The 144,179-nt window shown below is 47.3% G+C and overlaps 2 protein-coding genes across 2 annotated transcripts; one reads left to right on the forward strand and one right to left on the reverse strand.

Moving 5' to 3' along the window:
- Window positions 1-24,711: 24,711 nt before the first annotated feature.
- On the forward strand, window positions 24,712-92,654 carry LOC121287813 (PHD finger protein 23A-like). Its single transcript, XM_041205749.1, has 6 exons — window positions 24,712-24,881; window positions 25,256-25,287; window positions 68,620-68,712; window positions 80,654-81,353; window positions 90,352-90,402; window positions 92,055-92,654. Exons 1-6 carry the CDS (start codon window positions 24,788-24,790, stop codon window positions 92,279-92,281), a joined length of 1,197 nt encoding a protein of 398 aa, XP_041061683.1. The 5' UTR covers window positions 24,712-24,787; the 3' UTR covers window positions 92,282-92,654.
- A 15,698-nt stretch (window positions 92,655-108,352) lies between these two features.
- LOC121287963 lies at window positions 108,353-120,183 on the reverse strand. The gene is made up of 2 exons (XM_041206137.1): window positions 120,106-120,183; window positions 108,353-110,300 (listed from the first exon to the last, which is right to left on the reverse strand). Exon 2 carries the CDS (start codon window positions 110,278-110,280, stop codon window positions 109,159-109,161), a length of 1,122 nt encoding a protein of 373 aa, XP_041062071.1. The 5' UTR covers window positions 110,281-110,300; window positions 120,106-120,183; the 3' UTR covers window positions 108,353-109,158.
- Between the last annotated feature and the right edge of the window lie 23,996 nt (window positions 120,184-144,179).

Here is a 144,179-nt window from a genome sequence, read left to right on the forward strand (position 1 = left end):
CACTGTCAGAGTGAAATACTGAGCGAGCACCGCACTGTCAGAGTGAAATACAGAGGTAGCACCGCACTGTCAGAGTGAAGCACTGAGCGAGCACCGCACTGTCAGAGTGAAATACAGAGGGAGCGCCGCACTGTCTGAGTGAAATACAGAGTGAGCGCCGCACTGTCTGAGTGAAATACAAAGGGAGCGCCGCACTGTCTGAGTGAAATACAGAGCGAGCGCCGCACTGTCAGAGTGAAATTATGAGCGAAAGCCGCACTGTCGGAGTGAAACACTGAGCGAGAGCCGCACTGTCAGAGTGAAGTACAGAGGGAGCACCGCACTGTCAGAGTGAAGTACACAGGGAGCGCCGCACTGTCAGAGTGAAATACTGAGCGAGCGCCGCACCGTCGGAGTGAAATACTGAGCGAGCGCCGCACTGTCGGAGTGAAATACTGAGCGAGCACTGCTCTGTCGGAGTTAAACACTGAGTGAGAGCCGCACTGTCGGAGTGAAACACTGAGCGAGAGCCGCACTTTCAGAGTGAAATACAGAGGGAGAGCCGCATTGTAGGAGTGAAGTACAGAGGGAGTGTTGCACTGTCGGAGTGAAATCAGAGGGAGCACCGCACTGTTGGAGTGAAATACTGAGGGAGTGCTGCACTGTCGGAGTGAAATCAGAGGGAGCACCACAGTGTCGGAGTGAAATACTGAGGGAGTGCTGCACTGTCGGAGTGAAATCAGAGGGAGCACCGCACTGTTGGAGTGAAATACTGAGGGAGTGCTGCACTGTCGGAGTGAAATCAGAGGGAGCACCACAGTGTCGGAGTGAAATACTGAGGGAGTGCTGCATTGTCGGAGTGAAATCAGAGGTAGCGCTGCACTGTCGGAGTGAAATCAGAGGGAGTGCCGCGCTATAGGAGTGAAGTTCAGAGGGAGTGCTGCACTGTCGGAGTGAAATCAGAGGGAGCACCGCACTGTCAGAATGAAATACAGAGGGAGCGCCGCACTGTCAGAGTGAAATACTGAGCGAGCACCACACTGTCAGAGTGAAATACTGAGCGAGCACCGCACTGTCAGAATGAAATACAGAGGGAGCGCCGCACTGTCAGAGTGAAATACTGAGCGAGCAGCGCACTGTCAGAGTGAAATACTGAGTGAGCACCGCACTGTCAGAGTGAAATACTGAGTGAGCACCGCACTGTCAGAGTGAAATACAGAGCGAGCACCGCACTGTCAGAGTGAAATACTGAGCGAGCACCGCACTGTCAGAGTGAAATACAGAGGCAGCACCGCACTGTCAGAGTGAAGCACTGAGCGAGCACCGCACTGTCAGAGTGAAATACAGAGGGAGCGCCGCACTGTCTGAGTGAAATACAGAGGGAGCGCCACACTGTCAGAGTGAAATACAAAGGGAGCGCCGCACTGTCTGAGTGAAATACAGAGCGAGCGCCGCACTGTCAGAGTGAAAACATGAGCGAAAGCCGCACTGTCGGAGTGAAACACTGAGCGAGAGCCGCACTGTCAGAGTGAAGTACAGAGGGAGCACCGCACTGTCAGAGTGAAGTACACAGGGAGCGCCGCACTGTCAGAGTGAAATACTGAGCGAGCGCCGCACCGTCGGAGTGAAATACTGAGCGAGCGCCGCACTGTCGGAGTGAAATACTGAGCGAGCACTGCACTGTCGGAGTTAAACACTGAGCGAGAGCGGCACTGTCGGAGTGAAACACTGAGCGAGAGCCGCACTGTCAGAGTGAAATACAGAGGGAGCGCCGCATTGTAGGAGTGAAGTACAGAGGGAGTGTTGCACTGTCGGAGTGAAATCAGAGGGAGCACCGCACTGTTGGAGTGAAATACTGAGGGAGTGCTGCACTGTCGGAGTGAAATCAGAGGGAGCACCACAGTGTCGGAGTGAAATACTGAGGGAGTGCTGCATTGTCGGAGTGAAATCAGAGGTAGCGCTGCACTGTCGGAGTGAAATCAGAGGGAGCACCGCACTGTTGGAGTGAAATACTGAGGGAGTGCGGCACTGTCGGAGTGAAATCAGAGGGAGCACCACAATGTCGGAGTGAAATACTGAGGGAGTGCCGCGTTATAGGAGTGAAGTTCAGAGGGAGTGCTGCACTGTCGGAGTGAAATCAGAGGGAGCACCGCACTGTCAGAATGAAATACAGAGGGAGCGCCGCACTGTCAGAGTGAAATACTGAGCGAGCACCACACTGTCAGTGTGAAATACTGAGCGAGCACCGCACTGTCAGAATGAAATACAGAGGGAGCGCCGCACTGTCAGAGTGAAATACTGAGCGAGCACCGCACTGTCAGAGTGAAATACTGAGTGAGCACCGCACTGTCAGAGTGAAATACTGAGTGAGCACCGCACTGTCAGAGTGAAATACAGAGCGAGCACCGCACTGTCAGAGTGAAATACTGAGCGAGCACCGCACTGTCAGAGTGAAATACAGAGGCAGCACCGCACTGTCAGAGTGAAGCACTGAGCGAGCACCGCACTGTCAGAGTGAAATACAGAGGGAGCGCCGCACTGTCTGAGTGAAATACAGAGGGAGCGCCACACTGTCTGAGTGAAATACAAAGGGAGCGCCGCACTGTCTGAGTGAAATACAGAGCGAGCGCCGCACTGTCAGAGTGAAAACATGAGCGAAAGCCGCACTGTCGGAGTGAAACACTGAGCGAGAGCCGCACTGTCAGAGTGAAGTACAGAGGGAGCACCGCACTGTCAGAGTGAAGTACACAGGGAGCGCCGCACTGTCAGAGTGAAATACTGAGCGAGCGCCGCACCGTCGGAGTGAAATACTGAGCGAGCGCCGCACTGTCGGAGTGAAATACTGAGCGAGCACTGCACTGTCGGAGTTAAACACTGAGCGAGAGCCGCACTGTCGGAGTGAAACACTGAGCGAGAGCCGCACTGTCAGAGTGAAATACAGAGGGAGCGCCGCATTGTAGGAGTGAAGTACAGAGGGAGTGTTGCACTGTCGGAGTGAAATCAGAGGGAGCACCGCACTGTTGGAGTGAAATACTGAGGGAGTGCTGCACTGTCGGAGTGAAATCAGAGGGAGCACCACAGTGTCGGAGTGAAATACTGAGGGAGTGCTGCATTGTCGGAGTGAAATCAGAGGTAGCGCTGCACTGTCGGAGTGAAATCAGAGGGAGTGCCGCGCTATAGGAGTGAAGTTCAGAGGGAGTGCTGCACTGTCGGAGTGAAATCAGAGGGAGCACCGCACTGTCAGAATGAAATACAGAGGGAGCGCCGCACTGTCAGAGTGAAATACTGAGCGAGCACCACACTGTCAGAGTGAAATACTGAGCGAGCACCGCACTGTCAGAATGAAATACAGAGGCAGCTCCGCACTGTCAGAGTGAAGCACTGAGCGAGCACCGCACTGTCAGAGTGAAATACAGAGGGAGCGCCGCACTGTCTGAGTGAAATACAGAGGGAGCGCCGCACTGTCTGAGTGAAATACAAAGGGAGCGCCGCACTGTCTGAGTGAAATACAGAGCGAGAGCCGCACTGTCAGAGTGAAGTACAGAGGGAGCACCGCACTGTCAGAGTGAAGTACACAGGGAGCGCCGCACTGTCAGAGTGAAATACTGAGCGAGCGCCACACCGTCGGAGTGAAATACTGAGCGAGCGCCGCACTGTCGGAGTGAAATACTGAGCGAGCACTGCACTGTCGGAGTTAAACACTGAGTGAGAGCCGCACTGTCGGAGTGAAACACTGAGCGAGAGCCGCACTGTCAGAGTGAAATACAGAGGGAGAGCCGCATTGTAGGAGTGAAGTACAGAGGGAGTGTTGCACTGTTGGAGTGAAATCAGAGGGAGCACCGCACTGTTGGAGTGAAATACTGAGGGAGTGCTGCACTGTCGGAGTGAAATCAGAGGGAGCACCACAGTGTCGGAGTGAAATACTGAGGGAGTGCTGCATTGTCGGAGTGAAATCAGAGGTAGCGCTGCACTGTCGGAGTGAAATCAGAGGGAGCACCGCACTGTTGGAGTGAAATACTGAGGGAGTGCTGCACTGTCAGAGTGAAATCAGAGGGAGCACCACAGTGTCGGAGTGAAATACTGAGGGAGTGCTGCATTGTCGGAGTGAAATCAGAGGTAGCGCTGCACTGTCGGAGTGAAATCAGAGGGAGTGCCGCGCTATAGGAGTGAAGTTCAGAGGGAGTGCTGCACTGTCGGAGTGAAATCAGAGGGAGAACCGCACTGTCAGAATGAAATACTGAGCGAGCACCGCACTGTCAGAATGAAATACTGAGCGAGCACCGCACTGTCAGAGTGAAATACTGAGCGAGCACTGCATTGTCAGAGTGAAATACTGAGCAAGCGTCGCATTGTCAGAGTGAAGTACTGAGCGAGCACCGCACTGTCAGATGAAATACTGAGCGAGCACCGCACTGTCAGAGTGAAATACAGAGCGAGCACCGCACTGTCAGAGTGAAGCACTGAGCGAACACCGCACTGTCAGAGTGAAATACAGAGGCAGCACCGCACTGTCAGAGTGAAGCACTGAGAGAGCACCGCACTGTCAGAGTGAAATACAGAGGGAGCGCCGCACTGTCTGAGTGAAATACAAAGAGAGCGCCGCACTGTCTGAGTGAAATACAGAGCGAGCGCCGCACTGTCAGAGTGAAATACTGAGCGAAAGCCGTACTGTCGGAGTGAAACACTGAGCGAGAGCCGCACTGTCAGAGTGAAATACAGAGGGAGCACCGCACTGTAGGAGTGAAGTACAGAGGGAGTGTTGCACTGTCGGAGTGAAATCAGAGGGAGCACCGCACTGTCGGAGTGAAATACTGAGGGAGTGCTGCACTGTCGGAGTGAAATCAGAGGGAGCACCGCACTGTCAGAGTGAAATACAGAGCGAGCACCGCACTGTCAGAGTGAAATACTGAGCGAGCACCGCACTGTCAGAGTGAAATACAGAGGTAGCACCGCACTGTCAGAGTGAAGCACTGAGCGAGCACCGCACTGTCAGAGTGAAATACAGAGGGAGCGCCGCACTGTCTGAGTGAAATACAGAGGGAGCGCCGCACTGTCTGAGTGAAATACAAATGGAGCGCCGCACTGTCTGAGTGAAATACAGAGCGAGCGCCGCACTGTCAGAGTGAAATTATGAGCGAAAGCCGCACTGTCGGAGTGAAACACTGAGCGAGAGCCGCACTGTCAGAGTGAAGTACAGAGGGAGCACCGCACTGTCAGAGTGAAGTACACAGGGAGCGCCGCACTGTCAGAGTGAAATACTGAGCGAGCGCCGCACCGTCGGAGTGAAATACTGAGCGAGCGCCGCACTGTCGGAGTGAAATACTGAGCGAGCACTGCTCTGTCGGAGTTAAACACTGAGTGAGAGCCGCACTGTCGGAGTGAAACACTGAGCGAGAGCCGCACTTTCAGAGTGAAATACAGAGGGAGAGCCGCATTGTAGGAGTGAAGTACAGAGGGAGTGTTGCACTGTCGGAGTGAAATCAGAGGGAGCACCGCACTGTTGGAGTGAAATACTGAGGGAGTGCTGCACTGTCGGAGTGAAATCAGAGGGAGCACCACAGTGTCGGAGTGAAATACTGAGGGAGTGCTGCACTGTCGGAGTGAAATCAGAGGGAGCACCGCACTGTTGGAGTGAAATACTGAGGGAGTGCTGCACTGTCGGAGTGAAATCAGAGGGAGCACCACAGTGTCGGAGTGAAATACTGAGGGAGTGCTGCATTGTCGGAGTGAAATCAGAGGTAGCGCTGCACTGTCGGAGTGAAATCAGAGGGAGTGCCGCGCTATAGGAGTGAAGTTCAGAGGGAGTGCTGCACTGTCGGAGTGAAATCAGAGGGAGCACCGCACTGTCAGAATGAAATACAGAGGGAGCGCCGCACTGTCAGAGTGAAATACTGAGCGAGCACCACACTGTCAGAGTGAAATACTGAGCGAGCACCGCACTGTCAGAATGAAATACAGAGGGAGCGCCGCACTGTCAGAGTGAAATACTGAGCGAGCAGCGCACTGTCAGAGTGAAATACTGAGTGAGCACCGCACTGTCAGAGTGAAATACTGAGTGAGCACCGCACTGTCAGAGTGAAATACAGAGCGAGCACCGCACTGTCAGAGTGAAATACTGAGCGAGCACCGCACTGTCAGAGTGAAATACAGAGGCAGCACCGCACTGTCAGAGTGAAGCACTGAGCGAGCACCGCACTGTCAGAGTGAAATACAGAGGGAGCGCCGCACTGTCTGAGTGAAATACAGAGGGAGCGCCACACTGTCAGAGTGAAATACAAAGGGAGCGCCGCACTGTCTGAGTGAAATACAGAGCGAGCGCCGCACTGTCAGAGTGAAAACATGAGCGAAAGCCGCACTGTTGGAGTGAAACACTGAGCGAGAGCCGCACTGTCAGAGTGAAGTACAGAGGGAGCACCGCACTGTCAGAGTGAAGTACACAGGGAGCGCCGCACTGTCAGAGTGAAATACTGAGCGAGCGCCGCACCGTCGGAGTGAAATACTGAGCGAGCGCCGCACTGTCGGAGTGAAATACTGAGCGAGCACTGCACTGTCGGAGTTAAACACTGAGTGAGAGCGGCACTGTCGGAGTGAAACACTGAGCGAGAGCCGCACTGTCAGAGTGAAATACAGAGGGAGCGCCGCATTGTAGGAGTGAAGTACAGAGGGAGTGTTGCACTGTCGGAGTGAAATCAGAGGGAGCACCGCACTGTTGGAGTGAAATACTGAGGGAGTGCTGCACTGTCGGAGTGAAATCAGAGGGAGCACCACAGTGTCGGAGTGAAATACTGAGGGAGTGCTGCATTGTCGGAGTGAAATCAGAGGTAGCGCTGCACTGTCGGAGTGAAATCAGAGGGAGCACCGCACTGTTGGAGTGAAATACTGAGGGAGTGCGGCACTGTCGGAGTGAAATCAGAGGGAGCACCACAATGTCGGAGTGAAATACTGAGGGAGTGCCGCGTTATAGGAGTGAAGTTCAGAGGGAGTGCTGCACTGTCGGAGTGAAATCAGAGGGAGCACCGCACTGTCAGAATGAAATACAGAGGGAGCGCCGCACTGTCAGAGTGAAATACTGAGCGAGCACCACACTGTCAGTGTGAAATACTGAGCGAGCACCGCACTGTCAGAATGAAATACAGAGGGAGCGCCGCACTGTCAGAGTGAAATACTGAGCGAGCACCGCACTGTCAGAGTGAAATACTGAGTGAGCACCGCACTGTCAGAGTGAAATACTGAGTGAGCACCGCACTGTCAGAGTGAAATACAGAGCGAGCACCGCACTGTCAGAGTGAAATACTGAGCGAGCACCGCACTGTCAGAGTGAAATACAGAGGCAGCACCGCACTGTCAGAGTGAAGCACTGAGCGAGCACCGCAATGTCAGAGTGAAATACAGAGGGAGCGCCGCACTGTCTGAGTGAAATACAGAGGGAGCGCCACACTGTCTGAGTGAAATACAAAGGGAGCGCCGCACTGTCTGAGTGAAATACAGAGCGAGCGCCGCACTGTCAGAGTGAAAACATGAGCGAAAGCCGCACTGTCGGAGTGAAACACTGAGCGAGAGCCGCACTGTCAGAGTGAAGTACAGAGGGAGCACCGCACTGTCAGAGTGAAGTACACAGGGAGCGCCGCACTGTCAGAGTGAAATACTGAGCGAGCGCCGCACCGTCGGAGTGAAATACTGAGCGAGCGCCGCACTGTCGGAGTGAAATACTGAGCGAGCACTGCACTGTCGGAGTTAAACACTGAGTGAGAGCGGCACTGTCGGAGTGAAACACTGAGCGAGAGCCGCACTGTCAGAGTGAAATACAGAGGGAGCGCCGCATTGTAGGAGTGAAGTACAGAGGGAGTGTTGCACTGTCGGAGTGAAATCAGAGGGAGCACCGCACTGTTGGAGTGAAATACTGAGGGAGTGCTGCACTGTCGGAGTCAAATCAGAGGGAGCACCACAGTGTCGGAGTGAAATACTGAGGGAGTGCTGCATTGTCGGAGTGAAATCAGAGGTAGCGCTGTACTGTCGGAGTGAAATCAGAGGGAGCACCGCACTGTTGGAGTGAAATACTGAGGGAGTGCGGCACTGTCGGAGTGAAATCAGAGGGAGCATCACAGTGTCGGAGTGAAATACTGAGGGAGTGCTGCATTGTCGGAGTGAAATCAGAGGTAGCGCTGCACTGTCGGAGTGAAATCAGAGGGAGTGCCGCGCTATAGGAGTGAAGTTCAGAGGGAGTGCTGCACTGTCGGAGTGAAATCAGAGGGAGCGCCACACCGTCGGAGGGCCAGTGCTGAGGGAGCGCCGCACCATCGAAGGGCCAGTACAGAGGGAGCTCCGCACTTTCAGAGTGAAGCACTGAGCGAGCGCCGCACTGTCAGAATGAAATACAGAGGGAGCGCCGCACTGTCAGAATGAAATACAGAGGGAGCGCCGCACTGTCAGAGTGATATACTGAGCGAGCACCGCACTGTCAGAGTGAAATACTGAGTGAGCACCGCACTGTCAGAGTGAAATACAGAGCGAGCACCGCACTGTCAGAGTGAAATATTGAACGAGCACCGCACTGTCAGAGTGAAATACAGAGGCAGCACCGCACTGTCAGAGTGAAGCACTGAGCGAGCACCGCACTGGCAGAGTGAAATACAGAGGGAGCGCCGCACTGTCTGAGTGAAATACAGAGGGAGCGCCGCAATGTCTGAGTGAAATACAAAGGGAGCGCCGCACTGTCTGAGTGAAATACAGAGCGAGCGCCGCACTGTCAGAGTGAAATACTGAGCGAAAGCCGCACTGTCGGAGTGAAACACTGAGTGAGAGCCGCACTGTCAGAGTGAAGTACAGAGGGAGCACCGCACTGTCAAAGTGAAATACTGAGCGAGCGCCGCACCGTCGGAGTGAAATACTGAGCGAGCGCCGCACTGTCGGAGTGAAATACTGAGCGAGCACCGCACTGTCAGAGTGAAATACTGACTGAGCGAGCACTGCACTGTCAGAGTGAAATACTGAGCGAGCACCGCACTGTCAGAGTGAAATACTGATCGAGCACTGCATTGTCAGAGTGAAATACTGAGCAAGCGTCGCATTGTCAGAGTGAAATACTGAGCGAGCACCGCACTGTCAGAGTGAAATACAGAGCGAGCACCGCACTGTCAGAGTGAAATACTGAGCGAACACCGCACTGTCAGAGTGAAATACAGAGGCAGCACCGCACTGTCAGAGTGAAGCACTGAGCGAGCACCGCACGGTCAGAGTGAAATACAGAGAGAGCGCCGCACTGTCTGAGTGAAATACAAAGGGAGCACCGCACTGTCTGAGTGAAATACAGAGCGAGCGCCGCACTGTCAGAGTGAAATACTGAGCGAAAGCCGCACTGTCGGAGTGAAACACTGAGCGAGAGCCACAATGTCAGAGTGAAGTACAGAGGGAGCACCGCACTGTCAGAGTGAAGTACACAGGGAGCGCCGCACTGTCAGAGTGAAATACTGAGCGAGCGCCGCACTGTCGGAGTGAAATACTGAGCGAGCGCCGCACTGTCGGAGTGAAATACTGAGCGAGCACTGCACTGTCGGAGTTAAACACTGAGCGAGAGCCTCACTGACGGAGTGAAATACTGAGCAAGAGCCGCACTGTCAGAGTGAAATACAGAGGGAGCACCGCACTGTAGGAGTGAAGTACAGAGGGAGTGTTGCACTGTCGGAGTGAAATCAGAGGGAGCACCGCACTGTCGGAGTGAAATACTGAGGGAGTGCTGCACTGTCGGAGTGAAATCAGAGGGAGCACCGCACTGTCGGAGTGAAATACTGAGGGAGTGCTGCATTGTCGGAGTGAAATCAGAGGGAGCGCTGCACTGTCGGAGTGAAATACAGAGGGAGCGCCGCACTGTCTGAGTGAAATACAGAGGGATCGCCGCACTGTCTGAGTGAAATACAGAGGGAGCGCCGCAATGTCTGAGTGAAATACAGAGGGAGCACCGCACTGTAATTGTGAAATACAGAGGGAGCGCCGCACTGTCTGAGTGAAATACAGAGGGAGTGCCGCACTGTCAGAGGGAAATACTGAGCGAGGACTGCACTGTCAGAGTGAAGCACTAAGCGAGCACCGCACTGTCAGAGTGAAATACAGAGGGAGCACCGCACTGTCTGAGTGAAATACAGAGCGAGCGCCGCACTGTCAGAGTGAAGTACAGAGGGAGCACCGCTCTGTCAGAGTGAAGTACACAGGGAGCACCGCACTGTCGGAGTGAAAGACTGAGCGAGCCCCGCACTGTCGGAGTGAAAGACTGAGCGAGCGCCGCACTGACGGAGTGAAATACTGAGCGAGAGCCGCATTGTCAGAGTGAAATACAGAGGGAGCACTGCACTGTCGGAGTGAAATACAGAGCAAGAGCCGCACTGTCTGAGTGAAATACAGAGGGAGCGCCGTACTGTCAGAGTGAAATACTGAGCGAACACCGCATTGTCAGGGTGAAATACTGAGCAAGCGCCGCATTGTCAGAGTGAAATACTGAGCGAGCACTGCACTGTCAGAGTGAAATACTGAGCGAGCACCGCACTGTCAGAGTGAAATACAGAGCGAGCACCGCACTGTCAGAGTGAAATACTGAGCGAGCACCGCACTGTCAGAGTGAAATACTGAGCGAGCACCGCACTGTCAGAGTGAAATACTGAGCGAGAGCCGCATTGTCGGAGTGTAGTACAGAGGGAGCACAGCACTGTCAGAGTGAAATACAGAGGGAGTGCCACACTGTCGGAGTGAAATACAGAGGGAGCGCCGCACTGTCGGAGTGAAATACTGAGCGAGAGCCGCACTGTCGGAGTGAAGTACAGAGGGAGCACAGCACTGTCGGAGTGAAATACAGAGGGAGTGCCACACTGTCGGAGTGAAATACAGAGGGAGCGCCGCACTGTCGGAGTGAAGTACAGAGGCAGCACCGCACTGTCGGAGTGAAATACTGAGGGAGTGCTGCAATGTCGGAGTGAAATCAGAGAGACCGCCGCACTGTTGGAGGGCCAGTGCTGAGGGAGCGCCGCACCGTCGGAGGGCCATTGCTGAGGGAGCGCCGCACTGTTGGAATGAAATACTGAGCGAGCACCGCACTGTCGGAGTGAAATACAGAGGGAGCGCTGCACTGTCGGAGTGTCAGTCCTGAGTGAGCGCCGCACTGTCGGAGTGAAATACAGAGGGAGCACCGCACTGTCAGAGTGAAGCACTGAGCGAGCACCGCACTGTCAGAGTGAAGCACTGAGCGAGCGCCGCACTGTCAGAGTGAAATACAGAGGGAGCGCCGCACTGTCTGAGTGAAATACAAAGGGAGCGCCGCACTGTCTGAGTGAAATACAGAGGGAGCACCGCACTGTCTGAGTGAAATACAGAGCGAGCGCCGCACTGTCTGAGTGAAATACTGAGCAAACACCGCATTGTCAGGGTGAAATACTGAGCAAACGCCGCATTGTCAGTGAAATACTGGGCGAGCACTGCACTGTCAGAGTGAAATACTGAGCGAGCACCGCACTGTCAGAGTGAAATACTGAGTGAGCACCGCACTGTCAGAGTGAAATACTGAGCAAGTGCCGCACTGTCAGAGTAAAATACAGAGCAAGTGCCGCACTGTCGGAGTGAAATACAGAGGGAGCGCTGCACTGTTCAAGTGAAATACTGAGCGAGAGCCGCACTGTCGGAGTGAAGTACAGAGGGAGCACAGCACTGTCGGAGTGAAATACAGAGGGAGTGCCACACTGTCGGAGTGAAATACCGAGGGAGCGCCGCACTGTCGGAGTGAAGTACAGAGGCAGCACCGCACTGTCGGAGTGAAATACTGAGGGAGTGCTGCACTGTCGGAGTGAAATCAGAGGGAGTGCCGCACTGTTGGAGGGCCAGTGCTGAGGGAGCGCCGCACCGTCGGAGGGCCATTGCTGTGGGAGCGCCGCACTGTCGGAATGAAATACTGAGCGAGCACCGCACTGTCGGAGTGAAATACAGAGGGAGCGCTGCACTGTCGGAGGGTCAGTCCTGAGTGAGCGCCGCACTGTCGGAGTGAAATACAGAGGGAGCGCCGCACCGTCGGAGTGAAATACTGAGCGAGCACCGCACTGTCGTAGTGAAATACAGAGGGAGCGCTGCACTGTCGGAGAGTCAGTCCTGAGTGAGCGCCGCACTGTCGGAGTGAAATACAGAGGGAACGCCGCACTGACGGAGTGAAATACAGAGGGAGCATCGCACTGTCGGAGAGTCATTCCTGAGGGAGCGCTGCACTGTCGGAGAGTCCGTGATTAACTTCTTGCTTTTGTTATACTTTCCCAAATCAACAATCTCAGAATTGACACAAGGCGCAAGGTAAGAAATGAGTCCGGGACAGTCCTGTAAAACTAGTGATGACGATTTGTCAGCAGGGTTTACACCAACCTCATCTTTTGATTGAAGATTTGGACGCTTTGAGATGAATCTCTGATACAGATTTAAGACAGTTTACAATAAACGAGGGGGCTTTTTTTTTTGACACAGCAAGTTTTTGTGATCTGGAATGCACTGCCTGAAAGGGCAGAAGTAGTACAGGTACAGTGTCTCAAAAGTGCAACACTGGGATTGGGGCAGTGCCGGATTTCGAATCTTGCCGGATTTCAAGTCAGGCGGTTTGAGCCAAGCTGGATTCCAAAAAATCAGCTTCTGGAGAACTCCAGTTTTCAGAGAGCTGAATTTGAGATGCAGTACCTGTCACAACTTTCAAAAGGGAATTAGATAAATACTTGAATAGGAAGAAATTGTAGGGTTATGGGGGAAATGGCAGAACAAAGGGACGAATTGGAGAGCTTTCACAGAGCTAGCAAGAAGTACAATGAGCTGAATGGCCTGCTTCTGGGCTGTGGGGGAACACCATCACCTAGAATTCCCCTCCAAGCCACACATGTACTGAGTTGGAAATATATCACGATTCCCTCACTGTCGCTGGGTCGACATCCTGGAACTCCCTCCTTAACAGCACCGTGGGTGCACCTACATCACACGGACTGCAGTGGTTCAAGAAGGCAGCTCACCACCACCTTCTCAAGGGCAATTAGGGATGGGTATTAAGTACTGATCCAGCCAGCAACTTGCTCATCCCATAAACAAATAAAAAGCCCAAATCTCATGGGCCCTTATCTTCTGTAACAACCTTTTGAGTGGCATCTTATCAAATGCCTTTCCAAATTCAAATGCATTACATCCATTTGTTCCCTTTTAGTTAACCTGCTAATTACATCCTCAATAATAATAGATTTGCCAAACATAATTTGCCTTTTGTAAAACCATCGACTCTGCCTAATTATATTGCGTCTTTTCTAGGTGTCTTTTTACCGCTTCCTTCATGACACAATCCAACGTTTTTCCCAGTGACTGATGTTAGGCTAACTGGGCCTTGGGCTTCCTGTTTTCTCCGTCCCTCCTTTTTTGAACAGTGGCTCGAAGACAATCTTGAATTAAACATACAGCAGTAAACGCTTAGGCGGGCAGCAGTATAGGAAATGCCTTTTAGAGCTTAGAAAAACAAGAGATTTATTCACTTCACTGGGGTTTGAGTTAGAATCGTGCAGCATTCTGTCATTAGTTAAGCTGCCTGGCAGTGTAAATGGGAGCAGCTGGATGTGAGCTATATAAATCTAATGGTACAACATGTAATCAAGTCAATGCACATGTTGCCTGGCAATCAATTAGCTCAAACAGACTTCACGCAGAAACGTCTGTAACTGATGAGGAAAGGATATTTGGTCAGGGTCATTGTGACCTGGGCTAACATTCCAATGATGCTGTATCCGGGTGCACAGACCCAGCCACTCTCAGAAGAAATGGAACATGGACAAATTTGCACTTGGCATTGGGAAAGGTTTGTCAAAGTGTGAAACTGTCTGATAATGCAAGGCACAAGTGACATCATCGATAGCTGAAGATATAATTATGAGGTACAAATGGCCAAAGTGAATTGAAACGATGCGAAATGCTGACCACGATGGTGCTGGCGTAGCTTAGTCCCCTCTTGGGTCAGTGGTTAAGCAGAATAACAAGGCTTGATCTTGACCAAATTGGACCTGTTCTTCTACAGATGCAATTTCATTGAGGTTAAAGCCAGAGTACAGTAAAGTGCTTTCATAACCAACATAATCAGGGTCAAGGCAATCAGCGCAGTACTGAGGGAGTGCTGCACCGTTGGAGGGTCAGTACTTTTTTTTATTCATTCACAAGATGTGGGCTTCGCTGGCTGGGCCAGCATTTCTTGCCCATCCCTAATTGCCCTTGAAGGTGGTGGTGAGCTGCCTTCTTGAACCACTGCAGTCCATGTGGGGTAGGTACACCCACAGTGCTGTTAGGAAGAGAGTTCCAGGATTTTGACCCAGCAACAGTGAAGGAACGGTGATATATTTCCAAGTCAGGTTGGTGAGTGACTTGGAGGGGAACTTCCAGGCGGTGGTGTTCCCATCTATCTGCTGCCCTTGTCCTTCCAGATGGTAGCAGTCATGGGTTTGGGAGGTGCTGTCGAAGGAGTCTTGGTGAATTCCTGAAGTGCATCTTGTAGATGGTACACTTGTAGATGTATGTCGGTGGTGGAGGGAGTGAATGTTTGTGGATTTGTGCCAATCAAGCGGGCTGCTTTGTCCTGGACAGTGACAAGCTTGAGTGATGTGGGAGCTGCACTCATCCAAGCAAGTGGGGAGTATTCCATCACACTCCTGACTTGTGCCTTGCAGATGGTGGACAGGCTTTGGGGAGTCAGGAGGCGAGTTACTCATCAAAGGATTCCTAGCCTCTGATCAGATCTTGTAGCCACAGTATTTATATGGCTAGTACAGTTCAGTTTCTGGTCAATGGTAACCCCCAGGATGTTGAAAGTGGGGGAGTAGTGATGGTAATGCCATTGAATGTCAAGGGGCAATGGTTGGATTCTTTCTTGTTGGAGATGGTCATTGCCTGACACTTGTGTGGCGTGAATGTTACTTGCCACTTGTCACCCCAAGCCTGGATATTGTCGAGATCTTGCTGCATTTGGACATGGACAGATTCAGTATCTGAGGAGTTGCGAATGGTGCTGAACATTGTGCAATCATCAGTGAACATCCCCACTCCTGACCTTATGATGGAAGGAAGGTCATTGATGAAGCAGCTGAAGATGATTAGTCTTAGGGCACTATCCTGAGGAACTCCTGCAGGGATGTCATGGGACTGAGATGACTGACCTCCAACAACCACCTTACTTTGTGCTAGGTATGACTCCAACCAGCGGAGAGTTTTCCCCCTGATTTCCATTGACTCCAGTTTTGCTCGATCTCCTTGCTGCCACACTCGGTCAAATGCTGCCTTGATGTCAAGGGCAGTACTCTCTCCTCACCTCGGGAGTTCAGCACTTTAGTCCATGTTTGAACTGAGGGGGCGCCGCACAGTCTGAGTGTCGGCACTGGGGAAGCGCCGCACTGTCTGAGGGTTAGTACTTAGGGAGCGCCGCACTGTCCGAGGGTTAGTACTGAGGGAGCGCCGCACTGTCCAAGGGTTAGTACTGAGGGAGCGCCGCACTGTCCGAGGGTTAGTACTGAGGGAGCGCCGCACTGTCCGAGGGTTAGTACTGAGGGAGCGCCGCACTGTCCGAGGGTTAGTACTGAGGGAGCGCCGCACTGTCCGAGGGTTAGTACTGAGGGAGCGCCGCACTGTCCGAGGGTTAGTACTGAGGGAGCGCCGCACTGTCCGAGGGTTAGTACTGAGGGAGTGCCGCACTGTCCGAGGGTTAGTGCTGAGGGAGTGCTGCACTGTCAGAGGGTCAGTACTGAGGGAGCGCCGCACTGTCCGAGGTTTAGTACTGAGGGAGCGCCGCACTGTCCGAGGGTCAGTACTGAGGGAGTACCGCACTGTCCAAGGGTTAGTACTGAGGGAGTGCCGCACTGTCTGAGAGTTAGTACTGAGGGAGTGCCGCACTGTCCAAGGGTTAGTACTGAGGGAATGCCGCACTGTCCGAGGGTTAGTACTGAGGGAGTGCCGCACTGTCCAAGGGTTAGTACTGAGGGAATGCCGCACTGTCCGAGGGTTAGTACTGAGGGAGCGCCGCACTGTCCGAGGGTCAGTACTGAGGGAGTGCCGCACTGTCCGAGGGTTAGTACTGAGGGAGTACCGCACTGTCCGAGGGTTAGTACTCAGGGAGTGCTATACTTGTTAAAGCAAGATCGCCATCTACTTTCTTAGGTGGTTGCAAAAATTTCCATGGCCGCTCCTTCTATTTCAAAGAGGAACAGGGGAGTTCTCCCCAGTGTCTGTTCCAATATTTATCCCTCAAATAATATTATCAAAAACAGATTATCTGTCGATTATGGCATTGTTGTTCATGAGAGCTTGTTCTATGCAAAGTGCCATCATGTTTCCTCTATTACAACAGGAACTGCATTTGATTTGCTGCAAAGTGCTTTTGGATGTCCTGTGGTTGCGAAAGGCATTATATTAACTAAAGTTACCTATGTCGGTTCTCAAACGTGGCCAATATCACTAGCTCGGTAGTTATTAGTCGTGCAGTGGCAATGCTCGTGGGCTAATAATCCAAACCACACATTCAAATCTGCAGTGGATCAAGAAAGCAACTCAACACCATATTCTCAGGAAAGAAAGACAGGCTTACATTTATATAGCGCTTTTCACAACCAATTAATGTTTCAAAGCACTTTTTGAAGTGCAGTCACTCTTCTAATGTAGGAAGAACAGCAGCAGCACACAGCAAACTCCCACAAACAGCAATGTGGTAACCACCAGATAATCTGTTTTTGTATAAAAGCAAACTACTGTAAATGCTGCAAATCTGAAATAACAGAAAATCCTGGAAATACTCAGCAGGTTAGGCAGCATCTGTGGAGAGAAGTTGAGGGAGGTGGTGGCGTAGTGGTATTGTTACTGGATTAGTAATCCAGAGGCCCAGGGTAATGCTTTGGGGACCCGGGTAATGTCCCAGACACCACCATCACCAACCCATGAGAACATGCGACACAGGGGTAAACAGTCGGGAGGCAGTTTGACCGAGTGTGGCATCAAGGAGCCCTAGCAAAACTGGAATCAATGGGAATTGGTGGAAAACACTCCACTGGTTGTAGTCATATGTCATGAAGAGATATCAATGTGTATGTTATTGGAAATTATTTTTTTAAATAGAATTCTAGTGGGGGTCTGTGTCTCGGTGTGTGTCTCAGTTGGATTAAAGCCAGCCAGTCTGGGTGCTTTGATGTATAGCACTTCGAGATGTTACATGGGTGAACAGTAAGGAGAACAGTCAGGTAAAGCGTTCATTTGCATTTGTTGAATAAACCATTTAAGACTGCGGGTAAAAACTTGCACCTCGCTAGCAGAAGCCAAACAATGTTTGTTTTTTTCAGCTTTCTGATAAAATTGGTGCTACGAAAGGGGTTTTATTGTTAGATGAGCTGAAGTTCAAAATACCCAGTCATACAATGGAAAATATACATTCAAAAGGAAGGCTCGGTATATAAAGGAGTTTGTGTGTGTGTAAGGTAGAGGCATTTAAGACCTAACCGGCCTGTACATCTCCTGGGAGTCCTCAATATTGACTCCGGACCCCATGAAGTCTCATGGCATCAGGTCAAACCACGTACCACGCTGATTACCACGTACCGTGCTCCTCCAGGTTGAGTATCATCACTTGGAGGAAGCACTGAGGGTGGCAAGGATGCAGAATGTACTCTGGGTGGGGGACTTCAATGTCCATCACCAAGAGTGGCTGGGTAGCACCACTACTGACCAAGCCCTAAATGACATAGCTGCTAGACTGGGTCTGCAGCAGGTGGTGAGGGAACCAGCAAGAGGAAAAAACATACTTGACCTCATCCTCACCAACCTGCCAGCCGCAGATGCATCATCCATTACAGTATCGGTAGGAGTGATCATCGCACAGTCATTGTGGAGACGAAGTCCCACCTTCACACTGAGGATACCCTCCATCATGTTGTGTGGCACTACCGCCGTGCTAAACGGATTAGATTTCGAACGGAACTAGCAAGTCAAGACTGGGCATTCATGAGGCACTGTGGGCCATCAGCAGCAGCAGAATTGTACTCGAACACAATCTGTAACCTCATGACCCGGCATATTCCCCACTCTACCATTACCATCAAGCCAGGGGGTCAACCCTGGTTCAATGAAGAGTGCAGGAGGGCATGTCATGAGCAGCAGCAGGCATATCTAAAAATGATGTGTCAACCTGGTGAAGCTATTACACATAGCTGCTTGGTTGCCAAACAGTATAAGCAGCAAGTGATAGACAGAGCTAAGCAATTCCACAACCAACAGATCAGATCTAAGCTCTGCAGTCCTGCCACATCCAGTCATGAATGGTGGTGGACAATTAAACAACTCACTGGAGGAGGCAGCTCCAGATATCCCCATCCTCAATGACAGAGGAGCCCAGCACATCAGTGCAGAAGATAAGGCTGAAGCATTTGCTACAATCTTCAGCCAGAAGTGCCGAGTGAATGATCCATCTCGGCCTCCTCCGGATGTCCCCAGCATCAGATGCCTGTCTCTAGCCAATTCAATTCACTCCACATGATATCAAGAAATGGCTGAAGGCACTGGATACTGCAAAGCCTATGGACCCTGACAACATTCCAGCAATAGTACTGAAGACTTGTGCTCCAGAACTTGCAGCACCTCTAGCCAAGCTGTTCCAGTACAGCTACAACACTGGCATCTACCCGGCTATGTGGAAAATTGCCCAGGTATACCCTGTACACAAAAAGCAGGACAAATCCAACCCGGCCAATTACCGCCTCATCAGTCTACTCTCCATCATCGCTAATGTAATGGAAAGGGTCATCAACAATGCTATCAAGTGGGACCTGCTTAGCAATAACCTGCTCACTGATGCCCAGTTTGGGTTCCGCCAGGGCCACTCAGCTCCTGACCTCATTACAGCCTTGGTTCAAACACGGACAAGAGAGCTGAACTCCCGAGGTGAGGGGAGTATGACAGCCCACGATATCAAGGCAGCATTTGACCGAGTGTGGCATCAAGGAGCCCCAGCAAAACTGGAATCAATGGGAATCAGGGGGAAAACACTCCACTGGTTGTAGTCATATGTCATGAAGAGATATCAATGTGTATGTTATTGGAAATTATTTTTTTAAATAGAATTCTAGTGGGGGTCTGTGTCTCGGTGTGTGTCTCAATTGGATTAAAGCCAGCCAGTCTGGGTGCTTTGATGTATAGCACTTCGAGATGTTACATGGGTGAACAGTAAGGAGAACAGTCAGGTAAAGCGTTCATTTGCATTTGTTGAATAAACCATTTAAGACTGCGGGTAAAAACTTGCACCTCGCTAGCAGAAGCCAAACAATGTTTGTTTTTTTCAGCTTTCTGATAAAATTGGTGCTACGAAAGGGGTTTTATTGTTAGATGAGCTGAAGTTCAAAATACCCAGTCATACAATGGAAAATATACATTCAAAAGGAAGGCTCGGTATATAAAGGAGTTTGTGTGTGTGTAAGGTAGAGGCATTTAAGACCTAACCGGCCTGTACATCTCCAAGCAACTTGCAAAGGAACCTCAATTGGAATTCGTAAGGTCAAATGTGCTTTGCCTGGGGTCTATTTAAAGTCTACTGTTGCCTTAGTGGAGATTTACCTGGGGGTGATTAATGGGGATTTATATTTGGAAAATTATAGTGTAATTTGTAGCCATTTGTATGTGCTTAACTTGTTAAATTAATAAATATTTAATTTAGGTTTATATAAAAACCATGAGACTCGGTGATCTTATTCCTACTGAATTCAAAGTCTGCATCGCAAAATTACAACTTGCAAAAATGGATTATGACAGTTGTTTCAATTTGCCCTCTGGGATTTGAACAACTCAGTCTTTACCATTGGCTGTGTCATAATACATACCTAGCACAAAGGAAGATGGTTGTGGTTGTAGGAGGTCAGTTGTCTCAGCTCCAGGACATCACTGCAGGAGGTCCTCATGGTAGTGTCCTCGGCCTAACCATCTTCAGCTGCTTCATCAATGACCTTCCTTCCATCATAAGGTCAGAAGTGAGGATGTTCGCTGATGATTGCACAATGTACAACACCATTCATGACTTCTGAGATACTGAAGCAGTCCATGTCCAAATGCAGCAAGACCTGGACAATATCCAGGCAGCAGTGTGTACCATCTACAAGATGTACTGCAGGAATTCACCCAGGTTGCTTAAACAGCACCTTCCAAATTGACAATCACTACCATCTAGAAAGATAAGGGCAGCAGATAGATGGGAACACCACCAGCTGGAAGTTCCCCTTCAAGTCACTCACCATCCTGACTTGGAAATATATTGCTATTCCTTCAGTGTCGCTGGGTCAAAATCCTGGAACTCCCTAACAGTACTGTGGGTGGACTGTAGCGGTTCAAGAAGGCGGCTCATCATCACCTTCTCAAGGGCAACTAGGGATGGGCAATAAATGTGGGCCCAGCCAGCGAAGCCCACGTCCTGTGAATGAATAAAAAAAGAGTTATTTCAGGTCAGCCGTGACCCATCATCAGAGCTGATCTTATAAAATTCTGATGAAAGGTCACATTAACCCAAAACATTAATTCTGTTTCTCTCCACAGCTGCTGCCGGACCTAAATATTTCCAGCATCTTCTGTTACTATTTATTTTTGATTGAAGGACAAAGTTTTAAAAGGACCCAGCGATAACCAACCTACTCCTTTTCTAAATAGTGGTCACGGTTCATTTACATCTAACCAAACAGGCAGACGGGATCTCGGTTTAACACCACATCGAAAAGCACTCCCTCCGAGCTGCAGGAAAGTCAGCCTTGACGTGAGACAATTAAGAATGGAGCAACAAATGCTGGCTTTGCCACTGGATCGCACGAATAAAAACCAGAAATCAGCCTCAACTGAGGGGTTTTGATATAATAAATAAGGAAAAACTGGCTTTATGATCAATAAGGTACAAGAACCAGAAGGAAGAATTTTTTCTTACACAAGCCAGGAGTGATCTGGGATGAAAATGTGTAGCAAACAAAGATTTAGTAATAACTTCCAGAGGGAACTGGATAAATATTTGGGAAGAAATCTACAGATTGATGGAGGGATACGGGCAAGCAAGGGGGGGGGGGAGGCAGGGGGAAGGAGGAGGACAGGGAAAGGGGGGGGGGGGACAGGGAAGGGGGGAGGAGAGGGACAGGGAAGGGGGGAGGAGAGGGACAGGGAAGGGGGGAGGAGAGGGACAGGGAAGGGGGGAGGAGAGGGACAGGGAAGGGGGGAGGAGAGGGACAGGGAAGGGGGGAGGAGAGGGACAGGGACGGGGGGGAGGAGAGGGACAGGGAAGGGGGGAGGAGAGGGACAGGGAAGGGGGGAGGAGAGGGACAGGGAAGGGGGGAGGAGAGGGACAGGGAAGGGGGGAGGAAAGGGACAGGGAAGGGGGGAGGAGAGGGACAGGGAAGGGGGGAGGAGAGGGACAGGGAAGGGGGGGAGGAGGGGGACAGGGAAGGGGGGAGGAGAGGGACAGGGAAGGGGGGAGGAGGGGGACAGGGAAGGGGGGAGGAGGGGGACAGGGGAGGACGATGGGGAGGGAGAGAGGGGGATTGTGGGAGAGGGGAGAGGCAGGCAGGGAGGGGGACAGAGGAGGATGGAAAGGGGAGGAGGATGGGGGGGGAAGGGGGAGGAGGATGGGGGGGGAAGGGGGAGGAGGATGGGGGGGGAGGGGGAGGAGGATGGGGGGGGGAGGGGGAGGAGGATGGGGGGGGAAGGGGGAGGAGGATGGGGGGGGAAGGGGGAGGAGGATGGGGGGGGAGGGGGAGGAGGATGGGGGGGGGAGGATGGGGGGGGGAAGGGGGAGGAGGATGGGGCGGGGGGGGAGGGGGAGGAGGATGGGGGGGGAGGGGGAGGAGGATGGGGGGGGGAGGGGGAGGAGGATGGGGGGGGAGGAGGAGGAGGATGGGGGGGGAGGGGGAGGAGGATGGGGGGGAGGGGGAGGAGGATGGGGGGGAGGGGGAGGAGGATGGGGGGGAGGGGGAGGAGGATGGGGGGGGAGGAGGAGGAGGGGGGGGGAGGAGGAGGAGGGGGGGAGGAGGATGGGGGGGGGGAGGAGGATGGGGGGGGAGGAGGATGGGGGGGAGGGGGGAGGAGGATGGGGGGGAGGGGGAGGAGGATGGGGGGGAGGGGGAGGAGGATGGGGGGGGGGAGGAGGATGGGGGGGGAGGAGGAGGAGGGGGGGGAGGGGGAGGAGGATGGGGGGGAGGGGGAGGAGGATGGGGGGGGGGAGGAGGATGGGGGGGGAGGAGGAGGAGGGGGGGGGAGGAGGAGGAGGGGGGGGAGGAGGATGGGGGGGGGAGGAGGATGGGGGGGGAGGAGGATGGGGGGGGGGAGGAGGATGGGGGGGGGAGGAGGATGGGGGGGGAGGAGGATGGGGGGGAGGAGGATGGGGGGGGAGGAGGATGGGGGGGGAGGAGGATGGGGGGAGGGGGATGGGGGGGGAGGGGGAGGAGGATGGGGGGGGAGGAGGATGGGGGGGGAGGAGGATGGGGGGGGAGGAGGATGGGGGGGGAGGAGGATGGGGGGAGGGGGATGGGGGGGGAGGGGGAGGAGGATGGGGGGGGAGGAGGATGGGGGGGGAGGAGGATGGGGGGGGAGGAGGATGGGGGGGAGGGGGGAGGAGGATGGGGGGGGAGGGGGAGGAGGATGGGGGGGAGGAGGATGGGGGGGAGGGGGAGGAGGATGGGGGGGAGGGGGATGGGGGGGGAGGAGTTTGGGGGGGGAGGGGGAGGAGGATGGGGGGGGAGGAGGAGGATGGGGGGGAGGAGGATGGGGGGGGAGGAGTTTGGGGGGGGAGGGGGAGGAGGATGGGGGGGGAGGAGTTTGGGGGGGGAGGGGGAGGAGGATGGGGGGGAGGGGGAGGAGGATGGGGGAGGGGGAGGAGGATGGGGGGGAGGGGGAGGAGGATGGGGGGGAGGGGGAGGAGGATGGGGGAGGGGGAGGAGGAGGATGGGGGAGGAGGATGGGGGGGAGGGGGGAGGAGGATGGGGGGGAGGGGGGGAGGAGGATGGGGGTGAGGGGGGGAGGAGGATGGGGGTGAGGGGGGAGGAGGATGGGGGGGAGGGGGAGGAGGATGGGGGGGAGGGGGAGGAGGATGGGGGGGAGGGGGGGAGGAGGATGGGGGGGGGAGGGGGAGGAGGATGGGGGGGAGGATGGGGGGGGAGGAGTTTGGGGAGGGAGGAGGATGGGGGGGAGGGGGGGAGGAGGATGGGGGGGGAGGAGGATGGGGGGGGAGGAGTTTGGGGGGGGAGGAGGATGGGGGGGGAGGAGGATGGGGGGGAGGAGGATGGGGGGGAGGGGGGGAGGAGGATGGGGGGGAGGGGGGGAGGAGGATGGGGGGGAGGGGGGGAGGAGGATGGGGGGGGAGGAGGATGGGGGGGGAGGAGTTTGGGGGGGGAGGGGGAGGAGGATGGGGGGGGAGGAGGAGGATGGGGGGGAGGAGGATGGGGGGGGAGGAGTTTGGGGGGGGAGGGGGAGGAGGATGGGGGGGGAGGAGTTTGGGGGGGGAGGGGGAGGAGGATGGGGGGAGGGGGAGGAGGATGGGGGGGAGGATGGGGGGGAGGGGGAGGAGGATGGGGGGGAGGGGGAGGAGGATGGGGGGGAGGGGGAGGAGGATGGGGGGGAGGGGGAGGAGGATGGGGGGGAGGGGGAGGAGGATGGGGGAGGGGGAGGAGGATGGGGGGGGAGGAGGATGGGGGGAGAGGAGGATGGGGGGAGGGGGAGGAGGATGGGGGGAGGAGGATGGGGGGAGGGGGGGGAGGAGGATGGGGGGGGAGGATGGGAGGGGGAGGAGGATGGGGGGGGAGGGGGAGGAGGATGGGGGGGGAGGAGGATGGGGGGGGAGGAGGATGGGGGGGAGGAGGATGGGGGGGAGGAGGATGGGGGGGAGGAGGATGGGGGGAGGAGGATGGGGGGAGGAGGATGGGGGGAGGGGGGGGCGGGCTCGATGGGTAAGTGCTTGAGGAGTCTCTGATGCCGCACCCACACCCACACCCACACCCACGACCTGTTTTCGGAGGGAGGCCTCTCCGCTCTAACAACGCTTCGTTTAACCGTCCGAGGGGCAAATCCACGCGCACGGATTAAACGAGGAGCTGCCACACTCCCCGCTCTACCCTGGCCGAGGCTGCAGGCCGGGCCTTGCCCACCTCCCCGCAGATGGGGACGGGGGGGGGGGGGGGCGGGGCGGAAGCGGTTTGAGGTTCATCACAAAAGTCGAGTTATTTAGACTCGAAGGCGGAAAAAAGATTCCGAAGGGAATTGGAAACCTTTTGGTTCACCCACGAGAAAGAAACGACAATAAACATCGGCACAGCCCCCCACCTCCTCATGGTCCGAGCGCCCGGCTCGGATTGAAGGCCGTAGGCCCCAGCAGCGCTATTTATAGACTGCCGCTGGGAACGAGGCTGGGGGCGGGACCGGTCTATACCAAGTGCGATTCACTCCTCATGCCACTGGAAGGGGTCATGGGAAAGGGAATGTAAATAAATTACACCTTTATTCCATCAGGGACGGCCTAGAATCATTTATAAACTGAAATAAAGATATACAGTCTCATTCTTAGTCAGACTTTGAACATTATGAAGTGATTTGAGGCTGTTTTGGACCCTCTTGTCTTTCTCCCCCCCCCCCCATTCCGCCAACCGCCCCCCCTTTCCTTTCCTGCAGAGATGGGTGTGGCCAGGCTCTGGGTGACGTCATTGACAGGCTGGGATCGTGTTGAGTTTTTTTTTTGGTGAAGAGGGAGATTTACCCATTGCTTAGGCAGTGGTCCTGCTGCTGGGGGTATATGTGTTTCCCCTTTGTTATTTTAATCTCTGCTTTGGAGGATAACAAGGAAGCCGGAGGGATGACATCGCAGATCAATAATCAAGTTTGTGCAGGTAAAAATACAGAAAGGGGAGCAAGGACTTTAAACATTTTAAGGGGGCTGGTTACAGAGTCTCTTTGTAGCTGCTAATGGAGTGAGTGTGTCTGGGACTGGGCGCGTCTCTGCCTCCCCCTTCTCTCCCCTTTTTCCATTACTTTTAGTCGTTCCGCAAACTAATGCAACGTTTTAATCGCTCTGGTGTTTAAAAAAAAAGAAAGAGTTGGGGTTGGTGGGGTTGGTGGGGGTGGGGAGAGGCTTAACTTTCAGGCTGTAGGACTTTGAAGTTGATTTTAAGGTGTGTAATTTGCCACTTGGACTGGTCACTATTCTTTGGTAACTGGCTGTTGTTTTCTTTCATAATTAATTGGAAACTTTCACCTCTTTCAGAAGCGGGCTCGGGAGCGGCGATGATTTCTGAGGTGAGTGCCTTGCCTGGTTTGCAGGATGTTTCCTATGATGCTAAGAGAGTTAAGGCAGCTTTCGGGGGGGGGATGTCTGTAGCTTCATTGACATTTCCCCCCCCCCCCCCCACCCCCCCCCCCCCCCCCCCACCCCCTTTGGCGTTTATAGTTTCCTTTCAAACCTGTTCTTTTCTCTTCGGTGGTGGAGTAAATCCTCCTCCTCCCCCCCCCCCCCCCCCATTGTGTGTGGGAATCAGTGCAATGGAGCTGGGTGGATTGCTGAATTTTGGATTGATGTGGAGCAGAGAGATCCGCTGTTTGTTGTCCAGACTGTTTGCTGATGCATTGTTGTTGTGAGGGGACCAAATAGTTGACAGGTCGGCGAGGCTGTGCCGCATTTTGCCGCCTCTAGCTGAGCCCCGGGGTTATCCCTTCACCCTTGTCCTTGCTGCAGGAGATAAGTGGACGGTGTGAGCACTTTGGGGGCTGGAAGAGTTGTGGCTGGTGGCCGCCCGTGGCTGCTCTTTCTGTCTGTCTTGTCTGTGTCTGTCTGTCTGTCTCTGCAGTCGCCATCTTGCTAGTGGATGTCAAAAAAAGTGTCTTTTCTTCAAACAAAAGGTTGCAAATATTGGCTAAAGTCTGTGTGTGTGTGTGTGTGTGTGTGTGTGTGTGTGTGAGAGAGAGGGAGGGAGAGGGAGAGGGAAGAGGACCCTGCTGCTTATTGGCATGGTGGGCTGTGAGCAGGAGGACACGAAGCTGAGAAACAAAATGCTTTCGAGCAATGAATGCACTTTGCCTTCTTCCATCTCACTCTCGCCTGGTCGGATGATGTTTCCTTTATTTTGATTTAACCCCCCTCCCTCCCTCTCTCTCTGTCCCTCTGTCTCTCTCTCCTTTTCCTGTCTCTCTTTTTATTCCTCTTTTTTTTTTCTACAATCCTGTATTCTGCCACCACGTGCTGGAATGATTTCCTCCCCTCAGACAAGGACATTGAAACTCCGGGAATTGGCGCTGGTCGTCTGTGGGGTTCCGGAGTGGAAAGCCCTCTCCTCGGGGTTCGCTTCACTCCGGGCTCGGTGCCAGGCTCAGACCGGCTTCAGATCGGAGCAGAGCCCGCAGGCTGGGGGGAGAGAGTCTCCCCTCCAGGCCTCTCCCTCTCTCTGTGTGTTTATGTTTGCAATCCCTGTGTCTGTATATTTCACATTGTTTGAAGCTGGATTTATATTTATTCCAACGTCCCCCAAGGAGAAGACGCTTTTGAAAAGGTTCAGATGCGTTTGAACCAAAAGTGTCAGCAAAATAGCAAAAACCTGAAACTTCGAACAGACCCGGAGTCTGGAAACTTTGTTACTTTTTTTTTTAGTATCAATAATTGTCTGAAAAGTGTCCCCCTGAACATTGCAACATCGGGGGGAGAATCCAATCGCAGCCGTGGTCAGATTGTTCCTTCTTGCTGGGATCTTGCTCTGCAAACTTTGCCCGTGTCGCCGGGGGAGGGTGGGGGCCGGCTCGGTTACACTCGGTCCCTTTAACTCGGGGCGGGGCGGTTATCAGCTTCGCCACCGGGACTCGGACCGGATTCGTGAGCCGGCAGCAGATGTCAGTCTCCGGCTGGAGAATGGGGGACAAGAGCTGCGTGGCCGCGGCACCAGAGCCGGCCTTTGGGGTTAGGGGGTCTCTTCGGACCCGGGGGAGGTTCACCAGCCTCGGCCGCGGATTTTCCGGTTGCTTAATCGACCCTTCCCCTCCTCCCCTCCCTCCCCCCCCCTTCTCCAGCCTCATTGCCTCCCCCTTAGAAGGGAGGAGGGAGGGGAGGGAGAAGGGAAATGAGGGGTGGGAGAAGGCTTAAGGGGCTATGTACATGCAAGTTATTGTCAGTATTCCCAGATTATTGCTGTGATCTGCCATTTCGGTGTGTTAGATTTTCAGCATCACAATTACTGGTCTGAATGTGTTCACAGTGGATCACAGCACTGCAACCCCAGCTTTCCCCTGGTATGAAACCAAGATGGGAATTTAAAATTCTAGCTTAAGTAAAGAAGAGTAAGAACTTGCATTTATGTAGAATCTTTCACAATCTCCAAGTGCTTCATAGCTAATAAAACACTTCACAACAACTGCATTTTTAACGTGGGAAATGTTAGTCTGCACACAGCAAGATCCCACAATGAGATTTTTTTAAAAACTGAGTAATTGAAGGATAATAAAAAACCAAGAGACTGTGACCACCCCCCCCCCCCCACCCCCGCTCTTTGAATAATGCCATGGGAGCTATTATGTCCACCTGAGAGGACAGGCAGTGCCTCACTTTAACATCTCATCCTGAAGACAGCACCTCCAGGAGTGCAGCAATCCCCCAGTACAAACACTGGGAATGTTAGCCTGCATTATGTACACACTGCTTGAATCTAGAACCTTCTGCTTGAGGTCTGTCACAGTATAACACGGGTTTACTATGCCAATTGATACATTTCTGTCACTATAACACTAGGGTACAGTAGTGGTGGGGACAGGTCTGTCACTGTATAACACTGGGGTACAGTAGTGGTGGGGACAGGTCTGTCACTGTATGACACTGGGGTACAGTAGTGGTGGGGACAGGTCTGTCACTGTATAACACTGGGGTACAGTAGTGGTGGGGACAGGTCAGTCACTGTATGACACTGGGGTACAGTACTGGTGGGGACAGGTCTGTCACTGTATGACACTGGGGTACAGTACTGGTGGGGACAGGTCAGTCACTGTATAACACTGGGGTACAGTACTGGTGGGGACAGGTCTGTCACTATAACACTGGGGTACAGTACTGGTGGGGACAGGTCTGTCACTGTATAACACTGGGGTACAGTACTGGTGGGAACAGGTCTGTCAGTATAACACTGGGGTACAGTACTGTTGGGACAAGTCTGTCACTATAACACTGGGGTACAGTACTGGTGGGGACAGGTCTGTCACTGTATAACACGGGTACAGTACTGGTGGGGACAGGTCTGTCACTGTATAACACTGGGGTACAGTACTGGTGGGGACAGGTCTGTCTCTGTATAACACTGGGGTACAGTACTGGTGGGGACAGGTCTGTCTGTATAACACTGGGGTACAGTACTGGTGGGGACAGGTCTGTCTCTGTATAACACTGGGGTACAGTACTGGTGGGGACAGGTCTGTCACTGTATAATACTGGGGTACAGTACTGGTGGGGAAGGGTCTGTCACTGTATAACACTGGGGTACAGTACTGTTGGGGACAGGTCTGTCACTGTATAACACTGGGGTACAGTACTGTTGGGGACATGTCTGTCACTGTATAACACTGGGGTACAGTACTGGTGGGGACAGGTCTGTCTCTGTATAACACTGGGGTACAGTACTGGTAGGGACAGGTCGTCATTATAACACTGGGGTACAGTACTAGTGGGGACAGGTCTGTCTCTGTATAACACTGGGGTACAGTACTGGTAGGGACAGGTTGTCATTATAACACTGGGGTAAAGTACTGGTGCATACATAGGAATGGAAGATACAGTAACAGGAGTCAGCGATTTCGCCTCTCGAGCCTGCTCTGCCATTTAACTAGATCAGGGGTGACCATCTACCTCTACCCCATTTTTCTCCACTATACCCATATCCCTTGATAATATTAGTATCCAGAAACTTCCTGATTTCTGTCCAGAAATGCTCAATGACTGAGTCTCCACAGGCCTCTGGGGTAGAGAATTCTAAAGTTCACCACCCTCTGAGTGAAGAAATTCGCCATTATCTCAGTCCTAAATGGCCTGCCCCTTATTCTGAGACTGTGTCCCCTGGTTTTAAAGCCCCTCTAGCCAGTGTAAACGTCCTTTCTGTATCTACCCTGTTGAGCCTGGGAAGAATTTTGTAAGTTTCAATGAGATCACTTCTCATTCTTCAAAACTCAAGAGAATACAGGCCCAGTCTCCTCAATCTCTCCTCAGGACAATCCCACCATCTCAGCAATCAGTTTGATGAATCTTCATTGCAGTCCCTCTACGGCAAGTATATACCAGGTTGGATAAGGAGGGTGCTGTCCTAGCAAGACTCCATACGATTGCAGGATCCTCCAATCCTCTTGCAGTAAAAAACCAATCTTCTAACTTCCTTCCTAATTGCTTTCTGTACTATTTTGTTTGCTTTTAGTGATTCATAAATAAGGCCACCCAGGTCCCTTTGGACATCAACATTTCCCAATCTCTCGCCATTTAAGAAAAGTGCCATGTTTTTGTTTATTGACCAAACATGGATAACTTCACATTTTTCCACATTACATTCTGTCTAGATCCCCCTGAAGCCTATTTGCATCCTCCTTGTAATTCATATTCCCACTTAGATTTTTGTCATCAGCAAACTTGGAAATATTACATTTGGTCCTCGCTTCCAAATCATTGATATAGATTGTGAACAGCTGGGGCCCAAGTACTGATCCCTGCGGTACACCACTTGCCAACCTGAGAATTTATGTTCACTGTTTTCTGTTCTTTAACCAATTCTGAATCCATGCCGGTACATTGCCCCCAAATGAAACTGGACGGACAACCCTGCAACAACCCAAGGCACCGGAAACAACAATGGCAAGCGCAGAAAACTCACCCTTACTAACATCTAGGGGCTTGTTCCAGAATTGGGAGAACCATCTCACCAGCTAGTCAAGCAACAGCCTGATGTTGTCATACTCACAGAATCGTACCTTACAGAACATGTCCCAGACACCACCGTCACCATCCCTGGGAATGTCCTGTCCCACCGGCATGACAGGCCCAGCTGAGGTGGCGGCACAGTGATATATAGTTGGGAGGAAGTTGCCCTGGGAGTCCTCAACATTGACTCCGGACCCCATGAAGTCTCATGGCATCAGGTTAAACGTGCAAGGAAACCTCCTGCTGATTAGCATGTACTGCCCTCCCTCAGCTGATGAATCAGTGCTCCTCCATGTTGAACACCACTTGGAGGAAGCACTGAGGGTGGCAAGGGCACAGAATGTACTATGAGGACATCAATGTCCATCACCAAGAGTGGCTCGGTAGCACCACCATAGACGGAACTGGCTGAGTCCTAAAGGACATAGCTGCTAAACTGGGTCTGCTGTGGGTGGTGAGGGAACCAACAAGAGGGAAAAACATACTTGACCTCATCCTCACCAACCTGCCTGCCACCAATTCCTCTGTCCATGATGGTATCAGTAGGAGTGACCACCGCACAGTCCTTGTAGAGACCAAGTTCTGTCTTCACATTGAGGATACCCTCCATCATGTTGTGTGGCGTGGTAAATGGGATAGATGAACAGATCTAGCAACTTAAGACTGGGTATCCATGAGGTGCTGTGGGCCATCAGCAGCAGCAAAATTGTACTCAGCCACAATCTGTAATCTCATGGCCCGGCATATCCCAACTCTACCATTACCATCAAGCTAGGGTATCAACCCTGGTTCAATGAAGAGTGCAGGAGGATGTGCCAGAAGCAGCACCAGGCATACCTAACAATGAGGTGTCAACCTGGTGAAGCTATAAAACAGGATGACTTTCATGCCAAACAGCATAAGCAGCAAGTGATAGACAGAGCTAAGCGACCCCACAACCAATGGATCAGATCTAAGCTCTGCAGTCCTGCCACATCCAGTCGTGAATGGTGGTGGACAATTAAACAACTCACGGGAGGAGAACAATCCACAAATATTTCCATCCTCAATGATGGGGGAGCCCAGCACGTCAGTGCAAAAGATAAGGCTGAAGCATTTGCAACAACTTGAGCCAGAAGTGCCGAGTGGATGATTCATCTCAGCCTCCCCTGGAGATCCCCAGCATCACAGATGCCAGTCTTCAGCCAGTTAGATTCGCTCCATGTGATATCCAGAAACAGCTGAAGGCACTGGATACTGCAAAGGCTATGGGCCCTGACAATATTCTAGCAATAGTACTGAAGTCTTGTGCCAAGTTGTTCCAGTACAGCTTCAACACTGGCATCTACCCGGCTATGTGGAAAATTGCCCAGGTATATCCTGTACACAAAAATCAGGACACATACAACCCGGATTTAATATCGCTCCATAAATCTACTCTCGATCATCAGTAAAGTGATAGAAGGGGTCATCAACAGTGCTATCAAGCGGCATTTGCTTAGCAATAACCTGCTCACTGACACTCAGTTTGGGTTCTGCCAGAGTCACTCAGCTCCTGACCTCATTACAGCCTTGGTTCAAACATGGACAAAAGAGCTGAACTCCTGAGGCGAAGTGAGAGTGACTGCCCCTGACATCAAGGCAGCATTTGACCGAGTGTGGCATCAAGGAGCCCGAGCAAAACTGGAGTCAATGGGAATCAGGGGGAAACGCTCTGCTGGTTGGAATCATACGGAAGGAAGATGATTGTGGTTGTTGGAGGTCGGTTGTCTCAGCTCCAGGACATCACTGCAGGAGTTCCTCAGGGTAGTGTCCAAGGCACAACCATCTTCAGCTGCTTCATCAAAGACCTTCCTTCCATCATAAGGTCAGAAGTGGGGATGTTCGCTGATGATTGCAGAATGTACAACACCATTCATGACTTCTGAGATACTGAAGCAGCCCCTGTCCAAATGCAGCAAGACCTGGACAATATCCAGGCTTGCGCTGACCAGTGGTAAGTAACATTCGTGCCACACAAGTGCCAGGCAATGACCATCTCCGAGAGAGAATCTAACCATCTCCCCATGACATTCATTGGCATCACCATCACTAAATCCTCCACTATCAACATCCTGGGGGTTACCATTGACAAGAAAGTGAACTGGACTAGCCATATAAGAGCAGCTCAAAGGCTGAGAATCAAGCGATGAGTATCTCACCTCCTGACTCCCCAAAGCCTGTCCACCATCTACAAGGCACAGGTGAGGAGTGTTATGGAATACTCTCCATTTGCCTGGATGAGTGCAGCTCCAATAACATTCAAGCTTGACACCATCCAGGACAAAGCAGCCTGCTTGATTGGCACCCCATCCACAAACATTCACTCCCTTCACCACCAATGCATGGTACCAGCAGTGTGTACCATCTACAAGATGCACTGCAGAAACTTACCAAGGCTCCTTGGGCAGCACCTTCCAAACCCATGACCTCTACCATCCAGAAAGACAAGGGCAGCAGGCATATGGGAACGCCAGCACTTGGAAGTTCCTCTCCAAGCCACTGATCATCCTGACTTGAAAATATATCGTCGTTCCTTCACTGTCGCTAGGCCAAAATCTTGGAACTCCCTCCCTAACAGCACTGTGGGTGTAACTACACCACATGGACTGCAGCGGTTCAAGAAGGGAGCTCACCACCACCTTCTCAAGGGTAACGAGGTATGGGCAATAAATGATGGCCTCTACAGCGATGCCCACCATGCCATAAATGAATTTTTTAAAAACCCATGTGCTCTATTTTGTTTAGTAACCTCTTGTGTGGGACCTTATCAAGGAAATGGCAGAGCAATTAAACAACTACTTAGTTCTGTCTTCATGGAGGAAGAAACAAATAACTTCCCAGAAATGCTAGGGAACCAGGGGTCTAGTGAGAAGGAGGAACTGAAGGAAATTAACATTACTAAAACAATAGTGCTGGAGAAATTAATGGGATTGAAAGCCAATAAATCCCCAGGGCCTGATAATCTGAATCCCAGGGTACTAAAGGAAGTGGTCATGGAAACAGTGGATGCATTGGTTATCATCTTCCAAAATTCTGTAGAGTTTGGAACAGTCACAGCAAATTGGAGGGTGGTAAATGTAACCCCGTTATTTTTTTTAAAAAAAGGAGGGAAGGAAAAATCAACGAATTACAGAGCAGTTAACCTAACTTCAGGAGTAGGGAAAATGCTGGAGTCAATTATAAAGGATGTGATAATATGACACTTGGAAAATATCAACAGGATTAGACAAAGTCAACATGGGTTTATGAAAGGGAAATTGTGTTTGAGGAGGTAACTAACAGAATAGATAAAGGAGAACCAGTGGATGTGGTGTATTTGGGTTTTCAGAAAGCTTTTGATAAAGTCTCACTTAAGAGTTTAGTGTGCAAAATTAAAGCACATGGGATTGGGGGTAATATGTAGCCATGGATTGAGAATTGGTTAGCAGACAAGAAATGGAAATTAGGAATAAATGGGTCTCTTTCAGAGTGGCAGGTGGTGACTAGTGGCTACCACAGGGATCAGTGCTTGGGCCCCAGCAATTCACAATATATATCAATGATATGCATGAGGGAAGCAAATGTAATATTTCCAGGTTTGCTGACAACATGAAACTTGGTGGGAATGTGAGTGATGAGGAGGGTGTTAAGAAGCTTCAATGCAATTTAGACAGGTTGAGTGAGTGGGCAAATTCCTGGCAGATGCAGCATAACGTGGATAAGTGTGAAGTTATCCACTTTGGTAGGAAAAACAGAATGGCAGAGTGTTATTTAAATGGTGATAGTTTGGGAAATGTTGATGTACAAAGGGACCTGGGTGTCCTTATACACCAATCACTGAAAGCAAGCATGCAGGTGCAGCAAGCAGTTAAGAAGGCACATGGTGAGAGGACTTGAGTACAGGAGCAAGGATGTCTTGCTGCAGCTGTACAGGGCCTTGGTGAGACCACACCTGGAGTATTGTGTGCAGTTTTGGTGGTCCTACCTAAGAAAGGATATACTTGCCATAAAGGAAATGCAGCAAAGGTTCACCAGACTGATTCCTGGGATGGCAGAATTGTCGTATGAGGAGAGATTGGGCCGACTAGGCCTGTATTCACTGGAGTTTAGAAGAATGAGAGGGGATCTTATTGAAATGTATAAAATTCTGACAGGGATGGACAGACAGAATGTAGGGATGATATTTCCCCTAGTTTGGGATCTAGAGCAAGGGGCCACAGTCGCAGGATACAGGGTAGGCCATTTAGGACTTGGGTGAGGAGAAACTTCTTCATTCAGAGGATGGTGAACGTATTGAACTCTCTACCACAGAGGCTGTGGAGGCCAAGTCACTGAATGTATTTCAGAAGGTAGAGACGCTAATGGTCCCTGGAGGCTGCAGAGACCAAATTCAAAAGAAATTATAGAAGAAACCATCAACATTTCATAAGCCAGGCCTGGCCCATCAGAGCTGATACATCTGCTAGGACAAAGGACCCTGCAACCTCCTGTTAAGTGTTAATGGTTGGAATATTAAAAATCTCAGGGACCAGACAAAGGGATACACATCCTTTGTTAAAGCCGGAGTGGAGAGGGGGAGTCATGTGGCATCCTCCCCCCGCAACCTGCACCTGGTGGAACCTATAATGTTGCCTTGTGGATGGAGCTGCAAAGCTCAGTCTGCCATCTTCCCATCTATTAAGTAGCAGCACAGAAAAGGGGCTTTGTCCAGATCTGACTGCCTGGCCCCTAGCTACGCTTTTTCTGCTGGAACTTCTGAGCTTTGGAACTACCGCCTACAAGACTAACTCATGTCTGTGTTGTAGAAGTCCTCTCATTGTGGAAGTCCTCTCTACTGGAAAAGTGAATTATTTCCCCCCTCCACCCCCCACAGTAGTTTTCAGCCTGCTGACCTCTGTCTCTGGACTCTAGACACAGGTGAAACAATAATTATTTTCCCTGTGGTCTTTGCCCTGTAAATCTTTTTTTCTCTATCCCTCTTTTCTTTATATGAGTGCAAAATAGACAAGGTTGTGTCCCTTGTCCCGTGTTTCAGCGTGCAAAATAAACCAACCCTCCTGAGTCCATCCTGTCCCGAGTTTAGTGTGGGGTTATTAATAGAAATTGGATCATACCTAAACCGAGGGGCTGGGAAAAATGCCACCACTTACAAAGGGGCAAACAAAATCAAAACACTTTTCTGTTTACGGATGCTAGATTGAACCCCCCATGGTTACTGTAATACCCTTGTTACACACACGTCTAATTTCCGGAATTATACCGTGCCCTGCATTACCCTTACTGTTGGTCTATAAATAACTCCTATCAAAGTTTGCTGCCCCTTGCTATTTCTTAACTCCAGCCAAACTGATTCTGCATCTTGACCTTCTGATCTAAGATCCTGTTACTAATGTACTGATCTTGTCCTTTAAGAACACCACTGCCCAACCTTTTTCCTTTTTGCCTATCCTTCTTAAATGTGGAATATCCTTGAGCATTGCCGGCCTTGGTCACCCTGTAGGCGTGTCTCTGTAACGACAGTTAGATCATACCTGTTTATTTTTATCTGTGCCATCAGTTCATCTACCTTGTTGCGAATGCTGCATGCATTCCAGTAGAGTACCTTCAATTTTGCCTTTTTTACATTTTTCCATGTTTTGACCCTATTTGGTGCACCTTTGTTTCCACTTCCTTCCAATTTTGCTTGCTACTTTTCTTCCTACCATACCAGCTTTGTTCCTGTCCTGTCAGAAGTCCCTCTCAGGTTCCCACCCTGCTGCCAACCTAGTTTAAACTCTTCCCCAACAGCACTTGCAAGTCTCCCTGCGAGGATATTGGTTCCAGTCCTGTTAAGGTGTAACCCATCCCCCTTCACTGGTCCCACTTGCCCCAGAACCAGTCCTAATACCTCAGAAATGTAAATTCCTCGTGCCTGCACCATCTCTGAATGCTCTATCATCCTATTTTTGTACTCACTAGCACGAGGCTATGGGAGTAATCGTGAGATTACTGTCATTGATGTTCTGCTTTTTAATCTTTTTCCAAGCTCTCTCAAATCTGCTTTTAGCACCTCATCCCTATTTCTACCTATGTTGTTGGTACTGATGTGGACCACGATCTGTGGTTCTCCTCATGGACCCTCCCCAATAAGAATGTACAGCACCCACTCTGTGACATCCTTGACCCTGGCACAAGGGAGGCACCAGTCCATCCTGCAGTTATGTCTACAGCCAGAGATACACACATCTGTTGCCCTAACTATTGAATTCCCTATCGTTATAGCTCTTCCACTCCTCTTCCTCCCCTCCTGTGCAGCTGAACCACCTGTGGTGCCATGGACTTGGCTCTTGCTGCACTCATTTGAAGAACCATTGTCCTCACTAGTATCCAAACTGGAAAACCAGCTAGTGAGCAAGATGGACTTGGGGGACTCCTGCACCTGGTCCTCCTAGACTATCTGGCGATAACCCATTTTCTCTGTTAACCTGCAGTGTAACTACTTCCCTAGCTGTGCTATCCGTGTGGTTTTCAGCCTCTTGAATGCACCACAGTGACACCAGCCATTGCTCAGGTTCCGAAACCCAGAGCTCACGTTTTTGTAGCTGGTGACACTTCTGGACATGTGGTCGCCTAGGCCACAGGAAGGCTTTCCACTTGGCCAAGCTGCCCTGCCACCTTAACTTCACAGACTATTTATTATAAACTTGAGACTAGAAGGCAGAATTGCTCACCAGCTTCTTATCAATTAGCTCCTTCTGCTGTGTTGACATCACTTTTTTTTTATTCCTGACATCACTTTTTGAACTCTGCCTGTGCTCTGCTCCCATTGGTCACTTTTTATGCCCTGCTCAGCTCTTGCTCCTTCCCACCTCCAATTAGCTAATTACTTATTTTCTTAATTTTTTTTTGCTGTCAAAGCTTTTCATCTTGCACCCATCAGGACAGTTTGCAAGAATACCAATTGTAAAGGGTACAACAATTTATATTGCATGAGAAGATAGTGCTGATTGGTTGGCAAGTGGACTCTGGTAGAGGTGTTGCCGTGGAGAATGTACCAGGGAATAGTTAACTGCCAAGCTTTTGTTCAGATGCAAACCAAGCAGGTCGACTCTAGTCAAGGCATTGGCATAGGGAATAAGCCAAGGAGTGCCTGTCCCCCAGGCTTTTGTTTAGTTGAAAAAGGCACAATATGTGGACATGCTCCTTCTTCTACAAAGGACTGTGTGTGAAGGAGGCCGTGGGGTGGTGGTTTTGTCACTGGACTGGTAATCTAGAGACACAGGGTAATGCTCTGGGACCCGGGTTTGAATCCCATCGCAGCAGATGGTGGAATTTGAATTCAATAAATACCTGGAATTAAGGTCTAGTGATGACCATGAAACCATTATTGATTGTCACTAAAAAAATCCATGCTGTCCTCACATGGTCTGACTGACATGTGACTCCAGACCCAGAGCAATGTGGTTGACTCTTAAAAAATGCCCTCTGAATAAGGGGAATTAGGGATGGGCAATAAATGCTGGCCTAGTCAGCGATGCCCATATCCCACGAACGAATATTTAAAAAATGTAGCCTCTCGCAAGCATAAGTGAGCCACACAGGTGAGCCCGGCTGATAACCTTAAATTGTTTGTTGGCGGAATTCTTAGTGCAATCAGGATGATTCAGCAAGTGATGTCCGATCGTGGAATCACATCTATTTTCGGACGCTCTTTTTGAGTTTTGCCGGTTTGGGCTGGTTAGGTACAGTCAATACTTTGCCTGTTGTGAACAGCCGGAGGGACATAGAGTTTGATGCGATCTGCCAGTCGTTGGGATGTGCAGCCTACTTACCTGGCGTCACAGTGACTCTGAAATTCATATACCACATTACACGTTTGTAGGATAGGCAGAACGTCTTTTTGGCTTGACGGCAGCATCCTGTTAGTGGAGAAACAATTTAAGATTACCAGTTTGGGCTCACAGTGTTGCTCACTTACGTGTGCCAGAAGCTACATATGTTCACACACACAGCCCTGTCCTTTGCAGACAGAAGGAGTATGTCCGTGCAATTTGTCTTTTTCAACTAAATAAAAGCATGTGGTAAAGCCATTCCCTGGTTCATTTCTCATGGCAATGCCTTGACCGATCAGAGTCGACCTGCCTGGTTTGAAATGGAACAAAAGCTTGGCAGTTAACTGTTTCCTGGTGCATTATCTGTGGCAACGCCTCTACCAATCAGAGTCCACTTGCCAATCAACCAGCCCGATATTGTCAAGCAGTATAAATTTTTGTTCCCTGAATAGTTTGCAAGAATGCCAATTGTAAAGATGAGTCGAAGAAGAAATGCTTGGACAGCATGTCTCTTGTTTCAGCAATATCCCAGCTCTGTGCTACCAAACGACTCATTAGTTTTTAATTATTGCATCTCCTCACCACCGCTAATGGACTACTTTAAACCTTAGCGAGAATAAATCTTAACACGTAAATATAAAATAAAACAGCAAATTCACCAGCTTCTTGCTTTCCTTCAGATTGCATCAGTTGATTATAGTTATATCATTACATGCAGGTTATTTCATTTTGAGGTTTTTCTACTCGGTAACTAATCAGCTTGTGGTTTTCCTCTGCTGTCACTGTTTGTTTTTCAAACACGGGGTCATCGACTGAAGGCTCCAGCTGCTCGCTGATAGGTCAGGGCCCCTCTCCACTCCCAGCCAATCACCAGCCTGCATCCCTGTGATGTCACTCCTTGATTTTTCTTTTTGATTGTGGTGGTGATTGTTTAAAACTCTGATTGTATAATGGGGTACAGTACTGGTGGGGACAGGGCTGTCACTGTATAACACTGGGGTACAGTACTGGTGGGGATGGGTCTGTCACTGTATAACACTGGGGTACAGTACTGGTGGGGACAGGTCTGTCTCTGTATAACACTGGGGTACAGTACTGGTGGGGACAGGTCTGTCTCTGTATAACACTGGGGTAGAGTACTGGTGGGGACAGGGCTGTCACTGTATAACACTGGGGTACAGTACTGGTGGGGATGGGTCTGTCACTGTATAACACTGGGGTACAGTACTGGTGGGGACAGGTCTGTCTCTGTATAACACTGGGGTACAGTACTGGTGGGGACAGGTCTGTCTCTGTATAACACTGGGGTACAGTACTGGTGGGGACAGGGCTGTCACTGTATAACACTGGGGTACAGTACAGGTGGGGACGGGTCTGTCACTGTATAACACTGGGGTACAGTACTGGTGGGGACAGGTCTGTCTCTGTATAACACTGGGGTACAGTACTGGTGGGGACAGGGCTGTCACTGTATAACACTGGGGTACAGTACTGGTGGGGACAGGGCTGTCACTGTATAACACTGGGGTACAGTACTGGTGGGGACAGGTCTGTGACTGTATAACACTGGGGTACAGTACTGGTGGGGACAGGTCTGTCACTGTATAACACTGGGGTACAGTACTGGTGGGGACAGGTCTGTCACTGTATAACACGGGTACAGTACTGGTGGGGACAGGGCTGTCACTGTATAACACTGGGGTACAGTACTGGTGGGGACAGGTCTGTTACTGTATAACACTGGGGTACAGTACTGGTGGGGACGGGTCTGTCACTGTGTAACACTAGGGTACAGTACTGGTGGGGACAGGTCTGTCACTGAATAACACTGGGGTACAGTACTGGTGGGGACAGGTCAGTCACTGTATAACACTGGGGTACAGTACTGATGGGGATGGGTCTGTCTCTGTATAACACTGGGGTACAGTACTGGTGGGGACAGGTCAGTCACTGTATAACACTGGGGTACAGTACTGGTGGGGACAGGTCAGTCACTGTATAACACTGGGGTACAGTACTGGTGGGGACAGGTCTGTCACTGAATAACACTGGGGTACAGTACTGGTGGGGACAGGTCAGTCACTGTATAACACTGGGGTACAGTATTGGTGTGGACAGGTCTGTCATTGTACAACACTGGGGTACAGTACTGGTGGGGACAGGTCTGTCACTGTATAACACAGGGGTACAGTACTGGTGGGGACAGGTCTGTCACTGTATAACACTGGGGTACAGTACTGATGGGGACAGGTCTGTCACTGTATAACACTGGGGTACAGTACTGGTGGGGACAGGTCTGTCACTGTGTAACACTGGGGTACAGTACTGGTGGGGACGGGTCTGTCACTATATAACACGGGTACAGTACTGGTGGGGATGGGTCTGTCACTGTGTAACACTGGGGTACAGTACTGGTGGGGACGGGTCTGTCATTGTATAACATTGGGATACAGTACTGGTGGGGACAGGTCTGTCACTGTATAACACTGGGGTACAGTACTGGTGGGGACGGGTCTGTCTCTGTATAACACTGGGGTACAGTACTGGTGGGGACAGGTCTGTCTCTGTATAACACTGGGATACAGTACTGGTGGGGACAGGTCTGTCACTGTATAACACTGGGGTACAGTACTGGTGGGGACAGGTCTGTCATTGTACAACACTGGGGTACAGTACTGGTGGGGACAGGTCTGTCGCTGAAGAACACTGGGGTACAGTACTGGTGGGGACAGGTCTGTCACTGTATAACACTGGGGTACAGTACTGGTGGGGACAGGTCAGTCACTGTATAACACTGGGGTACAGTACTGGTGGGGACAGGTCTGTCACTGTATAACACTGGGGTACAGTACTGGTGGGAACAGGTCTGTCACTGTGTAACACTGGGGTACAGTACTGGTGGGTACGGGTCTGTCACTATATAACACTGTGGTACAGTACTGGTGGGGATGGGTCTGTCACTGTGTAACACTGGGGTACAGTACTGGTGGGGACAGGTCCGTCACCGTGTAACACTGGGGTACAGTACTGGTGGGGACAGGTCTGTCACTGAATAACACTGGGGTACAGTACTGGTGGGGACAGGTCAGTCACTGTATAACACTGGGGTACAGTACTGGTGGGGATGGGTCAGTCACTGTATAACACTGGGGTACAGTACTGGTGGGGACAGGTCAGTCACTGTATAACACTGGGGTACAGTACTGGTGGGGACAGGTCTGTCACTGAATAACACTGGGGTACAGTACTGGTGGGGACAGGTCAGTCACTGTATAACACTGGGGTACAGTATTGGTGTGGACAGGTCTGTCATTGTACAACACTGGGGTACAGTACTGGTGGGGATAGGTCTGTCACTGTATAACACAGGGGTACAGTACTGGTGGGGACAGGTCTGTCACTGTATAACACTGGGGTACAGTACTGATGGGGACAGGTCTGTCACTGTATAACACTGGGGTACAGTACTGGTGGGGACAGGTCTGTCACTGTGTAACACTGGGGTACAGTACTGGTGGGGACGGGTCTGTCACTATATAACACTGGGGTACAGTACTGGTGGGGATGGGTCTGTGACTGTATAACACTGGGGTACAGTACTGGTGGGGACAGGTCTGTCTCTGTATAACACTGGGGTACAGTACTGGTGGGGACAGGTCTGTCACTGTATAACACTGGGGTACAGTACTGGTGGGGACAGGTCTGTCATTGTACAACACTGGGGTACAGTACTGGTGGGGACAGGTCTGTCACTGTATAACACTGGGGTACAGTACTGGTGGGGACAGGTCTGTCACTGTATAACACTGGGGTACAGTACTGGTGGGGATGGGTCTGTCACTGTATAACACTGGGGTACAGTACTGGTGGGGACAGGTCTGTCACTGTATAACACTGGGGTACAGTACTGGTGGGGACAGGTCTGTCACTGTATAACACTGGAGTACAGTACTGGTGGGGACAGGTCTGTCACTGTATAACACTGGGGTACAGTACTGGTGGGGACGGGTCTGTCACTATATAACACTGGGGTACAGTACTGGTGGGGACAGGTCTGTCACTGTGTAACACTGGGGTACAGTACTGGTGGGGACAGGTCTGTCACTGTGTAACACTGGGGTACAGTACTGGTGGGGACAGGTCTGTCAGTGTATAACACTGGGGTACAGAACTGGTGGGGATGGGTCTGTCATTGTATAACATTGGGATACAGTACTGGTGGGGACAGGTCTGTCATTGTACAACACTGGGGTACAGTACTGGTGGGGACAGGTCTGTCACTGTATAACACTGGGGTACAGTACTGGTGGGGACAGGTCTGTCATTGTACAACACTGGGGTACAGTACTGGTGGGGACAGGTCTGTCACTGTATAACACTGGGGTACAGTACTGGTGGGGACAGGTCTGTCACTGTATAACACTGGGGTACAGTACTGGTGGGGACAGGACTGTCAGTCACTGTATAACACTGGGGTACAGTACTGGTGGGGACTGGTCTGTCACTGTATAACACGGGTATAGTACTGGTGGGGACAGGTCTGTCATTGTACAACACTGGGGTACAGTACTGGTGGGGACAGGTCTGTCCGTGTATAACACTGGGGTACAGTACTGGTGGGGACAGGTCTGTCATTGTACAACACTGGGGTACAGTACTGGTGGGGACAGGTCTGTCACTGTATAACACTGGGGTACAGTACTGGTGGGGACAGGTCTGTCACTGTATAACACTGGGATACAGTACTGGTGGGGACAGGTCAGTCAGTGTATAACATTGGGATACAGTACTGGTGGGGACAGGTCTGTCACTGTATAACACTGGGGTACAGTACTGGTGGGGACAGGTCTGTCACTGTATAACACTGGGGTACAGTACTGGTGGGGACAGGTCTGTCACTGTATAACACTGGGGTACAGTACTGGTGGGGACGGGTCTGTCACTATATAACACCGGGGTACAGTACTGGTGGGGACAGGTCTGTCACTGTGTAACACTGGGGTACAGTACTGGTGGGGACAGGTCTGTCACTGTGTAACACTGGGGTACAGTACTGGTGGGGACAGTTCTGTCAGTGTATAACACTGGGGTACAGAACTGGTGGGGATGGGTCTGTCATTGTATAACATTGGGATACAGTACTGGTGGGGACAGGTCTGTCATTGTACAACACTGGGGTACAGTACTGGTGGGGACAGGTCTGTCACTGTATAACACTGGGGTACAGTACTGGTGGGGACAGGTCTGTCATTGTACAACACTGGGGTACAGTACTGGTGGGGACAGGTCTGTCACTGTATAACACTGGGGTACAGTACTGGTGGGGACAGGTCTGTCACTGTATAACACTGGGGTACAGTACTGGTGGGGACAGGACTGTCAGTCACTGTATAACACTGGGGTACAGTACTGGTGGGGACTGGTCTGTCACTGTATAACACGGGTATAGTACTGGTGGAGACAGGTCTGTCATTGTACAACACTGGGGTACAGTACTGGTGGGGACAGGTCTGTCACTGTATAACACTGGGGTACAGTACTGGTGGGGACAGGTCAGTCAGTGTATAACATTGGGATACAGTACTGGTGGGGACAGGTCTGTCACTGTATAACACTGGGGTTCAGTACTGGTGGGGACGGGTCTGTCACTGTATAACACTGGGGTACAGTACTGGTGGGGACAGGTCTGTCTCTGTATAACACTGGGGTACAGTACTGGTGGGGACAGGTCTGTCACTGTATAACACTGGGGTACAGTACTGGTGGGGACAGGTCTGTCATTGTACAACACTGGGGTACAGTACTGGTGGGGACAGTTCTGTCACTGTATAACACTGGGGTACAGTACTGGTGGGGACAGGTCTGTCACTGTATAACACTGGGGTACAGTACTGGTGGGAACAGGTCTGTCACTGTATAACACTGGGGTACAGTACTGGTGGGGACAGGTCTGTCACTGTATAACACTGGGGTACAGTACTGGTGGGGACAGGTCTGTCACTGTATAACACTGGGGTACAGTACTGGTGGGGACGGGTCTGTCACTATATAACACTGGGGTACAGTACTGGTGGGGACAGGTCTGTCACTGTGTAACACTGGGGTACAGTACTGGTGGGGACAGGTCTCACTGTGTAACACTGGGGTACAGTACTGGTGGGGACAGGTCTGTCAGTGTATAACACTGGGGTACAGAACTGGTGGGGACGGGTCTGTCATTGTATAACATTGGGATACAGTACTGGTGTTGAAAGGTCTGTCATTGTACAACACTGGGGTACAGTACTGGTGGGGACAGGTCTGTCACTGTATAACACTGGGGTACAGTACTGGTGGGGACAGGTCTGTCATTGTACAACACTGGGGTACAGTACTGGTGGGGACAGGTCTGTCACTGTATAACACTGGGGTACAGTACTGGTGGGGACAGGTCTGTCATTGTACAACACTGGGGTACAGTACTGGTGGGGACAGGTCTGTCACTGTATAACACTGGGGTACAGTACTGGTGGGGACAGGTCTGTCACTGTATAACACTGGGGTACAGTACTGGTGGGGACAGGACTGTCAGTCACTGTATAACACTGCGGTACAGTACTGGTGGGGACAGGTCTGTCACTGTATAACACTGGGGTACAGTACTGGTGGGGACAGGTCTGTCATTGTACAACACTGGGGTACAGTACTGGTGGGGATAGGTCTGTCACTGTATAACACTGGGGTACAGTACTGGTGGGGACAGGTCTGTCACTGTATAACACTGGGGTACAGTACTGGTGGGGACAGGACTGTCAGTCACTGTATAACACTGGGGTACAGTACTGGTGGGGACTGGTCTGTCACTGTATAACACGGGTATAGTACTGGTGGGGACAGGTCTGTCATTGTACAACACTGGGGTACAGTACTGGTGGGGACAGGTCTGTAAGTGTATAACACTGGGGTACAGTACTGGTGGGGACAGGTCAGTCAGTGTATAACATTGGGATACAGTACTGGTGGGGACAGGTCTGTCACTGTATAACACTGGGGTTCAGTACTGGTGGGGACGGGTCTGTCACTGTATAACACTGGGGTACAGTACTGGTGGGGACAGGTCTGTCTCTGTATAACACTGGGGTACAGTACTGGTGGGGACAGGTCTGTCACTGTATAACACTGGGGTACAGTACTGGTGGGGACAGGTCTGTCATTGTACAACACTGGGGTACAGTACTGGTGGGGACAGTTCTGTCACTGTATAACACTGGGGTACAGTACTGGTGGGGACAGGTCTGTCACTGTATAACACTGGGGTACAGTACTGGTGGGAACAGGTCTGTCACTGTATAACACTGGGGTACAGTACTGGTGGGGACAGGTCTGTCACTGTATAACACTGGGGTACAGTACTGGTGGGGACAGGTCTGTCACTGTATAACACTGGGGTACAGTACTGGTGGGGACGGGTCTGTCACTATATAACACTGGGGTACAGTACTGGTGGGGACAGGTCTGTCACTGTGTAACACTGGGGTACAGTACTGGTGGGGACAGGTCTCACTGTGTAACACTGGGGTACAGTACTGGTGGGGACAGGTCTGTCAGTGTATAACACTGGGGTACAGAACTGGTGGGGACGGGTCTGTCATTGTATAACATTGGGATACAGTACTGGTGTTGAAAGGTCTGTCATTGTACAACACTGGGGTACAGTACTGGTGGGGACAGGTCTGTCACTGTATAACACTGGGGTACAGTACTGGTGGGGACAGGTCTGTCATTGTACAACACTGGGGTACAGTACTGGTGGGGACAGGTCTGTCACTGTATAACACTGGGGTACAGTACTGGTGGGGACAGGTCTGTCATTGTACAACACTGGGGTACAGTACTGGTGGGGACAGGTCTGTCACTGTATAACACTGGGGTACAGTACTGGTGGGGACAGGTCTGTCACTGTATAACACTGGGGTACAGTACTGGTGGGGACAGGACTGTCAGTCACTGTATAACACTGCGGTACAGTACTGGTGGGGACAGGTCTGTCACTGTATAACACTGGGGTACAGTACTGGTGGGGACAGGTCTGTCATTGTACAACACTGGGGTACAGTACTGGTGGGGATAGGTCTGTCACTGTATAACACTGGGGTACAGTACTGGTGGGGACAGGTCTGTCACTGTATAACACTGGGGTACAGTACTGGTGGGGACAGGACTGTCAGTCACTGTATAACACTGGGGTACAGTACTGGTGGGGACTGGTCTGTCACTGTATAACACGGGTATAGTACTGGTGGGGACAGGTCTGTCATTGTACAACACTGGGGTACAGTACTGGTGGGGACAGGTCTGTCCGTGTATAACACTGGGGTACAGTACTGGTGGGGACAGGTCTGTCATTGTACATCACTGGGGTACAGTACTGGTGGGGACAGGTCTGTCACTGTATAACACTGGGGTACAGTACTGGTGGGGACAGGTCTGTCACTGTATAACACTGGGGTACAGTACTGGTGGGGACAGGACTGTCACTGTATAACACTGGGGTACAGTACTGGTGGGGACAGGACTGTCAGTCACTGTATAACACGGGTACAGTACTGGTGGGGACAGGTCTGTCATTGTACAACACTGGGGTACAGTACTGGTGGGGACAGGTCTGTCACTGTATAACACTGAGGTACCATACTGGTGGGGACAGGTCTGTCACTGTATAACACTGAGGTACAATACTGGTGGGGACAGGTCTGTCACTGTATAACACTGGGGTACAGTACTGGTGGGGACGGGTCTGTCACTGTATAACACTGGGGTATAGTACTGGTGGGGAGGGATCTGTCACTGTATAACACTGGGGTACAGTACAGGTGGGGACGGGTCTGTCACTGTATAACACTGGGGTACAGTACTGGTGGGGACAGGTCTGTCTCTGTATAACACTGGGGTACAGTACTGGTGGGGACAGGTCTGTCTCTGTATAACACTGGGGTACAGTACTGGTGGGGACGGGTCTGTCACTGTATAACACTGGGGTACAGTACTGGTGGGGACAGGTCTGTCTCTGTATAACACTGGGGTACAGTACTGGTGGGGACAGGTCTGTCACTGTATAACACTGGGGTACAGTACTGGTGGGGACAGGTCTGTCACTGTATAACACTGGGGTACAGTACTGGTGGGGACAGGTCTGTCACTGTATAACACTGGGGTACAGTACTGGTGGGGACAGGTCTGTCACTGTATAAGAATGGGGTACAGTACTGGTGGGGACAGGTCTTTCACTGTATAACGCTGGGGTACAGTACTGGTGGGGACGGGTCTGTCACTATATAACACTGGGGTACAGTACTGGTGGGGACAGGTCTGTCACTGTGTAACACTGGGGTACAGTACTGGTGGGGACAGGTCTGTCACTGTCTTAACACTGGGGTACAGTACTGGTGGGGACAGGTCTGTCACTGTGTAACACTGGGGTACAGTACTGGTGGGGACAGGTCTGTCAGTGTATAACACTGGGGTACAGAACTGGTGGGGACGGGTCTGTCATTGTATAACATTGGGGTACAGTACTGGTGGGGACAGGTCTGTCACTGTATAACACTGGGGTACAGTACTGGTGGGGACAGGTCTGTCATTGTACAACACTGGGGTACAGTACTGGTGGGGACAGGTCTGTCACTGTATAACACTGGGGTACAGTACTGGTGGGGACAGGTCTGTCACTGTATAACACTGGGGTACAGTACTGGTGGGGACAGGACTGTCAGTCACTGTATAACACTGGGGTACAGTACTGGTGCGGACTGGTCTGTCACTGTATAACACGGGTATAGTACTGGTGGGGACAGGTCTGTCATTGTACAACACTGGGGTACAGTACTGGTGGGAACAGGTCTGTCCGTGTATAACACTGGGGTACAGTACTGGTGGGGACAGGTCTGTCATTGTACAACGCTGGGGTACAGTACTGGTGGGGACAGGTCTATCACTGTATAACACTGGGGTACAGTACTGGTGGGGACAGGTCTGTCACTGTATAACACTGGGGTACAGTACTGGTGGGGACAGGACTGTCACTGTATAACACTGGGGTACAGTACTGGTGGGGACAGGACTGTCAGTCACTGTATAACACTGGGGTACAGTACTGGTGGGGACTGGTCTGTCATTGTATAGCACGGGTACAGTACTGGTGGGGACAGGTCTGTCATTGTACAACACTGGGGTACAGTACTGGTGGGGACAGGTCTGTCACTGTATAACACTGAGGTACAATACTGGTGGGGACAGGTCTGTCACTGTATAACACTGAGGTACAATACTGGTGGGGATGGGTCTGTCACTGTATAACACTGGGGTACAGTACTGGTGGGGACAGGTCTGTGACTGTATAACACTGGGGTACAGTACTGGTGGGGACAGGTCTGTCTCTGTATAACACTGGGGTACAGTACTGGTGGGGATGGGTCTGTCACTGTATAACACTGGGGTACAGTACTGGTGGGGACAGGTCTGTGACTGTATAACACTGGGGTACAGTACTGGTGGGGACAGGTCTGTCTCTGTATAACACTGGGGTACAGTACTGGTGGTGATGGGTCTGTCACTGTATAACACTGGGGTACAGTACTGGTGGGGACAGGTCTGTGACTGTATAACACTGGGGTACAGTACTGGTGGGGACAGGTCTGTGACTGTATAACACTGGGGTACAGTACTTGTGGGGACAGGTCTGTCTCTGTATAACACTGGGGTACAGTACTGGTGGGGATGGGTCTGTCACTGTATAACACTGGGGTACAGTACTGGTGGGGACGGGTCTGTCACTATATAACACGGGTACAGTACTGGTGGGGACAGGTCTGTCACTGAATAACACTGGGGTACAGTACTGGTGGGGACAGGTCAGTCACTGTATAACACTGGGGTACAGTATTGGTGTGGACAGGTCTGTCATTGTACAACACTGGGGTACAGTACTGGTGGGGATAGGTCTGTCACTGTATAACACAGGGGTACCGTACTGGTGGGGACAGGTCTGTCACTGTATAACACTGGGGTACAGTACTGATGGGGACAGGTCTGTCACTGTATAACACTGGGGTACAGTACTGGTGGGGACAGGTCTGTCACTGTGTAACACTGGGGTACAGTACTGGTGGGGACGGGTCTGTCACTATATAACACTGGGGTACAGTACTGGTGGGGATGGGTTTGTGACTGTATAACACTGGGGTACAGTACTGGTGGGGACAGGTCTGTCTCTGTATAACACTGGGGTACAGTACTGGTGGGGACAGGTCTGTCACTGTATAACACTGGGGTACAGTACTGGTGGGGACAGGTCTGTCATTGTACAACACTGGGGTACAGTACTGGTGGGGACAGGTCTGTCACTGTATAACACTGGGGTACAGTACTGGTGGGGACAGGTCTGTCACTGTATAACACTGGGGTACAGTACTGGTGGGGATGGGTCTGTCACTGTATAACACTGGGGTACAGTACTGGTGGGGACAGGTCTGTCACTGTATAACACTGGGGTACAGTACTGGTGGGGACAGGTCTGTCACTGTATAACACTGGGGTACAGTACTGGTGGGGACAGGTCTGTCACTGTATAACACTGGGGTACAGTACTGGTGGGGACGGGTCTGTCACTATATAACACTGGGGTACAGTACTGGTGGGGACAGGTCTGTCACTGTGTAACACTGGGGTACAGTACTGGTGGGGACAGGTCTGTCACTGTGTAACACTGGGGTACAGTACTGGTGGGGACAGGTCTGTCAGTGTATAACACTGGGGTACAGAACTGGTGGGGATGGGTCTGTCATTGTATAACATTGGGATACAGTACTGGTGGGGACAGGTCTGTCATTGTACAACACTGGGGTACAGTACTGGTGGGGACAGGTCTGTCACTGTATAACACTGGGGTACAGAACAGGTGGGGACAGGTCTGTCACTGTATACCACTGGGGTACAGTACTGGTGGGGACAGGTCTGTCCGTGTATAACACTGGGGTAGAGTACTGGTGGGGACGGGTCTGTCACTGTATAACACTGGGGTAGAGTACTGGTGGGGACAGGACTGTCAGTCACTGTATAACACTGGGGTACAGTACTGGTGGGAACTGGTCTGTCACTGTATAACACGGGTACAGTACTGGTGGGGACAGGTCTGTCACTGTACAACACTGGGGTACAGTACTGGTGGGGACAGGTCTGTCCGTGTATAACACTGGGGTACAGTACTGGTGGGGACAGGTCTGTCATTGTACAACACTGGGGTACAGTACTGGTGGGGACAGGTCTGTCACTGTATAACACTGGGGTACAGTACTGGTGGGGACAGGTCTGTCACTGTATAACACTGGGATACAGTACTGGTGGGGACAGGTCAGTCAGTGTATAACATTGGGATACAGTACTGGTGGGGACAGGTCTGTCACTGTATAACACTGGGGTACAGTACTGGTGGGGACAGGTCTGTCACTGTATAACACTGGGGTACAGTACTGGTGGGGACAGGTCTGTCACTGTATAACACTGGGGTACAGTACTGGTGGGGACAGGTCTGTCACTGTGTAACCCTGGGGTACAGTACTGGTGGGGACAGGTCTGTCACTGTGTAACACTGGGGTACAGTACTGGTGGGGACAGTTCTGTCAGTGTATAACACTGGGGTACAGAACTGGTGGGGATGGGTCTGTCATTGTATAACATTGGGATACAGTACTGGTGGGGACAGGTCTGTCATTGTACAACACTGGGGTACAGTACTGGTGGGGACAGGTCTGTCACTGTATAACACTGGGGTACAGTACTGGTGGGGACAGGTCTGTCATTGTACAACACTGGGGTACAGTACTGGTGGGGACAGGTCTGTCACTGTATAACACTGGGGTACAGTACTGGTGGGGACAGGTCTGTCACTGTATAACACTGGGGTACAGTACTGGTGGGGACAGGACTGTCAGTCACTGTATAACACTGGGGTACAGTACTGGTGGGGACTGGTCTGTCACTGTATAACACGGGTATAGTACTGGTGGAGACAGGTCTGTCATTGTACAACACTGGGGTACAGTACTGGTGGGGACAGGTCTGTCACTGTATAACACTGGGGTACAGTACTGGTGGGGACAGGTCAGTCAGTGTATAACATTGGGATACAGTACTGGTGGGGACAGGTCTGTCACTGTATAACACTGGGGTTCAGTACTGGTGGGGACGGGTCTGTCAATGTATAACACTGGGGTACAGTACTGGTGGGGACAGGTCTGTCTCTGTATAACACTGGGGTACAGTACTGGTGGGGACAGGTCTGTCACTGTATAACACTGGGGTACAGTACTGGTGGGGACAGGTCTGTCATTGTACAACACTGGGGTACAGTACTGGTGGGGACAGTTCTGTCACTGTATAACACTGGGGTACAGTACTGGTGGGGACAGGTCTGTCACTGTATAACACTGGGGTACAGTACTGGTGGGAACAGGTCTGTCACTGTATAACACTGGGGTACAGTACTGGTGGGGACAGGTCTGTCACTGTATAACACTGGGGTACAGTACTGGTGGGGACAGGTCTGTCACTGTATAACACTGGGGTACAGTACTGGTGGGGACGGGTCTGTCACTATATAACACTGGGGTACAGTACTGGTGGGGACAGGTCTGTCACTGTGTAACACTGGGGTACAGTACTGGTGGGGACAGGTCTCACTGTGTAACACTGGGGTACAGTACTGGTGGGGACAGGTCTGTCAGTGTATAACACTGGGGTACAGAACTGGTGGGGACGGGTCTGTCATTGTATAACATTGGGATACAGTACTGGTGTTGAAAGGTCTGTCATTGTACAACACTGGGGTACAGTACTGGTGGGGACAGGTCTGTCACTGTATAACACTGGGGTACAGTACTGGTGGGGACAGGTCTGTCATTGTACAACACTGGGGTACAGTACTGGTGGGGACAGGTCTGTCACTGTATAACACTGGGGTACAGTACTGGTGGGGACAGGTCTGTCATTGTACAACACTGGGGTACAGTACTGGTGGGGACAGGTCTGTCACTGTATAACACTGGGGTACAGTACTGGTGGGGACAGGTCTGTCACTGTATAACACTGGGGTACAGTACTGGTGGGGACAGGACTGTCAGTCACTGTATAACACTGCGGTACAGTACTGGTGGGGACAGGTCTGTCACTGTATAACACTGGGGTACAGTACTGGTGGGGACAGGTCTGTCATTGTACAACACTGGGGTACAGTACTGGTGGGGATAGGTCTGTCACTGTATAACACTGGGGTACAGTACTGGTGGGGACAGGTCTGTCACTGTATAACACTGGGGTACAGTACTGGTGGGGACAGGACTGTCAGTCACTGTATAACACTGGGGTACAGTACTGGTGGGGACTGGTCTGTCACTGTATAACACGGGTATAGTACTGGTGGGGACAGGTCTGTCATTGTACAACACTGGGGTACAGTACTGGTGGGGACAGGTCTGTCCGTGTATAACACTGGGGTACAGTACTGGTGGGGACAGGTCTGTCATTGTACATCACTGGGGTACAGTACTGGTGGGGACAGGTCTGTCACTGTATAACACTGGGGTACAGTACTGGTGGGGACAGGTCTGTCACTGTATAACACTGGGGTACAGTACTGGTGGGGACAGGACTGTCACTGTATAACACTGGGGTACAGTACTGGTGGGGACAGGACTGTCAGTCCCTGTATAACACGGGTACAGTACTGGTGGGGACAGGTCTGTCATTGTACAACACTGGGGTACAGTACTGGTGGGGACAGGTTTGTCACTGTATAACACTGAGGTACAATACTGGTGGGGACAGGTCTGTCACTGTATAACACTGAGGTACAATACTGGTGGGGACAGGTCTGTCACTGTATAACACTGGGGTACAGTACTGGTGGGGACGGGTCTGTCACTGTATAACACTGGGGTATAGTACTGGTGGGGAGGGATCTGTCACTGTATAACACTGGGGTACAGTACAGGTGGGGACGGGTCTGTCACTGTATAACACTGGGGTACAGTACTGGTGGGGACAGGTCTGTCTCTGTATAACACTGGGGTACAGTACTGGTGGGGACAGGTCTGTCACTGTATAACACTGGGGTTCAGTACTGGTGGGGACGGGTCTGTCACTGTATAACACTGGGGTACAGTACTGGTGGGGACAGGTCTGTCTCTGTATAACACTGGGGTACAGTACTGGTGGGGACAGGTCTGTCACTGTATAACACTGGGGTACAGTACTGGTGGGGACAGGTCTGTCACTGTATAACACTGGGGTACAGTACTGGTGGGGACAGGTCTGTCACTGTATAACACTGGGGTACAGTACTGGTGGGGACAGGTCTGTCACTGTATAAGAATGGGGTACAGTACTGGTGGGGACTGGTCTTTCACTGTATAACGCTGGGGTACAGTACTGGTGGGGACGGGTCTGTCACTATATAACACTGGGGTACAGTACTGGTGGGGACAGGTCTGTCACTGTGTAACACTGGGGTACAGTACTGGTGGGGACAGGTCTGTCACTGTCTTAACACTGGGGTACAGTACTGGTGGGGACAGGTCTGTCACTGTGTAACACTGCGGTACAGTACTGGTGGGGACAGGTCTGTCAGTGTATAACACTGGGGTACAGAACTGGTGGGGACGGGTCTGTCATTGTATAACATTGGGGTACAGTACTGGTGGGGACAGGTCTGTCACTGTATAACACTGGGGTACAGTACTGGTGGGGACAGGTCTGTCATTGTACAACACTGGGGTACAGTACTGGTGGGGACAGGTCTGTCACTGTATAACACTGGGGTACAGTACTGGTGGGGACAGGTCTGTCACTGTATAACACTGGGGTACAGTACTGGTGGGGACAGGACTGTCAGTCACTGTATAACACTGGGGTACAGTACTGGTGCGGACTGGTCTGTCACTGTATAACACGGGTATAGTACTGGTGGGGACAGGTCTGTCATTGTACAACACTGGGGTACAGTACTGGTGGGAACAGGTCTGTCCGTGTATAACACTGGGGTACAGTACTGGTGGGGACAGGTCTGTCATTGTACAACGCTGGGGTACAGTACTGGTGGGGACAGGTCTATCACTGTATAACACTGGGGTACAGTACTGGTGGGGACAGGTCTGTCACTGTATAACACTGGGGTACAGTACTGGTGGGGACAGGACTGTCACTGTATAACACTGGGGTACAGTACTGGTGGGGACAGGACTGTCAGTCACTGTATAACACTGGGGTACAGTACTGGTGGGGACTGGTCTGTCACTGTATAGCACGGGTACAGTACTGGTGGGGACAGGTCTGTCATTGTACAACACTGGGGTACAGTACTGGTGGGGGCAGGTCTGTCACTGTATAACACTGAGGTACAATACTGGTGGGGACAGGTCTGTCACTGTATAACACTGAGGTACAATACTGGTGGGGATGGGTCTGTCACTGTATAACACTGGGGTACAGTACTGGTGGGGACAGGTCTGTGACTGTATAACACTGGGGTACAGTACTGGTGGGGACAGGTCTGTCTCTGTATAACACTGGGGTACAGTACTGGTGGGGATGGGTCTGTCACTGTATAACACTGGGGTACAGTACTGGTGGGGACAGGTCTGTGACTGTATAACCCTGGGGTACAGTACTGGTGGGGACAGGTCTGTCTCTGTATAACACTGGGGTACAGTACTGGTGGTGATGGGTCTGTCACTGTATAACACTGGGGTACAGTACTGGTGGGGACAGGTCTGTGACTGTATAACACTGGGGTACAGTACTGGTGGGGACGGGTCGGTCATTGTATAACATTGGGATACAGTACTGGTGGGGACAGGTCTGTCACTGTATAACACTGGGGTACAGTACTGGTGGGGACGGGTCTGTCTCTGTATAACACTGGGGTACAGTACTGGTGGGGACAGGTCTGTCTCTGTATAACACTGGGGTACAGTACTGGTGGGGACAGGTCTGTCACTGTATAACACTGGGGTACAGTACTGGTGGGGACAGGTCTGTCATTGTACAACACTGGGGTACAGTACTGGTGGGGACAGGTCTGTCGCTGAAGAACACTGGGGTACAGTACTGGTGGGGACAGGTCTGTCACTGTATAACACTGGGGTACAGTACTGGTGGGGACAGGTCAGTCACTGTATAACACTGGGGTACAGTACTGGTGGGGACAGGTCTGTCACTGTATAACACTGGGGTACAGTACTGGTGGGAACAGGTCTGTCACTGTGTAACACTGGGGTACAGTACTGGTGGGTACGGGTCTGTCACTATATAACACTGTGGTACAGTACTGGTGGGGATGGGTCTGTCACTGTGTAACACTGGGGTACAGTACTGGTGGGGACAGGTCCGTCACCGTGTAACACTGGGGTACAGTACTGGTGGGGACAGGTCTGTCACTGAATAACACTGGGGTACAGTACTGGTGGGGACAGGTCAGTCACTGTATAACACTGGGGTACAGTACTGGTGGGGATGGGTCTGTCTCTGTATAACACTGGGGTACAGTACTGGTGGGGACAGGTCAGTCACTGTATAACACTGGGGTACAGTACTGGTGGGGACAGGTCAGTCACTGTATAACACTGGGGTACAGTACTGGTGGGGACAGGTCTGTCACTGAATAACACTGGGGTACAGTACTGGTGGGGACAGGTCAGTCACTGTATAACACTGGGGTACAGTATTGGTGTGGACAGGTCTGTCATTGTACAACAATGGGGTACAGTACTGGTGGGGATAGGTCTGTCACTGTATAACACAGGGGTACAGTACTGGTGGGGACAGGTCTGTCACTGTATAACACTGGGGTACAGTACTGATGGGGACAGGTCTGTCACTGTGTAACACTGGGGTACAGTACTGGTGGGGACGGGTCTGTCACTATATAACACTGGGGTACAGTACTGGTGGGGATGGGTCTGTGACTGTATAACACTGGGGTACAGTACTGGTGGGGACAGGTCTGTCTCTGTATAACACTGGGGTACAGTACTGGTGGGGACAGGTCTGTCACTGTATAACACTGGGGTACAGTACTGGTGGGGACAGGTCTGTCATTGTACAACACTGGGGTACAGTACTGGTGGGGACAGGTCTGTCACTGTATAACACTGGGGTACAGTACTGGTGGGGACAGGTCAGTCACTGTATAACACTGGGGTACAGTACTGGTGGGGATGGGTCTGTCACTGTATAACACTGGGGTACAGTACTGGTGGGGACAGGTCTGTCACTGTATAACACTGGGGTACAGTACTGGTGGGGACAGGTCTGTCACTGTATAACACTGGGGTACAGTACTGGTGGGGACAGGTCTGTCAGTGTATAACACTGGGGTACAGTACTGGTGGGGACAGGTCTGTCACTGTGTAACACTGGGGTACAGTACTGGTGGGGACAGGTCTGTCAGTGTATAACACTGGGGTACAGAACTGGTGGGGATGGGTCTGTCATTGTATAACATTGGGATACAGTACTGGTGGGGACAGGTCTGTCATTGTACAACACTGGGGTACAGTACTGGTGGGGACAGGTCTGTCACTGTATAACACTGGGGTACAGTACTGGTGGGGACAGGTCTGTCATTGTACAACACTGGGGTACAGTACTGGTGGGGACAGGTCTGTCACTGTATAACACTGGGGTACAGTACTGGTGGGGACAGGTCTGTCACTGTATAACACTGGGGTACAGTACTGGTGGGGACAGGACTTTCAGTCACTGTATAACACTGGGGTACAGTACTGGTGGGGACTGGTCTGTCACTGTATAACACGGGTATAGTACTGGTGGGGACAGGTCTGTCATTGTACAACACTGGGGTACAGTACTGGTGGGGACAGGTCTGTCACTGTATAACACTGGGGTACAGTACTGGTGGGGACAGGTCTGTCATTGTACAACACTGGGGTACAGTACTGGTGGGGACAGGTCTGTCACTGTATAACACTGGGGTACAGTACTGGTGGGGACAGGTCTGTCACTGTATAACACTGGGGTACAGTACTGGTGGGGACAGGTCAGTCAGTGTATAACATTGGGATACAGTACTGGTGGGGACAGGTCTGTCACTGTATAACACTGGGGTACAGTACTGGTGGGGACAGGTCTGTCACTGTATAACACTGGGGTACAGTACTGGTGGGGACAGGTCTGTCACTGTATAACACTGGGGTACAGTACTGGTGGGGACGGGTCTGTCACTATATAACACTGGGGTACATTACTGGTGGGGACAGGTCTGTCACTGTGTAACACTGGGGTACAGTACTGGTGGGGACAGGTCTGTCACTGTGTAACACTGGGGTACAGTACTGGTGGGGACAGTTCTGTCAGTGTATAACACTGGGGTACAGAACTGGTGGGGATGGGTCTGTCATTGTATAACATTGGGATACAGTACTGGTGGGGACAGGTCTGTCATTGTACAACACTGGGGTACAGTACTGGTGGGGACAGGTCTGTCACTGTATAACACTGGGGTACAGTACTGGTGGGGACAGGTCTGTCATTGTACAACACTGGGGTACAGTACTGGTGGGGACAGGTCTGTCACTGTATAACACTGGGGTACAGTACTGGTGGGGACAGGTCTGTCACTGTATAACACTGGGGTACAGTACTGGTGGGGACAGGACTGTCAGTCACTGTATAACACTGGGGTACAGTACTGGTGGGGACTGGTCTGTCACTGTATAACACGGGTATAGTACTGGTGGAGACAGGTCTGTCATTGTACAACACTGGGGTACAGTACTGGTGGGGACAGGTCTGTCCGTGTATAACACTGGGGTACAGTACTGGTGGGGACAGGTCTGTCATTGTACAACACTGGGGTACAGTACTGGTGGGGACAGGTCTGTCACTGTATAACAGTGGGGTACAGTACTGGTGGGGACAGGTCTGTCATTGTACAACACTGGGGTACAGTACTGGTGGGGACAGGTCTGTCACTGTATAACACTGGGGTACAGTACTGGTGGGGACAGGTCTGTCATTGTACAACACTGGGGTACAGTACTGGTGGGGACAGGTCTGTCACTGTATAACACTGGGGTACAGTACTGGTGGGGACAGGTCTGTCACTGTATAACACTGGGGTACAGTACTGGTGGGGACAGGACTGTCAGTCACTGTATAACACTGGGGTACAGTACTGGTGGGGACTGGTCTGTCACTGTATAACACGGGTATAGTACTGGTGGAGACAGGTCTGTCATTGTACAACACTGGGGTACAGTACTGGTGGGGACAGGTCTGTCCGTGTATAACACTGGGGTACAGTACTGGTGGGGACAGGTCTGTCATTGTACAACACTGGGGTACAGTACTGGTGGGGACAGGTCTGTCACTGTATAACAGTGGGGTACAGTACTGGTGGGGACAGGTCTGTCACTGTATAACACTGGGGTACAGTACTGGTGGGGACAGGTCAGTCAGTGTATAACATTGGGATACAGTACTGGTGGGGACAGGTCTGTCACTGTATAACACTGGGGTTCAGTACTGGTGGGGACGGGTCTGTCACTGTATAACACTGGGGTACAGTACTGGTGGGGACAGGTCTGTCTCTGTATAACACTGGGGTACAGTACTGGTGGGGACAGGTCTGTCACTGTATAACACTGGGGTACAGTACTGGTGGGGACAGGTCTGTCATTGTACAACACTGGGGTACAGTACTGGTGGGGACAGTTCTGTCACTGTATAACACTGGGGTACAGTACTGGTGGGGACAGGTCTGTCACTGTATAACACTGGGGTACAGTACTGGTGGGAACAGGTCTGTCACTGTATAACACTGGGGTACAGTACTGGTGGGGACAGGTCTGTCACTGTATAACACTGGGGTACAGTACTGGTGGGGACAGGTCTGTCACTGTATAACACTGGGGTACAGTACTGGTGGGGACGGGTCTGTCACTATATAACACTGGGGTACAGTACTGGTGGGGACAGGTCTGTCACTGTGTAACACTGGGGTACAGTACTGGTGGGGACAGGTCTGTCACTGTGTAACACTGGGGTACAGTACTGGTGGGGACAGGTCTGTCACTGTATAACACTGGGGTACAGAACTGGTGGGGACGGGTCTGTCATTGTATAACATTGGGATACAGTACTGGTGGGGACAGGTCTGTCACTGTATAACACTGGGGTACAGTACTGGTGGGGACAGGACTGTCAGTCACTGTATAACACTGGGGTACAGTACTGGTGGGGACTGGTCTGTCACTGTATAACACGGGTATAGTACTGGTGGGGACAGGTCTGTCATTGTACAACACTGGGGTACAGTACTGGTGGGGACAGGTCTGTCCGTGTATAACACTGGGGTACAGTACTGGTGGGGACAGGTCTGTCATTGTACAACACTGGGGTACAGTACTGGTGGGGACAGGTCTGTCACTGTATAACACTGGGGTACAGTACTGGTGGGGACAGGTCTGTCACTGTATAACACTGGGGTACAGTACTGGTGGGGACAGGACTGTCACTGTATAACACTGGGGTACAGTACTGGTGGGGACAGGACTGTCAGTCACTGTATAACACGGGTACAGTACTGGTGGGGACAGGTCTGTCATTGTACAACACTGGGGTACAGTACTGGTGGGGACAGGTCTGTCACTGTATAACACTGAGGTACAATACTGGTGGGGACAGGTCTGTCACTGTATAACACTGAGGTACAATACTGGTGGGGACAGGTCTGTCACTGTATAACACTGGGGTACAGTACTGGTGGGGACGGGTCTGTCACTGTATAACACTGGGGTATAGTACTGGTGGGGAGGGATCTGTCACTGTATAACACTGGGGTACAGTACAGGTGGGGACGGGTCTGTCACTGTATAACACTGGGGTACAGTACTGGTGGGGACAGGTCTGTCTCTGTATAACACTGGGGTACAGTACTGGTGGGGACAGGTCTGTCACTGTATAACACTGGGGTTCAGTACTGGTGGGGACGGGTCTGTCACTGTATAACACTGGGGTACAGTACTGGTGGGGACAGGTCTGTCTCTGTATAACACTGGGGTACAGTACTGGTGGGGACAGGTCTGTCACTGTATAACACTGGGGTACAGTACTGGTGGGGACTGGTCTGTCACTGTATAACACTGGGGTACAGTACTGGTGGGGACAGGTCTGTCACTGTATAACACTGGGGTACAGTACTGGTGGGGACAGGTCTGTCACTGTATAAGAATGGGGTACAGTACTGGTGGGGACAGGTCTTTCACTGTATAACGCTGGGGTACAGTACTGGTGGGGACGGGTCTGTCACTATATAAAACTGGGGTACAGTACTGGTGGGGACAGGTCTGTCACTGTGTAACACTGGGGTACAGTACTGGTGGGGACAGGTCTGTCACTGTCTTAACACTGGGGTACAGTACTGGTGGGGACAGGTCTGTCAGTGTATAACACTGGGGTACAGAACTGGTGGGGACGGGTCTGTCATTGTATAACATTGGGGTACAGTACTGGTGGGGACAGGTCTGTCACTGTATAACACTGGGGTACAGTACTGGTGGGGACAGGTCTGTCATTGTACAACACTGGGGTACAGTACTGGTGGGGACAGGTCTGTCACTGTATAACACTGGGGTTCAGTACTGGTGGGGACAGGTCTGTCACTGTATAACACTGGGGTACAGTACTGGTGGGGACAGGACTGTCAGTCACTGTATAACACTGGGGTACAGTACTGGTGCGGACTGGTCTGTCACTGTATAACACGGGTATAGTACTGGTGGGGACAGGTCTGTCATTGTACAACACTGGGGTACAGTACTGGTGGGAACAGGTCTGTCCGTGTATAACACTGGGGTACAGTACTGGTGGGGACAGGTCTGTCATTGTACAACGCTGGGGTACAGTACTGGTGGGGACAGGTCTATCACTGTATAACACTGGGGTACAGTACTGGTGGGGACAGGTCTGTCACTGTATAACACTTGGGTACAGTACTGGTGGGGACAGGACTGTCACTGTATAACACTGGGGTACAGTACTGGTGGGGACAGGACTGTCAGTCACTGTATAACACTGGGGTACAGTACTGGTGGGGACTGGTCTGTCACTGTATAGCACGGGTACAGTACTGGTGGGGACAGGTCTGTCATTGTACAACACTGGGGTACAGTACTGGTGGGGACAGGTCTGTCACTGTATAACACTGAGGTACAATACTGGTGGGGACAGGTCTGTCACTGTATAACACTGAGGTACAATACTGGTGGGGATGGGTCTGTCACTGTATAACACTGGGGTACAGTACTGGTGGGGACAGGTCTGTGACTGTATAACACTGGGGTACAGTACTGGTGGGGACAGGTCTGTCTCTGTATAACACTGGGGTACAGTACTGGTGGGGATGGGTCTGTCACTGTATAACACTGGGGTACAGTACTGGTGGGGACAGGTCTGTGACTGTATAACACTGGGGTACAGTACTGGTGGGGACAGGTCTGTCTCTGTATAACACTGGGGTACAGTACTGGTGGTGATGGGTCTGTCACTGTATAACACTGGGGTACAGTACTGGTGGGGACAGGTCTGTGACTGTATAACACTGGGGTACAGTACTGGTGGGGACAGGTCTGTGACTGTATAACACTGGGGTACAGTACTTGTGGGGACAGGTCTGTCTCTGTATAACACTGGGGTACAGTACTGGTGGGGATGGGTCTGTCACTGTATAACACTGGGGTACAGTACTGGTGGGGACAGGTCTGTCACTGTATAACACTGGGGTACAGTACTGGTGGGGACGGGTCTGTTACTGTATAACACTGGGGTATAGTACTGGTGGGGACGGGTCTGTCACTGTATAACACGGGTACAGTACAGGTGGGGACGGGTCTGTCACTTTATAACACTGGGGTACAGTACTGGTGGGGATGGGTCTGTCACTGTATAACACTGGGGTACAGTACTGGTGGGGACAGGTCTGTGACTGTATAACACTGGGGTACAGTACTGGTGGGGACAGGTCTGTCTCTGTATAACACTGGGGTACAGTACTGGTGGGGATGGGTCTGTCACTGTATAACACTGGGGTACAGTACTGGTGGGGACAGGTCTGTGATTGTATAACACTGGGGTACAGTACTGGTGGGGACAGGTCTGTCTCTGTATAACACTGGGGTACAGTACTGGTGGGGATGGGTCTGTCACTGTATAACACTGGGGTACAGTACTGGTGGGGACAGGTCTGTGACTGTATAACACTGGGGTACAGTACTGGTGGGGACAGGTCTGTCTCTGTATAACACTGGGGTACAGTACTGGTGGGGATGGGTCTGTCACTGTATAACACTGGGGTACAGTACTGGTGGGGACAGGTCTGTAACTGTATAACACTGGGGTACAGTAATTGTGGGGACGGGTCTGTCACTATCATACAGGGTGGGTTACCTAGCATCGACCAGGGCATTGGCAATGATAACGCCAAACCCAGTCCTGTTGACCCTGCAAAGTCCTCCTTCCTAACATCTGGGGTTAGTGTCAAAATTGGGAGAGCTTGTCTCACAGACTCGTCAAGCAACAGCCTGACATAGCCATTCCCACAAAATCATACCTTACAGACAATGTCCCAACACCTTGCACCCCATCCCTGTCTATATCCTGTGCCTCTGCCAGAGGTGGCAGCACACTGGTACACTGTCGGGAGTGAGTTGCCATGGGTGTTATCAGCATCGACTCTGGAACCCATGAGGTTTCATGGCACCAGGTCGAACATGATCAAGGAAACCTCCTGCAGGCTGCCGCTTATCACCATCCCACCCCCTCAGCTAACGAATCAATACTCCCCTGTGCTGAACACCACTTGGAGGATGCACTGAGGATTCCTATGGCACAGTCTGTACTCTGGGTGGCACTTCAATGTTCGTAACCACGAGTGGCTCAGTAGCACCACCACAGACTAAGCTGGCAAGTCCTTAAGGACATAGCTGCTGGACTGGGTCTGCGCTAGGTGTTGTGGAAACCAACAAGAGGCAAAAACCTGACCTCGTCCTCGCTAGTCTACTTGCCGCTGATGCATCTGTTCATGACAGTTTTGGTGGGAGTGATCACTGCACTGTCCTTGTGGAGATGAAGTCTTGTGTTCACATTGAGAATACTTTCCATCGTGTTGTGTGGCACTACCACCGTACTAAATGAGAGAGATCTCAAACAGGTTTAGCAACTCAAGACTGGGTATCCATGAGGTTCTGTGGGCCATCAGCAGCAGCAGAATTGTACTCAAGCACAATCTGTAACCTCATGGCCCAGCATATCCCCCACTCCACCATTACCATCAAGCCAGGGGATCAACCCTGGTTCAATGAAGAGTGCAGGAGGGCATGTCAGGAGCAGCACCAGGCATACCTAAAAATAAGGTGTCTACCTGCTGAAGCTATTACACAGGACAACTTGTGTGCCAAACAGCATAAGCAGCAAGTGATAGACAGAGCTCAGCGACTCCACAGCCAAGCGCATCAGATCTAAGCTCTGCAGTCCTGCCACTGTCGTGAATTGGGGTGGCCCATTAAACAACTAAGTGGAGGAGGAAGTTCCACAAATATCCCTATCCTCATTGATGGGGGAGCTCAGCACCTCCAGTGCGAAAGATTAGGCTGAAGCATTTGTAACAATCTTAAGCCAGAAATACCAAATGGATGATCCATCTCGGCCTCCTCCAGTGGTCCTCAGTGTAGCTTTTGACTCCCTTGCCAAACAAATTCTGTCTAACTCTACCTTGAATAAATTCAAGACCCAGCTTCCACTACATTCTTGGGAAGAGAATTCCACACACCAATGACCCTTTGGGAGAAAAGGTTTCTCCTCCTCTCCCTCTCTTAAAAGGGAGACCTCTTATTCTTAAACTATGCCCCAAGTTTTTGTCTGTCCCACAAGAGGAAACATCCTCCGGGTATCCACCCTATCAAGTCCCCTTAGGATCTTATATGTTTCAATAAGTTCACCTCTCATTCTTCTAAACTCCAAGGGATTTAGGCACAGCCTGCTCAACCTTTCTTCATAAAGCAACCCCTTCATCCCAGAAATGAGTCCAGTGAATCTTCTCTGAACTCCGTCTAAAGCAGCTATATCTTTTTTCAGATAAGGAGACCAAACTGCACACACTACTCCAGAGATGGTGTCATTGAAGCACTGTACAGTTGTGGTAAAACTTCCCTACTTTTATATTGACTTATCCACCCTCTACAAGGCACAAGTCAGGAGTGCGGTGGAATACTTTCCACTTGCCTGGATGAGTGCAGCCCCAATAACATTCAGAAAGCTCGACAAAGTAGCCCACTTATAGGCATCTCATTCACCACCTTAAACATTCACTCCCTCCGCCACGGACACACAATGGCAACAGTATGTACCATCTCTAAGATGCACTGCAGCAACTTTACTGGGGCACCTTCAATAGCAGCTTCCAAAGTCACAACCTCTACCTCAGAGAAGGACAAGGGCAGCAGATGGATGGGACACCATCTCCTGGGAGTTCCCCTCCAAACCACGCACCAAAATGACTTGGAGAAATATCACCGTTCCTTCAGTGTCGCTGGGTCAAAATCCTGGAACTCCATCCCTAACAGCACTGTGGGTGTACCTACACCACGTGGACTGCAGTGGATCAAGAAGGCAGCTCACAACCACCTTCTTGAGGGCAATTAGGGATGGGCAATAAAAATGATGCCAGCAATGCCTACGTCCTGTTAAAGAATGAGAAAAACACTGGGGTACGGTATTGGTTATTGGTCTGTCACTGTATAACACTGTATAACACTGGTAATGTCCTTGGAAAAAACTGGGTTACAGTAAATATCGCTGGAGGTGATGTTATCTAAGGCAAGATGAATTAAGAATACCACGCCAGATTGGCATGGAATTGCAACATACATTGGCTGAGTTGGGATGCTTTGGTTATTGAAATGACTCTGTTGAGTCTGTACTTCAATGATTTGCATCTTTTTGTACCGGACTAATAGACAGGTCTTGATGGTGGCTGTGGGTGGAATAAATTGGAATCTGGTCTGTGAATCCCAGCATCAGGCAGAAGAATCTTTATTTGGCCCAGTATATTTTCCATTTGTCTTGGATGACTGGCATTGCAATTTCCTAATAGTTAATTAAGGATGTATGATGCCTTCAAAATGTCAATAAATCACAACAGGCTGAAGATCTGACCTTTCTCGGTGTGAGAATGATGAAGGGTTTGATCATGCAATGTATATTGATGTCTAGCAACAGTCAGAGCAGAGAATCCTTGGAAGCTTGAACTCATGGGTTAGTCTTCAGCTTTTGCATTGTTTAATTTCTCCTTCTCCCTCGCCCTTCCCCCATTGAATTGGCTTTCCCTCCCCTCAGGAACACAAGGTAAATGTTTATGAACTCTAATCCCAATGGGTTTTCAGAATGGCCCATTAGAATTGAGGAGCAATCTTTCATACACAATATTCATCATATGTTGCTTGTTCATTGCTCCTGTTTTTGCCAGAGTTTGTTGTGTTTGGAGATGTAATTTTCAGGAGGTCCCTTAATATATTTCCCCCCTCCAAAACAGGTAACTGGAACCAGAAAGTAGGGATAATTGGTTCATTTTTGGGTTGATAAACTGTAACTAATGGACTGCCACAAGGATTAATACTAGGGCCTCGACTGTTTACAATCTATCCATGACTTGGATGAAGGGACTGAATGTAAGGTTATTAAATTTGCTGAGGTAGGAGAGTAAATTGTGAGCAGGACATAAGGGGTCTGCAAAGGGAGACAGGTTAAGTGAGTGGGCAAAAATTTGGCAGATGGAGAATAATGTAAGAAAGTGTGAACTTGTCCACTTTGGCAGGAAGAATAGTAAAGCAGTATATTAGTTAAACAGCAAGAGCTTGCAGAACTCTGGTACAGACGGATCTGGGTGCCTTGGCACATGAATCATAAAAAGTTAGTCTGCAGGTGCAGCAAGTGATTAGGAAGGCAAATTGAATATTTGCGTTTATTACAAAGTTAACGGAATGTAAAAGTAAGAAAGCTTTGTTACAATTGTATAGAGTGTTGGTGTGACCACATCTGGAGTACCGGGTACTGCTTTGATCTCCTTAATTTAATTAAGAAAGGATATAATTGCATTAGAAGCAGTTCAAAGAAAATTTCACTTGACTGATTCCTGGGTTGAAGAGGTTGTCTCATGTGGAAAAGTTGGACAGGTTGAGCCTGTATCGATTGGAGTTTAGAAGAATGAAAGGTGATCTTATTAAACAAATAAGATTCTGAGGGAGCTTGACAGGTGGGTGCTGAAAGAATGTCTCCACTTGTGGGAGAGTCTAGAATCAGTGTCAAAGGTTATGAGGAAAGGCTCTTCATCCTCCAGATGACGGGGCTGAGAGATGATCATGTTTAAGGTGCATCAGTATTGGACTGATAAGCCTGGAAAACTATTTGAAACAGAGTAGGAAAAAAGGGACATGGGTTCAAACTCATCAAATGGCCACATTAATAGGATGCCAGGAAATTCTTCACACATTGACCAACCCTGGGAATCAGCTCCAGATAGAGAGGTGAATATGAAACGCCTGACATAGTTCAGGAAATAATTGCATATTGCAATGGGTGGACAGTGATTAGATGAATAAATTAAGATGGACTGGCCTTTCTCATTTCAATTGATATTTTAATTAGGGTTCCATATATTCTTTGCTATTAATGTTATGCACCATTCTTTTCTTTGTGTTGATGCCACCTTTATTGTCTGTAGCCTGCCTGAATGAGATTGCAAGTGAATCTAATATTCTGGCAATGCCTGCTATTGGCATGTGAATATCTTATAATTGTTAGTATGTAAGACATGAACACATGGCAGGCTCCCCAGTGCCATGATTTATTCATATCCCCCAGTGTTACTAACTTTATCTGGATGTGAAATATAGAAACAGAAAGAGGCGATTCAGTCCCTTGAATCTATTCTGGAATTCAGTTAGATCATGGATAATCCATACCTTAACTCCATCCACTCACCTCGGTTCTTTTTTATTCATTCATGAGATGTGGGCTTCGCTGGCTGGTCCAGCATTTATTGCCCATCCCTAGTTGCCCTTCAGAAGGTGGTGGTGAGCTGCCTTCTTGAACCGCTGCAGTCCCTATGGTGTAGGTCACCCACAGTGCTGTTAGGGAGGGAGTTCCAGGATTTTGACCCAGTGACAGTGAAGGAATAGCGATGTATTTCCAAGTCAGAATGGTGAGTGGCTTGGAGGGGAACTTCCAGGTGGTAGCGTTTCCATGTATCTGCTGCCCTTGTCCTTCTAGAGGGTAGTGGTTGTGGGTTTGGAAGGTGCTATCTAGGGAGCCTTGGTGAATTCTTGCAGTGCATCTTGTAGATGGTACACAACTGCTACTGTGCGTCTTTAGTGAAGTGAGTGAATGTTTTTGGATGCAGTGCCAGTCAAGCAGGCTGCTTTGTCCTGGATGCTCTCAAGGCTGGAGTGTTGTGGGAGCTGCACTCATCAAGGTGATTGGGGAGTATTCCATCACATTCCTGACCTGTGCCTCATAAATGGTGGACAGGCTTTGGAGAGTCAGGAGGCAAGTTACTCACTGCAGGATTCCTAGCCTTTGACCTGCTTTTGTAGCCACAGTATTTATATGGCTAGTCCAGTTCAGTTTCTGGTCAATGATAACCTCCAAGATGCTGATAGTGGAGAATTCAGTGATGGTAATGCCATTGAATGTCATGGGGCGATGGTTAGATTCTCTCTTGTTGGAGAGGGTCATTGTGTGGCACTTGTGTGGTGTGAATGTTACTTGCCACTTGTCAGCCCAAGCCAGGATATTGTCCAGGCCCTGTTACATTTGGACATGGACTACTTCAGTATCTGAGGAGTTGTGAATGGTGCTGAACATTGTGCAATCATCAGCGAACATCCCCACTTCTGACCTTATGATGAAGCAGCTGAAGGTGGTTGGGCCTGGGACCCTACCAAATGTTCCATAATCTTTAATACCCTTAACGCCTAACAAAAACCCATTGATCTCAGTTTTGAATTGCCTTAGTCTTGCCAGCGTTTTATGGGAGAAAGCTCCAGTTTTTAAATCTTTGAATGTTTCAGTAATGTCCTCATTTTACTTGATGCTGGATTCTTCTGTTTGCATTTCTTGCCAGATCAAGGCAGATTGATGGAATTAAAATGCAGATCAAACATAATGTTAAAGAATGGTGGCACAGGCTTGAAGGGCTAACTGGTGGCCTCAGGCTCCTTTGGTAAATTCTGTAAATGCCATTAATCTCTGGCTCCCTTCCCCATTGGCCATGCCTCATGTCTGAGCCTACGCAGTGAAGGTTGGCTGGTAATTGAAATGTAAGGTGGCACTGAACCTCAGAAGCAGGTGCAAGAATAGGCCATTCAACCCCTCGAGCCTGTTCATCCTTCATTAAGATCATGGCTGATCTTCAATCTCAGAGAGAGAGATGGAGAGATTCAGGGAACAAATTCCAGGTCTTGGCACCTTTTTCAGCTGAAGGCTGGAACAATTAAAATCAGAGATGAACAAGATATCAGAATTGGAGGAGCGTGGAGACCTCAGAGGATTGCAGGCTTAGAGAAAGAAATAGATGAGAGAGTGAAGCCAATAGTGGGGGTGTGGGGATTTGAATGCACGTACTAAAATCAAGGTGGGCAGGGAGCTGAATTGGGTTTATATTGTTTAGTGGCAGTTTTGTTTGATCATGAGGATTAACACTTGACCCTAACAAATTTGATGCTGTGTTGTCCAAACAGCTCCGTGCCAAGTCTCTGAAACTTAATTCTGTTTTATTCTTAGCCACCGAAGAAGAGACAGAGAACAGTGGAGGACTTCAACCAGTTCTGCACGTTTGTCCTGGCATATGCGGGCTACATTCCATACCCAAAAGAGGTAAGGTTGCTCTGCTTGTATTAATACAGATGCTCTGGGGGGTCTTTAATTTTGCTAGTCTTCTTTGTGAAGATCTTGGGTAGGTCCTTGCTTCCTGAAGGAGGAATAGAAGTAATTGGAACGTTTAAGTCCAAAGCAGAATGTTAGGTCCAAGGGCACACGTTTAACATAAGCTCATGGTAAATTTTGTCCCAGCTGGTGTATTGTGTTCAATTCTGGGTGCCACCACTTTTTAGGAAGAATATCAAGGCCTTAGAGAGGGTGCAGAGAAGTTTCAGTCGAATGGTGACAGTGAGGAGGGACTTCAGTTATGTGGAGAAGCTGCAATTGTTCATCTTAGAGCAGAGAAGGGCAAGGGGAGATTTAACAGCAGTGTTCAAAATCATGAAGTGTTTTGATAGCGTTAATGAGGAGAAGCTGTTTCTACTGGCAGGAGGGCCAGTTTCCAGAGGACTCGATTTCAGGTGATTGTCAAAAGAACGAGGGGGGAGATTAGGAGATTTTTTTTGACACAGCAAATTGTTGTGGTCTGGACCACACTGCCAGAAAGAGTGGTGAAAGCAATATATTAGTAACTTTACAGAGGAAGTAAGATAAATATTAGCAGACAAAAGTTGCAGGGCTTTGGGGAAAGGGCAGAAGGATTGGGATTAATTTCTTTCAAAGTGCTGGCATAAGCACAGTGAGCTGAAAACTTCTACAATTCTACTAAAGAGTGGTTAACACATGGAATGGGCTCCTGACAGGATGAAGGGAACAAAGTAAAACTTTGGCCTGGATTTTAACACCCCCCACTGGGCACATACAATATGACTGGTGGTTAGCCCACCACCTCACCAACCCCAAACCCATTCTCTATAAGATAGTAGGTGGGCGGGTGCTGAAATTAGCAGCCCATTGACCATTTTTTTTAAAGATAATTAACAGGCAATTGAGCTTCTGAGCAAACCAGTTGACCCGAATATCATGCTGCCCAAGCTGTAATATGGGCAAGTGGGTGGAAGGTGGTAGGTCTTTTTTTAACCAAACTGGTTAAAAAGCAGGAAGGGGGGTGGGGGGGCAACATTTGGGGTGAGTGCCCTGGGAGCACCCCCATCCTCCCTGTCCTCCTCCCTAGGCTCCCCAATCCATCCCCTTCCCAAACCCTGGACTTAACCCTGGAGTCCTTCAGGGTCTCCAGGGCCTAGCTGAAGTCTCAGCATCATCCACTACTGAGTGCTGGTGCTGCTGAGACTGGTAGTCTACTTAAGGCCGCGCACACAGTTTTACGGTGTGTCATCTCTGCGGGTCACCTTGTTTAACATGAGTTGGCTGGCGTCCGGCATTTATTACGGTGGGGGGAGGCAAGCAATACACAAACCTGCGCCCCCCACCGCCGCCCCCCCCCCCCCCCCCCCCAACCACATGTAAAATTCAGCCCATAGAAACCATCTGAAGGAAATGAATGCTGCAGTGAGGGGATTGTAGGTTTGTTTGGCCCATGTCTGAGTTACATGTTCCAATTCAGAACTTGATCTAATGGTCTACTGTTATGATACAGCAGGTGGTATTTGCCAGGCTGATCCAAATCCACAAGAGAAACTTGGCCACACTATCCCAATGGTTTTGCAATTTGTATTTATTACGAGAAGGTTTGTGCACTGAATTCAGAAGTAATGAGTCAGCTAACACCTTAAGGGATTTAAAAAAAATAAATTAAAACATTCTTTAACAAAATTATAAAACACAATTACAAACTTACTTAATATTATAACAATTCCCAAAATTCCTAATTAACCAGACTCCCAACTATATACTCCCTTTAAGGCAACATTCCAAAATAGATTTTAAATTACAGACAGTCCAGCAAGGTTACCACAAGCACCCACTCGACAGTGGAATTCCAAAGGCTTTTTTAAAATTCATTCATAGGATGTGGGCTTCGCTAGCTAGGCCAGCATTTATTGCCCATCCCTAATTGCCCTTGTTCAGAGGGCATTTAATAGTTAACCACATTGCTGTGGGTCTGGAGTCACATATAAGACAGACCAGGTAAGGCAGATTTCCTTCCCTAAATTACATTAGTGAACCAGATGGGTTTCTAAAACAATCGACAATGGTTTCAGGGTCATCATTAGACTTCTAATTCCAGATTTTTATTGAATTCAATTTCCACCATTTGCCGTGGCAGGAACTGACCCAGGTCTCCAGAGCATTACCCTGGGTCTCTGGATTACTAGACCAGCAACAATACCACTACACCATCACCTCCCCATTTTAACACAACTTTGGTTACTGGAACAGTCTCCTGCAAAGTGGCTAGAGGCTTTTCCCCAAGTTTGTTTCACATGATGTACCTTTCAGATCTCACATGGCTACCCCCAAACAGCCTTCCATCCTCCTTTAAATATAGTTCTCCTCCTTTGATTTGTAAATTCCATTGTTTCCCTATGTTTTTGGAATTAACTTTTTCCATAATAAAAAAAAATTGTTGTCATTATGGTTAGCACTTTCGGGAAAAATCAATGTAATAACCTTGCCCTGTTTTCTTGCCAGTCATAAAAACCTTATGTCCCTTTGAAAATCCAACAACTTTTCCTCTTCTCTATAAATGCAGATTTCATTTATACTCTGTCTGCTGACTTTACCCTAGCTCACTCATTAGCATTTCAAATGCCCTTTTACACCTAACTCTCTTGATAATTTCAATGTTGTAGTCTACCCATCTCTAATTTAAATCTCTTACACACACACACACTTTCCAATATCCCACAATAATATTATGAAGAATATGGTAGTTTTGTAACACTACACCTGCACTTTATTGCAGTATTGAGGGAGTGTTGCACTGCAGGTGGTACCACTTTCAGATGTGACAGTGCACTAAGGCCCCATTAGCTGCCTTGGATTGGTCAAGATCCAATGATACTGCTTGGAGAAGAGCAGAGAGTCCTAGCCAACATTCCTCCCTCAGCCAATTCCACCAAAAACAGATGAACTGGTCATTCATTTCATTACAATTTGACTGCCACATTTACCTATAAAACACCAGGTAGCCTCACTTGTGAGCCTGAGGCTCAGGCTCAAATCATACCCGGCAGAACAAACTGATTCTCCTGTGCAAACATGCACTTTTTTGTTGGAAACGACAGTTACCTTAAAGTTACCTGGAACGAGGAGGGGGAATTAATTTGGGTTTCTGATGAGCACCTCTAAACTGCTGCAAAGTACGTGTGCACAAACATTGACTTGGAGCAGGATTGTGTTTGGTTCTGGCTGATGCCCAACGTGAGTGAGTGAACATGTTTTGGGGCTGGGTGGGAAGAATTGGTGCAGCAGATTAACACTATCCGTGTGCCTGCTATATGGTGCAGGAGTGCATCAGAATCATTGTTAATTGTATATTTTTATTTGTGTGCAGGTAGTGGGCATTTACTGGGGATTCACTTGTGTTTCTATAAATAGGAACTGACTGAAACTGGGGTTGGGTTTGGAGGTGCATGTTTGTCATGTATAACTCTGAAAATAAAAGCTTATAAAAGTGTGTAAAGATTGGCTCAGGTTCCACCCTTCACTGCCTGGCTTCATGGAATAGAACAGCCATTCCCGACCCATTAGCTTTAGCCTACTGTTTGCGCTTTCTTGCTGCTATATTAGAAGCAAGTTGGACCAGATGCCTTCCATTTCTGGTCATTTCCAATTCTTAAAAAGCTTTTCCATTGGAGATTTTATCTATAGTATAACAAATGATGGTTGGATCCTGTTTTCATTGAACAAAGGCCAGATGGGGCTTGGCAATAAATACTGGCTTTGACAGTGATGCCCAAATCACGTGAATTATTAAATTTATTAATTACATTACAGGAAGGTCATTGATTCTGTTATGATTCAAAAGCCTGTGTGTGTGCATTCAACTGTCTATTTTGCCATTGGATTATGCGATGCACTTGATTAGCAACCCCAAGGCCAAGAGTTCAATTCCTACCCCACAATTTAAGGTTAAGTTCAATAAATCTGCTAATCTGTGGGCTGGCGTCAGAAAAACTCACCATGAAAGCTGCAGTTTTGTTCCTTTTTCACCATTCGCTGAGGTAATGGCTGATGTGTACCTCAACTAGGGCAGCTGATACATGGGAACACCACCACCTCGAAGTTCTCCTCCAAGCCACTCATCATCCTGGCTTGGAAGTAAATCCTTGTTTCTTCACTTTCGCTGGGTCACAATCCTGGAACTCCCTCCCTAACATCACTCTGGGTGTACCTACACCATATGGACTGCAGCAGTTCAAGAAGGCAGCTCACCACCACCTTCTCAAAGACATTTAGGGATAGGCAATATATACTGGCCTAGCCAGTGACATCCATATCCTGTAAATGAATAAAAACAAAAACTCCATTTTGCTTGCTTTGCTCTACATCCTTTGATGCTCTTACCCAACAACGGTGCAGTGGTCACAGTTTTGAAAGCTTCAATTGACCTGCAGCATCCAGAGCCTTTGGGAAAAAGAGTTCCAGACTTCCACTACCCTGTGTGCTAGATTGGACAGTTTGCTTCCTGATATCACTCCTGAATGGCTTAGCTATAACTTTAAGATTGTGCTGCAATGTTCCGGACTCATCCTTAAGAGGAAATAGGGTGGATACAGAGAAACTATCAAATCCAACTCCTAATCAGATTCACCTCTCCCTAAATCCTTCAAAACCCAAGGAAATATAAGAGAAGTTTATACAACCTATCTTCATAATTTAACTCTTTTAAAGCCCCTGAATAATTCTGGTCAACCTGCACTGTACCCCCACCAAGGACAATATATCTCTTGCATAATGAAAGCAAAATACTGCAGATGCTGGAAATCTAGAATAAAAACAGAAAATGCTGGAAATACTTAGCAAGTCTGGCAGCATCCGTGGAGGGAGAAACAGTTAACATTTGAGGTCAAGGATCTTTCTTCAGAACCAAAGAAAGGCCCTTGACCCAAAACATGGTCAGATTTCACCTGGATTAAATACAATAAATGCTTAGGCTTCTCACAGACTGAAGGACCTCAATTCAGGGATTTTGAAGCAATTTGCATCAGGCTTGGGATGAGGCTGGTGCTCTGGCCAAACTGGGAATACTCATTAGATCAGTGTGCCTTATAATGAAAATTAGCACCAATTCCCGGCTGTGACGACTTCTCCTGGGAATATGTTCCTGAAAAAGGCTTAATCTGGTTTAGGTAGAATATTTGTGTAATATTTATATTCATAAAATAATGTCCAGATATGCAGCATTTAATCGACTGTCAACGTAATGATCGACTGTGTTACTGTTAACCTTGCTGGACCCAGGAGATAGAGACACAGCAAACCAGTGGAAACTGGTTATTATCATCACATCCTCACGTTTTAACAGTGCACAAGTGTGCTGGCTCCAAATGGTAGCATTATAGTTTGTGCCAGGATTACATTGTTACTTTCTGGTTCACTGCATTCGAGTAACAAAAGTTACATGGGACGTCTACACTTTGATCAGGTATTAATGAGTAAATTGCTCCTTACAGTGCAGTGCTGGGGGAACCTGTGGGTGACCATTCCTAGTGCCTGAAACTGTGAGGGAGAGATTAGAACTCAGTTGAAACCTTTGTGATGTTTGAGGTGGGGAGGAGGTGTAGTAAAGCTGTGGCCTAAACCTGGACCCGGTTGCAGATACTGGTCTACATTGAGCCTACACGAGAGTTTGGAAGGGCTTTGAAGGCAAAAGGATTAGCGTGCATGCACATCTGTGGGTATAGGTGCCAAGGGTTGGGAGGGAAGCTTTTCAACCAAAGAGGCTTCAGTGAGTGAAAGTGAGGGGTGGGGAGATGCAATGTGCAAGTGTCAAAATGGTGTCTCTTTGTGGGTCACTAAGCTGAATACAGCGGCACCTTAAACAGTCCTGTGTGGAGTTTAAAAGATGTCCCCATTAATTAACAGATCTTGTGTTGTGAAACCCAACAGAGATTCATTTCTGGGTTAGGATTTAATCAACAATGGGGGACCTGCATTCACAAACGATCTTTCCAAATCAGTGGCTCCACAAGTTCCAAACAAGAGAAAGCAGCACAAGAAGAAGCCTTATTATAAATATATAAAAAATACATCCAACTGAGTACAGAATTTAACAGCACAGAGAAAGGTCATTTGGCCCAATTGGCCTGTGCTGGTGTTCGTGTTCCACACAAGCCTCCTCCCACCCTACTTCATCTCATTCTATCAGCAAATCCTTCTATTCCATTCTTCTTCATGTGTTTATCTAGATTCTCCTTAAACTCATCTATTCTATTTGCCTCAAATACTCCGTGATAGTGAGTTCCACATTCTCACTGTATTCTGGTTAAGAATAACTATCGTGTATTTAAGGCCCCTAGTCTTGGTCTCCCCAGCAAGTAGAAACATCTTCTCTATGTTTACTCAACTGATTTCTGAAACAAAGGGGTTATCTTATGAAGAAAGGTTGGACAGATTGGGCCTGCATCCGTTAGTTTAGAAAAATAAGAGGTGATCTTATTGAAACATAAAAGACCCTAGGAAATTGACAGGGTAGTTGCTGAGTGGATGGTTCCCCATTGTGGGAGAGACTAGAACTAGGACACAATTTAAAACTAAGTGGTCTCCCGTTTAAGATGGAGATGAGGAGAAATTCCTTTCTTGAGGGTCTGTGGAATTTTCTTTGTGAGAGAGCAGTGGAGACTGGATCATTGACTATTTTTAAGGCTGAGTTAAATTCTCAATTGACAAGTGAGTCCAAGGTTATAGGGGCTAGACAGGAAAGTGGAGTTAAGGCCACAATCAGATCAACCACTATATCAAATGGTGGAGCAGGCTTGAGGGACTGACTGGCCCTTGGCTGCTCCTTATTCATATATACGCATGTTTACTCAATCAAACTCCTTCACAATTTTAAAGATTTTGATCAGGTTATTCCTTAGCCTTCTCCTTTCTAGAATAAAAATCCCAGCCTGTACAATTGACCTTTCTGGATTTGGGAGGTGAATGATCAGTCAGGACTCCATCCAGAATGTGTCAGAAAGGTCAACCTCGTCACAGCTTAGGAACATAGGAACAGGAGTATGTCATTCAGCCCATCAAGCCTGCATGCTGCATTTAATTTGATCATGGCTGATCATCTACCTCAATGCCACTTTCCTGCACTATCTCCATATCCCTTGATGTATTGGTGTCCAGAAATCTATCGATTTCTGCCTTGAACGTGTTCAATGATTGAGCTTCCACAGTCCTCTGAGTGAAGAAATTCCTCCTCATCTCAGTCTTAAATGGCTTACCCCTTATCCTGAGGTTATGTCCCTTTGTTTTAAACTCACTAGCTGGGGGGATCATCTTATCTACATCCATCCTGTCACGCCCTGTAAAAAATTTTGTAGGTTTCAGTGAGGTCACCGCTCATTCTTCAAAACTCAATAGAATACAGACCCGGTCTCCCCAATCTCTCCTCATAAGACAATCCTGCCGTCCCAGGGAATCATCTGGTGAACCATCTGGTGAACGTCATTACACGTCTTCCATGGCAAAAATATCCTCTCTTAGATAAGGGGACCAAAACTGTGCACAATACTCCAGATGCAGTCTCACCAAGGCTCTCTACAACTGCAGCAAGACATCTTTACTCCTGTACTCAAATCCCCTCACGATGAAGGCCAAACATACCTTTTGTCTTCCTAATCGTTTGCTGTACCTGAATGCTAGCTTTTAGTGACTCATGAACAAGGACACCCAGATCCCTTTTGGACACCAGCACTTCCCAACCTTTCACCATTTAAGAAATGCTCTGCCACCTTGTTTTTTTTTTAACCAAAGTGAATAAATTCACACTTGTTCACATTATATTCCATCCATCGTGTTCTAGCCCATTCACTTAGCCCATTTAAGTCCTCTTGAAGTCTTGCATCCTCCTCACAACTTACATTCACACCCAGTTTGGTGTCATCAGCAAATTTGGAAATATTACAATTGGTCCCCAGATCCAAATCATTTATATAGATTGTGAACAGCTGTGGGCCTAGCACAGATCCTTGTGGTACCCAACTAGCAACAGCTGGCCATCCTGAGAATGATCTGTTTATTCCTACTCTGCTTTCTGTTTGATAACCAATTCTCAATCCATATTAGTATATTTCCCCAAATCCCATGAGCTCTAATTTTATTTACTAACCTCCTGTGTGGGACCTTATCAAAAGCCTCCTGAAAATTCAAATACACCATATCTACTAGTTCTCCTTTATCTGTGCTAAAAGTAACACCCTTAAAAAGCTCCAAGTTTGTCAAACATGATTTCCCTTTCATAAATCCATATACTCTGCCCAATTTTATCATTCTTCTCTAAATGTCAGGTTACAACACCTTTGACAATAGATTCTAACATTTTCCTTACAACTGATGTCAAACTAACAGGTCCCTAGTTCTCCATTCTCTCTCTTCCTCCCTTATTAAATAATGGGGTTACTTTTGCTACTTTCCGGTCTGCAGGAACCTTTCCAGAATCTAGAATTTTGAAAGATAACAACCAATGCATCCACTTGTCTCTCTAGCCACCCCCTTAAACACTCTGGGATGAAGTTCATCTGGTCCAGGGATTTTATCAGCCTTCAATCCAGTTAACTTTTCAAGTACTAGCTCTTTACTAATACTAATTTCTTTCAGTTCCTCAGTTTCACAAGTCTCTTGGTTGCCTAACATTTCTGGGAGATTTTCTGTATCTTCTTCCGTGAAGGTAGAAGCAAAGTAACTGTTTAGTTTCTCTGCCATTTTCCTGTTCTCCACTATAAATTCTCCTGTGCCTACCTATAATGGTTTGTCCTTGCTAATCTTTTCCTTTTCAAGTACTTAAAGACACTTTTACACTCCACCTTTATGTTCCTCGCTAAATTTGCATTCATATTCTATTTTCCCTTTCTTACTCAGTTGCTTGGTCCTCCTTTGCTGGGTTCAAAATTGCTTCCAATCCTCAGGCTTAGCATGTTTTCTGGCATCCTTATAAGCCATTTCCTTTAATGTAATGCAATCTTTAACTTCTTTTATTAGCCATGGTTGATTTACCTTTCCCTTTAGATGTTTGTGACTTAGAGGAGTGCATACCTGTTGTAGACTGTGTAGTATTTCTTTAAATACTAGCCATTGCCTTTCTACTGTCAAATCTTTCAGTGCATTTTCCCAATCCATCATAGTTTACTTGCCCCTCATACCTTCATAATTTCCTTTCTTTAGACTTAAGACCCTAGTTTGAGAATGAACTATATTGCATTCAAACTTAAGGCACAATTCTATCATATTTGGTCACTAATTCCCAAAGGCTCCTTTACAGCAAGGTTATTAATTAACCCTTTCTCTTACACAACACTCAATTCCAAATAGCCCGATCCCTAGTTGACTCCTCAATGTACTGCTCCAGAAACCCATCTCGTACACACTTCAGGAATTCTTCCTACAGAGCATCAGTGCTGATTTAGTTAACTCATTCTGTGTGTAAATTGAAGTCACCATTATTACTGTATTACCTATGTTACATGCATCCCTAATTTCCTGACCTATACCATGCCCAACATTACCACTACATTTTGGTGGTCTGTTAGCGACTCCCACCAACGTTTGCTGAAGCTTGCCGTTTCTTAGCTCCACCTAAACTGATTCTACACCTTGACCCTTAGATCCAAGATCCTCTCTTCCTAATGTGCTGATCTCATCTATTATTAAGTGTGCCACCCCACCTCCTTTTCCTTTTCGCATATCTCTCAAGTACCAAATGCCATTGGATATGCATTTCCCAATCTTGGTTACCCTGTAACCATGTCTTCATAATAACAATTAAATTATACCCATTTATCTCAATTTGTGCATTTATATCATCAACTTTCTTGTGAATGTAACATGTATTCAGATAGAGAGCCTTCATTCTGCTTTTTTAACTTTTATTCTCTATTCTGATCCTATTTGATGTGTGTCCATGCCTCACCTGTCTTATATTTTTGCTTTCTACTTTTCTACTTCCTTTAACCAGTTTTGCTTGTCTCGAATCTGAGCTCCCTCTCAGGTTCCCAGCCCCCTGCCAATCTAGCTTAAACCTTCCCCAACAGCACTAGCAAATCTCCCTGTGAGGATATTAGTCCTCGTCCTGCTAAGATGCAGCCCACCCATCTTATACAGGTTCCACCTGCCCCAGAACCGGTCCCGATGCCTCAGTAACCTGATGCCCTCCCTCCTACACCAATTCTCCAGTCACGTGTTCAATCTCTCAGTTCTCCTATTCCTACATTCACTAGCACGTGGGACTGGAAGTAACCCTGAGATTACTGCTTTAGAGGTCCTGCTTTTCAATCTCATTCCTAGCTCCCTGAAATCTGTTTTCAGGACTTCATTCCCCTTCCTGATCAAGTCATTGGTACTGACGTGGACCACTACTTCTGGCTGTTCACCCTACCACAGAAGAATATCCTGCAGCCACTCCATGACATCTTTGACCCTGGCACCAGTGTGGCAATGTATCATCGTGGAGTCCAGTTTATGGCCACAGAAATGCCTGTCTATTCCCCTGACTAATGAATCCGCTATCACTACTGCACTTCCCCATTCTTTCTCCTCTTCTGTACATCTGAGCTGCCTGTGGTGCCACAAATTTAGCTCTGACTGCACTCCTCCAATGGAAAACTGCTTAGCAGGTAGGATCTCAGGACCCCTGCACTACCTGCCTGGTTCTCATGGACTGTCTCCATGCTCCTAGTCTGCACTGTGACCACCCCTCTGACAGTGCTATCCACATAACTCGCAGCTTCATGGCCGCATCACAGTGACTCCACCCACAGCTCAAGCTCTGAAACTCTGAGCTCAAGTTTCTGCAGCTAGTGACACTTCCTGCACATGTCGTCCAAGTCACTGGCAGCGTCCACAACTTCCCACATACTACAGGATACCCAGTCCACATGACTGAGCTGCCCTGCCATGTCATGTCTTTATTTCGCTTACGTTAACTTCATTTGAATTTGGTTTATTTTACTTGGCCTTAACTTAATAAACATTGCAACTATTGATGAACCTTATTAGCACTGTTAAATTTGACTAATTCTTAACACACTTTTTACAAGTTGCAATAAACTTTACTTACAGCAACTCTTTCCCCTGTACACCAAATTCTCACGTGAACCTAATTCGCTACTCACTCGGCTTAGTCCCCTGTCCCCCTGTGTGTCCCTTACTTCACGACTTCCTTAACTTCACAGCCAATTGCTGATATTGTGCTGAATTAGGCTGTCCCTCCTGCTGTGGACCCACACAGGTGGAGATTGGGACAAATCAATCTGCCATCAGTCTAAGGAGTGTAACACACACTTGTGGAAATTAATAGTCTAGTTTAAGAAATAAATCTCTAAAATATGGCAGCTTTTAGTTTCAACTATTTTCTTGGATAACTTTCCAATGGATGATTAAATTTTCCAGACCCCTTGTGCCAGTTCAAGATGGTGCATAATGTGGAACCTTCTACCCCATCAAAGGAGGACCACATCTCTGCAAGGTCTTCTGATGATTAGCCTTTGGGATTGAAAGTTTCTGACCAAACGGTGAATTGAATTTTGGAGATTACACCAATAGTTTCATGTAGAGATAGACTGCAATTTTGTACGTGTGTGCATGCAAATCTGTAAAATCTGGACACAAAATTTGATGTTCAGAATAGCAAAACAGAAAAACATCAGACGTGACTTGGGAAGTGACTTCCTATTGGAGGTACAGCTGTGACCAGTATTAGCATGTGTGGTGTGTAGTTAACATGTAGCGTGTAGTTAGTATTAGTCCTGGAATTAGTGCATCATTTTGTACTGTAATTTCACTCTGGAGAGTAACCAGAAAGGCGTTTGATTTTAAGGTTTCCTATTTTTCCAGCTTGCCTTTTCTCCTGCATTTTTTTAAACTCTATTTCTTTCTCACTTCTCAGCATGACCCCTGGATCCATGCAAGTCTGAGTCCTCGGAACAGCACAGGGAGCACACTGGACAGCGATAGCTGGGAGTCCTCCCGCTCCTCAGACTCCCACGTTCTGCACTGTGGCAAAAAAATAAAATGCACGGTGGACAAAGAAGTGATGAAGCGGGCGAAGTCAGACAGCTTGTTGTTGGAGCGGCCGAATTTCACCAGCTCCCTGTTTGAAAGTCCTGAGAAAGCCAAGTCGGAGAAATTTAAGAAGAAAAAGGTGTCCTTGAAGAAGCTGAGTCTGGATGGAGTGAGGAAGAGGAAGAGTCCTGAAGGCGGGAAGAGAATCAACTTGGAAAATGGTAGGAAGGCTGTGTCCCAGCCACCAGCTGAGATCATCAAACCAATCGAGATCCGACAGAGTGTTGAAAAGGTGCCACAGAGTGAGACTGAGTCAGAGGAGGAGACGCTCAAAGTCTCACCTGAGGCTGAAGAGATCAGCACAGTGAGCTCATTGATGGAAAAATTGGAGAAGGAGGCAGTGGATGCGGAGAGAACTTTGGTGAACGAGCAGGCGAAAGAACTGCAGGAAGATCAGAAAGAAAAGCAGGAAGTGACAGAAAAGGAAGAACAGCAGGAAGCAGAAGAAAAGAAAGAAGCAGAGGAGGAGAAACTCAGCAAAGAACTGGAGGCGAGCGTGACTGATGGGAACACTGTGGGCTCGGGTAAGATCATTGCAGAAATTGCAGTGTAAACATTCTGAAGCACATGGCAGCTTCAGGATAAAAGAGAAAAATCCAACACCAGCAGAATAAAAGGAGAAATCTTCAACAGGGTTTTTGTCTGTCAAGTTTAGATCTCTCAAGTGTCAATGTGATCTTTTTCATATTTGTCATAAATGGTACGTGAGATAAGGGACTCCGGTTATGTGGAGAAATTGGAAAAGTTGGGATTGAACCTAAGAACATAAAAAATAAGAGCAGGAATAGGTCATTCTGCCCCTCAAGCCTGCCCCGCCATTCAATAAGATCATGGCTGATCTGCCTCAGGCCTCAACTCCTCTTTCGTGCCAGCTCCTCATAGCCCTCAACTCCCCAATGTTTCAAACATCTATCTACCTCCTCTTTAAATACTTTCAGTGATCTAGCCTCCACAACTCTCTGGGGTAAAGAATTCTAGACTCCCACTACCCTCTGAGAGAAGAAATTCCTTTACATCTCAGTTTTAAATGACTGTCCTCTTATTCTGTAACTATGTCCCCTAGTTCGAGATTCCCCCACCAGTGGAAATATCTTCTCCACATCTACCCTGTCAAGCCCCCTCAGAATCTTGTATGTTTCAATAAGATCACCCCTCATTCTTCTAAACTGTAATGAATAAAGGCCTAACCTGTTTAGCCGTTTTTGATGGTCAACTCCTTCATCCCAGGAATCAGCCTAGTGAATCTCTTTTGAATTGCCTCCAATGCCAATATATCCTTTCTTAAATACAGGGACCAAAACTGTACACAGTACTCCAGGTGCAACCTCACCAACACCCTGTACAGTTGTAACAAGACTTCCCTATTTTTAAATTCCAACCCTCTAGCAATATAGGCCAAAATTTCATTTGCCTTCTTAATTACTTGCTGCACCTGCATGCTAACTTTTTGTGTTTTCATGCACAAGAACACCCAGATTCCTCTGTGCTGCACTTTTTTGGAATGTCTCTCCATTTAAATAATAGTCTGCCTTTTAATTCTTCCCACCAAAGTGCATGACCTCACACTTTCCTACATTAAACTCCATCTGCCAAGTTTTTGTCCACTCACTCAACCTGTCTATATCCCCTTGCAGATTCCTCATGTGCTCATCACAACACGCCGTACCACCTATTTTTGTATCGTCAGCAAATTTGGATACATTAAACTCTGCCCCCTCCTCCAAGTCATTAGTATAGATAGTGAATAATTGAGGCCCTATGACTGATCCTTGTGGCACTCCACTAGTTATGTCTTTCCAACCTGAAAAAGACCATTAATCCTGACTCTCCATCTTCTGTGTGTTAACCAAGCCTCAATCCACGCTAATACATTACCCCCAATACCGTGAGCTCCTATCTTGTGCAATAACCTTTTATATGGCATCCTATCGAATGCCTTCTAGAAATCCAAATACACTACATCTATCCATCCCCCTTTATAAACTCTGCTTGTTATATCTTCAAAGAACTCTAGCAAATTTGTCAAACATGATTTCTCTTTCACAAAACCATGTTGACTCTGTTTGATTGTGTTAAGCTTTTCTAAATGTCCTGTTATTTCTTCCTTAATAATGGACTCCAGCATTTTCCCAATGACAGATGTTTGGCTGACTGGCCTAGAGTTTCCTGCTTTTTGTCTCTCTCCCTTCTTGAGCAGGGGCGTCACATTAATGGTTTTCCAATCCACTGGGATCCTCCCAGAATCCAGTGAGTTCTGGAATATTTCGACCAATGCCTCCAATATCTCTGCAGCCACTTTCTTTAAAATCCTTGTATGCAGGCCATCAGGTCCTAGCGACCTGTCAACTATTTTGTTCCCCGTGATAGAGGCTGTTACAAGATCTTTCATCCCATTAGCTCCTTGCTTATCTGATATCTTTGGAATGTTTATAGTGTCCTCCACCATGAAGACCAATGCAAAATATTGGTTTAAATTATCTGCCATTTCCCTGTTCCCCGTTTATCCATTCTCCAGTCGCATCCTCCAAGGGTCCCACCCTCACTTTAGTAACTCTTTTTGCATACCCGTAGAAGCTCTTGCTGTTTGTTTTTATATTTCTTGCCAATTTACTTTGTAATCAATTTTCTCCCTCTTTATTAGCTTTTTAGTCATCCACTGCTGGTTCCTAACAAATTCCCAATCCTCTTGCCTACCACTGGTTTTTGCCGATTTGTATGCCTTAGTTTTTGATTGGATACTCTCCTTGACCACCTTTGTTAACCATGGGTGGTTCATCCTTCTCTTCGGCCGAAATAAATTTTTGCTGAGTGTTATGAAATATCTGCTTAAATGTCTGCCACTGCTCATCCACTGACCTTCACTTTAGTCTCATTTCCCAGTCCACTTGCTTCTGTAATTGCCATATTTAAGTTGAGGACACTGGCTTGAGACCTGAGTTGCTGGCCCTCAAACTGAATTTGAATTTCTACCATGTTGTGATCATTAACTCCTAAATGATCCTTAACTATGATATCTCTTATTAATCCCACCTCATTGTACATTACTAGATCTAAAAAAGCCTGTTCTCAGGTAGGTTCTACAATCTCTAAGAAACAATCTTGGATGCACCCTACAAATTTGTCTTCCATGTTACCCTGGCCAGTTTGATTTGTCCAGTCAATATGCAGGTTAAAATCACCCAAGACACTTGTAGCTCCTTTCTTACACGCCTCCATTATTTCCTGATTTATACTTTGTTCAACAGTGAGGCAACTCTTCGGGGGCCGATAGACAACTCCTGCCTGTGACTTCTTCGCCTTGCTATTCTTTATTTCCATCCAAACTGATTCCACGTCATGATGTTGCACCTATATCATTACTCACCACTGGACTGATACCTCCCTTTATTAACAAAGCTACCCCACCTCTTTCTTTTTTGTCTGTTTTCCAGAATGTCGAATACCCTTGAATATTGAGTTCCCAGTCTTGGTCATCCTGCAACCACGTGTCTGTAATAGCTATCAAGTCATATTCATTTATTTCTATTTCATAGTCATAGAGTTAGCACAGAAACAGGTCCTTCAGCCCATCGTGTCCGTGCCGGCCATCAAACCCCTATCTATTCTAATCCCATTTTCCAGCACTTGGCCTGTAGCCCTGTGTGCTGAGGTGTTTCAGGTGCTCATCTAAATACTACTTAAATGTTGTGAGGGTTCCTGCCTCTACCACCCCATCAGGCAGCGAGTTCCAGATTCCAACCATCCTCTGGGTGAAAAAATATTTCCTCAAATCCCTTCTAAATCTCCTGCCCCTTACCTTAAATGCTATGCCCCCCTGGTTATTGACCCCTCCATTAAGGGGAAACGTTTCTTCCTATCTACTCTATCTATGCCCCTCATAATTTTGTTTTGCTCTATCAGGTCCCCCCTCATCATTCTGTGCTCTGAGGAAAACAACCCCAGCCTATCCAGTCTCTCTTCATATTTGTGCCCTCAATTCTTCTATCCTGTTACAAATGCTGCATGCATTCAGATTAAGAGCCTTAAGCTTTGACTTCTTACCATTATTGGTCATTCTGGTTCTGATTTCTGCTGCACTCTTCTGCTTATATTTTCTGTCCCTTCCTGTTACACTTTGATTATAGTTTGCCTCTTCACTACCCTGCAGCTGTGATCTCTCATTTTTCAATTTTTTTAAACTTCCCTTCAGTTGAACCCTCCCCGCCTGCCCAACTAATTAGTTTTAAGTCCACTCTACAAACCCAGTTATACAATTCCCCCAGGGCACTGGTTCCAGCATGGTTCAGCTGAAGCTCTCTCCTTCCCCAGTACTGGTGCCAGTGCCCCATGAATTGGAACCCATTTCTCCCACACCAATCATGGAGCCACACATTTACCTCTCTAATCTTATTTACCCTACACCATTTTACACATGGCTCAGGTAGTAATCCGGAGATTATTACCTTTGTGGTTCTGCTTTTTAATTTAGCCCCGAGCTGCTCGTAGTCCCTCAGCAGAACCTCTTTCCTAGTCCTACCTATGTCATTGGTACCTACGTGGACCACGACAACTGGGTCCTTCCCCTCCCACTCCAAGTTCCTCTCCAGCCCAGAAGAGATGTCCTTTACCTTGGCACCAGGTAGGCAACACATCCTTCGGAACTCTCCGTCTTTGCTGCAGAGAACAGCACCTATTCCCCTAACTATGCTATCCCCTATTACTACTACTTTTCTCTTTTCTCCCCCCACTTGAATGGCGCTCTGCACCATGTTGCTGTGGTCAGTTCGCTCATCCTCCCTGTAGTCTGTGCCCTCGTCCACACCAGGAGCAAGAGTCCTGTATCTATTGGACAAGGGACACTGGCTGAGGCTCCTCCAAAGCTAAAGTCTGGATCCCCATACCTGCCTCACTCACAGTCACACCCTCCTGTCCCTGAACACAGTCCAACTTTGATGTAATTAATCTAAGGGTGTGACTGTCTCCTGAAACATTGCCCAGGCAATTCTCCCCCTCCCTGATATGTCACAGTGTGCACATCTCGGACTCCAGCTCATTTACTCTGAGTCGAAGTTCCTCGAGCAGCCAACACTTGCTGCGGATGTGGTCACCGTGCATCACACCAGCGTTCACCACCTCTCTCATACTACAGCTGTACACATCACCTGCCCAGCCAACTCTATTCTATTTAATTAATTATCTTGGATGTTAAATATTTTAAAAGTGAATTTCTTAACTGTACTCTTCAACTGTAATAACATCTCCTGATTTAAACCACTTGGCCAGTCAAAAGAGACACGGAAGAGATATCCACCAATCACTTACCAGTTTTCCTTTGACATCACACTTTGGCTCTGACAGGTAGAAACAGGTCCTCCTCTTGCACTGTCCCGTAGGTGCTGCTGACTGCCTTTCCCAGGGACCTTCTCTTGCACTCTCCTCTAGGTGCTGCTGACTGACTGTCCCAGGGTCCTCCTCTCACACTCTCCTCTAGGTGCTGCTAGGTGCAATTCTCTAGGGATTGCTCTCCTTAAAGCAGAGAAGATTAAGGGAAGAGTTCATAGTGTTCACAATCATAAGGGGTTTTGATGAAGCAAATAAGGAGATGCTGTTTGTACTGACAGGAAGGTCACGAACCAGAGGACACAGATAAGTGGCAAAAGAAGCAGAGGGCAGATGGAAAATTATTCCGTGGAATGGCCCATCAAATGTTTCCATGTGTGGTGCAGAGATGCAGATATTGGGCAGGTCACCCTGTTGGATCTACAATCTGAGCTTGCTGCTCTTGGGGTCTGTGGAACTTGGTGACCATAGTTCGGCGAGTGTAAAATCCAGTTTGGCTTCCCAGATCCCGATCATGATCTAATGTATCCTGCCTCAAAAAAGTGCTTGTTTGTGAAGGTTGTGTGATGACCGAACAGGGCTGACCTGTGATGCCACCATAGTTAAATGACCAGCCAGCACTGGGTGTCCCAATTCGCACAGATGGAATAGACACATGGCTGTTCTAACAGAGTCCTGCAAGGGGAGGAGGGAGGAGGTCCATTCCCTTTCTTTCACCTCTTTTCTCTCTTGAGATTCTGAACTCCTCCTTGAGTTTTCTGCCCGCTGGTTACGCTCTGGCACAGGTCCCCAGGCCTTGTCCTGTCTCACTCTCATGTGATCGAATGTAACTCTATGTTTCATATGTGTGATTATGGGCACCATTGGCAAGGCTGGCATTTATTGCTCATTGCTGTTTGCCCTCTGAGAAGGTGGCAATGAGCTGGCTCCTTGAACTGCTGCAATCCTTGTGGCACGGGTAAACTCTCAGGGGTTAGGCAATATTTGAGTATGTTATTCGATTGTTTTTGGGGGTTGGTGGAGGGGGGAGGGTGTAAAATTACAAGCAGGTTCCTCCCTGTCCGATGACCAATGTTCACAGGTGGGAAATTTCTAAGAAGTAATCAGGAACAGATCTGGGATTTTCCTGCCCCGAGTGACTCAACCACATGTGGATAAACTTCCCTAGATATCTGGGAAGGAAAATCACATCTTTTTCAATGGATGTGCCACCCTGTCAGCTGCTGTCACCCCTGCTATCCACAACCAGCTGAAAAGTAACAGCACCTACCCCAGAAACAAGCTTTCTTCTAATAGCAGCCTTGCAGATTAATCCCTGAAACATTCACCTGTCAGCACTGTCTCCCAAACGCAGGACTTCTACCACTTAAAAGGACAAGGGCAGCACTTGTATGGGGACACCATCATCTTCAAATTTTCCTCCATCAAGACTTGGACAAGTCAGCAGTTCCATCATCGTCACTGAGACAAAATTCTGCAACACACTACCAAACAGCACAGTGAGGAGGCACCTTCACTAGGCAGACTGTACACTATCTAACAGCACAGAGGGGGTACCTTCACTAGGCAGCCTGTACACTACCTAACAGCACAGAGGGGGTACCTTCACTAGGCAGCCTGTACACTACCTAACAGCACAGAGGGGGCACCTTCACTAGGCAGACTGTACACTACCTAACAGCACAGAGGGGGCACCTTCACTAGGCAGACTGTACACTACCTAACAGCACAGAGGGGGCACCTTCACTAGGCAGACTGTACACTACCTAACAGCACAGAGGGGGCACCTTCACTAGACAGACTGTACACTACCTAACAGCACAGTGAGGAGGCACCTTCACTAGGCAGACTGTACACTACCTAACAGCACAGAGGGGGCACCTTCACTAGGCAGACTGTACACTACCTAACAGCACAGTGAGGAGGCACCTTCACTAGGCAGACTGTACACTACCTAACAGCACAGAGGGGGCACCTTCGCCAGGCAGCCTGTACACTACCTAACAGCACAGATGGGGCACCTTCACCAGGCAGACTGTACACTACCTAACAGTACAGATGGGGCACCTTCACCAGGCAGACTGTACACTACCTAACAGCACAGAGGAGGCACCTTCACTAGGCAGACTGTACACTACCTAACAGCACAGAGGGGGTACCTTCACTAGGCAGACTGCGGGGCTTCAAGGACAAGACAATTCACCATCTAGGGATGAGAAGAATATGCTGGCCTTGCCAGTGATAGCTACATCCTGAGCATGATCTTTTTAAGCCATGGACTGTTTCTCATCATTCATCCATTACACCTGCAGCACAATGGGTCCTATCATAGAATTATGCAGCAAACAGTGAATGGGGGGGGAGGCAGAAGGCGTTTCTTTTTGTTTTCTCTCTCTCCCTCTCACGGTCTCGCATTTGTCGCTTTTTTCCACCCCCTGCCCTCTCCCACCCTCTCTGGCTGTTTTTCAGTCACTCCGGTAAATTGGGTGGACTGGAAGAGGAATTGGCCATTTGCTATTCGCCAATCTGCTCTGGTGCGTAAACTCAAATCCAGCCCCTTAACCTCCTGAGCAGAGGCTGTGTGCAGCGATTCCCCTTTTCCATAGAGGTTGTTTGGGAAAATCTTCTCAACGCCTGAGGGTGGTTCTCTCCTGCAACCTTTTTAGATCTGACACTTTCACTTTTCACGTATTCTGTGTAATAACTTGAGGCAATATTTTGCTGGGGTTGTGAGGTTGACCTAATGAAAATGAAAAGTTAACCAAGGATAACTTATTCATTAACCAGATTATTTCAGGCAAAGTTTTCCAGCTAGTTTACCATTGTTAATTTTTAATTTCACCCTATTGGAAAGATGTTAAGGGGCTGGGATCGGTCATAAGCAGCCAAGCAGAATGGACAGTAGGAAATCGCCAGCCCAACTTACTGACCTCATTCCCTTAAGTGCCCATTTTTAAAACTGGGTGTACCTAGACGATGAATATTATTGAGCTATTCATCTGCAGGGAGCCTCACAGGTTCACACTTAAACCTTCCCAGTTGGCTGTGAGCTGGTGTCTGGTGGCATGTTCTCTTGGACACATGATTTGTACAGTGAGAACATGCTATGCCCTCAAAAATAAGCACCTGCTTATTGCTAACATTGGTCTCAATATGGGTGGTGGTGGACTCTGCCTGTGGAACAAGGATTCCTCAGTTTCAAACCTGAGATTACATACAAACATACGAATTAGGAGCAGTAGGCCACTCAGCCCCTTTAGTCTGCTCCGCCATCCAATAAGATTCTGGCTGATCTGATTTTAACCACCTATTCCTGCCGACACCCCCATAACCTTTCACCCCCATGCTTATCAGAAATCTATCTACCTTTTGCCTTAAAGGTATTCAAAGACTCTGCCTCAACCACCTATTGAGGAAGAGAATTCCAAAGTGTCTCAACCCTCTGAGAGAGAAAAAAATCCTCATCCCTGTCCTCAATGGATGACCCCTTATTTTGAAACAGTGATCCTGAGTTCTAGATTCTCCCACAACAGGAAACATCCTTTCCACATTCACCCTGTCAAGACCCCTCAGGATCATTTACATTTCAATCAAGTTGCCTCTTATACTTCTAAACTCCAGCGGATACAAACCTAGCCTGTCCAGCCTCTCCTCATAAGATAAACTACCCATTCCAGGTATTAGTCTAATAAACCTTCTCTGAACTGCTAATGCATTTATATCTTTCCTTAAATAAGGGGACCAATACTGTACACAGTACACCAGATAGTTTCATGAGTGCCTTGTATAACTGAAACATAACCTCACTACCCTATTATTCAATTCTCCTCGCAGTAAATGATAACATTCTATTAGCTTTCCTAATTACCTGCTGTACCTGCATACTAACCTTTTGTGATTCGTGCACTAGGACACCCAGATCCCTCTGCATCTCAGAGCTCTGCAATCTCTCACCATTTAGATAATAAGCTTTTTTTATTCATCCTGCCAAAATGGACAACCTCACATTTTCCTACATTATACTCCAGATTCATGGCTTTTTGTTCAGTAAGGGTATTAAGAGATATGGGACCGAGGTGGACAGGTGAAATGAGGATGGGATCTTATTGAATTGCTTCCTGTTCCAATGAGAAGTTTAAATACTTTCTTTATGTGAAGCAACAGGAAGGAGATGACTAACTCAGTGTTACACTTATCTTGCAGCTCCTCCTCCTGACACAGACATAGACCCCACAGAAAACCTCAAGATTGAAGGTAAATTTCCTGATTATGGTGATGGACATACAACCTTTGTGTATCTGTCTTAACAATGTTGCCATGTTTGATGCTTCTCTGCGTTATGTTCTCTCAATCCTCCTTAAGTTCAAATGCACTTTTAGTATATTCATCATGGCGTACCCTTTCCCTTTCGTTTCATTTTCCAGGGTCTCAGAACTATTGGATTCTTCACCTCTGCTTTCCCTTCAAACTGTAGCTCCAAGAACACAAGCAAAATGTCCCCTTGTGTTCCCTTCTCTTCACACTTACAGTCTTTGTACCTTGGTTCTACACTTTGGGCCTCGTGCCTTCCCTTGGATTTCCTAATTTTCTTGTAGAACTTCCTTGCACCACAGTAGTCCAACTGTTTCCATTTCCAGCGAACCCTGTATGTCTGTGGCCATTTATTCCTCAACCCCTTGTGTTCGCTGACTTATAGTGACTTTCGGCCCATGTTTGGTTTTAAAATTCTCATCCTTGTTTTTGTGAAATGAACAGTGTCCCTATGGCCTCACCTCTTTGTGACCTCCAGCCCTACAACGGTCGGATAGCTCTGCGCTCCTCCAAATCCGCGTATTTGCTACAATCTTGATTTCTGTTGCTCCACCGTTGGCAGCCATGCCTTCAGCTACCTGGGCTCTAAACTCCAGAATTATTTCTAGAGGGAAGGGTTTTTTTTTCTTTCATGGGATGTGGGCCTCACTGGCAAGGCCAACATCTGTTGCCCACCCCTAATTGCCCTTGAACTGAGTGCCTTGCTCAGCCATTTCAGAGGACAATCAAAAGTCAACCACATCGCTTTGGGTCTGGAGTAACATGTAGGCCAGACCAGGTAAGGACAGCAGATTTCCTTCCCTAAAGGGCATTAGTGAACCAGATGGGCTTTTGTGACAATTGATAGTTCCCTGGTCACTATTACTGATATTAGTTTTCAATTCCAGATTATTAATTGAATTTAATTTAAATTGCACCAGCTGCTGTTGTGGGATTTGAACCCCTTATCCCCAGAGCATTAGCCTGGGTCTCTGGATTACAAATCCAGTGACATTACCGCTACATTACCATCTCCCCCAAGTTAATAAAAAAAGTTATGTTAAACTAGGTTCGATCACACTAGGACAGGAGTACTATGTACAGTTCTGGCTGCCATGTTATGAAAAGGATATAGAGGCACTGGGAAAGGTGCAAAGAAGATTTCCAAGGATGATGCCAGAACTTGGAAACCTTCTCGAGGACAATTTGGGATGGGCAAAAAAAGCCAACCATGCTAGTGATGCCCACACCCCAAGAAAGATTTTTTAAAAAACTACCAGAGATGGTTGATTAGTTTTCGTATGGCCCCCCTGAATACTTTGTGATCTGAGAATTTGCACTCCAGGTCTCTTTGCTTTACCCCATTGAGATCTAATTTTCCAAGTAATATGTGATCTTCCTTTTCTTACCAAAATATAATAGCTCACACTTGTCCTATATTGAAATTCATTTGCTAATCATATACCATTCTGCAAATTCGTTAATGTCATCTTGTAATCTGTTACAGTGCCCCTGGGTATTGACTGCCCACTCCAGTATGTTGTCATTCCCAAATCTAGATGTAATTCTTGTTGGTTGTTAAAGATCTGATCTGTTGACCATTTGGCTCCTTTCAGATGATGACTCCTGGGATCTGATCACATGTTTCTGTATGAAGCCATTTGCCGGCAGGCCAATGATTGAATGCAATGAGTGTGGGACCTGGATCCATCTCTCATGCGCTAAAATCAGGAAATCGAATGTTCCTGAGGTTTTCATCTGCCAGAAGTGTAAGGACTCCAAGCAGGACATTAGGAGGTCCAATCGAGCTCGAACGGGGCCCAAGAAACGCTTCAGCGAATGACTAGTTAGAGGCCTGACAATTCTGGCAGGTCGTAGAGACAATCATGCACAATGGGAAATGGAGAAGGTGTTTTGAGAACGTTGTGGGACCAACTCTATCCTGTCTGCTCAGGCGTTGAACATCTGCCTTCTTGACAAAATTCAATGGTGCAGGATTCACCGTACGTTGAATATGTATATAATCCAAGACCTGGAACTATCAGCCTCTTCTGGATCACCCAAGCTCTTCGAAATCTCCTCTTCTTTTGGTAGTAATCTCTTTAAAACCTGTGACTTAGAGACTGGACCAAGACAGTGACCTGTTCCGCACTGTCCTATTTAAAGTAGATCTGTGATTATGAAGCAGGACTTCTAAGTAAAGAGATGCCAGGAAATGCCAGAGATTATTTGTTGCTGTTAGTGTTGACTTTGCCCATTGTTAATGGAACAAGGGGTAATATGTGAATTTTGGTACTTGGCAGAGGACTGCTAGTAAATGAGGTTGGGAATGGGGATAGTTGCGGACAATGGGGATGAGGGACCGAGACACGGCTTCTTTGTCGTAGCAATGCAATTCAAACATGTCCATTGAGCATAAACCTGGCAGAGAAACTTCTCCTGAGCTTTGGTTAGACCACCTTGTACAAGTGAACCAATCACCAAAGATGAAAATGGTCATGTGGGTAGGCTGAGGCCTTGAGTTTGAGAAGTCACTATGCAAAAGTCTAGGTGTAGGTTCCATTAACATGTCACATTGCAGACCTTCGGAAAAGGATGTGGTTCAACATGACACATTTTGTCCCTTTTTATTCCCTGTCCCTCCTATCCTATTAAAAGAATACAATTGTAATTTGAGATTCATTTCCCATTAAGTAATGGAAATGAATCTTTGGTTGTTAGAAGTTTTTCCTGATGCCATTGGTTTCTAGGCAGCTGTTTGTAGAAGGCTTTAATCTCTTCTTTCCCCCATCCTCCCAATCTCCCAATGACCAAATACACGGTACAGTATTGAGCCGTACAGGCAGTTTTGATCCTCAACTTCAAGAGGTTAGGGGGAGGGGAAATCAGCCAGAGGTGCCACACCTTCCCGATTAATGTGCCTGTGTGGATGACAGGCAAAAGCTGGTGTGGACCCCTCCACAATGGGTGTAGTCTGCTCCTGCTTGTTGTGGAGTCTCTCACGTTACACGTACCCATTTGTGTGGGCCGTTTAAAGATTTAACATTGTAGCCAGGCATGAGTCTGTGCCTTGAGCAAAGATGCCAGCCACACAACCCACCAGTGGAGCTGTTGCTAATATGATGGAACATAGACCTAGGGAATTGAAGCTCGAATGCTTGGTTGGTATAATTCAGTTACATGCTGCCTTAATCAACATTTACAACCACAGAAATAAATGTATAGCAATCTCTTATTAAATCCATCTCACTTCACAAACATGTAACAGGGAACAAACACTGAACATTCAGAGCCACTTGAACTGCAGTAACATCCAACCCCAGTTACAGATTCCATCTTTCCAAACTTCAGTTGTCCCTGGACAAAGCACTTTAAGCTGTATAACACTGGGGTACAGTACTGGTGGGGACAGGTCTGTCACTGTATAACACTGGGGTACAGTACTGGTGGGGACAGGTCTGTCACTGTATAACACTGGGGTACAGTACTGGTGGGACGGGTCTGTCACTGTATAACACTGGGGTACAGTACTGGTGGGGACGGGTCTGTCACTGTATAACACTGGGGTACAGTACTGGTGGGGACGGGTCTGTCACTGTATAACACTGGGGTACAGTACTGGTGGGGACAGGTCTGTCACTGTATAACACTGGGATACAGTACTGGTGGGGACAGGTCTGTCACTATAACACTGGGATACAGTACTGGTGGGGACAGGTCTGTCACTGTATAACACTGGGGTACAGTACTGGTGGGGACAGGTCTGTCACTGTATAACACTAGGGTACAGTACTGGTGGGAATAAGCCTGCTACTGGATGGGTGAATGTTTAAAATTGTTAATACAGCTCTGTTCCTCTGAAAGTACTGCCTGGTTCACACTGTAGACCTTTTTCATGAGCTAAGTGTTACGGGCTTTTTAATTTTAACCTAATGCCATTCCTCTAAACATATCTAGTGTTTAACACTGCGAGAGACTAACACCGAACAGCTGATAAGTCTCTCATGACTGCCCTCGGTACCGAGCTTTTACACATGAAGTGTCCTAATTTTGGAAAGTTTTTCTATGTGTCCATTGGCTTCAGTGAGCACAGGAAATCCACCCATGGAAACAGAGTGTTTTTATGCGCGCTACCGTTGGACTTAGTACTTGCAGTGTTTTGATTTGTAATGGCTTTGTTTTTGTGAATCAGGTTATCTGTGAAGTTCTGTAGTACAACATACAGAGTTGGAACTTTACCTACTTAAGACTGAATCACTTGGGAAAAACATGGGTGGCTTTGTTGGAATGATTTTGGTTTTAGTGTTAACTGAATGTTTCACTGTAGGCAAGAGGCAGTGGATGTGAGTTTCAGATATTTCTGGGTGAAAATCAGGGATATGGAATTAATTTGACCTAACAGAGTTTGAAATACAATGAACAACACTTTTAATATAAAATCTTCTGTTTTTAGAAACTTTGTCCTTTAAGAGTGATGGTGAAAGTGAAGGGACTTCCCGATAGTGGCTCAATTGATCGGCACTCAGTCCAGTGTGACTCCTGACCTGCGCTGAAATACCTCATGTCTGTTTTCGCGGGGTCAAGGGTGCAGCATTGATGTCTGGTGCCCAGATGGGAATTTCTGGTTGCCGATTTCTCCTCGCCCTCTCCTCCAAAACTATCCAGTGACCCCCTTCCTGGATGCTACACTCATGCTAACTTTGGCCAGAGAGGAATGGGGGGTGGGAGGGAGTTTAAGGTATAACGAGATGGGGCAATGGGGGTGGGAAAGTGAACAGCACAGAGGGAGGAGTCACAGCGTTTTGGATGCAGTTGCTACCCCTTTATAGAAGCTCCGAGGGTTTTTAAACTAAATAAGTTGCACTTGGGTCTTGGTATTTAGCCCAGTGTCAAAATTTGCCATGTATGGTTCCATTTGTAAATAAACCAGAAATTGATCTGTAAATAATTCAGTTTAAAAATCAAAGGAAGGTATTATGAGATATACAGGCATTGAGGTTACTTGGGACGTGGTTTAACTTGCACTAAACCTTTCACATGAGAATCACCAGAGTGGGGGGGGCTGGGGGGCTGGGGGGGGGGGGGGGGGGGGGGGGGGGGCGCGCGGGGGTGGGGGGGGGGTGCGGGTGGGGGGGGGGGGCGGGGCAGCCCTGAACTTGTGTCACTTTGTACAAATGTAAGATACATTGAGCACTGCATTTGTAAAGTGCAGGCTGTGTTTAAGATGTACCTGTTTATTCCTTGAGGCCAATTTTTGTGTGGAAATGATTTGTATTTTCTGTATCACCTTGATTTTGTTTTAATGCAGGCAGAGAGGGAGTGGGAGAGAAGGAAATCATTTTAAAATGCCTCTCTCCCTCTGCCTCCTATCTGTGTAGGCCTTTCAGCTCAGAACCAAGTCTGGGCCTTAAACTGACGCCCTTCTGGTTTTTTTAGGCAACATCTTATCACTTGCATTACCACATTGGCTGATTTTCTACTCCTGGCAGATAAAATAAAATCTACATTGAATATAATTCTCAGAAACCTGGTGTTAATATTTTGACCATGAGAGTGATTTATGGTGGATGCCTGATACAGCTATTATCCGTCTTGATATAGTGTGTCAGCAAGCTATCCAACTGCTGCATCCATCACAAGCACAGCTCTGTCTGTACAGTAGAGCTGACAATATAATATGTTTAAAGTGATAAATGAACTCTATAAGTTTGTTACAGAGAAACTTTTTCTGGTGGGAGAATCTAGAACAAAGAATGAGAGCTGGGCCATTCAGCAGTGACAGGATGAACTAGTTCTTCAAACAAAGGAGAGTGAAAATCTGGAACATTCTCCCACTAAAGGCTGATTGTTGGGGGTCAACTTAAATGTTCAAGACTGAGATAACTTTATGGGCGAGTGTTTCAAGGGATATGGACCAAAGGTGGGTAAAAGCATATGAGATACAGATCAGCCATGATCTCAGTGAATGGCAGAACAGGTTCTAGAGGCTGAGTGACCTTCTGTTCTGATGTTCCACTCAAGATTCTGTTAACTCTCCCCCCTCTAATCAGGAAAAATCAGGTTTGGATAATCAGGAAACGTCTTTTTTGGTCCTGAGCCCATGGATGCAGGAACCCAGCACACCACAACCACCCTGTTCTTAAACAGCTGACTGGGGAGTGATTGAAGTGTCAAACTTATGAATCCTCCTGCTCTTTATCGGTCAGTGCTCCATCAGCTGGCAAAACTTGTAACATCCTCCGTTTTGTTCTGTTAGATTCAATTTTCCTGTTTTTATTTCCCTTGCTTTACCCTGCCTGGCATCCTAAGCTAAGTGTTCTCGATTTTCCAGTCCTATTTTTCCAGATTGTAGGAGGGAGGATTAACAAAATCTTGAGTGGAACATCGGAACAGGAGGTCACTCAGCCTCTAGAAGCTGTTCTGCCACTCACTGAGATCATGCCTGATCTGTATCTCGCATGTGTTTATCCACCTTTGGTCCATATCCCTTGATACACTTGCCCAACAAGTTATCTGTCCATCTCTAAACATTTAAGTTGACCCCCGTCACCCACAAACTTTTGCAAGATAGAGTTCCCGATTTCCACTCCTCTTCGTATGGAGAATCGCTTCCTCATGTCACTGCTGAACAGCCTAACTCTCATCCTAAGATTATGTCCCTTTGTTCTGGATTCTCCCACCAGATGAAATAGTTTCTCTGTATTGACCTATTGAGTCTACTTATCATTTTAAACATCTCGTTTCAATCACCCCTCAACATTCTAAAATCAACAAAATGCATTAGAAATAGGAGCAGGAGTAGGCCATACATCCCCTAAATCCTGCTTTGCCATTCAATATGGTCAAGGCTGATCATCTACCTCAAACCCACTTTCCCGCCCTATTCTTGTTTCTCGATGCCCGGAGTGCCTAAAAACCTTATCAGTCTCTGTCTTGAACATACTAGATGACTGAGCATTCACAGCTCTCTGGGGTAGAGAATTTCAAGGGTTTTCAATCCTCTTTGTGAAGAAATTTCTCTTCATAATCCCAAATGGCTGACCCCTTATCCTGAGACTAAGCCCCCCCTAGTTTTAGAAACTTCAGCCAAGGGAAGCAGCCTCTCAGTTCTACCCTGTCAACCCTCTAAGGACTTTAGACACTTCCATGAGATCACATCTCCATCCTCCTCAAAAAAAAAACTACAAGCCAGATTTATCCAATTTGTCCTTTTATAGTGTATCACTTTACGTCTCCATATCATTCAGGTCAATTTTATCCTTCCTGAGTTGCAGTTCTCAGGATGGAACGGTTACTCCAGATGGTTTCTGAGCAAGGCTCTACTGAGTTCATGAGGACTCGAAACGTCAACTCTTTTCTTCTCCGCCGATGCTGCCAGACCTGCTGAGTTTTTCCAGGTAATTCTGTTTTTGTTATGGTCTCTTCATTGCTATCTGGAGACAGCTAACCTTGAAACTGACATCAAGGGAGCTATCATTAATACCAAACCCTTTACCAACAACTTGCCTTTGGCCTTTTCTGCTGACTTTTAGTCCCTGTGGCTAGATTGTCCAGCGTCTGCCCCAAACTCCAGGGAACGGCCTGATGCAACGCCCCTTTAAAATATCAGTCTCCTCCAATCAGGTTCCACGCTTGGTGGACAGTTTCCTTGAACATGCTGTGAAACATCCTAGGAAGCAGGGCTGAGAGGGAGGATGTGTGGGGTGGGGGGTGGAGAAATGACCACATCTGCAACAGCTCACAGGTCATCTAAGAAAGAATTTGCAATTTACATTGCCACTTTCACAGGTTTCAGGGCGTCACCCCGGAGAGTCACAGTATTAGTTTTGAAGTGTAGTCTCTTTAAAAATACAGATATACAGCACAGAAGGAGCCCAGCATGCCTGTGCCAGAAAGATAAGAGCTATCCAGTCCACACTTCCAGCTCTTAGTGCGTAGCCCTTGAGGTTATAACACCTCAAGTCCTATCTATTTTTTTAATGCAATGTGCATTTCTGCCTCTATTATCCTTCAAGGCAGAGTTCCAGACCCCCACCATTCTGCATGAAAATATTTCCCCTCTAATCCTTTTGCTAGTTACATTAAATCAATGACTCTGGTTCGTGACCTCTCTGCAGAGGGAAATGGGTCCTTCCTATCCACTCTGTCAATGCCCCTTGTAATTTATATGCCTCAAGTGACTATCCCCTCATTTGTCCCTGTTCCACAGAAAAAAAAATCCCAGCCAATCCAATCTTTCCTCAGAACTAAAATTCTCAAATTGTGGCAACCTGATTAACCATACCAGCCATTTTGGTTTCAGCCACTCACGCTTTGGTGATTAAATAGTCCCGATTAACAGGAATCAAAAAATTGACCCTTTCAAGTGTTCTGCTCTCTCTCTCACTTTAATTAAATCCTGCTGATTATCAGCAGGTAGTGCTTCTCGTCACATTCCACTCCAGGAAGTGCAGAAGCGTTGTCGAGTGAATTCTCATAAAGAAAGCACTTGCGCCCCTTGACAGTGTCAGCTCTGGCTCAGTGTGTACCTTTTTCACCCCAGCCAGAAGATTGTGGATTCGTAGACATAGTCCAGAGCTTCAAACATAAAATCCAGGCTGATGCACCCAGTGCACTACTGAGGGATTGCTGCACTGTCGGAGGTGCTGTCTTTCATGACGTCAAATCAGGGCTCTGTCTGCCTTGAAGCAGATGCAAAGGATCCTGTGACCACTCTTTCTCCTCGGTGACCTGGTCAATATTTATCCCTCAGCCAACATCACTAAAACTAATTATCTGGTCAGTTAGCTCAATGCTGCTTGTGGCATCTTGCAAAGTGTTGCCACATCTCCAACATTACAACAGTGACTGCACCTTAAAAGCACTTCATTGGCTGTAAAGCCCTTTGGAAGGTCCTGGTGTTGCGACTGGTGCTGTATAAATGCGAGTTATTTTTCTCAATAAGTACAAGATTATTGGTTCAAGTCCCGACTGTTTATAAACAACCAAATCATGTAATTACTTAGGCTCACCACATGAGGGCAGGTGTGAGACTGGTGCAGCTTCTCAGCTGTCTGAAGCAAAGTGCAGGAACATTACCAGTTGCACAGAATCCATTCCAAGTGACGATCACTCTCTGGCGTGAGGATATTCTTGTTATCAGCCCCAGAATCTTCCATTTGCTAATTTTATTAGATACAGAGAAACTATTACATCTGCAGAAACCCTCATTCCTGCTTTCGTACCTCTAGACTTGACTATTCCAGCAGACTCCAGGCTGGACTCTGATATTCATCCTTGTTTTCAAATCCCTTCGTGGTCTTGCCCATTCTCATCTCTGTAACCTCCTGCAGCTCCACAACCCTCCGAGATACCTGCACTCCTCAAATTCTGGCCTGCTCTGCACATTCCCAATTATAATCCTTCAGCATTGGCGGCCGTGACTTCAGCTGCCCAGCCGCAGACTCTGGAGTTCCCTCCCCACTCCTCTCTGTGCCTCTTGTTCGCCTTTCTTTTTACTTCCTTGAGGGCACTACCTAAAACCTACCTCTTTGACTAAACGTTTGGTCTGCTGTCCTAATATCTCTTCATGCGGCTCGATGTCGTACTTTCTTTTTTTGTGAGGCTCCTGTGAAGCGCCTTGGGCTGGTTTGTTACATTAAAGGCGCTATATAAATGCAAGTTGTTGGCGGGGTGCGTTCGGAACAAGGGAGCGCAACCTTAAAGTTAGGGCCAGGCTGTTCAGCCATGATGTCAGGAAACACTTCTTCACACAAAAGGTAGTGGAAATCTGGAACTCTCTGCCCTCAAAAAGCTGCGGATACAGGGGGGGGGTGGGGGGGGGGGCATTGCAGCTTTCAAGATCGAGACTGATAAGTTTTTATTGCATAAGATCATTGAGGGCTATGGAGCAAAGGTGAGAAAATGGTGCTGAGGTACAGACCAGCCGTGATTGAGTTGAATGGAAGAACAGGCTTGAGGGATGAAATGACCTCTTCCAGTTCCAGTTTCTATACAATCTACGCAAGAGAATGACGAGTTTTGATTTCAGCACAGAGAATGCAAGATTGGGGATGTGAACCACCGATTAACAATAGAAAACACAGGACAAGGTGGATTGTGACGGTAGAGAATAACTTAAATGGCATCAGTTGCCCTGGCACCAAAGAGGTCATCTTTGTGAAACAAGTGTGTTCTGTCAGGCGTTTAAATTTGTTTAAAGGTTTAAAGGTCATTGGGGCGAGGGGGCTTGTTTCTGGGAGAGACGCATTACTGGAAGGGACTTCACTGTGAGGGGGTTTGACCTTGCAGGGACTTCACTGAGACTGCCTCACTGAGATGGGGCACAGTGCTGGTGCAGCTGGTGAAAGGTCTTCTTGGACTGACCAGGAGCTCCCCTGTTTACTGTTGATCAACTGATTGTGGATGCTTTTAAAATTTATTATTTCACCAGATGTGGGCATTGCTGTCTAGGCCAGTACTTGTTCTTCATATCTAATTGTCCTTATATTTATATGGCTGGTCCAGTTTATGACAGTTGTCCTCAGATCAATTGTAACTTTGCACTTTCTATCTCAAACAAGAGAGAATTTATCCATCGCCCCCTTGACATTCAATGGCATTACCATCACTAAACCCCCCACTATCAACATCCTGGGGGTTACCATTGACCAGAAACCAAACAGGACTAGCCATATAAATACTGTGGCTACAAGAGCAGGTCAGAGGCTGGGAATTCTGTGGTGAGTAATTCACCTCCTGACTCCCCAAAGCCTGTTCACACTGATAAGTTCCAAGGTTTTTTTTTAATTCATTCATGGGATGTGGGCTTCACTGGCTGGGCCAGCATTTATTGCCCATCCCTAGTTATTGAGAAGGTGGTGGTGAGCTGCCTTCTTGAACCGCTGCAGTCCATGTGGTGTAGGTACACCCACAGTGCTGTTAGGGAGGGAGATCCAGGATTTTGACCCAGTGACAGTGAAAGAACAGCGATGTATTCCCAAGTCAGGATGGTGAGTGACTTGGAGGGGAACTTGCAGGTGGTGGTGTTCCCATCTATCTGCTGCCCTTGTCCTATATTGTAGTGGTCGTGGATTTGGAAAGTACTGTCTAAGGATGCTTGGGGAATTACTGCAGTGCATCTTGGTACACACTGCTACGACTGTGCGTCAATGGTGGAGGGAGTGAATGTTTGTGGATGTGGTGAAAATCAAGTTATCTGCTTTGTCCTGGATGGTGTTGAGCTTCTTGAGTGTTGTGGGAGCTGCACTCATCCAGGCATATGGGGAGTATTCCATCACACTCCTGACTTGTGCCTTGTAGATGGTGGACAGGGAGTCAGGAGGTGAGTTACTCGTCGCAGGATTCCCAGCCTCTGACCTGCTCTTGTAGCCATAGTATTTATATGGCTAGTCCAGTTCAGTATCTGGTCAATGGCAACCCCCAGGATGTTGATAGTGGGGGATTCAGTGATGGTAATGCCATTGAACATCAGAGGGCAATGGTAGGATTCTCTCTTGTTGGAGATGGTCATTATCTGACACTTGTGTGGCGTAAATGTTACTTGCTTCTTGTCAGCCCAAGCCTGGATATTGTCCAGGTCTTGCTGCATTTGGACAAGGACTGCTTCAATATCTGAGGAGTTGTGAATGGTCCTGAACATTGTGCAATCATCAGCGAACATTCCCATTTGTGTACAAATTGTGTACAAGATTGAGGGGCCTGGACAGGGTGGATAGGGAGCAGCTGATCCCCTTAGTTGAAGGGTCAGTCACGAGGGGACATAAGTTCAATGTGAGGGGCAGGATGTTTAGGGGGGATGTGAGGAAACACTTTTTTACCCAGAGGGTTGTTCTTCTTATCGTGTTCACAGACAGTCTATACATGGCCCAGCCAGAACTGAACACATTTTTGTGCCTTGTTGCTGAATTTGGCAAGATCTGCAACAGTGCAGTGTTTCTCTAATGATAGACATTGCAGGAGATGTTGCATAGTCTTTGGCTCAATTCCACATTCACAAGTTGTCGGGCAGGTTGTATATCCCCATTTGCTTAGTGACATCTTTGAACGACCTACACCAGTCCTAAGTCTGTTAAGACACTTCCAGGTTGCCCAGTTGCAATTAACTCCTGGGGGAAGGCTTTCATCCGGTAGAATTTCCATCGCTGGGGGTTGTTCGAGACTGGCGAGCCAGTCTTTCCACAAGGCGATGTGGGCTTCAGATGGGGTTGATTGTAACGGAACAACACTGTTCATGAAGCTTTTCCTTGACTTTAGGCGGCTGGCTGTAGGTGTATGACCATCTAGAGGGTGCCTCTCATCTGATGTTTGACGGAGTCGCTCTTTCTTGCTGGCTACCGTTCTTCTTATATCAGGGGGACTGATGCCCAGAGGGTGGTGACGGTCTGGAATGTGCTGCGTGGGAGGGTGGTGGAGGTGGGTTGCCTCACATCCTTTAAAAAGTACCTGGATGAGCACTTGGCACATCATAACATTCAAGGCTATGGGCCAAATGCTGGTAAATGGGATTAGGTAGGTAGGTCAGGTGTTTCTCACGTGTCGGTGCAGACTCGATGGGCCAAAGGGCCTCTTCTGCACTGTGTGATTCTGTGATTTCTGGAAAAACTCAGCAGGCCTGACAGCATCTCTGCAGAGCTCTGAAAAAGAGTCATATGGACTCAAAACGTTAACTCTGTCTTTCTCTCCACAGATGCTGTCAGACCTGCTGAGTTTTTCCAGCATTTTTTGTTTTTGTTTCAGATTTCCAGCATCCGGAGTATTTTGCTTTGATCTCCATTTCTGATCTTATGATGGAAGGAAGGTCATAGATGAAGCAGCTGACAATGGTTGGGCCTAGGACACTACCCTGAGGAACACCTGCTGTTGGAGGAGCTGAGATGACTGATCTCCAACAATCACAACCATCTTCCTTTGTGCTAGGTATGACTCCAACCAGTGGTGAGTTTTCCCCTGATTCCCATTGACTCCAGTTTGCTAGGGCTCCTTGATGACACACTCAGTCAAATGCTGCCTTGATGTCAAGGGCAGTCACTCTCACCTCACCTCAGGAGTTCAGCTCTTTTGTCCGTGTTTGAACCAAGGCTGTAATGAGGTCAGGAGCTGAGTGACTCTGGCGGAACCCAAACTGGGCATCAGTGAGCAGGTTATTGCTAATTAAGTGCCACTTGATAGCATTGTTGATGTGCCCTTCCAGCACTTTACTTTTGATGGAGAGTAGACTGATGAGGCGGTAATTGGCCAGGTTGGATTTGTCCTGCTTTTTGTGTACAGGACATACCTGGGCAATTTCCCACATAGCCAGGTAGATACCAGTGTTGTAGCTGTACTGGAACAGCTTGGCTAGGGGCGCAGCAAGTTCTGGAGCACAAGTCTTCAGTACTATTGCTGGAATATTGTCAGGGCCCATAGCCTTTGCAGTATCCAGTGACTTCAGCCGTTTCTTGACATCATGTGGAGTGAATCGAATTGGCTGAAGACTGGTATCTGTGATGCTGGGGACATCCAGAGGAAGCTGAGATGAGGATGGGGATATTTGTGGAGCCTCCTCCTCCAGTGAGTTGTTTAATTGTCCACTGTCATTCATGACTGGACGTGGCAGGGCTGCAGAGCTTAGATCTGATCCGTTGGTTGTGGGATCATTAGCTCTGTCTATCACTTGCTGCTTATGCTGTTTGGCACGCAAGTAGTCCTGTGCTGTAACTTCACCAGGTTGACACCTCATTTTTAGGTATGCCTGGTGCTGCTCCTGGATGCACAAGTCAGGAGTGTGATGGAATACTCTCCACTTGCCTGGATGAGTGCAGCTCCCACAACACTCAAGAAGCTCGACATCATCCAGGACAAAGCGGCCTGCTTGATAAGCATGCCATTCACCACCTTAAACATTCACTTCCTGCATCACCAACGGACAGTAGCAGCAGTGTGTACCATCTACAAGATGCAGTGCAGGAACTCACCAAGGCTCCTTCAACAGCACCTCCCAAACTCACGACCTCTACTACCTAGAAGGACAAAGACAGCCAATGAATGGGAACACCACCCCCTGCAAGTTCCCCTCAAACACACTCACCATCCTGAATTGGAAATATATCGCCGTTCCTTCACTGCTGCTGGGTCAAAATCCTGGAACTCCCTCCCTAACAGCACTGTGGGTGTACCTACACCACATGGACTGCAGCGGTTCAAGAAGGCAGCTCACCACTACCTTCTCAAGTGCAGTAAATTCTGGCCGAACCAGCAATGTCCATATCCAGTGAAAGAATAAAAAAAACACACATGCATTTCAGGAAGAAAATGGGCGTGGGGGAGTTCACAGTTTATGCTTGTTTGTTGCTCATCAAGAAACCAAACACTTTCCATTTCAATCACACACTGTCCCATCAAATATTTTCAAAGCAGATACAGCACAGCGTTAGATACAGAGTAAAGCTCCCTCTACACTGTCCCCATCAAACACTCCCAGGACAGGTACAGCGCGGGGTTAGATACAGAGTAAAGCTACTTCTACACTGTCCCCATCAAACGATCTCAGGACAGGTACAGCACGGGGTTAGATACAGAGTAAAGCTACTTCTACACTGTCCCCATCAAACACTCCCAGGACAGGTACAGCACAGGGTTAGATACAGAGTAAAGCTCTCTCTACACTGTCCCCATCAAACACTCCCAGGACAGCTACAGCACGGGGTTAGATACAGGGTAAAGCTCCCTCTACACTGTCCCCATCAAACACTCCCAGGGTAGGGACAGCACGGGGTTAGATACAGAGTAAAGCTCCCTCTACACTGTCCCCATCAAACACTCCCAGGGCAGGTACAGCATGGGGTTAGATACACAATATATCTCCCTCTACAATATCCCCATCAAACACTCCCAGGCCAGGTACAGCACGGGGTTAGATACAGAGTGACCCAGCTGCCAATTAATTACCCACATTTTTAAAATCCTTTCATGGGTGATGTGGGTGTTGTTGTCAAAGTCAGCACTTATTGTCCATCCCTAATTGCCCTTGTGAGGAGTGAGGTGTCAGCCGCATTGCTGTGGGTCTGGAGTCACATGTAGGCCAGACCGGGTAAGGATGGCAGATTTCCTCCCCAAGAGGACATTAGTGACCCTGATGGTTTTTTACAACAATTGATGATAGTTTCATGGACGTCATTACTGAGACTCGCTTTCAATTCCAGATTCTAAAACAGTTGAAGTTAAACTCCACCAACTGCCGTGTGGGATTTGAACCCGTGCTCCATTAGCCTGGGCGGACAGATTACGAGTCCAGTGAGATTCTCACTGTGCCACCGTCGCACATTTAATGCCCAGTTAAGTACCTCAGGCCGCTTTCCACTGGTATTCATCCAGTGATGTGTGGGGAACTCACCAAGCAGGGTATCAAAAAAAATCAAACCCTATCGTAGTTACTTGTAGGCTGGTGGGTTCGGTGGGGGATGTTGGGCAGGGGTGGTGTTCAAAGGCACTCTGTGCCCATTTGAGGAACCTGGCCTCAGGAAGAGGAGGGCCAGCTGAGAGCCGTCCCGATGCCCTTGTTACCGAACCCCTCTCCTGAGACCCTCACCCTTTGACACCCTGCCCATTACTCACCTGTGCCTCAGTCCATCAGTGATCCTGGGCCTCAGGTGAGTGCAGTGCTGGCAGCAGTCACTGTGTCCCTGGTGGTGCTGCCAAACAATGAAGGGCTTCTGATGGTCCTTGGTCCTGGGGAATGTTCACTGCTGCCCAGTTAACTGGGTGATTGGCACTTAATTTGGAGGGTCTTCCTTAAACGAGGTGAGGCAGGATTCCCTCCAGCTCTCTAGCCAGTGGGCAAGACCCGATCACCTCCATTAAATACCACCCTACATTGTCCCACCAAACCCCAGTCACAGCTTCTAAAGTGTGTCACATATTTGTTTCCCTGAAAACTTTCAAGCGGCAAAGGATTTTCATCCTACTGATCTCAGCCTGAGTTTGAACCCAGCTGTTTCCTTAAGCAGCATAACTCTCCAGAGGTAAGGGAGGAAGACCACTCAACTGAAGCCACTCTAGTAGACAGCACACACGTGAGCCTGTTATATTCAGGCTAAACTGAGATTTATTTGGAGCAAAAAAAAATCATACAGAAACATAAAAGCCACTGCAAGGGAATGACAATGTTTTATTCCAGTAAGGACTGTTCTAAAATGAGATGTAGTTTGGACACTCACTCACTCTTGTCAAAAGCCTTTGGTCAAGTTGTTGCTACACCAACTCACATGAGCTCCCTGTTCATTCCCTCTCACAGCTAATAGCTAATGCAGTGCAGAACAGGAAACTGGGAGTGATACTGTGCTTCAGTTACATGCCTGAAATATTGTGATGTTAAATCAGTCTTAATTCAATTAATTCTTCCCATCGGTCAGGCAATTAAGACACAAACCACTCCCCATACCTCAATGGATAAAGCAGTGAGCATCAGTCTCCTACCATCTGATGTCCCTTTCACTTTTGACACCTAATCTCTTAAAACACGGCTTGCTCAATGTTAGCCATGGCTCAGGTTTAGTGCTTGGCTGTCTGAAGTAGAGCTACAGTGACTGAACTCAGAATGCTGAGCGCTTAATCCAGGTCTGTACGGCCAGAGCAGTACTTGACAGTGCAGCACTGGGGGAATGCTACACTGTCAGAGATGCCATCTTATGGGTGAATCATTAATTGAGGCCCCACCTGCCCTCTCAGGTTGATGTAAAATATATTATGGCACTAGACAAAGAGCAGGGGAGTCCTCACCAGTGTCCTGATCAACATTTATTCCCCAACCAACATCACCATAAACAACCTGATCAATTTTCATATTCCTGTTTGTGGGATCTTGCTGTGTATATTTGTTTTATTCATTCACAAGTTGTGGGCATTGTTGGCAGGACCAGCATTTATTGTCCATATTTAATTGCCCTTGAGAAGTTGGCGGTGAGCCGCCTTCTTGAACCGCTACAGTCCATGTGGAACAAAATTTTAAAAATGCTGGAAAAACTCAGCAGGCCTGACAGCATCTGACTCTGATGAAGTCATACGGACTCGAAACGTTAACTCTGTCTTTCTCTCCACAGATGTTTGTCAGACCTGCTGAGTTTTTATAGCATTTTTTGTTTTTGTTTCAGATTTCCAGCATCTGCAGTATTTTGCCTGCAGTCCATGTGGTGTAGGTACACCCACAGTGCTGTTAGGGAGGGAATTCCAAGATTTTGACCCAGCGACAGTGAAGGAACTGGCCAGCATTTCCTACATTACAGCAGTGACTACACTTCAAAAAGTACTTCCTGAGCTGTAAAGTGCTTTGAGACATCCTAAGGTTGTGAAAGATGCTCATAATTGAATCTTAAAGATAACTGGGCAGAGTTATGACCTCTTAGCCTAATGTAGAACCAATGTTTCAGATTGAGAGTCTTAATAAGAAATGCCGGATATTCATTTCCATCTGTGCCTAGAGATAAGGACAGAACAGAAAACGAATGGAAGTGGATAAATTGAGAGAGTTTTGTAAATTTACGTAATTATTTTTGAGGCGAAACAGGTTAATTTCAGCCAACATTACTGTCTATATAAAAGAAAGAACTTGCGGAGACTCATCGAACAGTACCACACAGGAGGCCATTTGGCCCATCAAGTCTGTGCCAGCTCTTTTGAAGAACCATTTAGTTAGTCCCATTGTCCTGTGCTTTCCCCATATGCCTGCAACATTTTTCTCCTTCAAGTATTTATCTGATTCCCTTTTTAAAGCTACCCTGGAATTATATCCGTTACTCTATCAGGCTGAGCATTTCAAATTCTAATCACTTGTTGCATAAAGAAGTCTTACCTTGTGTCACCTCTGGTCCTTTTGCTAAGGACGTGTATGTGCAATACAGAATATTGCAAAGCACTTTGCAACTAATTAGTTACTATGTATAGTCACAATTTTACTTTATTTTTAAAGAATTCCAGGAACAAAGCAGAGCAGCTAGTTCATAGACAGTAAAATCCCACAAACATCAAATGCGGCACTAACCATTTTATTTACAAACTGAAAATGCTGGAAAAACTCAGCAGGTCTGGCAGCATCTGTGGAGAGAGAAACAGGGTTAACGTTCTGAGTCCGTATGACTCTTCAGATTTCCAGCATCCGCAGTATTTTGCTTTTAGCCATTTATTTGTTTCTGGATGGGATATAGTGAAGATCATGGAATCATAGAAGCCTGGAGATTTTCCTCATTTTGGACATGAAATCTTTCATGAAATCTGGGTGGAGGGCACAGGAGAGTTTCATCCCATATTCAGGATCATGCTTAACCCAACTTTGGTTAAATAGTTCACGTTTTACCACCTAGAATTATACAGAATCTACAGCACAGAAACAGGGTCGTTCAGCCCAACTGATCCATGCCATTGTTTATATTCCACATGAATCTCCTCCTACTCTAATTCCCTCTCTCCAACCGGCCACAATGTAGCTCTTTCTTCAACAAAAGCACAGTGTTAAAATACATTGTATATAGACAGTTCCTCAAATGTTATCACTTTCTCCATCACAAAAGCTCTGTAACTGTTCCCTGGTAATAAGCACAGAAAAATCCATGGTTTCACATCATAGCAATTTTTCAAAGGCCACTGTGAAATTTCTTTTCAGCGTCATCTTGAAAAAAAAAGTCCAAACGTTTCAAGTATAGGGACATTCAGTGCGGCTGAAAATATCCTAGCGCATATTTCACGGGCTCATTCTTCACTTGCCAAGACCGGATTTTGTTCCTGTAATTTTGGCAGGACTGCTCTGGTGTAGAAATCTTCCAGTTTGTCCACTGCATTCTTCCAGAACTTTTCATCATATTCCACTGGGACAATAGCAATCTCATGTTCAGTGTAGACCACAAGGTCGGCCTTGTTGAGGCCCACGACCGCCAACTGGCACTGAATCTGGGTGAAGTAAGAATGACCCCTCTTCAGCTGAAATTCACCGTTATTGCATTCCAAGCAGAACTTTCTGTCTTTACAAGCCTCGTTGATAGTGTGATTCCTGTGCTTATAGGGGCATTTGACCTCGACGAGGCTGATGGTATCTCCGGTTGTCTTGTCAACCACTACACCATCAGGACTTGCTGCCAACCAGGCCTTCATTGGGTCAATGAACAGCCCACATGGTTGAACAGATATTTGGTGCCTGGTGTTCTCAGACTTCTGCTTCTCATATTTTCTGATGGCTATGGGCTCTTTCTGGACCCCCCATTTCATCGCGGGAGTGCTGACATTTGAGCCCAGGCCAATGATGGGCTTCAGGTAGGACTGAGGGACCTCAGTGCTTTTTCCATTCACAAACTTGCAGTGGGAAATCTTGTGCGCAACCGAGGCTGTGATTCGGTTTCTGCGCTGCTCGAACCAGGCTCGGTTTTCCCTTTGACCCCGTGTCTCTTTCTCGATCTCTGCTGCTCTCTGCTTACTGATCATTGCTGAGCCGAAGGAGATGCTAGGTTGACTCCTTTGGTCAGCTTGGCTTTTGGTGCCTGTCGCTTTACCCACTGCCTTGGATCCAGAGTTGGCACTACCAACAACCACTGTGGATCGCATGGCACCATTATTGCTGCTCTCTGCTCCTCTGGTAGTTAACCTTGTGGATCTCTGTGCTTCAGGGTTTCTGGTCTTAGTTGGGTTCGAAGGTCTTCCTGCATTTGAAGGTCTGGCCAAGCTGGGACTCCCACCCTTTGCCTCTCCTCTCTGGCTTGCAGATCGTGAACCCCTCGGACTGGCTGCTTTAGTAGCAGGTAGTACAGCTCCCTCCTGAGGCTCAGGTTGGTTTGGGTTAGCTCCCTGCTTTCTCCGATGATTAGATGGTCTTCCTGCCATTTGGAAAATGGTTAAAGTCTCTGCAAATAAAAAGACCAATTAAAACAGAAAGCTTTAAAATGAAATGAATGTTGTATCAGTCAAAAGAAGCAGGTGAGATAGTGCAATAGAAAAACAAGATACAGAAATGATTCACTTAAATAGGGAGTGGAAAGTGCTGAGGTGAGAATGATACCACAGAGAGGGTCTGGGTGTCTTGTTTCATTAGTGTAAAGGTATAAAGGGGTCAGATATGGTGCAGGTTGTTGTTGGCATAGTGGTTACATTGCTACACGAGTAATTCTGAAAACGTGAGTTCAAATTCTATTCGGGCAGCTCGAGAATTTGAATTCAGTTGAAGAAAATTCTGCCTTCAGTAAACGTGACCATGAAGCTGTTGGATCGTGAAAATCCATCTGGTTCACTGAAGTCCTTTAGGGAAGGAAATCTGCTGTCTTCACCTGGTCTGAACTGTGTGTGACTCCAGTCCTACACCAATGTGGATGATCATGAGTTTACCTCGCAAGCTGTGACTAAATTGTTACCAATGGTTCAATAGGTCTGCTCACCACCACCTACTTGGCGCAATCAGGGATGGACAATAAATGCCGGCCTTGCCGGTGAGCTCACTTCCTGAGAATAAATATAAAATTAGGAGAGGAATTGCTTCGATTACTCAGTAATAGGGGTTGGTGTGTTGGTAAATAGAGACCACATGATGTTGAAGGAAAGGAATAAAAATAAGGCTTAAGGTTAAAACAAATTATTGATCTGTACAGAAAATGGAAACTGAAAAGGCGACATTAGGAAAGTTGCTCAAAAGTTTGACAAAAAGATGAGCTGCTAAATATTTACAGAAACAGGCCACTTAACCCAACAGGTGCAGTCTGGTGTTCCTGCTTCATCCAAGCCTCCTCCCATTTCTCTTCACCTAATGTCATCAAAATGTTCCCCCTCGTGTGTTTATGTAGCTTCCCCTTAAACACATCTACACAATTTGCTTCAACCACTGTAGCAATCAGTTCCACATTCTCACCTTTCTCTCACATGGGGGGATGGTGGCACAGTGGTAATGTCACTGGACTAGTGATCCAGAGACCCAGGCTAATCTCTGGGGAACATGGATTCAAATGGCAGCTGGTGCAACTTAAGTTCAGTTAAAAAATCTGGAATATGAAGCTAATCTCAGTAATAACCATCATCAATTGTTTTAAAATGCCCTTTAGGGAAGGAAATCTGCCATCCTCACTTATTGATTCTTAACTGTCTCTAATATGGACTTGCAAGGCCTAACACTCAGTTCAAGGGCAATTAGGGATGAGCAACAAATGCTGGCTTTGCCAAAAATGCCCACATCCTATGAAAAATCAGAAAAAAACTCTAAATAAAGAACTTTCATCTGATTTCCCCATTGGATTTGTTAATGATGGTCTTATATTTCTGACTCTTAGTTCCCCACAATTGGAAACAATTTTTCTATGTCCACGCTTTCAAATCCTTTCATAATTTTATAGATTTTTGTGAGACCATCCCTGAGATAAAAAAGACCCAATCTATTCAATCTTTCCTAATCATTGTAACCTCTCAGTTCCGCTATCGGCCTTGAAAATCTTTTTTGTACCTTCTCCATTGCCTCTAAATCGTTTTTAGGACATGGAGCCCAAAACAAACACATACTGCAAGTGTGATATAATCAAGGTTCTATAGAGGTTTACCATAACCTTTCTGTTTTTTAATTCTCACTCTCAAGAAATGAATTCAGATGCTTTGTGTTTTTTTTAAAACAACAGTCTTTAACCTGTACAAAAACAAAAACAGAATTACCTGGAAAAACTCAGCAGGTCTGGCAGCATCGGCGGAGAAGAAAAGAGTTGACGTTTCGAGTCCTCATGACCCTTCGACAGAACTTGAGTTCAAGTCCAAGAAAGAGTTGAAATATAAGCTGGTTTAAGGTGTGTGTGTGGGGGGCGGAGAGAGAGAGAGAGAGAGAAGTGGGGGGGTGGGTGTGGTTGTAGGGACAAACAAGCGGTGATAGAAGCAGATCATCAAAAGATGTCAACAACATCTTTAACCTGTGTTGGAGTTTTAATGATTTGTGTCTCAGAAGCTTCTGTTCCTCTACTCCATTTACACACTTATTTCTCAAGGAGTATATTCTTCCAAAATGTACTACCTCACTTATCGATATTGAAGTTCTATTTTTTATTCATTCACGGGGTGTGGGTGTCGCTGGCTGGGCCCAGCATTTATTGCCCAACCCTAGTTGCCCTTGAGAAGGTGGTAGTGAGCTGCCTTCTTGAACTGCTGCAGTCCATGTGATGTAGGTACACCCACAGTGCTGTTAGGGAGGGAGTTCCAGGATTTTGACCCTGAAAGAACGGCGATATATTTCCAAGCCAGGATGGTGAGTGACTTGGAGGGGGACGTCCAGGTGGTGGTGTTCCCATGTCCTTGTCCTTTTATATGGTAGTGGTCGTGGGTTTGGAAGGTGCTGTCTAAGGAGCCTTGGTGAATTCCCGCAGTGCATCTTGTCGATGGTACACACTGCTGCTACTGTGCGTTGGTGGCGGAAGGAGTGAATGTTTGTGGATGGGGTGCCAATCAAGTGGGCTGCTTTGTCTTGGATGGTGTCAAGTTTCTTGAGTCTCATTGGAGCTGCACTCATCCAGGCAAGTGGAGGGTATTCCATCACACTCCTGACTTGGGCCTTGTAGATGGTGGACAGGCTTTGGTGAGTCAGGAGGTGAGTTATTCACTGCACAATTCCCAGCCTCTGACCTGCTCTTGTAGCTACAGTATTTATATGGCTAGTCCAGTTCAGTTTCTGGTCAATGGTAACCCCCAGGATGTTGATAGTGGAGGATTCAGTGATGGTAATGCCATTGAATGTCAGGGGGCGATGGTTAGATTCTCTCCTGTTGCCTGATACTTGTGTGGCGCGAATGTTACTTGCTACTTGTCAGCCCAAGCCTGGATATTGTCCAGGTCTTGCTGCATTTGGACATGGGCTGCTTCAGTATCTGAGGAGTCACGAATGGTGCTGAACATTGTGCAGTCATCAGTGAACATCCCCACTTCTGACCTTATGATGGAAGGAAGGTCATTGATGAAGCAGCTGAAGATGGTTGGGCCAAGGACACTACCCTGAGGAACTCCTGCAGTGATGTCCTGGAGCTGAGATGACTGACCTCCAACAACCACAACCGTCTTCCTTTGTGCTGGGTATGACTCCGACTAGTGGAGAGTTTTCCCCCCTGATTCCCACTGACTCCAGTTTTGCTAGGGCTCCTTGATGCCACACTCGGTCAAATGCTGCCTTGATGTCAAGGGCAGTTACTCTCACCTCACCTCAGGAGTTCAGCTCTTTTGTCCATGTTTGAACCAAGGCTGTACTGAGGTCAGGAGCTGAGTGGTCCTGGCGGAGCCCAAACTGGGCATCAGTGAGCAGATTATTGCTAAGCAAGTGCTGCTTGATGGACATTGAAGTCCCCACCCAGAGTACATGCTGCGCCCTTGCCACCCTCAGTGCTACCTCCAAGTGGTGTTCAATATGGAGGAGCACTGATTCATCAGCTGAGGGAGGGCGGTACGTGGTAATCAGCAGGAGGTTTCCTTGCTCATGTTTGACCTGATGCCATGAGACTTCATGGGATCTGGAGTTGATGTTGAGGATTCCCAGGGCAACTCCCTCCCGACTGTATACCACTGCGCCCCCACCTCTGCTGGGTCTGTCCTGCTGGTGGGACAAGACATACCCAGGGATGGTGATGGTGGTGTCTGGGACATTATCTGTAAGATATGATTCCATGAGGATGACTATGTCAGGCTGTTGCTTGACTAGCCTGTGAGACGCTCTCCCAATTTTGGCACTAGCCCCCAGATGTTAGTAAGGAGGACTTTACAGGGTCGACAGGGCTGCGATTGCTGTTGTCGTTTCTGGGTCGATGCCGGGTGGTCTACCTGGTTTCATTCCTTTTTTGAGACTTTGTAGTGGTTTGATACAGCTGAGTGTCTTGCTAGGCCATTTCAGAGTCAACCACATTGCTGTGGGTCTGAAGTCACATGTAGCCCAGACCAGGTAAGGATGGCAGATTTCCTTCCCTAAAGGACATTAGTGAACCAGACACATTTTTTCAACAACCGACAATTGTTTCATGGTCATCATTAGACTTTTAATTCCAGGTTTTTATTGAATTCAATTTCCACCATCTGCCATGGTGGGAATTGAACCCGGGTCCCCAGAGCATTACCTGGGTCTCTGGATTACTCGCAGACAATTCCACACCCATTCTACAAGTCTTTCTGTATTTTGTCACAGTCCTCCTCCAAATTAAGTTTACCTATTTTCCAAGTTGGTGGAGAGATTTTAAGAAGGGTCTTATAACCATTAAAGGAGAGGGTTTAGGGAGAGAGATCCAGAGCATGTAACCCAAGAAGTAGAAGGCATGGCTGCAAATTGTGTAGTGAAGTGGGGAATACACAAGGGTCCAGAATCAGAGGAGAGGAGTGATTTGGGATGGCTGCAGAACTGGAGGAGGTTACAGAGATAGGTGCCTTTAACCGAAAAACATCACAAGGTATTTTAAAGATTTATACATCACCCCAATCCATTGAGGGGTTTAAACATAAGGATGAGAATTTTAATGTTAAGTCTAAAGTCAAGGGGTCACTGATTAAAAATAAGGGATCGCTCATTCAAGACAGAGATGAGGAGAACCTTTTTCTCCCAGAGGGTTGTGAGTCTTTGGAACTCTTCCTGAAAAGGTGGTGGAAGCAGAGTCTCAATATTTTTAAGGCAGAGCTAGATAGATTCTTGATTAACAAAGAGGTGAAAGGTTATCGGAGGTAGGTGGGAATGTGGGGTTAAGTTTACAATCAGATCAGACTTGACCTTATTGAATGGTGGAGCAGGCTCGAGGGGGCAAGCGGCCTAATTCATATATTCATATATTGCTGGACTGGGAGCCAATGTAGATTAATGAGTAGGTGAATGGAACTTGGTGCGAGTTAGGATTCAAGTAGCAGAGCTTTCGATGAGCTGAAGTTTACAGAGGGCGAAGGATGGGAGGTCGGCCAGGAAAGCCTTGCAAGAGGGGAGTCCACAGGTAATAAAAGCATGGATGAGGGTTTCAGCAGTAGACGGGCTGAGGCAGGCTCAGAGGGTGGGATGTTACAGAGGTGAAGTAGGTGGTCTTTGTAATGGAGAGAATATGGGGTCAGAAGCTCAGGGTCAAATGGAACACAAACAACCTGAGGGAATGGAAATAATGGCATCTGTCTTCGCATGTTTAAATGTAGGAAGTGACAGCTCATTAAAGACAGGGTGTTAAAGAAGTGATACGATAGCCAAGAGACAGTGGAGGAAGAGTGTGAGAGAGAGAAAGAGAATACAGAGTGAGGTTAAAGTGAGATTAAAGTGAATTACGCACAGGTTAATGAGGATCCCAGGTTTCTGACCAGGGAAGAAGTTGAGGAAACAGAATTTAGAATTTTTAAAAAGGGGAGTTGATAAAAACTGGGAAAAAAATAAATTAATCAACTATGGGGAAGTATGGGTTAGAATCGAGAGGATGTGTCTTTCAGAGAGCTGGTACAGGTGGCACGATGGGCTGAATGGTCTCATTCTGTGCTGCCATTCCGATGTGTCAACACAGGGAAACTCTTTCAAAAAACAGTATAATTTTTGCTGTTGTTAAGTTCTGTCACCCAGATAAATTATAGCACTTAAACACAGTAGGGGCTAAGTTTAACAGTGGTGTAAAATGGCATCTGTTACAATTGCTGTAAATTCAGTTTTCTTTGGATATTTCGGGCTTGGGTGTTTGAGAAAGAGCAGGTAGGCAGCTGGTGATTCAATGTAAATCAGAACCATGACCACTTGCATTTATATTGAACCTTCAAAGGAGTAAAACATTGCAATGTGCTTTACAGGAGCTATGATCAAATGATAAAAACAATAAAAATAAGAATGAGATATGTGAACGAGTAAGAGGGCAGGCGCCCAAACACTTGTTCAATGAAGAAGGTTTTAAGAAGTGTGTTTAAAAAAAAAGTACAGAGCGGTAGAGAGGCAGAAAGACTTAGGGAGGGAATTCCCGAGCACAAGACCAAGATAGCTGAAGGAACACAGCCAAAGGTGGGGTGACTAGAATCAGGGATGGGCAGGAGGCCAGAATTGAAAGAACACAAGTGCTGTTAGTGTGTTTTAGGACTGGAGGAGATTACAGTATTAGGAGGGGTGAGGCCAAGGAAGGATTTGAAAATAAGAATGAGAATTTTAAATTTTAGATGTTGCTTAGCCTGGAGCCAGTGTAGATTGGTGAGCAAAGGGGTTTCGAATGAGTTAGACATGGAAGCAGGGTTGTGGATGAGCTCAAGTTAATGGATGGTGGAAAATGGGAGGTTGACTAGCATCAAAAGAATCAAATCGGGTCAGTAACAAAGGCCTGGACAAAGGTTTCAGCAGCAGATGAGCTGAGGCAGGGGTGTAAACAGGAGATGTTGCGGAACTGGAAATGAACAGTTTTGGTGATGGAGATCGCATAGGCTTGTAACCTGAGCTCAAGATCTCCCTAAGAGCTTCACAGTCAATGAAGTATTTTTTCAAAGTGTTGTATTGTAGGAAACATGGCAGCCAATTTGCACACCAAGATCCTACAAGCAGGCATGACCAATGTATGGGAGTAAGAATAGGCCATTCAGCCCATTGAACCTGTTCTGTCATTCAATGAAATGATGAGCAATTTGTATCCTAATTGCATCCACCCACCTTGGCTCCATATCCCTTAATAACTTTGTCGAGCAAAAATCTAGTGATCTAAGATTTTAAATTATTGATGGAGACCCAGTATCTACTGCCTTTTGTGGCAGTACTGTCAATTTTACCACCCCTTGTGTGAAGAAGTGTTTCCCAACTTCCCTCCTGAAATGGCCGGCCACTGATTTTAAGGTTCTTTCCTCTTGTCCTGGACTCCCTCATCAGCAAAAAATGTTTCTCTCTATCCTACTCTATCAATTCTTTTCAAAATCTGAAAAACTCAAACAAATCACCCTTTAACATTCCATACTCCAGGAAATACAGGCTGATATAATTTACCTAATTTAATCCTTGGAGTTTCAGTGATATTGGATGAGGAATAAATATTGGGCAAAACACTGAAAGACAACATACAACTGAGCCATTTCAGACCAGGAAGAGATGGAGGTGACAATTTGGCCATTAATATAATGAAACTCAAGAATTACTGAAAAGAAAGAGACTTGCTGTCAAAGCTTTTTGGCTTGCACTCACCAGGACAGACTTAAGAAGGCCAAATTTCAAAGGGAGCAATAATTTATACTGCCTGAGAAAAGGGTGCCGATTGGTTGGCAAATTGAATCAAGTTGGCAAATTAGCACCCTTTTCTCATGTAGTATAAATTGTTGCTCCCTTTGAGATTTGGTATTTGAGTTGGCTGAAAAAGGTTTGCCTAAGCTTTTCATCTTGCACTCATCAGGACAATCGCAAGAATGTAAATGTCAGGGGAAGCAACAACGTTATACTGTATGGGAAGAGAGCGCTGATTGGTTGGCAGGTGGACTCTGATTGGTGTTGCCATGGAGAATGCACCAGTTAATAGTGACCGACAGTTAGCTGCCAAGCATTGTTTGAGATTTTAAACCAGAAAGCTTGACCCTGATTAGTCAAGGCATTGCTTGAGGAATGAATCAGTGAATGGCTGTCACTTATTTTGTTTAGCTGAAACATGTTCTTTCTGTTTGCAAAGAACAGGGCCCTGTGTATTAATATATGCAGCTTCCAGTACACACAAACGTGCCACATTGCGAGCCCAACTGCTAATCTTAAATTGGTCGTCAGCATAATGTTTAGCACACTGAAGATTGTTTAGCAAATGTTGTCCAATCGCAAAATCACATCTAATGTTGGACACAGTGTTTTGAGTTTTGCAAGTACGGGCTGGTTGGGTACAGTCTGCACCCTGCCCACTGCGAACAGAGGCTGGGACATGCTGTTTGATACGATCCGCCAGTCTTTGGGAAGCACGGCCTACATACCTAGCATTACACTGGCACTGAGATTCGCATACCACATGACTCACTTGTGCGATAGGCAGAACATGTTAAAACTGCAAACTTTGAAACTGTGCCTTCTATACCCAAGTCCAGTTCATCAACACACACCAGAAAGTGCAACAATCCTAATACTGATGCCTGGAGAACTGGACCTCCTTCCAGCCTGAAAAACAAACATTCACCACATTTCTCTGCGTTCTGTCCCTCAGTCTATTATGTGTTTGAATAGGTTACAGCCAACTCTTTGTTTTGGACAGTTCCCCCAATCAGCCAGTGGAGGCAGTGTTGAAAAAATTTGGAGTAGTGTCTGATTTCCTCTATAAAGTGCATTTTATTTTAAAATTTCAAAAAAAACATTCTTTAATGGGATGTGGGCATTAAGGGCAAGGCCAGCATTTGTTGCCCATCCTTTATTGCCCTGGAGCTGAGTGGCTTGCTAGGCAGTTAAGTTCAGAGGGCAGTTAAGGGGCAACCACATTGCTGTGGGTCTGGAGTCACACGTAGGCCGGACCGGGCAAGGACAGCCGATTTCCTTCCCTAAAGGACATTGAGGATAGTTTCATGGTCATTAGCTTTCGATTGAATTTAAATTCCACCAGCTACCGCTGATTCTGTGCCCCCAGATGATTAGCCTGGACCTCTGGATTACTCGTCCAGTGACTTTCCACTACACCACCGACTCCCCCATGGCCTGTTTGTGTCTGGACTAAGCTGTGCTGCTCTGATGCTTTACGGCACGCAGGGTCTGGCTGCTAAGTGGGTGGTTTGGGGCCCTCTGTGGCTCACCCATGGTTCTTCCCATGACAGCATGAAAAATCGGCATGCTTGGCAATATTGAGAAGGGGAAAGATTCGGGATTTGGCTGTGTGATCTCTCTCCCCCTCCCCCCTCCATCCATCCCTGGGGGAATAGCCAGCCAACACGCACTGGCTAGCTTTAAATGAGGGTTGCATGAGATGCCGGCAGGTTCCCCTACTATAGAGGAGCAGAGGGGACAGTGGAGCTCATTGCAGAGTTCTTTCAAGGAGCTGACACAGACCGGATGGGTCGAATGGCTTCCTGCTTGTGCTGTATAATTCTATGATGAGTTGTTCTGCTGAGGCCCTGTCAAACACCCAGCAATACACAGCAGTATAAAAAAAAATCTTGGAGACGAGTGACATGATCACTTCTCACCATACGATGGAGAAGTGAAACATTCGGGGAGTTATAAATAGGCTGATAAAGTATACACCTGTCAAATGGGGTCTTGTTCGGGCTTGTTACCCGTGTTTTTTTTAGCTCCCAGTTAACGGGTAGAAGAAGGGAAAATGACTAATTGCAATTCAAATTATGGATTGCAAAGCGGGTGGGGGATCTATCGTGGGGAATCTATCAAAGCTGCTCCAGCTCCACATTTACAGTGCGTAACAAGGCAATCTCTCTCTCGCCCCCACCCTCCCCGGATCCTCAAACCACCACCCACCCCCTCCCCAACAACCCCCAGAACTGACAATGACCGAGCGTGGCTGGGCTGATGACTGGCGGCTTGGGATCGGCCGACAGATCTGGGGATTGGGAGTTTGGGGTTCTAAAGTTGGGGGCAAGTGGGGAGCCGGGACAAGCCCTCATCGAGATACCTCTCAAAATTCAGGAATCTGGGTTGAAACATAACAGGAAGCAAGTGAAACAGAAAGGAATTCAGATCTAAAACTAAAATCTCAGTGCAACTTTTAGAGCGTCGGTAAATCTGTAAATCTCATCTTTCGCATAATCTGAGAATGGTTTCCTTACCTGCGATCCAGGAATTCACTCCTTGCTGCAATCAGTTTACTGGACTCTCACTCCGGAGTGTGACGTCTCCTATGTGCCAGTTTCCGACCGGGTACACATGCTCCACCCTAAGGCTGATGCAAACATTGACATTTAAAAACAGGCAGCAGGATTTAAAAGGGCAATGCTAGAGGCAACATGGACCCCACTTGACACCGTCATGCGGTGAATGCCCAATACAGACACCCTCGGCAATGAGAGAGCATGTCTGAAATAGAGACAGGAAAGTGCTGGCAGAGTGGACCAGTCGACAGCAGAACACAGGAACGGCAGAAGGTCATTCAGCCCTTCGAGCCTATTCTGTCTTTCAAGCAGCTCAAGGCTAAGATGTACCTCAATTCTATTTAAATACCTTTGCTCCAAATCCATTGATCCCTTCCCAGCAAAATTCCATCAATCTCATTCTGGTAAGTTCCAATTTAACCCTTGTAGCCCTGGTAACATTCTAGTGACTCTGTGTTGCATTCCTTCCACGACCAACAGATCCCTTCAACGGTGCACTGCCCAGAACTGAATGCACTACACCAGATGTGTTCTAGCTGCAGCAAGGCTTCGTCCCCTTTATATTCTGGCCTGTAATTTATATACACAATATTTCTTTAGTGACCCTTGTACAAGGATCCCTCAAGCCTTTTGGACATCTACTGTTTCTAGTTTTGTACCATTTTAAAAATACTCTGATCTATTCTGTTCTGGTCCAAAGTGGATGACCTCACAACCTCATGGCAATCTATCTACCACAATTTTGCCCACTCAATTAATCTGTCAATGTCTCTTTTTGTACAAATGGTAGTACAGATCTTGAGTATTGCTGAAAAAAGAGACAGATTGTCAAAGCTTTTCATCTTCACTCAACAGGACAGATGCAAGAATATTAAATTTCAAAAGGAACAACAATTTATACTGCGTGATGAAAGGCATAGTGTTGCTGGGTTCACAAGTCTACTCTGACTGGTATGTATTCATATGCCAGATCTGTCCTCTGCAGGCAATAGGAAAATGTCCAGATATTGCACCCTTTTTGAATAAACAAAAGCATAGGGGACAATAGCTCCCTGGTTCATTTGCCATGACATTGTCTTGACCAATCAGAGCTGACTTGTCAACCAAGCAGCACCACCCCTTTTCTCATGTAGTATAAATTGTTGTTCCCTTTGACATTAGGCATTCTTACGTCTGTCCTAATGAGTGCAAGATGAAAAGCTTTGACAGCATGTCACTTTTTCAGAAATACTCAAGGTCTCTTTGTAATTCTATGTTCCGCTCTACACTAGCGACTATCACTTCAATCTTATTGTGATCTGAAAACTTAGATTTATGGCTCTTTATTGTGTTTTTTTAATTCATTCATGGGATATTGGCTTTGCTGGCTGGGCCAGCATTTATTGCCCACCATTAGTTGCCGTTGAGAAGACGGTGGTGAGCTGCCTTCTTGAACTGCTGCAGTCCATGTGGTGTAGGTACACCCACAGTGCTGTTAGGGAAGGAGTTCCAGGATTTTGACCTAGCAAAGGAAGGTCAAGGAACAGTGATATATTTTCAAGTCAGGATGGTGAGTCACTTGGAGAGGAACTCCCAGGTGGTGGTGTTCCCATCTATCTGCTGCCCTTGTCCTTCTAGATTGTGATGGTCATGGGCTTGGAAGGTGCTATAGAAGAAGCCTTGGTGAATCCATGCAATGCATTTTGTAGATGGTACACACTGCTGCTACCGTGTGCCAGTGGTGGAAGGAGTGAATGTTTGTGGATGTAGTGAAAATCAAGTGGGCTGCTCTGTCCTGGATGGTGTCAAACTTCATGAGTGTTGTAGGAGCTGCATTCATCCAGGAAAGTGGAGAGTATTCTATCACATTCCTCACTTGTGCCCTGTAGATGGTGGACAAGCTTTGGGGAGTCAGGAGGTGAGTTAGTCATCACACGATTCCTAGCCCCTGACCTGCTCTTGTAGCCACAGTATTTATATGGCTAGTCCATTTCAGTTTCTGGTCAATGGTAACTCCCAGGATGTTGATAGTGGGGGATTCAGTGATGGTTATGCCATTGAACATCAAGGGGCGATGGTTGGATTCTTTCTTGTTGGAGATGGTCATTGCCTGACACTTGTGTGGCACGAATGCTACTTGCTACTTGTCAGCCCAAGCCTGGATATTGTCCAGGTCTTGCTGCATTTGGACATGGACTGCTTCAGTATCTGAGGAGTTGCGAATGGTGCTGAACATTGTGCAATCATCAGCGAACATCCCCACATCTGACTTTATGATGGAAGGAAGGTCATTGATGAAGCAGCTGAAGATGGTTGGGCCTGGGACACTACCCTGAGGAACTCCTGCAGTGATGTCCTGGAGTCAGGTTGACTGACCTCCAACAACTACAACCATCTTCCTTTGTGACTCCAACCAGTGGAGAGTTTTTCCCCTGATTCCCATTGACTCCAGTTTTACTAGGGCTCCTTGGTGCAATACTGGACCTGGTATTAGGGAATGAACCCGGCCAGGTGGTAGAAGTTTCAGTAGGGGAGCATTTCAGGAAAAGTGACCATAATTCAGTAAGTTTCAAGGTACAGGTGGATAAGGATAATAGGAGTCCTCGAGTTGAGGTGCTTAATTGGGGGACGTCTAATTATAACAATATTAGGCAGGAACTGAGGGGTCTAGACTGGAGGCGGATGTTTGAGGGCAAATCAACAACTGACATGTGGGGGGCTTTCAAACGTCAGTTGATAAGAATTCAGGACTGGCATGTTCCTGCTAGGATGAAGGATAAGTATGGCAAGTTTCAGGAACCTTGGATAATGAAGGATATTGTGAGATTAGTCAAAAAGGGAAGCATTCGTAAGGGCTAGAAGGCTGGGAACAGATGAAGCCCGTGGAGAATATAAAGAAAGTAGGAAGATTAAGCAAGGAGTCAGGAGGGCTAAAAGGGGTCATTGAAAAGTAATTGGCAACCAGGATTAAGGGAAATCCCAAGGCCTTTTATACGTATGTAAAAAGCAAGAAGGTAGCTAGGGAAAGGGTAGGGACAGAGGTGGGAATCTGTGTGTGGAGCCAGAAGAAATGGGAGAGATACTAAATGAATACTTCTCATCAGTATTCACCAAAGAGAAGGACTTAGCAGTCGATTTGTCTAGGGAAGAGTGTGTAGATAGCCTGGATCATGTTGAGATCAAAAAAGAGATGTTAGGCATCTTGAAGAATATTAAGGTGGATAAGTCCCCAGGGCCAGATGGGATCTACCCCAGAGAACTGAGGGAGGCAAGGGAGGAGATTGCTGGGGCCCTGACAGAAATCTTTGTATCCTCCCTGGCTACGGGTGAGGTCCCAGAGGACTGGAGAATGGCCAATGTTGTTCCATTGTTTAAGAAGGGTAGCAGGGATAATCCAGGAAATTATAGGCCAGTGAGCCTTACGTCAATGATAGGGAAATTATTGGAGAAGATACTTCGTGACAGGATTTACTACCATTTGGAAGCAAATGGGAATATTAGTGAGAGGCAGCATGGTTTCGGGAAGGGGAGGTCATGTCTCACTAACTTGATCGAGTTTTTCGAGGAAGTGACAAAGATGATCAACGATGGAAGGGCAGTGGATGTTATCTACATGGATTTCAGTAAGGCCTTTGACAAGGTCCCTCATGACAGACTGGTACAGAAGGTAAAGTCGCATGGGATCAGAAGTGAGCTGGCAAGATGGATACAGAATTGGCTTGGTCATAGAAGACAGTGGGTAGCAGTGGAAGGGTGCTTTTCTGAATGGAGAGCTGTGACTAGTGGTGTTCCGCAGGGATCAGTGCTGGGACCTTTGCTGTTTGTAGTATACGTAAATGATTTGGAGGAAAATGTAACTGGGCTAATTAGTAAGTTTGCAGACAACACTAAGGTTGGAGGAGTTGCAGATAGTGAAGAGGATTGTCAAAGGATACAATGGGATATAGATCATTTGGAGACTTGGGCGGAGAAATGGCAGATGGAGTTGAATCCGGAGAAATGCGAGGTAATGCATTTTGCAAGGTCTAATACAGGTAGGAATTATACAGTAAATGGCAGAACCCTTAAGTGCATTGACGGGTAGAGGGATCTGGGTGTACAGGTCCACAGGTCACTGAAAGTGGCAACGCTGGTGGATAAGGTAGTCAGGAAGGCATATGGCATGCTTGCCTTCATCAGCAGGGGTATTGAGTATAAAAGCTGGGAAGTCATGCTGCAGCTGTATAGAACCTTGGTTCGGCCACACTTGGAATTCTGGTCACCACATTACCAGAAGGAGATGGAGGCATTGGAGAGGGTGCAGGGGAGGTTTACCAGGATGCTGCCTGGTCTGGAGGTTATTAGCTATGAGGAGAGGTAGGAGAAACTTGGATTGTTCTCACTAGAGCGACGAAGATTGAGGGGCAACTTGATAGAAGTTTACAGAATTATGAATGGCATAGGCAGAGTAGATAGTCAGAAGCTTTTTCCCAGGGTAGAAGAGTCAATTACTAGGGGACGTAGATTTAAGGTGAGAGGAGAAAACTATAGAGGAGATGTGTGGGGCAAGTTTTTTACACAGAGGGTAGTGAGTGTCTGGAATTCGCTGCCAGAGTAGATGGTGGAAGCAGGTACGATAGTGATGTTTAAGAGGCAGCTTGACAAGTACATGAATAGGATGGGAATAGAGGGATACGGACCCTGAAAGTGCAAAATGCTTTAGTTTGACAGGCAATATGATCGGTGCAGGCTTGGAGGGCCGAAGGGCCTTTTCCTGTGCTATACTTTTCTTTGTTCTTTGTTCTTAGTTCACACTCGGTCAAATGTGGTCTTGATGCCAAGGGCACTTACACTGACCTCACCCCGGGAGTTCAGCTCTTTTGTCCATGTTTGAACCAAGGCTGTAATGAGGTCAGGAGCTGAATGACCCTGGCCGAATCCAAACTGGGTGTCACTGAGCAGGTTGTTGGTAAACAAGTGCCGCTTGAAAGCTCTGTTGTTGACCCCTTCCATTACTTTACTGATGATGGAGAGTAGACTGATGGGGCAGTAATTGACTGGTTTGGATATGTCCTGCTTTTTGGGTACAGGACACACCTGGGCAATTTTTCACATAGCCGGGTAGATGCCAATGTTGTAACATAATAAATAGTGATTAATTGAGACCCCAGCATGGATTCTTGTTGGCCACTGCTAGGTACTTCCTTCCAATTCAAGTACATACCAATTATACCCTCTATCTGACTTTTGTTGCCTAATCAATCTCCTAACCAGGTTAATAATTTATCTTGAATTCCATGAGTGTTAATTAAAGATAAATGTCAAATTGAACCTTCTAGGCCTATCATTGATGTGCCCTTTCCAAAGCCAACATATCTTCCTGGAGATGCAGTGTCCAGAGTTGTTGTTAATTCTTCTTATTCTTTCTTTGGATGAGAATATTGCTGGCTAGCCACAGTATTTATATGGTTGGTCCAGTTAAGTTTCAGCTTGGTGCTAACCCCCAGGATGTTGATGCTGGGTAGGGGTGTGGTCAACAATGATATTGCCATTGAATAGCTAGGGAAGTTGGTCAGATTCTGTCTTGTTGGAAATGGTCATTGCCTGGCACTTGTATGGTATATATGTTACTTGCCACTTATCTCTGTCTCTCTCTAGCAATCCATCGAAGTGAGGAGGATGCTTGCCATGGAGCCTGTGGCAAGTCTTCCACATGGAGCCTTTTAATGTGGGGAGGTTGTTGCTCTGCAGCTGCCGCACAGTTCTGGCTGACCAGGGAACTCTCCTGCTCTTACTGCCTGTCATAGGCGTATTGAGAGGATTAGCAATCATAGTGCTTTTGCCACGATCAGCCCAAGCCTGAATGTTGTCCAAGACTTGTTGCATTTGGGTTCAGAAAGCTTCAGTATCTGAGGAGTTATGAATGGAACTGAAAACTGTGCAATCACCAATCAGCATCCCCACTTCTGACCTATTGATGGAGGGAAGGAGCATCTATCAGACAAGGCATTAAACCAAGACCTTGTCTATCCCCTCAGGTGGACATAAATGATTCCATGGCCACTATTGCGAAGGACAGCAGGGGAGACCTCCCCAGTGTCCTGAGGCCAAAATTTGTCCCTCAATCAACATGACTTGATGATCACAGATTACCTGGCTATTATGACATTGCTGTTTGTGGGAGCTTGCTGTGTGCAAATTGACTGCTGTGTTTCCTACATTGTGATGGTAACAACACTTCAGAACGTATTTCTTTGGCTGTAAAGTGCTTTGCGGTGTCCTGAGGTGGTGACAGGTGTATAAATTCTTTCTTTATTTCTTTTTGGTGCAATGCTACAATTTATGGATTGTTAAAATTTTACAGCGCTTACAGTAAAAAATGCAATTGGCACCCAGCTCCGTGGCTGCTCAAGGAATAAGGTACGTTCCCCAGAAATTCATGTCCCCGATGACAAGTCCCAAGTCGACTCTTTTGGCTGTGAAACTCACTGTCAGTTCTTGCCTTGATATTTCTCTCTCTGGGGAAGACACTGATATGGTGGTGTAGCGGTAATATCACTAGATCCAGTAGCCCAGGCTAATGCTCTGAGAACATGGGTTCAAATCCCACCATAGCAGCTGGTCAGATTTAAATTCAATTAGTAAATCTGGAATATAAAGCTAGGCTCAGTAATGGTGACCATGAATCTGGAATATAAAGCTAGGCTCAGTAATGGTGACCATGAATCTGGAATATAAAGCTAGGCTCAGTAATGGTGACCATGAATCTAGAATATAAAGCTAGGCTCAGTAATGGTGAGGTGACATTTGATAATGATTGGAACTGTGAGCCGCTTGCCAGGATTTCCTTAATGCATTCACACCCTGTCTTGTCCAGCTGAGTTGAGCTGTTTTTTATTCTTCTGTGGGAAATGGGCATCTGTGGCAAGGCCAGTGCTAATTGCCCCCTTGAACTGATCTTGTTAGGTCACTTCAGAGGGCAGTTAAGAGTCAATTAGGTTCACATGTATGCCAGACCAGGCAGATTTCCTTCCCTAAAGGATATTAGTGAACCAGATGGGTCTTTGCAACAAGCAATGGCAGTTTCATGGTCACCATTACAGAGACTAGCTTTCAATACCAGTTTTATTAACTGAATTCAAATTCTATCAGCTGCCATGGTGGGATTTGAGCCTGTGTCCCCAGAGCATTTACCTGGGTCCCTAAATTACTCATCCAGCAATATTATCATTACACCCTGGTTCAGGCACACGGTTATGAAAGGGGCTGTGTTACCATTTAGCAATCTTTTACAATCATTGTGAAGTCACCAGCAGCTCTGTGTTACATTACAGAATGATTTATAATACAAAGGGAAGGCGAAATAGTTAGAGAGTTGTTGATCCAGATAATGGAATATTCTGGCTGTCAGACTGTGTAACTGAGAATCCACAAAGCTGATGCACATCTGGAAAATTCAGCTGTTCCTTGTTTTGTTCATGAGACTCAGTGTAACCTAGGGAACTGGGTGTGGTTAATGATTGACAACAAATCAGATGATCGCAGCAATCTATTTTGGGGACACACTATGTGGGTGGAAATTTGAAGCCTTCCTCAGGACTTCCCTCCAACAGTGTAGCATTCTCTCAGTACTGACTCTCTGATAGTCAGTGCTCCCTCAGTACTGACCCTCTGACAGTGCAGCACTCCCTCAGTACTGACCCTCTGACAGTGCAGCGCTCCCTCAGTACTGACCCTCTGATTGCAGCATTCCCTCAGTACTGACCCTCTGATAGTCAGTGCTCCCTCAGTACTGACCCTCTGACAGTGCAGCACTCCCTCAGTACTGACCCTCTGATTGCAGCACTCCCTCAGTACTGACCCTCTGACAGTGCAGCGCTCCCTCAGTACTGACCCTCTGACAGTGCAGCGCTCCCTCAGTACTGACCCTCTGATTGCAGCACTCCCTCAGTACTGACCCTCTGACAGTGCAGCACTCCCTCAGTACTGACCCTCTGACAGTGCAGCGCTCCCTCAGTACTGACCCTCTGACAGTGCAGCGCTCCCTCAGTACTGACCCTCTGACAGTGCAGCACTCCCTCAGTACTGACCCTCTGACAGTGCAGTGCTCCCTCAGTACTGACCCTCTGACAGTGCAGCGCTCCCTCAGTACTGACCCTCTGATTGCAGCACTCCCTCAGTACTGACCCTCTGATAGTCAGTGCTCCCTCAGTACTGACCCTCTGATTGCAGCACTCCCTCAGTACTGACCCTCTGATAGTCAGTGCTCCCTCAGTACTGACCCTCTGATAGTCAGTGCTCCCTCAGTACTGACCCTCTGATAGTCAGTGCTCCCTCAGTACTGACCCTCTGACAGTGCAGCACTCCCTCAGTACTGACCCTCTGACAGTGCAGCGCTCCCTCAGTACTGACCCTCTGATTGCAGCACTCCCTCAGTACTGACCCTCTGACAGTGCAGCGCTCCCTCAGTACCGACCCTCTGACAGTGCAGCGCTCCCTCAGTACCGACCCTCTGACAGTGCAGCACTCCCTCAGTACTGACCCTCTGACAGTGCAGCACTCCCTCAGTACTGACCCTCTGATAGTCAGTGCTCCCTCAGTACTGACCCTTGGACTATATGGAATATTTCTGTAGTTTATACTGAAGTCAGTTTAAATTCAGGTTTGTGGAATTTTACACTGACAGGAGATTTCTTGCTTAAATTTTGCTTTCAATGTACATACTTGTTATATCTGCTGCATTATTGTATACAATCACAGGAACAGGCATTGGCCATTCAGCCCCTCGAACCTATTCAGCTATTAAATTAGATCATGGTTGATTTTACCTCAACTGCGTTTACCCATCTTTAGTGACATATCCCTTAACTCTTACCCCCTAAAAACATCGATCGATTTAATTGTCTAGTATTTCAATTGGAGTAGCAATGTGCTACTGACTGTCCTAAACCCCATTAAGGTTGTACTGTTATTGATTTTTCTTAGTATTAATGTATGAGTGCTGACTTCAACATCTAAGGCCCTTATTGATTAAGAAGTGGATAGATTTAATCTTGATCAAAAACCTTTCTCAAACAGCAACATGTGTTTTTGGGGGAGTGAGTTCCAGGTCTCCACTATCCTTTGAAGAAGTGTCTGACCTGACTCTAATTTTAGGATTGTCCCCACTTTATCTGGACTTCCACCCCTCCCTACCCCCCCCCAACAACCACCACCACAAGTGGAAAGAGTTTCTCTCTATCTACTGTATCAAATATCTCTATTGTATTAAATACTCAATCAGATTGCCCCCCTTAATCTTCTAAACTCGAGCGAATACAAGCTAAGGTGCAAACTAACTCTCGGAGGTTAACCTAAGACAACAAACAATGGGACTGATGATTTAATGAATTGGACATGCAGGCAGTAGGACCCAGGGCAGGAGGATATTAGTTCAGGCTGCACAGATATAGTCACATGCATCAACTCTTCTATAACATCTGTGTAGGATCATTAATTCCTACATTAGTCACATCACCACAGCAGCATCATACATAACAAAGAAACAAAGAGGCAGCTGATACTATGCACATGGTTATAAGGGCAATGAGATTAAAAAGGCCCTTTGGCCCCTTTACTTACTCTCCCTCCCTTTCCCCATCCTTCCTGTCTCCCCTTTCAGAGCAGCTCATAGTTTCTCGAGTTCGGTGTCCTGACTTTTCCCTCCCTCCTCCAGGAACCCGCTCCATCCACTCACTCTGAAGCTTGGCCTTTGCATCCTGAGCCTGAAGCTTTGTTCGCTCTGGTTTCGCTCCGGTTTGGTAGACAACAGACAAGATCTAGACTCAGTTGGAACCTGACTTGATGGTCAGTGAGCAGGCTATACATGTATAGGAGGATGCCTTTCAGCCTCTCAAGCATATTCCACCATTGTATTAGATCATGTATCTGTACCTCAACTCCATTTACCTGTCATTGATCCATTTCCTTTGATACTATTAGTCAACAAAAATCCAGCAATCTCAGTTTTGAAGCTCCATTAGATCTCCAGCATCCACAGCCTTTTGGGGGATAGAGTTCCAGGCTTCACTCTCTTTGTTGTGTTCTGATTTCACTCCTGAATAGCCCAACTCTAATATTGATGTTCTGCTCCCTTGTTTTAGACCTGCCGGCCAAAGGAAATAGCTTTTCAGGGTATTGATGAGTGAAAGGCACTCCATAGGCCTGTTGCTAACTTCTTCCATCACTTTGGGAAGAGACTAATAGGCCAGTATTTAGTTCAAACGAATAATAAGGATAGGGTACTGTAGTGGTGATGTACTGGATGACTAATTCAGAGATTTAGGAAATTTGATGGAGGTGTTCAAAATCATGAGGGGTCTGGACACTGTAGTAGGTAGCAAGAAAGTGCTCCCATTGACGGTACGGTCAAGAACCAGAGGACCCAAATTTAAGGTGAATGTCCAAAGAACCAGATGCGATTTGAGGAAAGATTATTTTACACAGTGAGTGTTTAGGATCTACAATGTACTGCCTGAGAATGTGGTGGAGGCAGATTCAATTTTGGCTTTCCAAAGGGAATTGGATAAGCAGCTGAAGAGAAAGATAATTGCAGGATTATGGGGAAAGGTTGTGGGGAATGGGATTCCCTGAGTTACTCTTGCAGAGGGCCAGCAGAGACCTGCTGGGCTGAATGGTCTACTTCTGTGTCATAACAGTTGCACAATTCAATGTGAGTGAAAATCTCAACCATGGAGTGTGTGCCCCAAACATGCCCACATTCCAAAGATGAATAAGATAAACAATTGTTCTGATTTCTATGGATTTGGCTATATGTTGTGCAACTTTAAAAAAACTCTTTCATAGGACATGGCAAGACCAGCATATTCTGCCCATCCCTAACTGCCCCAAGAAGGTGGTGGTGAGCCACCTTCTTTGGTACAGCTTGGCTTGCCAGGCCATTTAAGGATCAAGCACAATTGCTGTTTTGTCACATGTAGACTAGACCAGGTAAGGATGGCAGATTTCCATCCCGAAATGGCATTAGTCCAGGCAGGCATTTCCTGACAGTATCTGTTTATGGCACTATTGCTAGGATGAGTTTTCAAATCCACATTCATTAATTTGGAACTTTAAATTCCACCTGTTCCTTGGTGGGATTTGAATCCACCTGCCCACAGCATTAGCCTGGGTCTGTCTAGATTTCTAATCCACTAACATTACCACTACACATCTCCCCAGCCAGATAGCTTGTGCATAAATGTGCTGGTTGTTTGATGGAGATTGTGTCTGGGACACAAGTCAGGGAAGTTATTGTCCATTACAATTTATGAAGAGAAATGGAGAGTAGAGGTTGAAATTATATTTGTTTAGCTGGGAAGGAGTTCAAGAAGAAAGCTTGACAAAATTAATCTCTGTAAATCACCCCTGAGTTGTGAATTGAGAATGCTTATTTACTCCTGTCCTCTCTATGCTTTTACTTCTAAAACCAAGTGATGCTGTTGGACCATTAGCTGGTTTTGCCATCTATCTGGAGAGGCGAGGGGCAGCGGTTTCTGTTAAGAACTTGCCACAGGTTTATTGGCTAACGGTCCTTTCATACAAACATATAAACATAGGAATAAGGAGCAGGAGTAGGCCATTCGACCCCTCGAGCCTGCTCCGTCATTCAGTAAGGTCATGGCTGATCTGACTGTGGCATCAATTCCACTTTCCTGCCTACTCTCTCTACCCTTTGACTCCCTTGCCTTAAAAATATTCAATGTCCCTGCCTCCACCACTCTCCCAGGTACAGAGCACAGCAGACTCACAACCTTCCAAGGTTTTGTCCTCATCTCTGTCTTAAATGGGAGGTCCCTTATTTTTAAACTGTGTCCGCTAGTTCTCATCTCTCCCATAAGAGGAAACATCAAAGAACAAAGAACAAAGAAAAGTACAGCACAGGAAAAGGCCCTTCGGCCCTCCAAGCCTGCTCCGATCATATTGCCCGTCAACTAAAACATTTTGCACTTCCGGGGTCCATATCCCTCTATTCCCATCCTATTCATGTATTTGTCAAGCTGCTTCTTAAACATCACTATCGTACCTGCTTCCACCACCTCCTCTGGCAGCGAATTCCAGACACTCACTACCCCCTGTGTAAAAAAACTTGCCCCACACATCTCCTCTATAGTTTTCTCCTCTCACCTTAAATCTATGTCCCCTAGTAATTGACTCTTCCACCCTGGGAAAAAGCTTCTGACTAAGTACTCTGTCCATGCCACTCATAATTTTGTAAACTTCTATCGAGTCGCCCTTCAATCTCCGTCGCTCTAGTGAGAATAATCCGAGTTTCTCCAACCTCTCCTCATACCAATAACCTCCAGACCAGGCAGCATCCTGGTAAACCTCCTTTGCACCCTCTCCAATGCCTCCATCCTTTCAGCATCCACCCTATCAAGTCCCTTCGGGATCTTACATGTTTTATTAAGGTTGCTACTCATTCTTCTAAACTCCAATGGATACAGGCCCAACCTCTTCAACCTTTCCTCATAGGATAAGCCCCCCCATCCCAGGAATCAATTGAGTGATCCTGCCCTGAACTGCTTTGATTGCAATTATGTCCTTTCTTAAATAAGGAAACCAAAACTGTACACAGTACTCTAGATGTGGTCTCACCAATACATTTTACAACCGCAGCAAAGCATCCTTACTTATATATTCCATTCCCCTTACAATAAACAACAGCATCTCAAATGCCTTCCTGATCAGTTGCAGTACCTGCATCCTATTTCTTTGTGATTCATGTACCAGGATACCTAGTTCCCTCTGTGCCACAGAGATCGACAATCGCTTTCCATTTAAATAATATGCTGCTTTTTTATTATTCCTGCCAAAGTGGACAAGTTCATATTTTCCCACATTATACTCCATCTGCCAATTTTTTGCCCATTCACTTTACCTGTCTATATCCCTTTGCAGATTGCTTATGTCCTCTTCACAATTTACTTTCCCATCTATCTAGACCTATAAACCAATGTACCTACTATCTCAGCAACTACTTCTTTTAAGACCCAGGATAAAGTCCAATCAGGACCTGGGGACTTGTCAGTCTTTGGTTCTAATAATTTTTCAGTACCCTGTCCCTGGTGATTGTAATTGTTTTTAGTTCCTTGCTTCCTTTCACCTCCTGATTCACAGTTATTTCTGGCATGCTATTTGTATTCTCTACAGTGAAGACAGACAAAATATCTGATCAATTCAGCTGTCATTTTCTTATTTTCCATTATTAATTCCCAATGTGTAGGGGACCAATGTTCACTTCACTTACTCTTTTCCTTTTTAAATACTTGTAAAAACTCTTACTATCTGATTTTATATTTCTAGCTAGCTTTGTCTCATACCTTAATTTCTCCCTCCTTATTTTTTTTAGCCATACTTTGCTTTTTTATATTCTGTTCAATCTTCTGACCTTTCATCTTTGTGGAATTGCATACTTATTTTTTCAATTTGATGCTATCTTTAACTTCTTTAGTAATCCACAGATGGCGTGTTCATTCCTTGGAGTCTTTTGTTCTCACTGGAATGTATATTTTCTGAGTATTCTGAAATGTCTCTTTTTGTCTCTGCATCACTACCCACTTATCCATTAACATAATTTCCCAGTTCACTTTAGCCAGCTCTGTCTTCACACCCTCAAAATTGCCCTTATTTAAGCTCAAAATACTAGTCTTAGGCACGCTCTTCTTGGAAATATTGTGAACCATGAGGATAGTGTGCATAGATCAGTGGAATAGGTGGAAAGTGGCAGATTGAATTTAATGCAGAGAAGTGTGAAGCGATTTTTGTTGGTAGGAGAACATTGAGAAACAATATAAAATGAAGGGTACAACTCTAAAGGGTGTGCACGAGCAGAGGAACCTGGGTGTATATGTGCATAAATTATTGAAGCTGGCAAAACAGGTTCAGAGAGCAGTTAATAAAACATACAGAATCCTGGGCTTCATTAATAGGGGCATTGAGTCCAAAAGCAAAGGATTTTTGTTAAACCTGTATAAAACACCCATTCAGCCTAAACTGGAGTATTGTGTCCAACTCTGGCCCCACACTTTTGGAAGGATCTGAAGGCATTAGAGAGGTGCAGAAATGATTCGTGAGAACAGTTCCATTGATGAAGAGCTTCAGTTATGTTGATAGATTAGAGAAGTTAGGTGTGATGACTGCAGTTTAAAGGAATATAATGACTATAGCTTTAAGATTTATTGTACTGTGTAATGTCACGTGACAGTGTGAATGAATCAGACCTAAGAGTACACATTCAAATATTTAAATAAGGGCACTCAACAATTGAATATAGAGCTGCCTTCAGCCAAATTGAAAATGTACACTGATGAAGCCATACAAGTGAAAGGTGTTACCACTGTACTTGTTTATTACAAGCGCCAGGCAGCACAGTTCCCTGTGATTGTAATGAAAGGTGAAGGACCAATCCTTCTGGGTTGTGGTTGGTTAAAAGAAATTAAACTACATTGGTCTGAAATTTTCCAGTTGAGAGCTGGAGGGCTGTCAGCTGCTAAAGAAATATGACCAAGATCTTTCGAGATGAACTGGGGAAAATCAAGGGACTGCAAGATAAGATCTATGTTGACACTGAAGCAACTCCTTGTTTTTTTTTAAAGCCATGCTTGCGCCTTATGCTCTGAGAGAGAAGGCAGACACTGAATTAAACTGTTTAGAGAAGCTGGGTATTATTCAGCCAGTTCAATTTTTGGAATGGGCAGTCCCTGTCTTGAAACCGGAACAGACCATTCGTATCTGTGGGGATTACAAGTTAACAGTAAATGAGGCTGCCAAGTTGGACAAGTACTCTATCCCCAGGATCGGGGATCTGTATGCCAAATTAGCAGGAGGGACAACTTACACTAAATTAGATATGAGTCATGCATATCAGCAGCTGGAACTGGATGATACATCCAGGGGATTTGTAACCATAATCACTCACAAAGATTTGTATCAATACATGTGCCTTTTGATGTTCCTTCAGCCTGCACAATTTTCCAGTCGATGATGGTGAACTTGTGCAAGGACTACCTCAAGTCGTGGTCTACTTGGGCAATGTCTTAATAACTGGGTCAACAGAAGCAGAACACTTGGCTAACTTGGAAGAAGCCTTAAAAAGATTCTTGGAAGCAGGGGTCCGCTTGAAAAAGGAATAGTGTACCTTTCAGGCAAGTGAAGCCATTTACTTGGGCCACTGGGCAGATGCCCAAGGGTTACACCCGGTAGAAGAAACAGTCAAAGCTATTAAGGAGGCACCCTGGCCTACAAATGTCTCAGAGCTCAAGTCTTTCTTGGGTGTGGTAAATTACTATGGTCGGTTCCTACCCAACTTATCAATGGTCCGAGCCCCTCTACACTCATGATTAAAGAAAAACCAATGTTGGTCTTGGAAGTCACTTCAAGAAGAAGCCTTCATGAAATTTAAACAGCTTTTGCACTCTTTGAACTTCATAGTACACTACGACCCGACACAAGAATTGGTGCTAACTTGCGGTGCATCCCCCTGTCGCGTGGGAGCAGGACTTTCTCACAAGATAGACGATATTTCAGAACAGCCAATAGGCTTTGGATCCAGAACCCTCTCTACAGCTGAGAGGGTCATTTGCAAATCAAGAAGGAAGGATTATTGATTATTTTTGGAGTTAAAAAATTCTATCAGTATGTACATGGCCAAAGCTTTACTTTAGTATCTGATCACAAACTGCTCTTGGGTCTGTTTAGCGAAGATAAAGTTATCTCTCCCATAGCTTCCGCAAGAGTTCAAAGATGGGCTTTGATTTTATCAGCGTATGAATATACTTTTATGCACAGACCAGGGATGCATATAGCCAATGCAGATGCCCTAAGTCACCTTCCACGCAGAAGAGCATTGAAAATCCCCAGGAGATGGTATTATCGATGAATTTCCTGGATTCTTCACCAGTCAGTGCAAGGCAAATAAGAAACTGGATGAGCCCTGATCCAAAACAAAAACAAAAATAAAAATACCTGGAAAAACTCAGCAGGTCTGAGAACATCTGCTGAGAGGAACACAGTTAATGTTTCGAGTCCGAATGACTCTTCAACAGAACTAAGGAAAAATAGAAGAGAGGTGAAATATAAGCTACTTTAAGGGGTGGGTGGGACAGGTAGATCTGGATAGAGGGCCAGTGATAGGTGGAGATAACCAAAAGATGTCGTAGACAAAATGACAAAGAGGTGTTGACGGTGGTGATATTAGCTAAGAAATGTGCTAATGGTGACATTAAGGGTAGAAAGCAGGATGAGCAAGGTACAGATAGCCCTAGTGGGGGTGGGGTGGGGGGGAAGGGATTGAAATAGGCTAAAAGGTAGAGATAAAACAATGGATGGAAATACATTTAAAAATAATGGAAATAGGTGGGAAAAGAAAAATCTATATAAATTATTGGGAAAAAAGGGGATCAGAAAGGGGGTGGGGATGGAGGAGAGGGTTCATGATCTGAAATTGTTGAACTCAATATTCAGTCCGGAAGGTTGTAAAGTGCCTAGTTGGAAGATGAGGTGCTGTTCCTTCAGTTTGCGTTGGGCTTCACTGGAACAATGCAGCAGGCGAAGGACAGACATGTGGGCAAGAGAGCAGGGTGGAGTGTTGAAATGGCAAGCGACAGGGAGGTCTGGGTCATGCTTGCGGACAGACCAAAGGTGTTCCACAAAGCGCTCACCCAGTCTGCGTTTGGTCTCTCCGATGTGGAGGAAACCGCATTGGGAGCAGCGAATGCAGTAGACTAAATTGAGGGAAGTGCAAGTGAAATGCTGCTTCACTTGAAAGGAGCGTTTGGGCCCTTGGATGGTGAGGAGGGGGGAAGTAAAGGGGCAGGTGTTGCACCTTCTGCAGTTGCATGGGAAGGTGCTGTGGGAGGGGGTTGAGGTATAGGGGGTGATGGAGGAGTGGACCAGTGTGTCCCGGAGGGAACAATCCCTGTGGAATGCCACCAGAGGGGTGGAGGGAAGATGTGTTTGTTGGTGGCATCATGCTGGAGTTGGCGGAAATGGCGGAGGATGATCCTTTGAATGCGGAGGCTGGTGGGCTGATAAGTGAGGACAAGGGGGACCCTATCATGGTTCTGGGAGGGAGAGGAAAGTGTGAGGGTGGATGTGTGGGAGATGGGCTGGACATAGTTGAGGGCCCTGTCAACCACCGTGAGTGGAAAAGCTCGGTTAAGGAAGAAGGAAGACATGTCAGAGGAACTGTTTTTGAAAGTGGCATCATCGGAACAGATGCGACAGAGGTGAAGGAACTGAGAGAATAGGATGTAAGACTGATCCTGTCTTGTCTAGAGTGTGAGACCAAGTATTGAAAGGATGGTCTCAGGAACCAGTCCCCGAAAAATTGAAGCCATTCTTCACCCGTAGGGATGAATTGAGTAGTCAGGATGGTAACTTATTATGGGATGCATGAGTTGTCATTCCTTCACAAGGAAGGGAGCTGCTCCTAACTGAGTTGTAGAACGCACCCTGGAATTTCCAAAATGAAAATGCTTGCCAGGAGCTATATTTGGTGGCCAGGTATAGACAGTGATGTAGAAAACATATTTGAACACTGTCTCCGGTGCCTGAAACTACAGAAGTTGCCTGTTACAGCCCCACTGCATCCGTGGGAATGGCCTGGTTGACCCTGGGTGAGACTGCACATAGATAATGTAGGTCCATCTCTAGGCACCATGTTTCTACTAATAATTGATGCACATTCCAAATGGTTAGATGCATAAGACGTTAGATCACCAAGACACAGCTATAGCCAAAGAGTGGATTGCCAGAAGTCATTGTCTCAGACAATGGTACTGCACTTAGTAACGCTGAATTTCAAAGATTCGTGAGTCTAAATTCTATCAAACATGGAAAGACAGCATCACATCATCCATTACCTAATGGATTGGCCGAGAGAGCAGTACAAACTTTTAAAGTTGGGATAAAATTATCAGGAGGATCATTGGAGACAAAACTTTCACATTTCCTGTTTCACCATAGAACTATCCCCCAGGTTCAACATCTTCAGAATTACTTATGAAGCATCGCTTTTGTACGAGGTAAAACCCGGTGGTTCCCAGTTTGGAGCAGAAAGTAGGGAATAGTCAAGGGAGACAAAAAGTGACTCATGATATGCATATTGAGAGTAAGAATCTAATGTCTGTACGAAATGATACCTGGTATAATAGTTTCTGTGACTGGACCATTATCATACCACATAGAATTGGAGAGCCAGATCACTCACAAACATATAGATCATTTCAGAAGAGGGGAGATACCCCAACAAAATGATGTTCCACCTGTAACCATTGTAGAACCTGTGGTCCCCATTGTAATTGATGAACCAAAGATAGACATACCAGATATCTCTGTTGTGCATAACACTGAACTGCCTGTGCCTAAGGAGCGACAATGTTCCACCCTGATCAGCCTACCACCTGAGAGGCTGAACTTATAATTTCATAGCTCGTGTATATATTTGTAGTGCCATGAATGTAGTTGTTCTTGTCAATACAAATTATAACAAAAAAATTGAAGGGGGAGGAATGTAGTGACTGTAGCTTTAAGGAATGTAGTGACTGTGTAGTATCATGTGACAGTGTGAACAAATCAGCCCTAAGCACAGGGAACCTTAGGGGTGGGAGTTTGTGTCTAGTTGTGGATCTTGATGGGAGCATGTAACTGCTGTTGAAGCCTTGTAAATAAAGTTCACTGCTTCTTATGAAAAAACTGTTTTGAAAATCAAGTCTATAACACTGAGACTGTTCTCCTTGGAGAAGAGAAGGTTGAGAGGAGATTTGATGGAGGTATTCAAAATCATGAGGGGTCTGGATAGAGTAGATAGGGAGAAACTGTTCCTATTGGTGGAAGGATCAATAGCCAGAGGGCACAAATTTAAAGTAATTGTCAAAAGAAGCAATGGCGACATGAGCAAAAATCTTTTTCACACGACAGGTGGTTGGGATCTGGAACACCCTGCCTGAGAGGGTGGTGGAGGCAGCATCAATTAAAGCATTTAAGAGGGAATTGGATCGTTATTAGAAAAGGGAAAAAAATGCAGAGCTACAGGGAAAAAGTAGCTTGGCCTAAATAGCCAAGTGGTTATGGTACTGGGTTTGTAACCCCAAGATCAAGAGTTCAAATCTCACAATGGCAAACTATGAAACAATGTAACTTCATCTGAAACAGATGGAAACAGGTTTACTCAAAAAAAGAGTATCAAGAGTTCAAATCTCACAATGGCAAGCTATGAAACAATGTAACTTCATCTGAATAGGAACAGATGGAAATGGGTTTGTACTCAAAAGAGTTGCAGGGAGCAGCACTAGGTGAATTGTTCCTTCAAAGGGCTAGCACAGACACAATGGGTCTAATGGCCTCTTTCTGTGTTGGAACCATCCTATGATTCCATGTTGATGTTTACCTTCCATATGTCTTAATCATGTTTTCCCCTTCCCATTCCCTCATTTCTTTGACCCCTTTTCCTTCATCGTCCCCTCTCTAATATAATCGTCAATGTTTCCTCAGTTTTTGCCTCAACCACTATCCCAGGAGAGTGAACGCTGCAGCTTCACAACCCTATGCCGAGAAGTTTCTCCTGCTCTCTGTTCTAAATCTTTTACATTTAATCTTGTGTCTATGGCCCATCCTTCTAGACACCTGAGGAGTGTTTACTTCCCCACGTTAGTAAAAAAAATAAGGACTTGCATTTATGATCTCAGAATGACCCAAACTGCTTTACAGCCAAGGACTTGCTTTGAAAGTGTTGTTACTGCTGTAATGTCGGGAAGCGTGGTGTGATTAGAGAACTGCGAGTTGGGTTTTTGGCTTCCGAACAGGGTGTGGTGCAAATTTATCTCCTTCCTTGTCCCTCCAGATGAAATGAATCCTGAAGTCTAACATCTCCTGATCACACAAATGTGGTCATTACTTTTCAGCATCAGCCTCCACTGCCACCTGCTGTCAGACAATGGTAGGAGGTCAGGATCAGACTGAGCTTTCACCTCAGACCTTGTCACTATCACCAGTTCAGGCCCTGCTGCTCCTCTTTGTTTTTTGGAGAATGTCTGACTCAACCATTGTCATTCTAATTGGGTTTGAAAAGCCTTGATTGCATTAATTTCCAGGGTAGATTTTCAGCTTGCTGACTGGGTGCAGATTTCCAGATCACTGCTGTTATAGAACTCGCTCGATTTCCATTGGTAAAAACAAAAAACTGCGGATGCTGGAAATCCAAAACAAAAACAGAATTACCTGGAAAAACTCAGCTGGTCTGGCAGCATCGGCGGAGAAGAGCACAGTTGACGTTTCGAGTCCTCATGACCCTTCGACAGAACTAAGCAGAAATAGGAAAGGGGTGATACTTTCTACTTAGTTCTGTTGAAGGGTCATGAGGACTCGAAAAGTCAACTCCTTTATTCTCCGCCGATGCTGCCAGACCTGCTGAGTTTTTCCAGGTATTTCTGTTTTTGTTTTCGATTTCCATTGGGTCTGACTATGGTTAAAACTAAACTTGGCAGTTTGTCTAATAAGCATCAGGTTGAAATACACCCCTCATGTCACTCTTTACGACTTAGAAGCTGTAATATGATTGTTTAAACCTGCAAACTTTGGACTGGATCCACTGGTGTCAGAACCCGCTGTGTGTTTGACTTTTATCTGTGCTCCCCTTGCCCACTTTGTTCTTAACATAGGAATTACAAGACAATAAAAGAGACCAAGGTCCATATGATTCACTTGCTACCATCCTGGCAACAGGACACAACAATATTGGAGTTATTGACCAGTCACAGTGATCAATCTCTAACAATGAGACTACAACAAAGCCAGACACCAGCTAAGGTAAACTCCCAGTCGCGGAGAGGTTAGAGAAACAGGGATCCAAGATCACCTATTCCTCCACAACACTCGCCACGTATCACGTTCCCAAATTTTGGCCGGCCCTCTTAAAGGTATTTCTCCAGCTGGGTTGGGATGGTGAATTCACGAAGTTTGTTCATTGAGTAATGAACAAGGGGCAAAATGAGGCAATAGTTTTGATGCCTGGAGGGACAGTGGAAGCAGGTTCAATAAAACTCTCAGGAGGGAATTGGATGAATACCTGAGAAGGAAAAATTTGTAGGATTGTGGGGAAAGAGTAGGGGTTGGTGGTGGGGGGGGCGGTGGTGGGATGAATTGGATGGCTCTTTCAAGGGGCCAGCACAGGTATGATGGACCAAATGGCCTACTTCTGTGCTGTATGATTCTATGTAGCTACGAGAAGTCTCCAATTGAATAGTTGGATGATTGGGATAAAACTGGTTTTCACTAGGAGCGCAAGACAGAGTCACAGCAAGTTGGCAGCTTCCAACGTGAGGCAGGTGTGGGGTAATGCTGGCTGATGATACACTATGGGTTCCCCAAGATTTTAGCTGCTGTATCTCAAAATATTTGAATGTAATAAACTCCTCCTCAAATCGTATGAATAAACATCTATTAAGTGAAACTAGTGTTTTCATTTGCAGTGCTTAGTTTGGGGTTTCCAATTTCATGGCACTCAAACAGTACATGGACCATCTGATTATGCTGAAACTCTGACCCTTTTGGAGTTTCGCTTTGGTAAATGAGAGGAAACTGCTTGCACTGACAGGAGGGTCAGTAATCAGGCGACACAGATTTAACGTAAATGGCAAAAGAACCAGAGGGAAGATTAAGAGAAATGTTTGTATACAGCAAACTTTATATTTTGGAATGCACAGCCTGAAAGAGCTGTGGAAGCAGATTCAACAATAACATTCAAAATGGAATTGGATAAATACTTAACATGGGAAAGTTTTAATGGCTGCAGGGAAATTTTAGGGAATGCAACTAATTGGATAAGTCTTTCAAAGAAGCTGAGAGAAGCATGATGGGCTGAATGGCCTCCTTCTAACTGTGTAAAGAACATATCTTTTTATTTCTGTTGGACTGTGGATTAGGATTACAATGGCTACAGTTTGAAGGACATATCTACTGGAACAGAGTGAGGGATATATACAAGGTTGCTGCCCTGGAACAGGGTGTGCCATGAAAGACAGAATGGTGCTGAGGAAGAGTCTGGTCTGATGGGGAATTGCCTAGCAGCAACATTCTAATTGACTCCTGACCAGATGACCAGGGTTTGTGTGAGAGCAGTGCAGCACAATAGCTCCTAGTCCGAAAGGAAAAATATCTAAAACCCCTCTCTCCTGTGTGTGTCAGATTCCAGTAATACTATAATAATATCTAGCTGTCTTTTTCTCCTTGTATCTCTATAACCTGCTTATTTTCTGAAAACTCCTGTCAAGGGTCAAAGGGGAAAATCACTGTTAGAGACATTGAAAGACAAGTGCTCAACCAGTGAACTTAATACTGAAAGTGCTGGAAGACCACCTCAGGTCATCAACAAAGAACTGAAAGGAATTTGGAAGACATTGATCAAAATCAACCCATCGACTCCTGTACTCCGGAATTGGTGTTATTGAACTATTTTATCCCACCCTTAAAATCCATGTTTTTGTGTGTCTTATGTGTCTTGTAGGTCTGTATAGGGATTTAAGAAGGGGTAGAGTTTAGGTTATAGGGACAGAAATTAGCAGTTCATATTTCTTTCTTTTTCCACTGGTTAAAGACAATTTGTTCAATAAACACTTATTTAATTATTAAGTTTAACAACCTGGTGCTTGTATTCTGTTAACATAAATTAAACAATTTGATGGGTTGATCAAACCTTTTGTCACGTCTCAGGGAGCAGTGGAGCTCGATATTACAGTGCACTATCCCCAGCGAGGCATGACAAAGTTTGGGCGCTCATCTGGGATATTTCGGAGCAAAAGACAACAACGATTTGGGTGTTGATTTATTAAGTAATAAAAGCTAAAAGGAGACACTAGGTCTGCACTGTCAAAAGTAAGATGGCACTGGAAACTGCTAAAGCTTTGCTGCTAGCGGAAGAGATGTCCCTGATGATTTTATAAGAGATCCCAAAAGCCAGGTTAATTGAATTGGCAAGTAAATTAAGAGTAGGATTGCCTGCCAAAGCTATGAAGGCAGAGATAATCAAAGAGATGGTGCAGCATTTGAAATTGGAAGGAATACCCGAGAGACCGAGTGCTCCAAGGTGCGGTTCAATGGAACGAGCTCAAATTGAGTTGCAAATAAAAAAGTTGGAAACGGAGGCAGATGAAAAAGAAAATGAAAGAGAAAGGGCATTCCAAAGGGAGTTAGAAATGGGGAGATTAGAAATGGCGAGGTTAGAAATGGAGAAACATAAACTTGAACAGGAAAGAACAGAAAGAGAAAAGAAAGAGAAAGACAGAGAATTCCAGGTTAGAATTCTGACAGTTTAAAAAAGGATCGCCAGTAGGTGAGGCAGGGTTTGTTACCTGATCAGAACCCAATGGGGAGATGTTTAAATTTGTGCAAGCTCTTCCAAAATTTGAAGAAAGGGACGTTGAAGCATTCTTTATTTCATTGAGAAGATAGATAAACAGATGAACTAGCCAAAGGAAAACTGGACATTGCCCATGAAGAACAAATTGACAGATAGAGCACAGGAAATGTATGCTTCACTGTCAGAGGAGGTTTCTAGGGATTATGACATGGTGAAAAAGGCCATTTTGAGTGCGTATGAGTTGGTCCCTGAAGCACACTGACAAAAGTTTCAAAATCTAAGGAAACAGCCTGGGCAAACTTGCATTGAATTTGAAAGGATTAAGCAACATAGTTTTGACAGGTGGATACGAGCATTAGGAGTTGAAACTACCTATGAAGTTCTCAGAGAGACCACTCTCTTGGAAGAATTTAAAAACTCCCTACCTTCTGTAATAATAACCCATGTGGAAGACCAAAGGGTTGCAACTGCCTGGCAGGCAGCAATAATGGCTGACGATTATGAGCTGATCCATAAAACTTTTTTTCATCACCCCTATAAATTTGAAAAGGATAGAAGGTGGGAGAGTGAAAGGAAGGTGAGTAACCAGGGTAAAGAATGGATAGCTAGGAATATCTTGAGATCTCCTCCCCAGATCAGGAAGGAAGGTACTGAGGGTGGAAGTGCAACTCAAAGACCT

Source organism: Carcharodon carcharias, chromosome 2 (genome assembly GCF_017639515.1).
Source record: "Carcharodon carcharias isolate sCarCar2 chromosome 2, sCarCar2.pri, whole genome shotgun sequence".
NCBI lineage: Eukaryota > Metazoa > Chordata > Chondrichthyes > Lamniformes > Lamnidae > Carcharodon > Carcharodon carcharias.

What these genes read in the sequence shown, in the direction of transcription:
- LOC121287963 (XM_041206137.1), bottom strand. Translation starts at nt 110,280, where the DNA reads ATGGCAGGAAGACCATCTAATCATCGGAGAAAGCAGGGAGCTAACCCA.
- LOC121287813 (XM_041205749.1), top strand. Translation starts at nt 24,788, where the DNA reads ATGTGTTTCCCCTTTGTTATTTTAATCTCTGCTTTGGAGGATAACAAG. An exon ending in GAGCGGCGATGATTTCTGAG is followed by an intron (nt 25,288 to 68,619) that starts GTGAGTGCCTTG and finishes TTTTATTCTTAG; the next exon opens with CCACCGAAGAAGAGACAGAG. An exon ending in ACATTCCATACCCAAAAGAG is followed by an intron (nt 68,713 to 80,653) that starts GTAAGGTTGCTC and finishes CTCACTTCTCAG; the next exon opens with CATGACCCCTGGATCCATGC.